This window comes from Somniosus microcephalus, chromosome 7, assembly GCF_052327205.1.
Source record: "Somniosus microcephalus isolate GS21.2 chromosome 7, FLI_Smic_1.0, whole genome shotgun sequence".
In the NCBI taxonomy this organism is placed as follows: domain Eukaryota; kingdom Metazoa; phylum Chordata; class Chondrichthyes; order Squaliformes; family Somniosidae; genus Somniosus; species Somniosus microcephalus.
In genome coordinates this window covers 83,400,461-83,544,639 of record NC_140993.1, presented here as the reverse complement: position 1 = coordinate 83,544,639, position 144,179 = coordinate 83,400,461, and the positions used below count along the sequence as shown (strand labels likewise).

General features: G+C 46.4%; 1 protein-coding gene across 4 annotated transcripts; it reads left to right on the top strand.

The window, feature by feature from the left end:
* The first annotated feature begins 28,285 nt into the window (after positions 1-28,285).
* On the top strand, positions 28,286-122,199 carry lrrc69 (leucine rich repeat containing 69). Of its 4 annotated transcripts, XM_085992680.1 has the most exons (8): positions 28,286-31,398; positions 36,372-36,444; positions 42,617-42,812; positions 71,990-72,061; positions 73,498-73,626; positions 85,709-85,810; positions 118,915-119,088; positions 120,925-122,199. In XM_085992680.1, exons 1-8 carry the CDS (start codon positions 31,185-31,187, stop codon positions 121,033-121,035), a joined length of 1,071 nt encoding a protein of 356 aa, XP_085848806.1. In that variant the 5' UTR covers positions 28,286-31,184; the 3' UTR covers positions 121,036-122,199. The 4 variants fall into 4 exon arrangements, with proteins under 4 accessions (XP_085848806.1, XP_085848808.1, XP_085848809.1 ...); XM_085992682.1 differs by lacking the exon at positions 73,498-73,626; XM_085992683.1 differs by lacking the exon at positions 118,915-119,088.
* Positions 122,200-144,179: the final 21,980 nt, after the last annotated feature.

Below are 144,179 nucleotides of genomic sequence, written 5' to 3'. Positions count from 1 at the left end.
ATCTGACTGACAACCAAAAACTCCCATTCCTACTGGGGGAGGAGAGAAGCTGTGTAACACTGGCGGCACACTATGTTACAGCTTGCCATGAACAGAGGGACAACCAGTAAACTAAGACAAGAGTATATATAAACAAGGCGAATGTATATTTATAAACTCAGGGATATACCTGTTTATACACTGTATGAATGGAACCGCGTTTATGTGTTCAACCATAAATGTATTTTGATGCTTTGGCAACATAAGATGTACCTTATGCCAATAAAGCGATTTGTATTGTATTGTATTGGGGGGGGGGGGAGGGGAGGGGGGGGAGGAGCTTAGCAGAAGTGCAATCACCTAGCTCGGGCCTGGCTGGGCAAGAAAGGCGCAGGCTTTAAGGCCTAAGGAAAAATACGGGGAAAGGTAGGAAAAAGAATGTTCAGGTTAGGTTTACAAATGAGTGATTTTTTTAAAACAATTTAATAAGTTCAATTTTATTTTGGTGGAAATGTATATTTGAAAAGAAAGACGCAGAAAGCAGGAAAAAGAATGGAAGCAAGATGGCGGCAACTCACCTCGGTTCAGAACGAGAAGGCCCGCCCACACACGCACCGATTGGTCGACCGTCAGGTCACCAAAGCGTAGGATTGGTCAATCGTCCCGTCACTCGACCGTAGGAGGGCCCGGCCGCACGCGGCAGCAAGCCGCCGTACGATTGGTCGACCTCGAGGTCACTCTGTCGCTAATGAGCGGATAATGAGATGCTAATGAGCGGAATGTTGAAGGTTTTTGGGATACCGCGGGCGCGATTTTAGCCCGGCCGAAACGTAAATACGCTTAAAACCGTCTCGGAAGCGTAAGCTTTCTTTGGAGGTAACGCGCGCGTAGGTACGCCCTGTAACTTTCGAGCGCATAGCCCGCCAGACGCACACGCGATGACAGACAGAATGACAGAAGTACCGATTTATATATATAAGATATAACTATCATCTAGTTTATGTTTTGCAACTGTGCTGCTGAAATAAATCTTTCAACCTTCAGGGCCAACATTATTATCAGTTTTGTTACCTTTTCACCTTTGCTACACCACCTCTATTCAAATCAGTCTGCCTGACATTACAGTAAGATAAGCTACAAATTAGCAAAATGTATTACAGGGAATCAAATGGCTAGAACCAAGGTCCTTTTCCCCCTGGTTTTCTCTTTTCCTCAAGGCTACAAGCTTGTATTGGTGTAGTAACATAAGAAATAGGAGCAGGAGTAGGCCAATCGGCCCCTTGAGCCTGCTCCGCCATTCAATAAGATCATGGCTGATCTGATCCTAACCGCCAATCTACTATCACAGAACCATCTCCTGAATCTAACAGAATTAGACACACGAAATAGGAGCAGGATCAGGCTACACGGCCCCTGGGCCCGCTCCGCTACCCACAGGACCATGTCCGATCCGAACCTAGACTCATGTCCAAATTCCTGCCCGCTCCCCGTAACCCTTAATTCCCTTTACTTCTAGGAAACTGTCTATTTCTGTTTTAAATTTATGTAATGATGTAGCTTCTACAGCTCTTTGGGGCAGCATATTCCATGGACCTACCACCCTCTGAGTGAAGTAGTTCCTCCTCATCTCAGTTTTGAAAGAGCAGCCCCTTATTCTAAGACTATGCCCCCTAGTTCTAGTTTCACCCATCATCGGGAACATCCTCCCCGCATCCACCCAATCCTGCCCCCTAGTTCTAGTTTCACCCATCATCGGGAACATCCTCCCCGCATCCACCCAATCCAACCCCTTCACAATCTTATATGTTTCAATAAGATCGCCTCTCATTCTTCTGAACTCCAATGAGTAGAGTCCCAATCTACTCAACCTCTCCTCACATGTCCATCCCCTCATCCCCGGGATTAACCGAGTGAACCTTCTTTGTACTGACTCGAGAGCAAGTATGTCTTTTCTTAAGTATGGACACCAAAACTGTATGCAGTATTCCAGGTGCGGTCTCACCAATACCTTGTGCAACTGAAGCAATACCTCCCTATTTTTATATTCTATCCCCCTAGCAATGAAAGCCAACATTCCATTGGCCTTCTTAATCACTTGATGCACCTGCACACTAACCTTTTGAGTTTTGTGCTCCAGGACCCCCAGATCCCTTTGTACTTCAGTACTTTCCAGTTTCTTGCCATTAAGATAATAACTTGCTCTACGATTTTTCCTGCCAAAGTTCATAACCTCACACTTTCCAGTATTCACAGAAATCACAGAAACCCCACAGTGCAGATAGAGGCCATTTCGGCCCATCGAGCCTGCACCGACACATATCCCACCTGATCCCTGTAACCCCTACACCAACACACATCCCAGTAACCCCACGTATTTACTCCCCCTAACACTAAGGGTCAATTTATCATAGCCAATCAACCTAACCCGCACATCTTTGGACTGTGGGAGGAAACTGGAGCACCCGGAGAAAACCCACGCAAACACGGGGAGAATGTGCAAACTCCACACAGACAGTCACCCGAGGCCGGATTCGAACCCGGGTCCCTGGCGCTGTGAGGCAACAGTGCTAACCACTATTGTATTCCATCTGCCAAATCTCTGCCCACTTACTTAGCCTGTCTATGTCCCCTTGCAGGTTTTTTATGTCCTCCTCACTCACTACTTTCCCTCCCATCTTAGTATCATCTGCAAACTTTGATATGTTACACTCGGTCCCCTCCTCCAAATCGTTAATATAGATTGTAAAGAGTTGGGGACCCAGCACTGACCCCTGCGGAACATCACTAGTTACTGATTGCCAGTCTGAGAATGAACCATTTATCCCAACTCTCTGCCTTCTGTTAGATAGCCAATCCTCTATCCATGCCAGAATATTACCCCCAATCCCGTGATTTTTTATCTTAAACAATAATCTTTTGTGTGGCACCTTGTCAAATGCCTTTTGGAAGTCTAAATACACTACGTCCACTGGTTCCCCTTTATCCACCCTATATGTTACTTCCTCAAAGAACTCCAGCAAATTTGTCAAACATGACTTCCCCTTCATAAAACCATGCTGACTTTGTCCTATTAAATTATGATTATCCAAATGTCCTGTTACTGTCTCCTTAATAATGGATTCCATAATTTTACCTACCACAGATGTTAGGCTAACCGGTCTATAGCTTCCAGCCTTCTGTCTACTGCCCTTTTTAAATAAGGGTGTTACATTAGCAGTTTTCCAGTCTGCCGGGACCTTTGCTGAGTCCAGGGAGTTTTGCAAAATTATTACCAATGCATCCACAATCCCTACCGCCACTTCCCTCAAGACCCTAGGATGTAAGCCATCAGGTCCAGGTGATTTATCCGCCTTGAGTCCCATTATTTTACCGAGTACCACTTCCTTAGTGATTTTGATCGTGTTTAGCTCCTCCCCCCCCATAGCCCCCTGTTTGTCCAGCGTTGGGATATTCTTAGTGTCCTCTACTGTAAAGACTGATACAAAATATTCATTCAGTGTTTTTGCCATCTCCATATTTCCCACCAGTAATTTCCCGGTCTCATCCTCTAAGGGACCAACATTTACTTTAGCCACCCTTTTTCTTTTTATATAACTATAAAAACTCTTACTATCTGTTTTTATATTTTTTGCTCATTTACTTTCATAATCTATCTTCCCTTTCTTAATCAATCTTTTTGTTATTTTTTGCTGTCTTTTAAAGTTTTCCCAATCCTCTATCCCCCCACTAGATTTGGCTACCTTATATGCCCTTGTTTTCAGTCGAATACTATCCTTAATTTCTTTACTTAGCCACGGATGGCTGTCTTTTCTTTTACACCCTTTTCTCCTCAGTGGAATATATATTTTTTGGAAGTTGTAAAATAACTCCTTAAATGTACACCACTGATCATGTATCGTCTTACCCTTTAATCTATTTTCCCAATCCACTCTACTCAATTCCGCTCTCATACCTTCATAGTTCAGTGGCACTGGAAGCCCTCTGGTTCCTCACCCAAGTTGTAAATGTAGAATTTTATGATTAGCATGTTTGACTTCCGATACAATATGTTTATGATGATTCTAATACCCATTTAAAAAACTTGTTTGAATAATCTATCTGATCTTCATGAGTGTAACAGAATTCTGAGCACAACCTTTGGAGGAGAAGCAAGTGCTCGCTGGATAGTTCTATTACCACTAGTTGATCTTCTGGGATGTTGTCAGTAGTGAGTCAGAGGACACTATGATACTTGGCATAGTCAATGTCCTTTTGGAAAAAATTGACACAAACGTGTGGCATAAACATGGCATCAGTAAATACTTGCAGAGAGGAAGTGTGCATAGCTGCAAGAATTTTATTATTATTTAAGTATGACTGTTGTCTGGATTTTAGTTGCATTTGGTGCCAGACTTTTTCCCTCAAGTCTGAACATTGCGTTCCATGACGTTCCAAGATTAGTTTGTGATTGTAGGAAGCAAAGTTAGATGTTTCAATCAACTGGAGAAGTTCCATTGGGCTGCTTTGGTGGTAGGGACAACTTCACATAAATCTCATCTATCCAGTGCTAACCACAAATTAAAGTCGGCTTCAAAAAGAAACTAGACGTAAAGGAAAGTTCATAACTATAATTTTCACGAAAAATACATAAAGTGCACTTCCACATTGCTAAGAGATAAAAACATATTAATAATGGTTTCCTTTGAAGGTACAAAATGCCTCCGTTTTCTCCTCAGTTTCTTAGTTGCCTAAGCAGTGGTTGGGTAGCATAAGCTACAATCTCCCAGTAGGTGTGGATAGTGTTAAGTCTGTGAGTTATTTAGTTAATTAACACACAGACTAATGAGTAACAACAAAACAGGTCTTTACTGGTTGGAGGTAGGGACTATACTGAATACAAGATTACTGCACAGTGCTTATATACCGGTGTGTTCACCCCCGGTATTACGTCTACAGCAGCCTGAGAAAGTAGTACATCTCTTAAGGTGGAACAGGCTTAAGCTCTCTTAAGGTGGAACAGGTTACATACACAACACTCCTCCCTTCTTAGCTTTATAGTCATCCCCCCCATTTAACATAACGTAATAACATATATACATATATAACTTCATGTTTAACGTAACATATCACAGATTCAGTCTCTGCGGAAAACAGTTCACAGATTCAATCTCTGTGGTGTAGTCGGTTCACGTTACTCATTCAATAGTCCTTTCATGGATTTAACAGCTTGAACTTCCGAACTGATTTGGCTCCGTTCGGAGGGACCATGTGTGTGATCTGGTAGAGGTGATAATGGTTCAGATGGGTCATCTGTTTTTACTTTTCCTTTTCTGCTTCTTGGAGACTCTCTGGGCTCCATTGTCAGCTGCCACAGCTGCCAGCTGCATGCGCAGTTCCTCCTTCTCTTCCTCCTGTTTCCGTCGTAGAGCCAGCTTCTCCCGATGTTCCGTAGACGTTTGGTGCTCCTCCATGATTTCTGCACTTTGGGAGTCGAAGTTACAAGCTGGGCAGGACAGGACATCGTAATATTCGGTGTCGTCCACCAGGTCATGGTAATATTCGGTGTCGTCCTGAGCTAGACCAGTGAGAGGGTCGTCTATTTCCTCCATACCCAGCTGGACGTTAGCCAGCTCTTGTTCCAAATCCAGACATCTTTCCTGAAGAGACTTCTTCATGTGTACCTCTGCATCCAGCTTTTTCTGGGCTTTCAGCAAGTCGTTTACTAGTGACCTCATTTGTGATTTTAATACTTCAACTTCCTTTGGAGATTGATTGATCGGACTATGCAACCCCTCTACCGGAGCAGCTGTTTCAGCGGTCTGTTGTTGTACATTGACGTGAGTCAGCGTACTTTTGGCATCCAATGGCTGCTCTGTTGCAGTCGTTTCAGTCTGTGTCGTCACATCAGCCATCTCAATGACTTTTGAGAGCTCCGAACCCTTTTCCTTTGAAGATTGCAGCTCGTGTTCAAGTATTTCCCATTTCAGAGTCTTGTCCCTCAGCATATGAAGGAGTTGGCTGACCGTTAACTCTTCTGACACCAGATTATGGCACGCACCTTCAGAACCTGAATCAGCTTTGATTCGTTCGGCCTCCTCGCGCAGATGGTTGGTGTGCTCCTGCTCCATTTTCTCCATCAGTTGCTTCTGTTGACTTTCCAGATTCTCCCACTCTGTAACAAAGAACTTTTTTATTTCATTCATCTCTTGCTCAAAACGGCGAATCATTTGTTCTAATTGCTGTTGTAGTTTGAAATGGAGTTGAGTTCGAGCCCAGTGTCCCTCAAAAATGTGCATATCAGTAGACTTGACAGACTCAGAATTCTCTGTTAAACTATGTTGTTGTTGCTCAGTGGAATTCTGTGCTGAAACTTTGTCTTTTGCACATGGGTTGGTCTTACCATCATCAGTTCTAGAGTCTGGGCTGATTATCTGCACCGAGTTCTCACTCTTTATGGCTTTTAGCGAATGCCAGTCCATATTTATGTTTCTAAACCACTCCCGGCCTAGTAGTGGTGGACCTCCCTCCGGTAGCACATATAAGTCCATTATTTGACTTCCTTCGCCCTTGTTGGCCACTGCAACCTTTATTGTCCCGATGGGGTACACACTCTGCCCCATGTAGGTTGTCAATATAATCTCCGTATCCTGTAGGGGAATATGTTGGAATAACCTTCTGTAATCTTTCTTATTCATGACCGACAATGCCGATCCAGTGTCCAATTCCATTTTTACTTGGACTCCTTCTATCTGAAGAGTAACCCAAATTGTCTGGAGGTCTGCACCCTTACCAACGTTGAGTACCCTTAAGCTAGCCAGTTCAATACTGCTTAAGCCAGCCAGTTCATTACTGCTAGCGTCTGAATCGGACTCCTGTTCGGCCACCTTGTGTACTTTTGCGTATTTTCCTTGCGGTGACTTCTTGTTGCTGGTCTTCTTCCCTGACCTGCATACTCTAGCTATGTGTCCAAGCCTACCACAAGTTCTACATTCTTGGTTTTTAAACCAACACTGGTTCTGATCATGCGTTTTCTTTCCACAACGATAACATTTGCCAGAACTCACACCCAATTTGTGTGCACTGAGCTCCGGTGACCGTAGCTGCATTACTGCCGTGCCTCTCGCTGCGGCTTCGTGTGCTGCTGCCATAGTGACCGCCTTCTCAAGCGTCAGTTCATTCTCCTCGAGCAGTCGCTTTTGTGTATCCTGTTTAAATAAACCACACACAAATTTGTCTCGTGGTGCATCTGTCAGTCCCGTTCCAAACTGGCAACATTTCGCTAATTTACGCAATTCCAGCAAATATTCAGCATTGCTTTCATGCTGTAGCTGCCTTCTGTCGTAAAATTTAAATTGTTCCGCTAGCATCAGCGGCGTGGGGTTTAGATGATCTTTCAGGACAGTAACAATCTCATCGAACGTCTTATCCGCCGGTTCATCTGGTGATAACAGGTGTTTCAATTGCCCGTATGTCTTCGCACCCATTAAATTTAATAATGTTAGTGCTTTATCAGCCTCACGAATTTTATTGGCCTTACAATAATTTTTAACTCGTTCAACATATATGGCCCAATCTTCGATGTCACTATCAAAGTTGCTAATATTCCCGTGTTTAGGCATTGTAGTACTTTATCAGATTTGCAATTTCTCAGATTTTTTTTTTTTTACTGCTATCCAAGATGGCGGCTTCCCGCTCTTGCCGTCGTCCTCCGCCCACAAAATGGCGGTTTTCCCGCGCTTGGCGGTCTTCACCCGTCCCCCGACGCCGTCTCCCTTCAGCCCCGAGTGCGGCCTTTATCTCCGCCGCGATCGATGGCCCGCGCTTTTCACCGCGGCTCTCGCGCCTTCAGTGTCTGCCGACGCTGCGCCTTTCAGCCCGAGTGCGGCCCTTATCAGGGATTGCGATCGATGGCCCTTATCTCCGATCGCGATCGCCCTTGTTCCTCCGACTTCCCCGGCCCTGTCTTTGCAGCCAACGCTGCTCGGCTTACCCACCACCGAGGTTGAAAAAGAAGCTGCAGGATGTCTTCTATCCTCCAGTTTTCAGTCGCTGATGGAGGCTTCAGGGTCCTAATGCCTGTCGCTTCCAGTGGGGTGGTGCGGTTTGAAACCTCTCTTCAACGTCCTGTCTGTGGATGAAGCCGCCGTGGAATAACTGCCGCAGGGTAAGAATCTGACTCGTCGCCAGTGTTAAGTCTGTGAGTTATTTAGTTAATTAACACACAGACTAATGAGTAACAACAAAACAGGTCTTTACTGGTTGGAGGTAGGGACCATACTGAATACAAGATTACTGCACAGTGCTTATATACCGGTGTGTTCACCCCCGGTATTACGTCTACAGCAGCCTGAGAAAGTAGTACATCTCTTAAGGTGGAACAGGCTTAAGCTCTCTTAAGGTGGAACAGGTTACATACACAACACTCCTCCCTTCTTAGCTTTATAGTCATCCCCCCCATTTAACATAACGTAATAACATATATACATATATAACTTCATGTTTAACGTAACATATCACAGATTCAGTCTCTGCGGAAAACAGTTCACAGATTCAATCTCTGTGGTGTAGTCGGTTCACGTTACTCATTCAATAGTCCTTTCATGGATTTAACAGCTTGAACTTCCGAACTGATTTGGCTCCGTTCGGAGGGACCATGTGTGTGATCTGGTAGAGGTGATAATGGTTCAGATGGGTCATCTGTTTTTACTTTTCCTTTTCTGCTTCTTGGAGACTCTCTGGGCTCCATTGTCAGCTGCCACAGCTGCCAGCTGCATGCGCAGTTCCTCCTTCTCTTCCTCCTGTTTCCGTCGTAGAGCCAGCTTCTCCCGATGTTCCGTAGACGTTTGGTGCTCCTCCATGATTTCTGCACTTTGGGAGTCGAAGTTACAAGCTGGGCAGGACAGGACATCGTAATATTCGGTGTCGTCCACCAGGTCATGGTAATATTCGGTGTCGTCCTGAGCTAGACCAGTGAGAGGGTCGTCTATTTCCTCCATACCCAGCTGGACGTTAGCCAGCTCTTGTTCCAAATCCAGACATCTTTCCTGAAGAGACTTCTTCATGTGTACCTCTGCATCCAGCTTTTTCTGGGCTTTCAGCAAGTCGTTTACTAGTGACCTCATTTGTGATTTTAATACTTCAACTTCCTTTGGAGATTGATTGATCGGACTATGCAACCCCTCTACCGGAGCAGCTGTTTCAGCGGTCTGTTGTTGTACATTGACGTGAGTCAGCGTACTTTTGGCATCCAATGGCTGCTCTGTTGCAGTCGTTTCAGTCTGTGTCGTCACATCAGCCATCTCAATGACTTTTGAGAGCTCCGAACCCTTTTCCTTTGAAGATTGCAGCTCGTGTTCAAGTATTTCCCATTTCAGAGTCTTGTCCCTCAGCATATGAAGGAGTTGGCTGACCGTTAACTCTTCTGACACCAGATTATGGCACGCACCTTCAGAACCTGAATCAGCTTTGATTCGTTCGGCCTCCTCGCGCAGATGGTTGGTGTGCTCCTGCTCCATTTTCTCCATCAGTTGCTTCTGTTGACTTTCCAGATTCTCCCACTCTGTAACAAAGAACTTTTTTATTTCATTCATCTCTTGCTCAAAACGGCGAATCATTTGTTCTAATTGCTGTTGTAGTTTGAAATGGAGTTGAGTTCGAGCCCAGTGTCCCTCAAAAATGTGCATATCAGTAGACTTGACAGACTCAGAATTCTCTGTTAAACTATGTTGTTGTTGCTCAGTGGAATTCTGTGCTGAAACTTTGTCTTTTGCACATGGGTTGGTCTTACCATCATCAGTTCTAGAGTCTGGGCTGATTATCTGCACCGAGTTCTCACTCTTTATGGCTTTTAGCGAATGCCAGTCCATATTTATGTTTCTAAACCACTCCCGGCCTAGTAGTGGTGGACCTCCCTCCGGTAGCACATATAAGTCCATTATTTGACTTCCTTCGCCCTTGTTGGCCACTGCAACCTTTATTGTCCCGATGGGGTACACACTCTGCCCCGTGTAGGTTGTCAATATAATCTCCGTATCCTGTAGGGGAATATGTTGGAATAACCTTCTGTAATCTTTCTTATTCATGACCGACAATGCCGATCCAGTGTCCAATTCCATTTTTACTTGGACTCCTTCTATCTGAAGAGTAACCCAAATTGTCTGGAGGTCTGCACCCTTACCAACGTTGAGTACCCTTAAGCTAGCCAGTTCAATACTGCTTAAGCCAGCCAGTTCATTACTGCTAGCGTCTGAATCGGACTCCTGTTCGGCCACCTTGTGTACTTTTGCGTATTTTCCTTGCGGTGACTTCTTGTTGCTGGTCTTCTTCCCTGACCTGCATACTCTAGCTATGTGTCCAAGCCTACCACAAGTTCTACATTCTTGGTTTTTAAACCAACACTGGTTCTGATCATGCGTTTTCTTTCCACAACGATAACATTTGCCAGAACTCACACCCAATTTGTGTGCACTGAGCTCCGGTGACCGTAGCTGCATTACTGCCGTGCCTCTCGCTGCGGCTTCGTGTGCTGCTGCCATAGTGACCGCCTTCTCAAGCGTCAGTTCATTCTCCTCGAGCAGTCGCTTTTGTGTATCCTGTTTAAATAAACCACACACAAATTTGTCTCGTGGTGCATCTGTCAGTCCCGTTCCAAACTGGCAACATTTCGCTAATTTACGCAATTCCAGCAAATATTCAGCATTGCTTTCATGCTGTAGCTGCCTTCTGTCGTAAAATTTAAATTGTTCCGCTAGCATCAGCGGCGTGGGGTTTAGATGATCTTTCAGGATAGTAACAATCTCATCGAACGTCTTATCCGCCGGTTCATCTGGTGATAACAGGTGTTTCAATTGCCCGTATGTCTTCGCACCCATTAAATTTAATAATGTTAGTGCTTTATCAGCCTCACGAATTTTATTGGCCTTACAATAATTTTTAACTCGTTCAACATATATGGCCCAATCTTCGATGTCACTATCAAAGTTGCTAATATTCCCGTGTTTAGGCATTGTAGTACTTTATCAGATTTGCAATTTCTCAGATTTTTTTTTTTTTACTGCTATCCAAGATGGCGGCTTCCCGCTCTTGCCGTCGTCCTCCGCCCACAAAATGGCGGTTTTCCCGCGCTTGGCGGTCTTCACCCGTCCCCCGACGCCGTCTCCCTTCAGCCCCGAGTGCGGCCTTTATCTCCGCCGCGATCGATGGCCCGCGCTTTTCACCGCGGCTCTCGCGCCTTCAGTGTCTGCCGACGCTGCGCCTTTCAGCCCGAGTGCGGCCCTTATCAGGGATTGCGATCGATGGCCCTTATCTCCGATCGCGATCGCCCTTGTTCCTCCGACTTCCCCGGCCCTGTCTTTGCAGCCAACGCTGCTCGGCTTACCCACCACCGAGGTTGAAAAAGAAGCTGCAGGATGTCTTCTATCCTCCAGTTTTCAGTCGCTGATGGAGGCTTCAGGGTCCTAATGCCTGTCGCTTCCAGTGGGGTGGTGCGGTTTGAAACCTCTCTTCAACGTCCTGTCTGTGGATGAAGCCGCCGTGGAATAACTGCCGCAGGGTAAGAATCTGACTCGTCGCCAGTGTTAAGTCTGTGAGTTATTTAGTTAATTAACACACAGACTAATGAGTAACAACAAAACAGGTCTTTACTGGTTGGAGGTAGGGACCATACTGAATACAAGATTACTGCACAGTGCTTATATACCGGTGTGTTCACCCCCGGTATTACGTCTACAGCAGCCTGAGAAAGTAGTACATCTCTTAAGGTGGAACAGGCTTAAGCTCTCTTAAGGTGGAACAGGTTACATACACAACAGATAGCAGCGTGGATAGTTTTGAATAGAATCTACTCGGCACCTGTCCAACGTGGCACAACTGAGATCAGAAACCTGACATTATACAGCAGAATCAACCGTTAATCCCACCACTCCATGGTACATTGCCTTGGTACTCCTACACGTGTGCCCCCCACCCACTATAAAATCATTGTATATGATTACTAGCTGAAGTGCCCGGCGGTGCCGAGGCTTTTTCGAGGGCATGTTGTTGTTGGAAGAGAGAGAGAGAGAGCGACTGGGGGGAAGAGAGAGAGAGCGACTGGGGGGAAGAGAGAGAGCGACGGGGGGGAAGAGAGAGAGCGACTGGGGGGAAGAGAGGGAGGGGAGGGGTGGGGGGAAGAGAGGGAGGGGAGGGGTGGGGGGAAGAGAGGGAGGGGAGGGGGGAGGGGAGGGGTGGGGGGAAGAGAGGGAGGGGAGGGGTGGGGGGAAGAGGGGGGGAGGGAGGGCGGGGGGGAGGGGAGGGGGAGGGCGGGGAAGGGAGGGGAGGGGGGAAGGAAGGGAGGGAGGGGGGAAGGGAGGGGAGAAGGGAGGGGAGGGGGGGAGGGAGGGGGGAAGGGAGGGAGGGCGGGGGGGAAGGGCGGGGGAGGGGAGGGGGGTATGGAGGGCGGGGGGAGGGAGGCGGGCGCCCCCCCCCGAGGGTCGCAGCCCCCGAGGGTCGCGCCCCCCCCCCCCCCGAGGGTCGCGCCCCCCCCCCCCCCGGAGGTGAAGACCGCCGATTGCGCGCGCAGCAGGAGCTGAGACGCGGCGTCTCTCTCGGCCGGCGGGCCCGGTTGCCAGGGCAACCGTGACGCTGACCAAGCCAGAGAGAGAGACGCCGCGTCTCAGCTGCTCCTGCTGCGCGCGCGGCCCCCCCCCCCGAGGGTCACGGCCCCCCCCGAGGGTCGCGGCCCCCACCCCCGAGGGTCGCGGCCGCCCCCCTCCCCCCGAGGTGAAGACCGCCGATTGCGCCCGTTGCCAGGGTAACGCTGGACGCTCAGCAAGCCCCGGCAGAGAGAGACGTCTCAGCTCCTGCTGCGCGCGCACCCTAGCGGCGCTGGGCTGAGGCTCGGCCCTCCAGCCTTCGAGTGGGGCCGGGAGGTGCCTAGCTCGGGCGTGGGTGCGGAGGAGACGCCGAGGCTTCTAGGCCTACCTGGAAAAACGGGGAAAGGTAGGAAAATTAATGAGATTAGATAAGTTAATTACTTTCTAAATCATTTTTTTAAAAAACAATATGTTTTAAAAGCAACGTTTTTTTTTAAGACGCAGAAAGCGGGAAAAAGAAAGGAAAAGTTTGGAATCAAGATGGCGGCGACTCACCTCGGTTCAGAACGATAAAGCCCGGCCACACGCGCACCGATTGGCCCGGCGGCACACGCCAGCAACCCGGCGTATGATTGGTCGAGCTCGAGGTCACTCTGTCGCTAATGAGCGGATAATGAGATGCTAATGAGCGGAATGTTGAAGGTTTTTGGGATACCGCGGGCGCAATTTTAGCCCGGCCGAAACGTAAATACGCTTAAAACCGTCTCGGAAGCGTAAGCTTTCTTTGGAGGTAACGCGCGCGTAGGTACGCCCTGTAACTTTCGAGTGCATACCCGCAACGCACACGCGATGACAGACAGATAGACAGATAGACAGACAGACAGATAGAAAGACAGAATGACAGAAGTACCGATTTATATATATAGATATGGCGAACATTGATCCAGTACACAGCAAACTTTGCGGTCTTTTGATTAAAAGAACATTGCTGAATAAGATCATGAGGAATTTGTTTGAGTCGTTCCATATCAAAATAAAACTAAAATATAAAATGGAGTGAACAGAAAAGAAGTGGAGTAAGTATGTTACAAATCATTTTTGCTGATCTTTAGAGCCTGGAAAATAGCTTTCAAATTCAACCTTTAGAGGGCACTCTAATACAGTAACTCACATTTGGAATTTGTCTTCCTTATTTAGTGTGAGTGAGGCACATTAATCAGTATCTGTCTTATGGTTGCAAGGTAATACCTCCTAGTCAGTAGGTACTCCAGTTTACTCTAAAATTGTGTATGCATATTGATGTTGCATGTAGGTACTGTACTTGCAATGTGCAGTAGTGCTCTGAATTAATAAATAAATAGGTATGCTTGGAGTTTGAGCACCGTTTTATCTGGTTGCACATTTTAAAAATTCCTTATTGATGTAGGTGTATTTGGGGAAAGGTGTGGGCAGACACATAAAGAGTTTTGGAAATGTGGTTTCACAGTGATCATAACATAACATTGTGACATTATGATGTGCATTGATTGCTGGGTCAAATCCAGCTGTTGCATTGGAACCAGTGCTGTTTTACCATGAGACCTTGGTGGTTTTGCTCTTGTTGGAAGTAGAGCAGTCAAATCCAACTGCTCTATTATTAGGACTACTGTGTTGAATTGATCCACAAACAGGGATAAATTTAGTACCAGCAATTCTAATATAACAATGCTGTAGAATCTATCAGTATGGATGGCTTCCCCCTGCCTTAGCCATGAACTCCTTGCTTCTCTCCCAGCTCCCCCCGTGTCCTCTCTGAGCTCATCTCATCCATGAGACCCATCTTGTTCTTTGACTCCATCCCCACTTACCTTCCTGGCACAAATGCTAGCTGACCTTGTAAATGGTTCTTTCTTCTCAAGTACTTCCCCAAAGCCACTCATCACTTCCTACCTCAAAAAAAAATCCACCCATCTTGCAATCTGCTGTCCTATTTCCAACTCCCTTTCCTCTCCAATGTCCTTGAATGCATTATTGCCTCCCAAATCTGTTCCCATCTCTCTTGCAACTCCCTCTTTCAGTCTTTCTAACCATAGCATTGAAATGTCCCTAACCAAAGTAAGGAATGATATTCTGTGTGACTGATTGTGGTGCATTGCACCTCCTCATCTTCCTGGACCTCTCTGCAGTCTTTAACATGATAGACCACACTATCCTCCTTCAAAGCCTCACCTCCATTGTTTAACTCAGTGGGACTACCCTCGCTTGGTTCCACTGTTACCTATCCAATCGTAACCAAAGCATCTCCAGCAATGGCTTCTGTTCCCGTCCCTGCACCATTACCTCGAGTTCCCCAAGGATTTCTCCTTGGCCTCCTCTCATTCCTCACCTATGTGCTGCTGTTTAGCGATATCATCCGCAAACATGGGGGTCAGTTTTCACATGTATATTGATGACACCGAACTCTACCTCTCCACCATCTCTCTCAATGCCTCCACTATCTCTGTGTTTCAGCCTGCATGTCTGACATGAAGGGCTCGATTTTCATTGAGCCATGGAGGCGGGATTGGAGGCGTCTGGGGGGTTAAAATCGCAAAAACTGGCGTGCGGGACCACCCCCCCCCCCCCCCCCCCGGGCCTAGTTCCCAAATCCAAGCAATTTTAACTCCGGTGTGTCTGATGGTCCTGACTCTGTCCTGCCTCCAATAGGCGGGACTGGTCGTTAAGGCCCTTAACAAGCACTAAATGGCCTCTATAATCCTATTTTAAAAGGCCCTTGCGATTTTAACCCTTTTCCCATGTGAAACACGCCTGGTGGGAAACACGATGGTGAAACCTAGCGGGAGCACTATTGGATTGCTGACTATCAACTGCAGGTCAACCATTAAAGAGGAGATTTGATCAGCCATGATTTGCAGGTGGCAGGACTTAGTGGTCTCAGGTCTGGGGCAACTTTTAGAAGGCTTAACCACACCTGTGGAAAGTTGGAGCCTGACACCCATCTCCAGTGTGACCTCCTGGGAATTTGGATGATCAGCCATGATCTCATTGAATGGCGGAGCAGGCTCGAAGGGCCGAATGGCCTACCCCTGCTCCTATCTTCTATGTTTCTATGTAACCCCTCTCGCCACCTTCACTCAGCGCTTCCTCAACTGAGGTATATACCAGAAGCATGGGAGCCATTTATTTCCTTCCCATTTGGGCATTGGAGGAGCTCGAACACCAGCCGCGGCAGCAGTAGAACCAGGAACAACAGCAGCACTAGCAGCAGCAGCAGCAGCAACAGGAGTGCCAGGCTGCTGCTCACCCACCTGAAGCTGCACAGGCCAGAAGGGGCCAGCGCCTGGAAGCCCGTCGGCGCAGGAGATACCCTCCAAACAGGGTCTACAGACACAGGGTCAGCTATCTCAACATGTCTGAGTAGCAGTGCCAAAGGTGGCTCCGACTTTCGCGAGAGGTAGTGACTGACACCTGTGCAATGCTACAGCAAGACCTGCTGCCCAGAGGACCTGGTGAACAAGCATTACCAGTGGCCGTCAAAGTCACCACCGCACTCAACTTTTTTGCCTCAGACTCATTCCAGGGATCAGCAGCAGACGTCAGTGGCATCTCCCAGGCGGCCGCACACACTTGCATACCGCAGGTAACCGATGCCCTCTTTGCCCTCGCGCACAATCACATCCATTTCACCAAGGGTCGAGCAAGTGTCATGGCGTGAGCGGTTGGATTAGCTCATCTGGCAGGCTTTCCAAGGGTGCAGGGCGTCATTGACTGCACACATGTGGCCCTTCAGGCACCCCATCGCAATCCAGGTATTTTTGTCAACCGCAAGGGCTTCCACTCCCTTAACATTCAGCTGGTGTGTGACCACAAGAAGGAAATTTTGCATGTTTGTACCAAGTACCCTGGCAGTTGCCATGACTCCTTCATACTGCACCAGTCTAGTGTGCCTCCGCTATTCGGGCTGCCAGACCAACTTAACGATGGCTACTTAGAGACAAGGGCTATCCCCTGAGGACGTGGCTAATGACGCCGTTGAGGAGACCATCCAATTAAGTTGAGGAGAGCTACAACTCCAGCCACATGTCCACCAGAGCCATAATCCAGCAAACCATTGGTTTGCTGAAGATGCGCTTCAGATGCCTGGATAGATCAGGTGGAGCCCTGCAGTACTCAGCAGCCAGGGTCTCCAGAACCATCGTGGTTTGCTGTGCACTTCACAACATGGCACAGCGTCGTGGCTTGCAGATTCCTGAGGACCAAGTGGCTCCTCACATATCCTCCTCAGATGAGGAGGAGGAGCGAAAACGAACATCCTGCAGATGCCCATCAACCAGTGGCAGCATTACGCGAGAGCATTGCTGCCCGGGATGCAAGGAACGCACTCGTCCTGGCCAGATTTGCTTAGCCTAGTCAATCAAACACTTTTGCCTCGCAGCTTCTTACAAGAGCATTGACAATAGCCAAGAACCAGAGGATTCCTATCACTCTGAGCACCATACTGACAGTTGCAAGTATTCCTAAGGCCTCAATGTGGAAGTCCCAATAGCGAAATGACAGACGCCACAACTGTAACATTTGCCATCAGAATTTTTATGTACAATAACGAAGTGATGGCATTTTTACAGTAAACACAAAATTGCACCCAAGTGACTACCCTTGTGACTATTTGTGCAGAATTTTCCTCTTACGCGCGCTCCTATGTGGTGCCTCCCCTGTGGCTTCAGCAGATGTGGAGGCCCCTTGCTCACTTTGCTGCTGCTCCTGTCTCGACACCTTTGGCGGGCGTCCTCGGGGTTGCAACCCTGTGAGGGCTCGTCAACAGTCTGCTGCCCCTGCGGCTGTGCAGTGGTTGAGACGCCTATCTCACTTGGGGTGGGACTCTGACCGAGGCTCTGCAGTGGCATGGAAGTGTGAGCACTTGGAGAGGAGCCCCCACTTCCTTAAGGTCTGCCACCAACCTCCCTCTCATGGGTCAGGTCCCCCTCAGCGCCTGTAAGTGGCTGGAGAGCACCTTGCTGCACATCAGGGGGGCCATGGGGACCCGTATCTGCAATGGCAGTCCTACTCAGAAGGACTTCCATGAAGGTCTGGTTTCTCTGTTCAATAGATGCCCATCGCTCCTCAAGAGATGTCATTCTATTCTGAACAATGACCATGTTTTCCATACCCTGGCGACTAAGCTCCTCCATGGCCGTAGCCATCCTCTCCTCTACCGTAGCCATCCTCTCCTCTACGGTAGCCATCCTTTCCATGGAGGTAGCCATCCTTTCCGTGGTGATGCGTTCATGCGCCAATGACTCCACAAAGACTCTGGTCATGTTCACTATGGACTCCTCCATTCGCTCCACAGTCGCAGCGACCCTAGAGACAAAACCTGCCAGAGACTCCTGCATCTGTGCCTGGAGTTCCATCACCGCTGATCTCATGGATGGACCCAGAGGCAGAGGGTCGACATGCTGCTGAGCCGAGCTGGCAGAGTCCTGCGCCCTCCGACTAGGACTCTCCACTGCTGTCCTTGTCTCCACAATCTGCTGATGCTCACTTGTGTGCTGTGATACACCAGGTGACAACACTACTCTATGTCCCGAAGGTCCCACCGAGGTGTGAGTGTCTGCGCTGGTGCTGGGTGAGCAGATTTCTGGTGGCGCTGCGCCCTCAGAGGTTGCAGCTTCCTCTGAGGCGTCTGGCTGCTCAGCCTCTTCTTCCTCACTAGAGGGGATGGATGCTTGTGATGGTCCTGTGGGGGAGTAAAGGAAAGAGTCAGAGATGTGATGCCAAGACTACATGCGCATTGCTTTTTGCAGATGCTCGTAAGTCCATCTGTTAGAGCTTCACAATCATTATCATCGACTCATGCAATGTCAAAGAGAGAGATGGGAAACTTTTCTGTTACCAGCTTGCTGTGTTGCACCCGTCTGTCCGTCCCCCACGTGCGCATCATCCTCGATTCCCACTATTTCGAGTACCGTCTCCTCCCAGGGGGTCAGGTGGACTATTGAGGCTGTCCCTCCTCCTGTCCTCTCTCGCTTTCTCTTGTTGTGAGCTCTCTTTTCCTGCAATGAGGGAGACAAGTGGAGGTTGAGTGAGAATGAAGGAGTGAGTGTAGAGATTGCATAGCATAGATACTTAGAAGGAGACAAAGATGGAGTGAGGTTGCAAGACCAAGGGCCCTCCCTGTGTTTTGTCAGTTGTGTTCATAGCATCACAGTGATAGGGAGTGTGAGGGCTGCATAGTTGAATAGTTATGTGAATGTGAGCATAGAGAGAGGGGGAATGGGTAAGGGTGCATGGATGTCAGTGTCAAGTGGGATGTGGAGGAAGACATTGCTAAAGCTGAGTGCTGGTGAGGAAAAGCAATGGGGATCAGATTGAAGGTGATGGGAAATTCATACTCACTTTTCCAGTGCGCTGAAGGGCATGAAATCTTTTCCGGCACTGACTCCAGATTCTTCGTGTGACTCCCAAGGAGTTGACCTCCTCAGCCACCTGCAACTACACTGCCTTAGTCTACTTGAGAGGCCTCTTCCTCCCTGAGGAAGGGAAGAGCACCTCCCTGTTGGCCCTAGCCCCATCCACCAATGATTGCAGGGCCACCTCGTCGAAGCGAGGAGCTGATCTGGTCCTCCCGCTTGTCCTCTTTCCTGCAGGTCCCTCTCACACCAAATGGAGAAATCATGGCAGTCTGCAGAAGAAGCAAGGCTTGCTGTAGACCTTAAATGCAGCAGCAATGATGACGTCATCGGAGGCGACTTTCAGTCGCGAAGAACCCATTTGCCAAGGGTTCCCACATGTTGGAAATCAATTGGACAATTAAGTTAAAATTGCATCAATCTCCCACATCCATTTAGAATCGGGTGGATAACACGAAATGCGGATAACACGACACCATCCCGCACTCGAGTTAAAATCCTGCCCGAGGTGTCTTTTCCTCAAGCTAACCATTGGGAAGACTGAAGCCATCATCTCTGACCACTACCACAAACTTTGTACCCTAGCCAACAATTACATCCCCCTCCTTGACCGCAGTTTCAGGCTGAACCAGATTGTTTGCAACCTTGGCATCCTATTCAACCTAAAGCTAATTTTCTGACCTCTTGTCCCCTCCATCACAGACACTGCCTACTTCCACCTCTAATATTGCCCAGCTTTGCCCCCGAAACCCTCATCCATTCCTTGTCACCTCCAAGTCCAGACCCAACTATTCCAATGGTCTGGCCAGTTTCCCATCCTCCACACTCCATAAACGTCAGCTCATCCAAAATACTGCTGCTTGTATTCCATTTCACACCAATTTCAGCTCACCCATCACCCTTGTCCTCACTGACCTACATTGGCTCTTGGTCCCCTGTGCCTCAAATTTAAAATTCTTATCCTCGTGTTTAAATCCCTTCATGGGCACACCTCTCTCTATTTCTATAACCTCCTCCAGCCTTACAACTCGCACCATAATCTCTCCATTCCTCGTACTCTGATCTCTTGTGCATTTCCCCTCCCTTTGCCCCACCATTGACTGTATCTTTAGCCGTCTGGGCTCCATGCTCTACAATTCCCTCCCTAAACCCCTCCAGAAGCTGTGGATATTCAGTCGTTGAGTATATTCAAAGCTGAGATATAGATTTTTGGACTCTAGGGGAAGCAAGGGATATGGGGATCGGGTGGGAAAGTGGAGTTGAGGTTGAAGATCAGCCTTGATCTTATTGAATGACGGAGCAAGCTCGAGGGGCTGAATGGCCTACTCTTGCTCCTATTTCTTATGTTCTTACCTTTTCACCTCTCTTTAAGACCCTCCTTAAATCCTACTTCTTTGACAAAGCTTTTGGTCACTCCTCCAAATATCTATCCTTGGCTCGCCATACATTTTTGATTACGCCTTTGTCAATTGATTTGGGACATTTTTCTTTGTTAAAGGCAAGTTGTTTTTTTAATGGCTAAATGTGACCAGCAGGTGGCATGTATTCTAGTGGTAATCACAATTCACAATTCACAATTCAAATCGCTTTATTGGCATGATAAGTTACATCTTATGTTGCCAAAGCATCAAAATACATTTATGGTTTAGCACATAAACGCAGTTCTATTCATACAGTGTATAAACAGGTATATCCCTGAGTGTATAAATATACATTCGCATTGTTTATATATATTCTTTTCTTAGTTTACTGGTTGTCCCTCTGTTCATGGCAAGCTGTAACATAGTGTGCCGCCAGTGTTATACAGCTTCTCTCCTCTCCCAGTAGGAATGGGAGTTTTTGGTTGTCATTCAGATTTCTGAAATCAGGGCATATTTGTGAGAATTTTTGGTAGAAATTCTCCCTGATGCCCTGATATTTTCCACAAGCTGTGAGGAAGTGCATCTCTGTCTCCACCACTCCCTGACTGCAGTGAGAGCATATCCTGTCCTCTCTTGGCAGCCTGGTCTGCCTGTGTCTGCCTTTTTCGATCGCCAGGCTATGTTCACTAAGTCTGTACCTTGTCAAGGTTCTTCTCAGTTTGTTATCCTTTACCATGGTCAGGTAATCAGCTATGTTGTATTGTCTGTTTAGGGCCAAGTAGCAATTGAGTTTGCTTTGGGTTTTTGTTGTTTCTGCCCAATATGTCAGATATTTTTCCTTTTGCTTAGCGACGATTGTGTTGGGTCGAATTCTTTGTGTTACCCTGTCACTGTCCTGGGGCTGGTTATTGTTAGTATTGTTAGTAGTTACTTCACTGAGTCCCAGGACTAGTTGACTGAGGGTATTCTTCTTTATGGTCAGCTCTTGGCATTTCAGGGCGTCGTAGTGATAGCATTGGGGATTGCTCATTTGTAGGTGATTCCAAAATTTGGTGGCTCTTTTTTGGATAGTGATTATTAATGGATATTGGCCTAGTTCCGCCCTGCATGCATTGTTTACTGTTTTCCTTTGAGTCCGGAGGATACTTTTACAGAATTCTGCATGTAGGATCTCAATTGGGTGTTTGTCCCATTTTGCAAATTCTTGTTGAGTTAGCGGTCCCCATACCTCACTGCCATAGAGTGCAATTGGTTCAATTACTGATTTGAAAATTTTGAGCCAAATGCTAATTGGGATTTCTATTTGGATTGATTTTTTGATGGCATAGAAAGACCTTCTTGCTTTCTCTTTCAGTTCATTCACAGCCAGTTTGAAGTTTCCCGTAGAACTGATTTTTAAGCCCAAGTATGTGTAGTTAGTGGTTTGTTCAATTTTGGTTGTTCCTACTGTGAAATTTATTTTGGGTCCCTGATGTTTGGATCTTTGCTGGAACACAAGGACTTTGGTTTTTTGGGGATTTATTGTCAGGGCCCAAGTCTGGCAGTACGACTCCAGCAGGTCCAGGTTTTGCTGTAGCCCCTCTTTAGTTGGTGACAGCAGAACCAGGTCGTCTGCATAGAGGAGGAATTTAACCTTGGATTCATATAGGGTGAGGCCGGGTGCTGTAGATTGTTCAAGTAGTTTTGCCAATCCATTTATGTAAATATTAAAGAGTGTTGGTGAGATTGGCGAGCCCTGCGTCACCCCCCGCCCCTGTGGGAAGTATTTTGTTTGTTTGTCTCCAATTTTAACTGCACATTTGTTGTTTGTATACATTGATTTAATTACATCATATGTTTTCCCTCCTACCCCGCTTTCGATAAGTTTCAGGAATAAACCGTCATGCCAGATGGAGTCGAAAGCCTTCTGGAAATCTACAAAGCATGCGTAGATTTTGCTTTTGTTATGGTGAACGTGTTTGTCAATTAGGGTCTGTAGGGTGAAGATATGATCGGATGTTCTATAGTTTGGCAGGAATCCAATTTGGCTTTTACTCAAGACATTGTGCTCCTCAAGGAAGTTTATAAGTCTTTTGTTTATGATGCTACAGAATACCTTCCCCAGGTTACTGTTTACACAGATGCCTCGATAGTTGTTTGGGTCGATTTTGTCCCCACTTTTGTATATGGGCGTTATGAGTCCTTTGTTCCAGATATCAGGGAAATAACCGACACTCAGAACCAAGTTGAAGAGTTTTAGGATAGCCAGTTTCATTTTGTTGTCTGTGTGTTTAATCATCTCGTTTAGTATGCCGTCTGTCCCGCAGGCTTTTCCTGGTCGCAGGTCCTTGAGTTTTTCAAGAAGTTCTTTTTCTGTTATTATGGCGTCCAGCGGGTTTTGGTTGTCTTTTATGGCCATTTCTAGCTTTTCCAGTTTTTTGCATATTTGGTGTTGCTCTGGTCTTAGTGTGTTTTTCTGGTATAATTTTTCAAAGTGGTTTACCCATGTGTCCCCATTTTGAATGGCCAAATCGTCGTGTTGTTTTTTGTGTAGTGTTTTCAAGTTTTCCCAGAAACAATTGGAATCAATGGATTCCTCCATGGAGCTGAGTGTATTCTTAATATATTGCTCTTTTTTGGTTCTGAGTGTGTTTCTGTATTGTGTTAGTGTCTGACAATAAGTAAGGCGTAGTTCCTCGTTTTCTGGATGTCTGTGTTTTTGGTTTGATATTTTTCTAAGTTTTTTCCTCATGTTATGGCAATCTCGGTCAAACCATTTTTCATAGTTTTTTGTTTTGGGTTTGTTCTTGCGAGCTTTCAAGTTTGCATTTGTTGCCAAATTATCAAAAATATTGTTTAGTTTACTAACTGCCCGGTTTACGCCTTCTTTATTGTGAGTGTATATGTTATCCAGAAAGGTGTCTAAGAGAGCTTGAGTTGATGCATTGCTAATTGTTTTCTGGTATTTTTCCGTGTCGTTTTTGGCCCATCTGTACGATTTTTTGGTGTTGTACAGTTTACTGGGTTGTGTTTCTATGTTGTTTGTTTCTGTCTTTTTGAGGAACATAGTAATTTGACTGTGATCTGACAGTGTTGTTTGTGGTTTGACTGTGAATGCTCTGAAAAGAGGATGGGTCTAAGTCTGTAATCATATAGTCTACTGTGCTGCAGCCAAGAGGTGAGCAATAGGTCGATCTTCCTAGGAGGTCTCCTATGAACCTACCATTGACAATGTACAGACCCAGGTTTCGACAGAGCTGTAGTAGCTGTTTTCCGTTGGTATTTGACTGCTTGTCGCAGTTATGCCTGTATGGAAGGGAAGGGATGTCAAAGTGGTTATTCCCGAAAACGTAATTGTTTCCCTGATTATTGGTGAAGTCTGGTTCTTCGCCCGTTCTTGAATTGAGGTCCCCACAGATCAACACGTTCCCCTGGGCCTGGTATTGGATAATTTCCCCCTCCATGTTGGAGAAGGTGTCCTCTTTAAAGTACGGGGAATCGATTGGAGGGATATAAAGTGCGCAAATGTAAACATCTTGGGTGTTTGAGATAATCTCCCTCTCAAGTTTGAGCCACATATGGTTTTCGCCCTTTTTTATAAATTTGATGTAATTCTTAAGTTCTGTTTTAAACCAGATCAGTATGCCTCCGGAGTCTCTGCCTTGGGTTACACTTGGTAATTTATTGGAGGGGACCACCAGCTCAGTGTACCCTTGGGGACAGCCAGTGTGGTAATCATGTTCCAAACCTTTCAGGTGGGCACGCTAGAGGTCCTACCACAGGATGTAGTTATAGCCAAGGCCACTAATTTGCAGTTTCTGTGGGGAAAAGGACATAATCGCGAACTACAATCTTCAACACTGATGAAAATCCTGCATAATAAACTGAAATTGGACCTCATTAACCAATGGCCTTAATTTTAAATGTTTGATGGTTGCTGAATTGGCGATGGTGCTTTGCGAGGTTGTTGCTAGGAGATTGGCCCTTTTGTCATTCCGTACCAGCATCTGGATGGGCAAGCACTGCAGTATACCTGGAGGCAGGTTTGAGGCCACAGCTGACCATTACTGTCACTGGCCATGTTGCATTTTAGTTCCGGGTCCTTGCAGATCTGTATGTGATTCCCTGCTGACTGGGACTCTGAAAAAATTTCCCAATGGGCATTGCAATGTAGGTATATGCACCAAAGCCTGCAGATATTGTTGGTGGGGTGCTGGTGGATGAATCCAATTAGGCCATGCCTACTTTCAAGCAATGCTGCTGAAAGTATGACACACTATGATTGGAGAGCTTCGAAAGGACCAGCCAGGTGTACAGCTAGTCAGATATTCACCTATTGTATTTGTTTCACCTGTCTGTTGTCACAGCCTACCTTGGGAATTGGAGCTTCCGCATGCATTCATCCTCTAAAAAGTGAGGTATTTGTCGATGCAGATGTGGCAGTACTGGTGGTTTGACTTCCACTTCATCCTGTAGAAAGCTGAGATGATGAATTTCTGTTGGGAAACCTATTTGGTGCCGTAATGGAGCTGTGAGGAAGAAGCAGAGAAATTGCCACACAGATTCCACAAAATAAGTGGCAACAGAAAACAAAACCATTAAGTGAATTTCCATGTATTTCCCTGTGACGAGCAACACAAGGCTACCATTATGTGTGGGCAGGCAATTACATGTAGCAATGCATCTACTATTTCTAGGGCCACTTAAGGAAGTGGCCCTAGAAATAGTAGATGCATTGTTGGTCATCTTCCAGAACTCGATAGACTCTGGAACAGTACCCATGGATTGGAGGGTAGCTAATGTTACCCCACTATTCAAAAAAGGTGGTAGAGAAAAAGCAGGCAATTATAGACCGGTAAGCCTGACATTGGTAGTGGGGAAAATGCTAAAGTCCATTATAAAAGATGTAATAGCAGAGCACTTGGAAAGCAGTGACAGGATCGGACAAAGTCAACATGGATTTACAAAAGGTAAATCATGCTTGACTAAGCTACTGGAATTTTTTGAGGATGTAACTGGTAAAATAGATAAGGGCGAACCAGTGGATGTGGTGTATTTGGACTTTCAGAAGGCTTTCGATAAGGTCCCGCATAAGAGATTAGCGTGCAAAATTAAGGCACATGGGATTGGGGGCAAGGTATTGACTTGGATAGAGAACTGGTTGGCGGACAGAAAGCAAAGAGTTGGAATAAACGGGTCATTTTCCGAGTGGCAGGCAGTGACTAGTGGGGTATCGCAAGGATCGGTCCCAGGACCCCAGCTGTTCACAATATATATTAATGATCTGGACGAGGGAATTGGATGCAATATCTCCAAATTTGCAGACGACACAAAGCTGAGTGGGAGGGTAAGCTGTGAGGAGGATGTCGTGAAACTCCAGTACGATTTAGACAGGTTGGGTGATTGGGCAGAAACATGGCAAATGCACTATAATGTGGATAAATGTGAGGTTATCCACTTTGGTGGCAAAAACAGGAAGGCAGATTATTATTTGAATGGCAATAGATTGGGAGAAGGGGAAGTGCAAAGAGACCTGGGTGTTCTTGTGCACCAGTCCCTGAAGGTAAGCATGCAGGTGCAGCAGGCGGTTAAGAAGGCAAATAGTATGTTGGCCTTCGTAGCAAGAGGGTTCGAGTACAGGAACAAGGATGTCTTGCTACAGTTGTACAGGGCCTTGGTGAGACCGCACCTTGAGTATTGTGTGCAGTTTTGGTCGCCTTACTTGAGGAAGGACATTCTTGCCATGGAGGGAGTGCAGCGAAGATTCACCAGGCTGATACCTGGGATGGCAGGAATGACGTATGAGGAGAGATTGTGGCGATTGGGCTTATACTCACTGGAGTTTAGAAGATTGAGAGGGGATCTCATCGAAACCTATAAAATTCTGTCAGGCCTGGACAGACTAGATGCAGGAAGGATGTTTCTGATGGCCGGGGAGTCCAGAACCAGGGGTCATAGTCCAAGGATAAGGGGTAAGCCATTTAGGACTGAAATTGAGGAATTTCTTCACCCAGAGAGTGGTGAACCTGTGGAATTCTCTGCCACAGAGGGCGGTGAAGGCCAGGTCATTAAATATATTCAAGAAGGAGTTGGATATATTTCTTAAGACTAAAGGGATCAAGGGATATGGGGAGAAGGCAGGGACAGGGTACTGAATTTGGATGATCAGCCATGATCTCATTGAATGGCGGAGCAGGCTCGAAGGGCCGAATGGCCTACTCCTGCTCCTATCTTCTATGTTTCTAAATATTTTAATGAAGCTCCTGCCTGTTTCAGGCACGTGCTTCCTATCCCTTTTTATCCCACTGCTGGAAATGCATCCGGTGTGCAAGTGGGCTGAGAACTTTTCCACTCGGGTTCACCCTGACTTACACATGTAAAAAGGGCAGAAAATCCCTGCAATCAAGTCATTGTTAAATTGTAGCCCTGGTTATGCTGTTTACTGCACTCCAGTACTGGTAGTATTGAACATATCAAAATATTTAAAATTGTCTTATTCAGGTGTTTTTATACCTGATTTAAGTTGTACCAGGGCTCAGGAGAGGGAGATTCATAGTTAGTTAGAGTCTCCTGTGCCTAGTGACGCAGGAGGCAAACCATTTCTTCCATCGATGTCTGTCCAAAGCAAGATATTTCACTCCAATCGGAGTATCATCTTGCCTACATCCAGCAGATTGTGGATTTCCAAATTTGATTTTTATATTTGCAAGTCTTATCTCTGGGTGGTTTCTATAACAAAAGACAGTCTTACATGGACATTTGTTACAAAAGCAAAATACTGTGGATGCTGGAAATCTGAATTAAAAGCAGAAAATGCTGGAAATACTCAGCAGGTCAGGCAGCATCTGTGGAGACAGAAACAGAGTTAACCTTTCAGGTCGATGACCCTTTGTCAGAACTGGGGACATTTGTTAGCCTGACTTGCTACCCTCTACCTGCAGGACTGGTGGACTGTCTTTAGTTTGGCTCCTACCTTTTAACCTGTCTGGTTTGTTGGCCTTACCAGGAGTTATACTCCAGCTAGCATAGTCTTGGGGTTATAGGAAAACGCAAGCCTCCCCATCATGTCAGAGCACAGTCCCTATGGAAGAGAAATGTATTGGCCTGGCAGCAAGTACAAGCTAGATGATAGTTTCAGAACAAAGCATACTGAATGAAACTCCTCCAATTGCTATGAATGCACTTGACTAGTATCTAGCTTCTTCGAGGGAGGATTTTTTGGAAGACATAGGCCTAGAAATTCGGTGGGCTGCACCACCAGTTAGCGCCCAAAGAGGGCACTTAGTGGGATTAGCGCCACTGGCCACGCCTCCCGCGAAATTTAGAGGGGCACTAATGGCGGCGTTAGCCTGTAGCGCTGCGCCACCACCGATGATGTCATCGGTGTGCGCAGCGCCCCGCTACCGCCCCGATCGCGATATTTGGTAGCGCCCCCCGCTGTAACGCCGGTTGCAATCTGCGACCGCTTCAGGGGGGCCTACCTGCGGTGGTAGAGGCGCTATTTAAAGGAGAGGTGCGGGGTGGCCATTTTTTTTGCTGGCTGCCTGCCAGCACCTCGCCGCGCTGCTGTCCCCGGCCTTCTGAGCCCCCCCCCTGTGTTGTGCCGGCTGTGTCCCAAGAGCCCGGCACTTCTCCTCGGTGCCAGGCTCTTTTGCCGGCACTTGCGATCTCGGATCGTGCTGCAGCAGGCCCCTCCCCTTTAAGAAGGGGAGGAAGGCCTGCAGTACCGCAGCGCGCCATGCCGCAGCGTGTGGCGCTGCAGCACGTTGCGCTGCGATTTTCAGTTGCAGCGCCCCAAGAGGGATGCGGGGTGCCTCGAGCAGCGCCCCGCTTCCGTTTGGGGCGCTGAAACTGAATTTCTCGCTGGCGCTCGCGGCTCCTTCCGGGGCGGTACTTCTGGCGCCCAGGCGAGACTGGCGCCCCGAATGGGGTGCCACCGAATTTCTAGGCCATATTTTCTGAGCCTTAGAATCATGACAACTGTTTTGTTCAGTGCACCAGTTCTAGTTTGCAAATGATACAAAAATTGGCCATGTGGTTGATAGTGAGGGAGATAGCTGTAGACTGCAGGAAAATATCAATGGATTGGTCAGGTGGGCAGAAAAGTGGCAAATGGAATTCAATCCGGAGAAGTGTGAGGTAATGCATTTGGGGAGGGCTAACAAGGCAAGGGAATACACAATAAATGGTCGGATACTGAGAAATGTGGAGGAACAGTGGGACCTTGGCATGCATGTCCACAGATCCCTGAAGGTAGCAGGACAGGTAGATAAGGTGGTTAAGAAGGCATACGGGATACTTTACTTAGCTGAGGCATAGAATATAAGAGCAGAGAGGTTATGCTAGAACTGTATAAAACACTAGTTAGGCCACAGCTAGAGTACTGCGTACAGTTCTGGTCACCACATTACAGGAAAGATGTGATTGCACTAAAGAGGGTACAGAGGAGATTTATGAGGATGTTGCCTAGACTGGAGAATTTTAGCTGTGAGGAAAGATTGGATAGGCTGGGATTGTTTTCATTGGAACAGAGGAGGCTGAGGGGAGACTTAATTGAGGTGTATAAAATTATGCGGGCCATAGATAGAGTGGATAGGTAGCGCCTATTTCCCTTAGCAGAGGGGTCAATAACCAGGTGGCATAGATTTAAAGTAATTGGTAGGATTAGAGGGGAGCTGAGAACTTTTTTCACTCAGAGGGTGGTGGGGATCTGGAACTCACTGCCTGAGAGAGTGGTAGAGGCAAAAACCCTCATAACATTTAAAAAGTACTTGGATATGCACTTGAGGTGCCGTAAACTGCAAGGCTATGGACCAAGAGCTGGAAAGTGGGATTAGGCTGGATAGCTCTTTTTCGACCGGCGCGGACACAATGGGCTGAATGGCCTCCTTCTGTGCCATAAGTTTCTATGATTCTCTGATTCTAAACTAGAAAATTCTGGTCAGGCACTAATTACAGGGTCCTAGCCCAATTATTATAATCAACCCATATAACAATAAGTCATTACCATTGATTTGGGTACCCAATGGAAAATGGCAGAAGACAGGTAATATCATCAATAAATTGGGCAACACTGTTTCTAGCCTCTGAGAAATATTCCCATCGGCATTACATAAATGCACTATCGGCACTATATAAATGCAAGTCTTTTTCTTTTACGCTGTTGCTTGCAATTGTTTAAGCCGATTCTTCTGTTCTAACTTGTAATTAATTCTGAATATCGTTCAACTTGTGTGCAAGTGAGGTGAATGTTGGAACATATTGCAATGCTTGTTCACTTCATTTTAGAGACCAAATGTGAACTGGTGATTTCCAGACATTTTTCTCACTAGTCTCCTGTAGGTGTGATCTGATGGAGGCATTTTTACACGCAGAAATAAGGAAAGATCCATGTATAGAGTCCAGTGGTTCAGCTGGTTTATCACAGCTGGCCATTTCTTTTCCATTTGATGTTCAGTTTCTCACCCTATTGATAAACTTGACTGTTGGTCTCGGGCAATAAGACAAATGTAAAAGTACAAATAAAAAAAATACAAATGCTATAATCTGAAAGAAAAATAGAAATGCACAACCAACCCAACTTTGTCTTTTATGGATACTGATCATCTGCTTAAGCATTTTCAGCATTTCAGTATAAATTCATAAGTATATCTTTACAAAATACAAAATCAATAACGTTTCATACACAACTACCGTACTTACCAATCGATGAATGTAATTACTTGTATAAGATACTGTAAATCTAACCATGATATTTGTTATTGCCCCATAGATAAACATGCAGATAGCAAATTAAAAGATTAAGCATAGAAAAGAATGGAAAATTAAAAGATACAGTATCTACCATTAATATCTATCACAATCCAATATTCTTAAAATTAGTATCATGAGTCATGTACAAAACAAAAATTAATCTTTTATCCTAAAGCGTAGCTGACAGTTTTTGGTATTCCATCATCCAAGGTGTTGATAGCCACACCCATTTCTTTTGGCCCATCCTGTGCCAGATTGAAACATTCCTACTGCACCCTACCAATATGTGTCTCAAAACTACTCCTTGCTTAGCCATCCCATGTGTAGCTCCATCGCTTAGAGTCATAGGCCTAGAAATTGGGTATAGCCCCGCTTGGGGCGGTAGAATTGGCGCTGCGCAAATTTTATAGCCAGACACAATTTATCGCCACTTTGCGCGATATTGGGTTGCAGTGCCCCTAAAGGTGATTGCGGCGCAAAATCAGGCATTACACGGGGCTCCTAAGGCGCTAACTCGGCGGCGCTACTCAATATCGGCGCGGGTGGGCGCAGCGCAGGTGCTGTCAATAATCGATGACCACGAGACTTTCAGGCACCGGCCAGCTCTTAAAGGGGTGGGTCAGTAAGGATCAGCAGCCACACTCTGCGACTTGTAGGCCTCAAAATCGGCGCTGGGCATTCTGTGGCGTTACAAACTTTGAGAAGATGGAGAGGGTGAGGCAGAGAGCGGAGCGCTTTACCAATGGGGCATTGGATGCTTTGGTGGGCGCAGTGGAGCGCCGGCGAGCTGTGCTGTACCCCGACAATGGCAGGAGGCCTAATCAGAAGGAATACCACAGAGCTTGGTGGGAAGTTTCTCAAAAGGTCAACTCCGACAGCATGGTGACCAGGAGCCTTGTGCAATGCAGGAAGAAATTCAACGACCTCACTCGGGTCATCAGGGTGAGTGGTGTTTCGGCAATCTTCTTCATCCCTCCATCTGCACCTGACTTTATGGCCAGAGGGTGCGCGATGCCCCATTGGCCATCTGTCAGCAAGCACCCATGGCCCTTTCTGGGAACACACATGCACATTCAACTCAAGGCATCATGTAAGGGCTAGTCCACCATGTGGGGCATGAGATGACAACTCAGGGCATGATGTAAGGGCTATTCTACCATGGGGGGCATGAGATGACAGCTCAGGGCATCATGCTTCATCACTTCCCGTCCTTTCTCCTGCAGGCCAAGCTGGCCAGGAATCGCAAAGAGCAGCTTCGGACCGGAGGAGGACCTCCTCGCCTCCAGACCCTCACGGACCTCGAGGAGAGAGTTCACCAGATTGTTGGAGGCCGGATGACTGGACCTGTCACCACTGGAGCTGCCGACCCCATTGTGCACAGCGATGGTAAGGTCATCACCTTTTTGATCTGTCTCCTTCCACTTGTTCCCCCCACTAGCATGCTTTTCACTCTGGACCCATGTCATAGCATTGCAGCAATCTTGCATCCCTTGCTGCCACCCTGTCCTTTCGCTAAAGCCACCCTTCAACCTCCCTGCTTTCAGATGCTGCATCACCAGCTCGGGAGATGGGGCCTCAAGCTGCCAGCGCCACTGACTCTGGAGGCGACCAGCAGGAGGAAGCCGGAACATCCGTGCCAGCCTCAGGCGAGCCAGCCCATCTGGAGACTGGGGATAGTACTTCCCTGGAGGGGAGCGGGGGGGTGGCTCTGATGAGGAACCAGTTCTAGGAACCAGCGGGCTGCAGCAACGTAACGGGGGTAGGGAAGCTCGGGGGCCGTCTCCCCGGAGGGCGAGTCAGGCCACGATGACTGCTGCACAGAGCGCGGAAGAGGTGCGGTCCCTCGCTGAAATGAGCGCCCAGGCTCGGCTCAGGCACACTGAGCTGATGGCTGCGCTGGCAAGGATGCCTGAATCCGTCGAGTCACTGGCAAGGAGTGTCCAAGACTTCGGGGCAGCACAGGAAGGAGTGCGCAGGACTTTGGGGCAGCACTGGAAAGGACTGTCCAGGACTTCGGGGCATCACTGGAAAGGACTGTCCACGGCTTCGGGGCAGCACTGGAAAGGACTGTCCAGGGCTTCACCGAAGCAGTGGAAAGGATTGTCCCGGCCTTCAGCGAAGCACTGGAAAGGACTGTCCAGGGCTTCACCGAAGCACAGGCACCTGCCATGCAAGTACTGAGTGCTGCCACGCAGTCACTCGCTGGCCTCATGCAGACGCAGATTGAGGCCACGCGAGCACTGACTGCTGCCACCCTCGATGGATCAGGCAGGATTACCCGGGGCCCTTGCAGCACCACAGCAGGCTGTCAATCTGTGGACCAGCCGATTGGGGCGCATGCTGCGGTGCTGCCCCGTCAGAGTGCCAGTGTGTCGGTTGAGCACGGAGCAGGTGTCTGCTCTCAGGATGTCAGCATTCCTGATGCCACCACTGGGACGTCTCCACTGCAGCTGCCACCACCTGCAGGACAGACTGCTTCCACCCATGCACGGTTGGAGCAGTCAGCACCCGGGCCCTCCAAGCCCAGAGGTCGTCCACGCCGTCCCTCAGGGGCTTCTGCGCTTTCGGACACTCGGCAGGCGTCCCCCAGCCTTGATGCAGCCACTGGGGTCCAATTACGGAGGAGCTGCAGGGAGGGAAGGGGCCAATCTTGTAAGAGAAGTAGATCACCATCAAGGGGTAAAGAGTAGAGGGAGCTGCTGAGACGTCTTATTTGTTGAATTCAAGGCCGTATACACCTGCTGTGAATGTTAGTTATGTTTTGGGTAGTCTGGCGGGTTTGCAAGACAGTTATGTGTTATTTCATTAGTTATGCTTTCGGTTGCCATTGCTTTGTCATGTTGGAAGGAAGCACATTTTTGAAAATAAAGAAAAGGTTTTATTTACAATGGCCATCTATACTATTTGCAATCATTCTGGCCTTCATAGGCTTTGGGTGACCCGGACGGTTCTCTCCCAATGACACCAAGCATTCCGTCAGAGGGGCCTAGAACCGACCCCTTATGAACCTCTGACGGATGGCCCTTCCAGTTTCTGGAACCCTCCCGTCTTCCTCCTCCTCCTCCTCTTCCTCCGCCTCTTCCTCCTCTGCTGGTCCTTCAAGGTCGGCTGGCATTGGCTGGGTGCATTGGATGGCGAGGTTGTGGAGCATGCAGCAGACAACGACGACGTGGGCGACTCGCTCCGGCGAGTACTGCAGGGCGCCCCCCGAATGGTCGAGACAGCGGAACCGCTGCTTGAGCACACCGATTGTGTGCTCCACAATGTTCTGCGTCGCCTGATGGCTGGCGTTGTACTGCTCCTCTGCCGGGGTGCTGGGCGAGCGGAGCGGGGTCATAAGCCAGGGGCACAGAGGATAGCCCTTGTCTCCGAGAAGCCAGCCTCGTGGGTGAGCCGGGGCCTCGAAAAGGTCTGCCACTGAGGTCTGTCGCAGGATGAAAGCGTCGTGGCTGCTGCCAGGGTATTGTGCGTTGACCGCGAGGATCAGCTGCCAGTGGTCACAGACCAGCTGTATATTGAGGGAGTGGAACCCCTTGCGGTTGCGGAACTCCTCGGGATTATGTACAGGCGCGCGCAAAGCCACGTGCGTACAGTCAATGGTGCCCTGCACCATGGGGAAGTCAGCTATTGCCGCAAAGCCCTGTGCGCGCTCCCGCTGCTTCTCAGGTGTCAAAGGGAATGAGATGTATTGCCGCCTCTTATATAGAGCATCTGTAACTTGGCGGATGCAGCAATGCACCGTAAACTGGGAAATGTTAGCAATGTCCCCAGTTGCTGCCTGAAACGAGCCGCTGGCAAAGAAATTCAGGGCTACAGTAACCTTTACGGCCACCGTATCTTCGGCTGCAAATCGTCCTGAAGCAGGTGGCACAGCTCAGTCACCACCTCCTTGTGGAATCGCAGCCTTCTGACATACTGCTCCTCCGACATGTTGTGGTAGGAGAACTGCTGCCTGAAAACCCTCGCCGTGTAAGGTCTGCAGTGGCGACGTCTGTTGGCCCTCCCTCGTCTGGCCACTCCTGGCCCTCTCTCCCTCCGTCTCTGTGCCCTCTCAGCATGGTCGACCAGCAGGACGTTCCCCTCCAGAGCAGCCCCCATAATAAGAGCGAACAAGGTAAAGGTTGTAATGTCTCACCAGCAGCAAGGTAATGTTCATAGGGCTGACGGTCCTCTGGCACCGCTGGCTGAATGGCAATAGGGCTCTCCCACTGCAGCTCTGCAACTCTCTGAAACCAACCAACAAGTTGCGCTCTCAAAATGGCTGACGCTTTGATAACAGTGCAGTCCCCTTTAAAGAGTGCCCCCCCTAGCCCGAGAGTGCCTGGGGAACGATCCAGTGAGCTGTCACTATTAGCGCCAGGTGGAACGGAGGCGGGTGCCACTCAATTTCCGGTCCGGGGTGCCAAAGAGGCGTTGCACACTGAAATGACGTCATGATCAGCCTGCGCCCGCGAGCGGACGCTATGAGTTTGCGCCGGCGCTAGATGCATGCTCAATATGGGGCGAGGCGCTAGGCTCCCTGCGCTCGCCCGGAAATAGGCTAGCGCCCCACTTCTCGGCCTCTTTAGGCGTTAATCGGTGGCGCAACCAACCGAATTTCTCCCCCATTGAGTCATAACGGCACAGAAGGAGGCCATTCGGCCCATCGAGTCCATGCCAGCTCTCTGTAGAGCAATCCAGTCAGTTCCATTCCCCCGCTCTATCCCCGTAGCGCTGCAAGTTTATTTCCCTCAAGTGCCTATCCAGTCTCCCCTCGAAAACATTTGAGTGTCTCCGCTTCCACCACTTCCGTTGGCAGCAAGTTCCAGGTCCTCACCACTCGCTGCGTAAATAAGCTTTTCCTCACATTCCCCCTGTATCTCTTACCTAAAACCTTAAATCTGTGTCCCCTAGTCCTTGTACCATCAACTAGTGGGAACAGCCTTTCCCCATCTAGCCTATCCAAACCCGTCATAATCTTGTACACCTCTATCAAATCACCCCTCAACCTCCTTTGCTCTAATGAAAACAAATCCAGCTTCTCCAAGCTGTCCTTGTAGCTAAGATCCCCCATCCCCGGAACCATTCTGGTAAATCTCCTCTACATCCTCTCAAGAGCCTTCACATCCTTCCTAAAGTGTGGTGACCAGAACTGGACACAATACTCCAGTTGTGGCCTAACCAGCACTTTATAAAGGTTCAGCATAACTTCTCTACTTTTGTATTCAATACCTCTATTTATAAAACCCAAGATCCCATATGCTTTGCTAACCACTCTCTCAATATGTCCTGCCACCTTCAGGGACTTATTCACATTAACTCTTCCTACCTCTTCCTGTTCCTTCTGCCAAAATGCATCACCTCACACTTCTCTGTATTAAATTCCATCTGCCACTTGTCTGCCCATTCTACTAGCCTTTCTATGTCCTGCTGCAGTCGATTGGTATCATCCTCACTGTTTGCCACACCCCCAAGTCTGGTGTCATCGGCAAATTTAGAAATTCTACTTTTTATTCCAATGTCCAGGTCATTTATATATATCAAAAAAAGCAGTGGCCCCAGCACTGACCCTTGGGGAACACCACTGTCTACCGTCTCCAGTCTGAAAAACAGCCATTTACCACAACGCGCTGTTTTCTGTCCTTAAGCCAATTCCTTATCCAAGCTGCCACTGACCTACCTATTCCATGAGCCTCAATTTTGTTAATCAGCCTTCTATGTGGTACTTTGTCAAATGCCTTCCGAAAATCCATGTAGACAACATCCATTGCATTCCCTTCATCAATCCTCCCTGCTACTTCATCAAAAAATTCAATTAGATTAGTCAAACATGACCTGCCTTTTATAAATCCATGTTAGTTCTCCTTAATTAGCTTAAACCTTTCCAAGTGCCTGTTAATTTTTTCCTTGATTATTGTTTCTAAAACTTTACCCACCACTGATGTTAAACTGAGAGAAAGCTTCTCTCACGAGCCTCAAATGCTTCCCCGTCCTTTCACCCACTTCTTGGCTTTTGTCTTTTATTCCACTGTGGTTGTCTGCTGTTTCCACTCAACCTTGCCTCATGTTGATGAGGATTGAAAGTGTTATGTGGTGAGGCCATCCCAAGTATAAGTGAAGGGAGCAGATTGCTTTCAGTAAGAATGCCAGGATAGCTGTGCTGCAGCAGTGATGGAATGAAAGCTTGATTCGCTGTGCAATGAAGTTAAAATAGAAGTCTGAGGCAAATAGGGAGCAGTTACATGGTGAAGATAGTGAGATTACCGGAGTAGGGAAGATTGAACCTATGTGTGTTTCTAAGATGCTATTCTGTACAATTGTTATTTATTTATTAAGGTTCCTTTAATTTACAGAAGTGCACATTTTTTCTCTCATTTCAGAGTGGTTAGAAAACTTAGTTTTCTTGAACCTGAGTAACAACAAGCTAACAACTTTGCCTGAAGAAATATACAGGTAGAAGAATTACCATTCCATTATATTGTTACAGTAGTAGCTCTTAAGCTGCCACATCAAGTAAAAACTGTTTATCACCACAGTTGCCTCCCCATCTATCCTAAAGGTGAAGACTGTGGCTGGGCTACAGTTCTGCAGGTATTGCCCGCCTTCCAGTACCTCGCCTATTCTTCATGTGTGTTCCCAGATAGTGAGTGTTGGCAATTGTTCAACATTGGCAGTAGCATCACAGGCAAGCCTATTCCTTTCCACACCTGACGTCCTCACATGGCCACTTTCCAGCAGTTGACATTGGATAGTAATCCGGAGCGGGAGCCCTGAGTGGATTGTGCTTTTCCCATCTCCAGTCCCGGGTACTGAGATCAGTAATGACACACCAATTGCTGCCCTGGATTAGCTAACTCAGCACCTACTGGAAACTAAACCTGAGACTTTCTGGCTTACATGGCTCAGTACCCATACCATGCTGTGTATGTGCACACTAAATAATAGGGATGTCTAAACAGTGTATGTTTAACCAATTCTTGAATCTCTATTAAGTAGTTCATAATAATTAGGAGCTCTTGACATTAACTTATTAACTTTCAAAAAGTCTGAAACTTTTTGGATTAATGCACCAACATTGTCAAGCAGCTCATAGGAACATAGAAATGTACAGGACAGGGAAAGACCATTTCATTCCACCTAGCTGGTCCCAAGTGTTATTCATAAATAAATAGACGTTTTCATTATGAACAGCTAGCTTGAGCTAGTCATTTATTCAGCCATGTGGACTAGTGTACAGGCATCCATCTTGACTACTGCCTTGTGGGTAGCCCACTAATAAACATACAGCTCCACCTAGTGTACCATTCTAGAATGACATGTTACTGATCATTACATCCCCCTTCCTTAGAGGTTAAACAAAATCAATATCAATCAATCATAACGACATAAACATCTTCACAACAGTCAACACATTTTCAAAGCTTTACTTTATGAACTCTAAGCTTTTCATTCTTTTATTATAGTTTTCTTTGTGCTCAAAGATTAAGTCTATCAGGCTTTTTTACTTCACGTGTGGATCTTCTCAGCACAGGTAAGTCTGATGTGTTTTCATGAGAGCCTGTATGTGTGTTTGTGTTAGATTGTTCTGGTGGTGAGTGACAAGATTCAGTTGCGGCATTGTCATCGATTTGCTCTTGGATAGTTTCTTGTGTTTTCAGGAGGGAACGGCGGTTCCTCCTGAGAATCTGTCCTTCCTCAGTTCTAACGGTGTATGACCTTGGTCCTACTTCCTCAAGAACTGTAGCTTTCCTGTTCCATGCATTTGGATCCTCAATCCTGACAACATCATCCCTTGTCAATGGTTTCAGAGTTGTGGATGACTTGTCATAGTGTGATTTCTGTTTCAGCTTTAACAGTTGAAGTCTCTGTCTCAGTTCCTTACTCTGCTTTTCTTTTGCACAGCAGGGTAGCGTGGTGCACAACTTGCGACCCATTAGGAGTTCAGCAGGTGAAGAACCACAGTCTAAAGGGGAGGCTCAGTAGCTCAGCAGGGCGAGATAAGGATCAGACTTGCTTTCTGTTGCTTTCTTCAGTAGCTGTTTGAGAACTTGAACACCTTTCTCTGCCTTACCATTCGACTGAGCATACAGAGGACTGGATGTGATGTGTTGAAAGTCATAATGTGCTGCAAACTGTTGCCACTCCTTACAGTTGAAGCACGGACCATTGTCGCTAACGGCAATCCTGGGAATTCCATGTCTGGCGAAGATGGATTTAACATGCATTATGACACTGCTTGCTGATGTGCTTGAGAGCAGCGCCATCTCAGGATAGTTAGAATAGTAGTCAATCACTATTAGATAGTCTTTACCATTCAAATGAAAGAGGCCCATACCAACCTTTTGCCATGGTGCTGTTGGTAAGTCAGCTACTATCATTGGTTCCTTTGCTTGTTTGTTTTGGTGTTTCTGACATGTCTCACATATGCCTATCATGTTCTCAATGTCCTTATTTATGCCAGGCCAATAAACAGTGTCTCTTGCTCTCCTTTTGCATTTTTCAATTCCAAGGTGTCCCTCATGAATCCTTTTGAGCATGTCTTGACGTAGAGCCTGTGGAATGACTATTCTGTTCTGTTTTAGTAATAGTCCACTTGCGACACTTAACTCTGACCTGATGTGATAGTACTTTTGACAGGAACCTTTTGGCCAACCATGATGAATGTTCTCTATTACTGTTTGTAACACTGTGGCCTAGAAATTGAGTTTGCGCTGCGCCAGGGCTTTAGCGCCGGAAGTTAGCGCCGGCGCTAATTCCCTTTGCGCGCGCCAAAAATTCAGCAGCGCGCGCCCAAACGGCTGCCGGCGCTACTGAAGGGTTTTAGCGCCTGAAAACTGGCGCAACGCGCCGCATTGCGGCGCTATTCCGGCGCTGCGGCGCCCGCTGCGGTGCGGCAGGCTCGGGAAGTGCAGCCCTCCTCCTTCCGTTAAGGAGGAGCTGCCTGCACCCGGCCGCGGCCCGCGCAAATCTCTGCAAAAATGAGCCCGGCACCTCGGACAAGTGCCGGGCTTGCATCTGTTCCGGTGGGGGGGGAGAAGTCCGGGGAGGGAGCTGCGGGCAGGCGGCCGGCGGTAAAGCGGCCGGCCGCCGCGCCTCCTTAAAGCGCCGGCGCAGACTCCGGCAACACTCGTTTGCCGGAGTCTTAGTTGCGGCTGCCACTGGCGAGGCGGCCGCAACTGAATTTCGGCTTGGGGCCAGGTTACCACGGCAACCGGGACGCTGCGCACACCGATGACGTCATCGGGGCTGGCGCAGCGCTACCGGTCTACCGCCGCGGAAGGGCCCCAGGCAATTTAGGAACCGGCGCCAATTGCAGCGCTAGGCCCTCTAGCGCCGCAAAATCGGCGCTAAGGGCACTGAATTTCTAGGCCTGTATATTTTACTGTTTCTTCTGCTATTTGCTTTGATTTTGTGTCTGACATGGGCAGCGCAGTGACCATACTCACATGAACATCCACGTCTTCCTCAGTAGAGCTCACATGACTCATTGTGGGTGCTTGCGATAGTGCATCTGCTAACACTATGTGTTTGCCTGGTGTGTAGATCAGTTCAAAGTCATATCTTTGCAGCTTCATCATGAGTCGTTGAATCCTTGGAGACATCTCATTCAGGTTTTTTTTTATGATGGCAACCAGTGGGCAGTGGTCTGTCTCAACTGTGAAGGTGGGAAGTCCATATATGTAGCCATGGAACTTTTCTAGTCCAACTACCAAGCCTAGACATTCCTTTTCAATCTGGGCGTATCGACACTCAGAATCAGTCATAGACCTGGAGGCATAGGCAACAGGCTTCCAATCTTCACCCTCTGCTTGTAGCAAGACCGCGCCTAGGCCATCTTTTGATGCATCCGTTGACACTTTGATTCTCTTTGTTGGGTCAAAGAAGGTGAGTACAGGTGTGGTTGTCAGCACTGTTTTGAGGTTCATCCACTCTTGTTCATGTCTTTCTGTCCATGCAAACTCATTTGTTTTATGTAGCAGGTCTCGCAGACAGGCTGTCTTGGCTGACAAGTTAGGAATGAACTTTCCAATGAAGTTTATCATCCCCATGATGCATAGCACTCCTTTTTTATCAGTGGGTCGGGGCATTTTGAGTATGGTGTTTACTTTTTCCATATCTGGCTCTATTCCTTTACCAGACAGATTATCTCCTAGGAAAGTGACTTCCTGGACGCCAAACTGACACTTGGCTTTGTTGAGCTTCAGTCCATTCCGGCATATGCTCTGTAGCACTTTAGTCAGTCTCTCATTGTGTTCTTTCAGTGTGAAGCCCCAGATGATGATGTCATCAACATAGACCCGAACTCCTTCCAGACCTTCAATTATGTGTTCCATCGCTCTATGCAAGATTTCAGATGCAGATATTATCCCGAAAGGCATTCTGAGGAAACAATACCTGCCAAATGGTGTGTTGAAGGTACAGTATTTGGTGCTCTCTTCATCCAGTTTTAGTTGCCAAAATTCTTGTGAGGCATCGAGCTTTGTGAAGTATCTGGCACCTGACATTTCACTGGTGATTTCTTCTCGCTTGGGAATCTGGTAGTGTTCACGTTTTATGTTTGCATTTAAGTCCTTTGGATCCATGCATACTCTTAGATCATTGTTCTTTTTCTTTACACATACCATGGAGTTAACCCAGTCTGTTGGCTCTTCGACTTTCCTGATGACTCCTAGTGTGGTTATTCTGTCCAGTACTTTCTTGAGCCGGTCACGCAGGGGTGCTGGAACTCTCCGTGGAGCATGTACCACTGGCTGAGCATCCTCCTTTAGCTGGATCTTGTAAGTGAATGGTAGAACTCCAAATCCTTTGAACACATCCTGGAAATTACTCACTACCAGAATCCATTGAGTCACCTGGTCTGCTTATGGCACAGTTTATACGGTAGACTCTCTTGACCAGTTCTAAGTCCTCACAAGCTTTGTCACCTAGTAGTGAATCAAGTCCTTCAGCCACAACAGAAAACATGAGATGATGCACTTTGTCTTTGACTGTCACTAAGTGTGCATACACCTAAGCTATCTATTTTCTGTCCATTATAGTTCTTCAGTAGTACTGACTTTTTCTGTATTTTGGGCTTTTCTTTCATATTTTTAATGTCACTCATACTGATTAAATTTGCTTTTGCCCCAGTGTCTAGTTTCAATGTAACTAATGCTCCATTTACCTGCAGTGACATCATCCATTTGTCCTCTTTTACTGCATTAACTTTATGTTCAGCATTGTCCATTCCTGAGGGCTGCACATTTTCTGTATCCTTTTCGATATTGTCACATGACACCATTCCTACAAAAAATGTCTCACTTAAATCAGTGTCCTCAATCACATTGACTTGTTGCCCTTTCTTTGTTTTTACTTTTGAAAAGCATTGTTTGGCAAAGTGATTCTTTCCATTACATTTTGTGCACATTTTCCCAAACGCTGGACATTGTCTTGACTGGTGCTGGTAACCACAGCGTTTACAATTAAAAATTCCATCCTCCGATTGCTTTGCATTTCTGTTCTGCCCATGTTTCTTCCCCTCGTAGGACACAGCACTGACAGCAGCACAGTCGCATCATTATTAATTTCACTGAAAGTCTTTGCGTGCTGCCGAGCTAGCTCACTGGCATGGCATATTTTCACAGCATCCTCCAATGTTAGTTCGGTTTCTCTCAACAAACGTTCCCTGACTTTTTTATCATGAATACCAAACACAATCTGGTCACGAATCATGGATGATTTCAGTTCAGAGAAATTACATGTCTGTGCTTTCAGTTTCAGATCGGTCACAAAGCTATCAAAAATCTAATTTTGCTGCTGTGTCCGTGAACGGAACACGTACCTCTCATAGGTCTCGTTCTTTTTGGGATAACAATGTGTATCAAACATCTTCAGCACATCGTCCATTTTTTCTCTCTCCTCCTCTTGATCAAATACAAACGTATTAAATACCTCTATCGCCTGCGGGCCTGCAACTGTGAGCAGTAATGCTATTTTCCTTGCATCTGGCATCGTACCGAACCCGATGGCAGCAATATAGAGTTCGAATTGTTGTTTGAAAGTCCGCAAATTGCAGTCGACATTCCCCGTGAGTTTCAAACCCTCCGGTGGCTTCAAATTCTCCATGTCGCGTTCCACCTAGTGTACCATTCTAGAATGACATGTTACTGATCATTACACCAAGGGTCATAAACAGATCACACAGTTCATGCGTAAGTGATCTCCTATGTGTGCAATACATTGCCTGCCACTGACATCGGTTAGCTCGGCATTGTTGAGTTTCTTGATACATCAGTTAAAAGGTTGATTATTCCTTAATTTTTTTTAAAATGCCTCCTTTGTATTGTAATTTGGTTACTATTAGATTAGATGTAAGGCATATCAGTCTATATAGTCCCCTGTAGTGGATACCTTTTGAGTCTGTTATTGTTTGAAAATGCAGTGGAGCACACTTAAAAGGTCAGCATCATGTCAATAAGTTCGTTAGAAAAGTTATTTCCCTCTATTTACAAAAAGAAAAATCCTAGGGAGAGCTGTTAAATTAGATCCAGTTTAAGATCAATTTTTCTCAGGTAAATAAGGTCTGATCTGTAGAGGGCACCACTGTACCGCTGTAAATAATGAATTCCACATTTTTGTTTTGCAGGCTGGAGGAGCTCAAGTATCTCAATGTGAACAACAACCAACTGGAGAGCATTCCAAGCAAACTTTGTCTACTGCAACGGCTTTGTGAGCTACATTTAGCAAACAATAAACTCAAATCACTTCCACATGAGATTGGATATTTGTCTAATCTCAGGAAGCTTTCTGTGCCAAGAAACCAAATCCTGGAGCTTCCAGAAGTAAGTTCTTATGATAGAGCATTTTCCAGGGTATTGGTTTTATATATAAATGCCATTAATTTCAACAGAGATTCTCATGATCATCAGCCGTAACCTCAGTGGAAGATCTGTGGAAACCCCAGTGAAATGACGTAAACGCCGGTTTTCGTGGATCTTCCACTGAAGTTACATCAGACAACTGGGACAACTTCGATGGAAATTCTACCCCATTATATACATATACAGAGAGAAATAACTTGCATTTATGTAATACAATAGCAAAATACTGCGGATGCTGGAAATCTGAAATAACAGAAAATGCTGGCTTAAAACCTGTTACCTCTCTAACTTTTTCCAGTTCTGACGAAGGGTCACAGACCTGAAACGTTAACTCTGTTTCTCCATGGATGCTGCCTGGCCTGCTGAGTGTTGCCAGCATTTTCTGTTATTTGCATTTATAAAATGTCTTATCTCAACCCCTGGAAGTCCCAAAGTGCTCTACAATCAATGGATTACTTTTGAAGTCTGGGTACTTGATATGTAGGTAAACATGGCAAACATTTTTGTGCACAGGAAGTCCAAAAAGATGTAATGAGTTGACTGTCCAGATAACCTGGTTTTAGTGGGTTTTTTGAGGGAGGGATGTTGGCCAGCGCATGGGAGAACTCTCAACTCTTCTTCAAACAACGTCATAGAATATCATTCCTTTCGGCTGAGCAGGCAGACAGGACCTTGAATTAACATCTCATTTGAAAACTGGCACCTCTCGACAATGCAGCACTCCCGAGTGTTTTTCCGAGTGGCAGGCAGTGACTAGTGGGGTACCACAGGGATCGGTCCTTGGACCCCAGCTATTCACTATATATATTAATGATCTAGACAAGGGAACTAGATGTAATATCTCCAAATTTGCAGATGATACCAAGCTGGGTGGGCGTGTGTGCTGTGAGGAGGATGCCGAGAAACTCCAGTATGATTTGGACAGATTGGGTGATTGGGCAGAAGCATGGCAGATGCAATATAACGTGGATAAATGCGATTTTATCCACTTTGGTGTCAAAAACAGGAAGGCAGATTATTATCTGAATGGCAATAGATTGGGAGAAAGGGAAGTGCAACGAGACCTGGGTGTCCTTGTGCACCAGTCGCTGAAGGTAAGCATGCAGGTGCAGCAGGCGGTTAAGAAGGCAAATGGTATGTTGGCCTTCATAGCGAGAGGGTTTGAGTACAGGAACAAGGATGTCTTGCTGCAGTTGTGCAGGGCCTTGGTGAGACCACATCTTGAGTATTGTGTGCAGTTTTGGTCGCCTTATCTGAGGAAGGATATTCTTGCCATGGAAGGAGTTCAGCGAAGATTCACCAGGCTGATACCTGGGATGGCAGGAATGACGTATGAGGAGAGATTGGGTCGATTGGGCTTGTACTCGCTGGAGTTTAGAAGAATGAGAGGGGATCTCATTGAAACTTATAAAATTCTGGCAGGACTGGACAGACTAGATGCAGGGAGGATGTTCCCGATGGTCGGGGAATCCAGAACCAGGGGTCACAGTCTAAGGATAAGGGGTATGCCAATTAGGACAGAAATGAGGATGAGTTTCTTCACCCAGAGAGTGGTGAACCTGTGGAATTCTCTACCACACAAGGCAGTGGAGGCCAATTCATTAAATATATTCAAGAAGGAGTTGGACAAATTTCTTAAGGCTAAAGGGTTCAAGGGGTATGGGGAGAAAGCAGGGACCGGGTACTGAACTTGGATGATCAGCCATGATCGCATTGAATGGCGGAGCAGGCTCGAGGGGCCGAATGGCCTACTCCTGCTCCTATCTTCTATGTTTCTAATGCAGCACTCCCTCAGTACTGTCCGTCTAAGCTATATGCTCAAGTCTGCAGTGGGGCTTGAATCTTCAATCTTCTGACTCGGGTGAGAGTGCTACCAACTGAATCAAGTTATTAATTAATATATATAATTTGATGTGCGCTGTCAGCCCAAAATGATAGGCATGTTAAGAATCTGCACATAACCAAATAAGCTGTCCCATAGCTAAAAATCAGAGTGAAATTGCTTACTAACAAAGTATTTGGCTCACTTGTGAAAACTGCTGTTAGCAATTTATTCCAGACTGCGATGGATTGGTAAAGAAAGCTGTTCCACAGATAGTTGGAATTTGTTGTTGTCTCGGTTAGAGGGCTAAGATGACCTTTATGATCAACCCTGGTATTATAACTTAATTGTTTGCAGGAGGGAACAACCTACTTATATAACAGCAATGTCACTGAGCCAAAAAAGCAATACTCAGGAGTTTTTAGTGGAACACATAGTGGATTCAACATTTTGGTGTCATAGTAAATAGGGATATTCTTAAATTATTTACTGTGTAATTGAGGGTGATCAACATATCTGTATGGCGTCCCATTTAAAAAAAAAAAACAAGAAATGTCTATTTCATAATAGAATTTAAGAAAAAGCAGGGATGGGAAAAGGCCATTAAGCCCAAAGATGCTTATTGCTCTAGTATATTAATACTCCCATCATGGCATCTAATTGTATTTTGAATAACTCCAACATTTTTGTCTATTATTACCTTGCTTGTTAGATTATTCTTAACATTTATCAGTCCTTGTTTTTCCTGATATCTGATCTAAATTTACTTTTCATTTATATACTCTGGTGTTACTTCCTTAGGATATTTTGAAGTCATAATTGTGCTTTACCTTATCTATATTCTTCAATATTTTATGTATGTTAGTGAGGTCCCCCTTATCCACATTCATTCTAGACTGCAAAGCTCAAGGTTCTCTAATCTTACTTCCTAGCTGATCCCTTTTATTCTTGAGCTCAGTTTTGTTCCACATTTCTTTAACCGTTAGTTTTTTTTAAGTATATATATTTTTGTGGTGTGGTGCGGTGACCAAAACTAAACACTGTACTTAAGTGCGGTTTCATCACTGCATTGTGAAGCTTTGGCACACCTTCTGTAGACCTCTGTTCGAGCTATGTATCATAGCATAATATTTTTTTAAATTGCTTTGCCACATTGTCTTGGCAATTAGTGTAATGTGTCTGCTATTACTCCCAGCTCTCTTTTTCCAAGGTTCCTTGTGCTAATTCAGTCCCATTCATTGTATACTTAATTATCATATTTTTTCAAACTATGTGTAATTGTTTTATATTCATCAGTGTTAAAGTTCATTTTGTTATGTGTTTGTCTGATTGTCCAAGTACTGACTTTTGCACGACTCCATTTAATATCTCCCCTGGGCTCAACATTATAAGGTAGATTTTATAAATTTGCACCTTGGCTCGGAGCTTTAATGGATGGAAAATCATACAGGGGTACTGACCTCCACACATGAATTTCCGATTATCCCATCACGTCAAGCTCTGCGCTGGGAGCAAAAATTCATAAAATCTACGCTCATAGCTCTGCTGAATACTCTGCTTTAAAAGCAGTTTTAACAACCCCTTGTTCTACCTTAGATTTTTGTGGCTTTTAGTTTAATTATAATTTTTTAGCTAGAATTTTATCAAAAGCTTTCTGGAAATCTAAATGAATTATATCATAGGAAGTGTCACCATCTATTTTATTGCAACATTCTCAAAGAAATCAAGGGGATTTGTTAGCCAGGATTTTCTACTTGTAAACCATACTGGTTGTTTCTTAAAATATTGCTATATCCCTCCAGCCTGACCCTTAGAACAGGTTCCATTGCTTTACCTGTTACTGATTTTTATATTCAATCGAACTACTTTTGAAGTGTAGTCACTGTTATGCAGGCAAACATGGCAGCCAATTTATGCACAGCAGAATCCCACAAATAGCAATTGGATGAATGACCAATGATATGACTTTTTTGTTTGTAGTTGTGCCATGGAATATTTTATACCCATTTGAAGAGGCACACTGTGCCCCAGTTTAATGTCTCATCGAAAAAACAGCACCTCTGTCATTTCAGTACTCCCTCAGTCCTGCGGTGACATGTCAACCTAGATTGCTTGACCCATAACCTTCTGATTCAGAGGTGTGAATGCTATCAACTGAGCTAAGCTGAGACTTGCACACTACTGGTGCTTGGGCAGTACCCTGACTTATACCAGGCCTGTGCTACCTCATGTGGGACTCTTGGATGTTGACACTGGATGCAAGCAGAAAAAAATTAATATATTGGACACCTAGGATATCAAGTTGGCTGATACTTTGCAAGCTGCCCTGTGTAGGTCCTTCCACTGAAGGCAGATGTCCACTGTATAACAGATATGGATAACAGCTGCTGGAAGGTGTTACTTGAAGGCTGGATATGAAAATATGCACTCATATATTCAAGGCTCTGGGCTGCAGACATGAACGTGGCTGTTACTGGAATGCTGCACCTCTGACTGGTAAATCCACTGTTCAATGGTATACAGTATGGTTAGGAATGATACTGTTCACCATGCCACTCATTAAGTTCCTTCTATCTGCTATGTGCCCGATGAGGGCGCAAATCCATGCTTGCCAGTTAGCTAATGACCAACTGTGGTCGAATAGCCTCCTATTCGATATCGATTAAAAGAAGAGTTCGGCCACTGGACTCGATAGAGATAGGTTTATTAACCTACCTAACTTAAATATTACTACCATTTATAAACAATACACTAAAACATAAATGTCACTACCAATTGCAAGCAATGGTTAACATATATAGGTATAAACAGTACAACCTCAATATCTGTGTCTAGCATGTAAAATTGATCAGACTTCCTCCTATCAATGGTTACATAAGAAATAGGAGCAGGAATAGGCCATTTGGCCCCTTGAGCCTGCTCCGCCATTCAATAAGATCATGGCTGATCTTCTACCTCAACTCCACTTTCCTGCACTATCCTCATTTTTTGAAATTTGTTTGTGGGATGTGGGCAAGGCCAGCATTTATTGCCCATCACTAAGTGCCCTCGAGAAGGTGGTGTTGAGCCACCTTCTTGAACCGCTGCAGCCCGTGTGGTGAAGGTACTCCCACAGTGCTGTTAGGGAGGGAGTTCCAGGATTTTGACCCAGCGACGATGAAGGATCGACGATATACTTCTAAGTCAGGATGGTGTGTGACTTGGAGGGGAACTTGGAGGTGGTGGTGTTCCCATGCACCTGCTGCCCTTGTCCTAGGTGGAAGAGGTCGCGGGATTGGGGGGTGCTGCCGAAGAAGCTTTGGCGAGTTGCTGCAGTGCATCTTGTAGATGGTACACACTGCAGCCACGGTACGCTGGTGGTGGAGGGAGTGAATGTTTAAGGTGGTGGATGGGGTGCCAATCAAGCGGGCTGCTTTGTCCTGGATGGTGTCGAGCTTCTTGAGTGTTGTTGGAGCTGCACTCATCCAAGCAAGTGGAGAGTATTCCATCACACTTCTTACTTGTGCATTGTAGATGGTGGAAAATCTTTGAGGAATCAGGAGGTGAGACACTCGCCGCAGAATATCTAGCCTTTGACCTGCTCTTGTTGCCACAGTATTTATGTGGCTGGTCCAGTAAAGTTTCTGGTCAATGGTGACCCCTAGGATGTTGATGGTGGATTTGGCGATGGTAATACCATTGAATGTCAAGGGGAGGTGGTTAGACTCTCGCTTGTTGGAGATAGTCATTGCCTGGCACTTCTGTGGCGCAAATATTACCTGCCACGTATCAGCCCAAGCCTGAACGTCACCCAGGTCTTGTTGCATGCTTGTTCATTATCTGAGGAGTTGTGAATGGTGCTGAACATTGTGCAGTCATCAGCGAACATCCCCATTTCTGACCTTATGTTAGAGGGAAGGTCATTGATGAAACAGCTGAAGATGGTTGGGCCTAGGACACTGCCCTGAGGAACTCCTGCTGCGATGTCCTAGGTCTGTGATGATTGACCTTCAACCACCACAACCATCTTCCTTTGTGCTAGGTATGACTCCAGCCAGTGGAGCATTTTCGCCCTGATTCCCATTGACTTCAGTTTTACTAGGGCTCCTTGTTGCCATACTTGGTCAAATGCTGCCTTGATGTCAAGGGCAGTCACTCTCGCCTCACCTCTGGAATTCGGCTCCTTTGTCCATGTTTGGACCAAGGCTGTAATGAGGTCAGGAGCTGAGTGGTCTTGGCGGAACCCAAACTGGGCATCAGAGAGCAGGCTAGTGGTGAGTAAGTGCCGCTTGATAGCACTGTCGATGACACCTTCCATCACTTTGCTGATGATTGAGAGTAGACCAATGGGGCGGTAATTGGCTGGGTTGGATTTGTCTTGCTTTTTGTGGACAGGACTTACCTGGGCAGTTTTCCAAATTGTCGGATAGATGCCAGTGTTGTAGCTGTACTGGAACAGCTTGGCTAGAGGCGCGGCTAGTTCTGGAGCACAAGTCTTCAGCACGATAGCCGGGATGTTGTCGGGGCCCATAGCCTTTGCTGTATCCAGTGCGCTCAGCCGTTTCTTGATATCACGTGAGTGAATCAAATTGGCTTCTGTGTTGGTAGGGACTTCAGGATTAGGCTAACATGGATCAGCCACTCGGTGTTTCTGGCTGAAGATGGTTGCAAATACTTTAGCCTTGCCTTTTGCACCATGTGCTGGGCTCCACCATCATTGAGGATGGGGATATTCATGGAACCTCCTACTCCCAGTAGTTGTTTAATGGTCCACCACCATTCACGACTGGATGTGGCAGGACTGCAGAGCTTTGATCTGATCCGGTGATTGTGGGATCGCTTAGACCTGTCTATTGCATGCTGCTTTTGCTTTTTAGCATGCATGTAGTCCTGTGTTGCAGCTTCCCCAGGTTGGCACTTCATTTGTAGGTACGCCTGATGCTGCTCCTGGCATGCTCTTCTACACTCCTTATCAAACCAGGGTTGGCCCTGGCTTGATGGTAATGGTAGAGTAAGGGATATGCCGGGCTATGAGGTTACAGATTGTGGTGGAATACAATTCTGCTGCTGATAATGGTCCACAGCGCTTCATGGATGCCCAGTTTTGAGCTGCTAGATCTGTTCTGAATCTATCCCATTTAGCATGGTGGTAGTGCCACACAACACGATGGAGGGTGTCATCAGTGTGAAGACGGGACTTTGTCTCCACAATGACTGTGCGGTGGTCACTGCTACTAATACGGTCATGGACACATGCATCTGCGACAGGTAGATTGGTGAAGACTAGGTCAAGTAGATTTTTTCCTTGTGTTGGTTTTCTCACCACCTGTCACAGGCCCAGACTGGCAGTCATGTCCTTCAGGACTCGGCCAGCTCGGTCAGCAGTGGTGCTACCAAGCCACTCTGGGTGATGGACATTGAAGTCCCCCACCCAGAGTACATTCTGTGCCCTTGATACTCTCAGTGCTTCCTCCAAGTGGTGTTCAACATGGAGGAGCACTGATTCATCAACTGAGGGAGGGCGGTAGGTGGTAAACAGCAGGAGCTTTCTTTGCCCATGCTTGACCTGAAGCCATGAGACTTCATGGGGTCCGGAGTCAATGTTGAGGACTCCCAGGGCCACTCCTTCCCGACTGTATACCACTGTGCCGCCACCCCTGGTGGGTCTGTCCTGCTGGTGAACATACCCTGGGATGGCGATGGAGGTGTTTGGGACATTGGTTGAAAGGAATGACTCTGTGAGTATGACTATGTCAGGCTGTTGCTTGACTAGTCTGTGGGACAGCTCTCCCAATTTTGGTACCAGTCCCCAGATGTTGGTGAGTACTTTGCAGGTTCGACTGGGCTGGGTGTGCCATTGCCGTGTCTGTAGCTGGTGCCGAGGTTGATGCCGGGTGGTCCATCTGCTTTCATTCTTTTTATTGTTTCTCGTAGCAGTTTGTTACAACTGAGAGGCTTGCTAGGCCATTTCAGAGGGCAGTTAAGAGTCAACCATATTGCTGTGGTTCTGGAGTCACATATAGGCCAGACCAGGTAAGGACGGTAGATTTCCTTCCCTAAAGGACATTAGTGAACCAGATGGGTTTTTACGACAATCTGATAGTTTCATGGTTACCATTACTGATACTGGTAATTATTCCAGATTTATTTAATTAACTGAATTTAAATTCCCCAGTTGCCGTGGTCGGATTTGAACTCACTTCTCTGGATCATTAGTCCAGGCCTTTGGATTACTAGCCCAGTGACATTACCACTATGCTGCCATTCCCTATATCCCTTGATTTCCTTAATATTCAAAAATCTATCGATCTCTGTCTTGAATATACTCAACGACTGAGCCTCCACAGCCCTCTGGCGTAGAGAATTCCAAAGATTCACTACCCTCTGAGCAGGGAGACAGAGGAAAGGGAAACGAGGATAAAAGCAAAAGATAGGAAGGAGAAAAACAAAAGTGGCAGTCAGAGAAATCAACGGTTTAAATCAAACGTGGCCACAGTAAATATTAATTCTAATAGGTCTAAGAGCGTTAAAAAAACAAGCCTGAAGGCTTTGTGTCTTAATGCGAGGAGCATTTGTAATAAGGTGGATGAATTGGCTGCGCAAATAGAGGTAAACGAATACGATTTGGTTGGGATTACGGAAACGTGGCTCAAGGATGGCCAAGACTGGGAACTCAACATCCAGGGGTATTCGATATTCAGGAAAGATAGGCAAAAAGGAAAGGGAGGTGGGGTAGCATTACTGGTTAAAGAAGGGATTAACATAATTGTAATGAAGGATATTAGCTCTGATGATGTGGAATCTGTATGGGTAGAATTGAGAAGTACTAAGGGGGAAAAAACTTTAGTGGGAGTGGTATATAGACCTCCAAACAGTAAGGCGGAGGTTGGGGATGGCATTAAAAGGGAAATTAAAGAAGCGTGCAATAAGGGCACAGCAGTCATCATGGGTGACGTTAATCTACATATAGATTGGGCCAACCAAATTAGTAACAATACTGTGGAGGAGGAATTCCTGGAGTGTTTACGGGATGGTTTCCTGGACCAATATGTCGAGGAACCAACCAGAGATCAGGCCATCTTAGACTGGGTATTATGTAACAAGAAAGGATTAATTAGCAATCTTGTTGTACGAGGCCCCTTGGGTCGGAGCGATCATAATATGATCGAATTCTTCATTAAGATGGAGAATGAAGTAGTTGACTCAGAGACTAGGATCCTCAATTTAAATAAAGGAAACTACGATGGTCTGAGGAGCGAGTTGGGTAGGATTGATTGGGGAATGGCACTCAAAGGGTTGATGGTGGATAGGCAATGGCAAACATTCAAAGACCGAATGGATGAGCTACAGAATTTGTTCATCCCAGTTTGGCATAAAAATAAAACAAAAAAGGTGACTCAACCGTGGCTAACAAGGGAAATTAGGGATAGTATAAGATCCAAGGAGAGGACATATAAATTGGCCAGAAAAAGCAATAATCCTGAGGATTGGGAACAGTTTAGGATTCAACAAAGGAGGACAAAGGGATTAATTAAGAAAGGGAAAATAGAATATGAGAGTAAGCTATCAGGGAACATATAAACTGACTGTAAAAGCTTTTATAGATATGTGAAGAGAAAAAGATTGGTGAAGGTCCCTTGCAGTCAGAATCAGGGGAATTTATAATGGGGAACAAAGAAATGGCAGACCAACTAAATACATATTTTGGTTCTGTCTTCACAAAGGAGGACACAAATAACCTCCCAGAGATGCCGGGGAACATAGGGTCTGATGAAAGGGTGGAACTGAAAGAAATCAGTATTTGTAGGGAAATGGTGTTAGGAAAATTGATGGGACTGAAGGCCGATAAATCCCCAGGGCCTGATAATCTACATCCCAGGGTACTTAAGGAAGTACCTTGGTACCCTGGGATGTAGTATTGCTGGTCATCTTCCAGAACTCGATAGACTCTGGAACAGTACCCATGGATTGGAGGGTAGCTAATGTTACCCCACTATTCAAAAAAGGTGGTAGAGAAAACGCGGGGAATTATAGACCGGTAAGCCTGACATTGGTAGTGGGGAAAATGCTAGAGTCCATTATAAAAGATGTAATAGCAGAGCACTTGGAAAGCAGTGACAGGATCGGACAAAGTCAACATGGATTTACAAAAGGTAAATCATGCTTGACTAAGCTACTGGAATTTTTTGAGGATGTAACTGGTAAAATAGATAAGGGAGAACCAGTGGATGTGGTGTATTTGGACTTTCAGAAGGCTTTCGATAAGGTCCCACATAAGAGATTAGCGTGCAAAATTAAGGCACATGGGATTGGGGGCAAGGTATTGACTTGGATAGAGAACTGGTTGGTGGGCAGAAAGCAAAGAGTTGGAATAAATGGGTCATTTTCCGAGTGGCAGGCAGTGACTAATGGGGTACCGCAAGGATCGGTCCTAGGACCCCAGCTGTTCACAATATATATTAATGATCTGGACGAGGGAATTGGATGTAATATCTCCAAATTTGCAGACGACACAAAGCTGGGTGGGAGGGTATGCTGTGAGGAGGATGTCGTGAAACTCCAGTACGATTTGGGCAGGTTGGGTGATTGGGCAGAAACATGGCAAATGCACTATAATGTGGATAAATGTGAGGTTATCCACTTTGGTGGCAAAAACAGGAAGGCAGATTATTATTTGAATGGCAATAGATTGGGAGAAGGGGAAGTGCAAAGAGACCTGGGTGTTCTTGTGCACCAGTCGCTGAAGGTAAGCATGCAGGTGCAGCAGGCGGTTAAGAAGGCAAATGGTATGTTGGCCTTCGTAGCAAGAAAGTTCGAGTACAGGAACAAGGATGTCTTGCTACAGTTGTACAGGGCCTTGGTGAGACCGCACCTTGAGTATTGTGTGCAGTTTTGGTCGCCTTACCTGAGGAAGGACGTTCTTGCCATGGAAGGAGTGCAGGGAAGATTCACCAGGCTGATACCTGGGATGGCAGGAATGACGTACGAGGAGAGATTGTGTCGATTGGGCTTATACTCACTGGAGTTTAGAAGATTGAGAGGGGATCTCATCGAAACCTATAAAATTCTGTCAGGCCTGGACAGACTAGATGCAGGAAGGATGTTTTTGATGGCTGGGGAGTCCAGAACCAGGGGTCATAGTCTAAGGATAAGGGGTAAGCCATTTAGGACTGAAATGAGGAATTCCTTCACCCAGAGAGTGGTGAACCTGTGGAATTCACTGCCACAGAGGGCGGTGGAGGCCAGTTCATTAAATATATTCAAGAAAGAGTTCGATATATTTCTTAAGGCTAAAGGGATCAAGGGATATGGGGCGAAGGCAGGGACAGGGTACTGAATTTGGATGATCAGCCATGATCTCATTGAATGGCGGAGCAGGCTCGAGGGGCCGAATGGCCTACTCCTGCTCCTATCTTCTATGTTTCTATGAAGAAATTTCACCTCATCTCAGACCTAAATGGCTGACCCCTTATTCTGAGACTGTGACCCCGTGTTCTAAATTCCCCAACCGGGGGAAACATTTTCTCAGCATTAACCCTGTCAAGCCCCTTAAGAATTTTATATATTTCAATTAGATCACCTCATTCTTCTAAACTCTAGGGAATATAGGCCTAGTCTACTCAATCTCTCCTCATAGATCAATCCCCCCATCCCAGGAACCAGTCTGGTGAACCCTGCCCAATGCTATTACTGGTTTCTAAGCGTCCTTAATACCTGTAATAGATTCTAACATTTTTCCTACTACTGATGTCAGGCTAACTGTAGTTCTGGGGTACCGCAAGGATCAGTGCTTGGGCCTCAGCTATTCACAATCTACATCAATGATTTGGATGAGGGGACCAAATGTAACATATCCAAGTTTGCTAATGATACAAAGCTGGGTGGGAATGTAAGTTGTAAGGAGGATGCAAGAAGGCTTCAAGGGATATAGACAGGCTAAGTGAGTGGGCAAGAACATGGCAAATGGAATATAATGTGGAAAAGTGTGAAGTTATCCACTTTGGTAGGAAAAATAGAAAAGCAGAGTATTTTTTAAATGGTGAGAGATTGGGAAGTGTTGGTGTTCAGAGGGACCTGGGTGTCCTTGTACACGAATCACTGAAAGTTAACCTGCAGGTACAGCAAGCCATTAGGAAAGCGAGTGGTATGTTGGCCTTTATTACAAAAGGATTTGAGTATAAGAGTAAAGACGTCTGATTACAATTATATAGGGCCCTGGTGAGACCACACCTGGAGTATTGTGTACAGTTTTGGTCTCCTTACCTAAGGAAGGATATACTTGCCATTGAGGGAGTGCAACGAAGGATCACAAGACTGGTTCCTGGCATGGGGGATTGTCCTATGAGGAGAGATTGAGTAGACTAGGCCTATATTCTCTAGAGTTTAGAAGAATGAGAGGTGATCTCATTGAAACATACAAAATTCTTACAGGGCTTGACAGTGTAAATGCACGGAGGATATTTTCCCTGGCTGGGTAGTCTAGAGCCAGGGGCACAGTCTCAGAATAAGGGATCAGCCATTTAGGACTGAGATGAGGAGAAATTTCTTCACTCAGAGGGTGGTGAATCTTTGGAATTCTCTACCCCAGAGGGCTGTGGAGGCTAAATCATTGAGTATATTCAAGACTGAGATCAATAGATTTTTGAATATTACGGTAATCAAGGGATATGGGAATAGTGCAGGAAAGTGGGGTGAAGGTTGAAGAACAGCCATTATCTTATTGAATGGTGGAGCATGCTCAAAGGGCCAAATGGCCGACTCCTGCTCCTAGTTCTTATGTTATGTTCTTAAGGAAGTCAATGGAAAGGAAAATCGACCGGGATGTATGATGGGGAGTTGATAGATACCACAAGTTTTCCACTCCTGCTGAAGTTGAAAGTTCTCCCTTGTATCTTTCCTAATGATTTGACTTCATTTTTTCAAACAAAAACAAATGAGTTGTATTTTGAAAGCTCTAATTATCACCTGCGGTTTATAAATAGTTAGTAATTAGAATATTTAGATCTTCTTACAGCTGTGTGTTGCAGGGACTTGAGCACATAAATCTAGGCTGACACTCCAGTGCAGTGCTGAGGGAGTGCTGCACTGTCAGAGGTGCCGTCTTTCGGATGAGATGTTAAACCGAGGCCCCGTCTGCTCTCTCAGGTAAACGTAAAAGATCCCATGGCACTATTTCGAAGAAGAACAGGGGAGTTATTCCCGGTGTCCTGGCCAATATTTATCCCTCCATCAACATAAAAAAACATTTTACCTGGTCATTATCAAGTTGCTGTTTGTGGGAGCTTGCTGTGCGCAAATTGGCTGCCGCATTTCCCACATTTCAACAGTGACTACACTCCGAAAGTACTTAATTGGCTGTAAAGCACTTTGAGACATCCAGTGGTCGTGAAAGGCACTATATAAATGTAAGTCTTTTCTGTCTTTATGAGAGCAAGAGAGATATGCATTCAGGAACCATCACAAGACATCAGATTCAATATTTTCAGAAAGTCACCAACCACTGCTCCCAGACATGGGATTTCCCCCACGCAGTGCTGTGAAGCCCATGCCCTGCCACTCCCCTCACTGCTGAAGGACACAAAGAATCCACTACTGGGCCAAAGCACACATTCCAACTTTTGTTATTCTGAACATCAAGTTTGCACTTCCCAGTGATGCAAGATTAAAGAATCGTTCCATGCGGCAAACTTCAACAGACCCACTGCAATACAGTCAAATGCCAGAAGCGGCACTCCAGTTATGCTAAACACCAGACCATTCTCCAGGTCTACCCAAAAGTGCAGCTAAACTCTATGGGGTCGAATTTCATTGACCCGTGGAGTCGGGATTGGAGATATGTGGGGGGGGGTTAAAGTCCCGAATTCGGGGGTCCCGACACCATCCCACCCCCAACCCGCCTCCATGCCAGTTTCAAAGGAGGCGGATACCCGCCCCGCACTGGGACCCGCCTACATGAGGCGGGAAGGGATTAGTGCCAATTAACTGCCTGTTAACAAGTAGTTAACAGGCAGTTTTTAGCCTAATCCCTATTTTTAAGGTTGAAGTGTGGGATTCCCGACAGCTCCAAACCACGCCAAGTTAGAGGAGTCAGGCCGTTGGGTTGGAGGGGTCGAGATGTCGGTGTACAGGTGGGTGATGGGTGCATGAGTGCAAAAGTAAGTGTGTTTGGTGTGTCTAAAGTGTGTAAAGAAGTTTAAATTACCTGTACTTACCTTTACAGCCTTCCTTCCTTTAGGTTTCGGGAGTCCATCATCTAACCAGCACAGAAAGCAGAATGGCTGCGATCTGTCAAAAGTGACAGCCTGCAGCTTTCTGTGCCGGTGAGATTTCTAACCGAGTCTGTGTAGAAGGACTCAGGTTAGAAGTAAGACTGTCAGTGTTTGACAACTTCAAACAGCTGTGAAACGCTGATATTTCATCTGTCAACACGTCTTGACAGATGAAATTTCACTCTGTGACGTCACCTGTTGCCGGGTGGCCCTTAATTGGCCTGCTGAGCCCGCTAGGCGGGCTCAACAAGGTCAATCAAGTTAAAATCGCGTGGATTGGCTGCATCTCGATGGAGGTGGGACTACAACCCCAAAAGTTGTAGTCCCGCCTCCTTCCCGACTTCTGAATGAAAATCACCCCCTATTTCTGCTCCCCATTCTGCTAAATACCAGGGCCCTGAAATTCTGTGAGCACTGGTTTCCCGCCATAAATCCAGCAGGAAACTGGCATAAACCCTAGAGAAAAGCCCATTTATGCATTTCTCTGGGACTTCCGCTGGTCTCCTAGCAAAGTTAGGGTAGGAGAGCAGTGGTAGCCCTGTGGAATCTCAGGGCTCAGATGGCTACCTCCAGTAGTTGCATCTTGCACACTATCTCGCTATGTATTTTCAGCTTTAAAAATGATAAAAATGTAATCTAGATAAAGAAATGTATATGAAATACATTTACAGTTTTCACAAAATAAGGGACAAAGTTATGGAATTTAATCCCAAAAGCACCAGGAAAAATCTGAGTACTGTTTAATAAAAATTGAATTTGACTTGAAGTAGCCTTGAAGTTAACTATTGCTTTGTTTATAGTGGCAAACAAGAACTAAACGGCTTGATTTTTTTTCTCATTTGTTTAGTACCATGAATGGGTAATTGCAATTGTGGCAGTTTGTAGCCAAATCACAGGCTGCAACAGTAAAATTATCTGATTTAGGAGGAGGGAGAAACTAACCTATCTGGCGCTCCAATTGTGGAATACTGTGATTCGCAAATGATTTGATCTGTGTATTTCAGTGTGCAATTGTGGAGCTATACAAACTTCATTAGCATAGCCCAAGCTCTACCTTAATTAGATTTGCTCCTGCTCTGCCCATTCTGCTGATGTTACAAACTGTAACAGCACACGTTTGTGATTTTTTTCTAAATGAGCAATGTAAGTAAAAATAATAAATGGCCAGCATGGATTTTTAAAAGGGCAGTCATGTCTGACAAATTTGATAGAGGTCTTTGAGGAAAAAGAGTATATTGAATATGGAAATGCAGTGGATATTGTGTATATGAATTTTCAAATAGTGTTTGATAAACATAGATTTCATGATAAAATGAAGGGCTTGTGCTATTAAAGTAAGTGTGGCAGCATAGATAGAAAGTTGGGTAAAGGACAGTAAAGTGAGTATTTAATGCTGGATGTTTATTAGACTGGAGGGATGTAAACAGTGGGGTCCCCCAAATGTCTGTTTTTATTATTGCACTTCTCAATATTATATCATTGATTTGTACTTGTGTATTGGGGGTGCAATATTAAAATTTATAGACAACACAAAAATAGAGAGCATGGTTAACTGTGATAAGGATTATAAACAATTTCAAGAGGAAATAGGTTTGTTGTTTAGGCAGATATAATGGGCCGGATTTTGCGACCCCTACAGGTGTACGAGGTGTGTATGCACCCATAGGGTTCGCACAAGTGCTGGGTTTAGGCATGTGAAGCGCATACGCTAAAACCCGGCACTTGCGATCTGTCAAGAATCCTCTTGACAGGTCGCATGCATGCCCGGGAGAAGGGCCTCCGCGGGCAGAGAGTTCCGCTTTCTGCATAACCTCCGGCCGCTGCAAACATTTAAAAATCTTACGCCTGGTAAAAGCAGGTTGTGCAGAAAGCGGAACTCCCTGCCTGTGGAGGCCCTTTTCCCGGGCAGGCGAATAATCTGATCAGAAATGCCGGGTTTTAGTGCATGCGCTTTGCATGCCTGACACTGGCACTTACGAGGCCCCTACGGGTGCATACCCACCTCGTACGCACCCGTGGGGGTCGGAATATCTGGCCCTTTAATTATTTTTTTCAAAAAATTAAATTTTTTAAAAAAATATTTAATTTAATATAATTTTAATTCATTTTAAATGTGATTTAAAAAAAATATTTAATGTTTAACTTTTTTAAGTGATCCCCATTCATACTTTTGACAGATCTGTGCATAGAGACCTGTCAAAAGTGTGAAGGGGGATTCCCTTCTTTGATTGGTTCCCCATGGTCCATGTGATCCCAGGGGCACTTGCGAATCGCATGCGCCCCGGGATACCTGTGCCTCTGCCCGCACGGATCCGGAGAGGTCCAGGATCGCAAGTTAATAAGAACATAAGAACATAAGAAGTAGGAGCAGGACTAGGCCATACGGCCCCTCGGGCCTGCTCCGCCATTCAATAGGATCATGGTTGATCCAAACCTAGACTCACGTCCACTTCCCTGCCCGCTCCCCGTAACCCCTAATTCCCTTATCAGCTAGGAAACTGTCTATCTCCGTTTTAAATTTATTTAATGTCGCAGCTTCCACAGCTCTCTGAGGTAGCAAATTCCATAGATTTACTACCCTCTGAGTGAAGGAGTTTCTCCTCATCTCAGTTTTGAAAGGGGAGCCCCTTATTCTAAGATTATGCCCCCTAGTTCTAGTCTCACCCATCAGTGGAAACATCCTCACCACATCCACCCGATCAAGCCCCCTCACAATCTTATATGTTTCGATAAGATCGCCTCTCATCTGAATTCCAATGAGTAGAGGCCCAACCTACTCAACCTTTCCTTATAAGTCAACCCCCTCATCTCCGGAATCAACCGAGTGAACCTTCTCTGAACTGCCTCGAGAGCAAGTATATCTTTTCTTAAATATGGAAACCAAAACTGTACGCAGTATTCCAGGTGTGGCCTCACCCGTACCCTGTATAACTGAAGCAAGACTTCCCTGCTTTTATACTCCATCCCCCTTGCAATAAAAACCAAGATTCCATTGGCCTTCCTGATCACCTGCTGTACCTGCATACTAACCTTCTGTGTTTCATGCACCAGGACCCCCAGATCCCTTTGTACTGTAGCACTTTGCAGTTTCTCTCCATTTAGATAATAACTTGCTCTTTGATTTATTCTGCCAAAGTGCATAACCTCACACTTTCCAACATTATATTCCATCTGCCAAATTTCTGCCCAATAGCCTGTCTATGTCCTTTTGCAGGTTTTTTATGTCCTCCTCGCTCACTGCTTTCCCTCCCATCTTTGTATCGTTGGCAAACTTGGATATGTTGCACTTGGTCCCTTCCTCCAAATTGTTAATATAGATTGTAAAGAGTTGGGGGCCCCAGCACTGACCCCTGCGGAACACCACTAGTCACTGATTGCCAACCCGAGAATGAACCATTTATCCCAACTCTTTGTTTTCTGTTAGATAGCCAATCTTCCACCCATGCCAGTATATTACCCCCAATCCCGTGATTTTTTATCTTGTGCAGTAATCTTTTGTGTGGCACCTTGTCAAATGCCTTTTCGAAGTCCAAATACACCACATCCACAGGTTCCCCTTTATCCACCCTGTTTGTTACGTCCTCAAAGAATTTGAGCAAATTTGTCAAACATGACTTTCCCTTCATAAAACCATGCTGACTCTGTCCGATTAAATTATGCTTATCCAAATGTCCTGTTACTGCTTCCTTAATAATGGACTCCAACATTTTACCAACCAGAGATGTTAGGCTAACTGGTCTATAGTTTCCAGCCTTTTGTCTACTTCCCTTTTCAAATAAGGGCGTTACATTAGCAGTTTTCCAATCTGCTGGGACCTTTCCTGAATCCAGGGAGTTATGGAAAATTACCACTAATGCATCCGCAATCCCCACCGCCACTTCTCTCAAGACCCTAGGATGTAAGCCATCAGGTCCAGGGGATTTATCCGCCTTTAGTCCCATTATCTTACTGAGTACCACCTCCTTAGTGATTTTAATAGTGTTTAGCTCCTCCCCCCCCATAGCCCCCTGTTTGTCCAGTGTTGGGATATTTTTAGTGTCCTCTACTGTAAAGACTGATACAAAATATTTGTTCAGCGTTTTTGCCATCTCCATGTTCCCCACCACTAATTTCCCGGTCTTGTCCTCAAAGGGACCAACATTCACTTTAGCCACCCTTTTTCTTTTTATATAACTGTAGAAACCCTTGCTATCTGTTTTTATATTTTTTGCTAGTTTACTTTAATAATCTATCTTCCCTTTCTTAATTAATCTTTTAGTTATTCTTTGCTGGCTTTTAAATGCTTCCCAATCTTCTATCCTCCCACTAGATTTGGCTACTTTATATGCCCTTGTTTTCAGTCGGATACTATCCTTTATTACTTTACTTAGCCATGGATGGCTGTCTTTTCTTTTACGCCCCTTTTTCCTCAGTGGAATATATTTTTCTTGAAAGTTTTGAAATATCTCCTTGAATGTACACCACTGCTCATGTACCGTCTTACACTTTAATCTATTGTCCCAGTCCACTTTAGTCAACTCTGTTCTCATACCTTCATAGTCTCCTTTATTTAAGCTTAGTACACTGGTTTGAGATCCAACTCTCTCACCCTCCAACTGAATTTGGAATTCAACCATGTTATTGCCACTCATTCCAAGGGGATCCTTTACTAGGACATTTTTTTATTAATCCTGTCTCATTACACAGGACCAGATCTAAGATTGCCTGCCCCCTGGTTGGTTCAGTAACATACTGCTCAAGGAACCCATCCCTAATGCACTCTATGAACTCTTCCTCAAGGCTGCCCTGCCCAATTTGATTTGTCCAGTCAATATGAAAGTTAAAATCCCCCATGATTATAGCTGTTCCCTTATTACAAGCCCCAACTATTTCCTGATTTATACTCCGACCAACAGAGTTGCAACTGTTAGGAGGCCTATATACTACGCCCACTAGTGACTTTTTCCCCTTATTATTCCTTATCTCCACCCAAACTGTTTCACTATCCTGATCCTTTGACCCAATATCATTTCTCACTATTGCAGTGATTCCATCCTTTATTAACATAGCCACCCACCTCCCTTTCCTTCCTGTCTGTCCTTCCTAATTGTCAAATACCCCTGGATGTTTAGTTCCCAGTCATGGTCACCTTGCAGCCATGTTTCTGTAATGGCCACCAAATCATACCCATGTGTAGTTATTTGTACCGTCAACTCGTCTATTTTGTTACGAATGCTGCGTGCATTCAGATAAAGAACTTTTAAATATGTTTTGTGACAATTTATTCCTGCTTTTACCCCCTTTACTACTTTACCTTTATCTTTATACATTCTGTCCCTTCCTGACACACTCTGGTTTTTAATTCCCCCAGTGCTACCTTGCTCCTATTGCCTTCTCCGCTGACATTTTTATTTTTTGCTCTCTTGAAACCTCCCCCCCACTAATTAGTTTAAAGCCCTCTCTACAGCCCTAGTTATTCGATTCGCCAGGATTCTAGTCCCAGCACTGGCCAAGTGAAGTCCGTCCCAACGGAACAGCTCTCTCCTGTCCCAGTACTGGTGCCAGTGTCCCAAGAAGCAAAACCCATTTCTCCCACACCAGTCTTTGAGCCACGCATTTAACTCTCTGATTTTATTTACCCTAGCCAAATTCGCTCGTGGCTCAGGTAGTAATCCAGAGATTATTACCCTTGTGGTTTTGTTTTTTAATTTGGCCACTAGCTGCTCATACTCCCTCAGCAGAACCTCTTTCCTTGTCCTATCTATGTCGTTGGTACCAACATGGACCATGACAACTGGATCCTCCCCCTCCCACTCCAAGTTTCTTTCCAGCCCAGAGGAGATGTCCTTAACCCTGGCACCGGGCAGGCAACACAGCCTTCGGGACTCTCGCTCTCAGCTGCAAAGAACCCTATCTATCCCCCTAATGATACTATCCCCTACCACTACAACATTTCTTTTTACTCCCCCCCACTTGAATGGCCCCTCGTTGCACGGTGCTGTGGCCAGGTTGCTCATCCTCCCTGCAGTCCCCGTTCCTGTCCCCACAGGGAGTAAGAGCCTCGAACCTGTTGGACAAGAGCAAGGGCTGCGGCTCCTCCAACACTACCTCCTGGATCCCCGTACCTGCCTCACTCATAGTCACACCCTCCTGTCCCTGACCACGGACTACATCTGAATTAGTTAATCTAATTGGTGTGACTACTTCCTGGAACACTGAGTCCAGGTAACTCTCCCCCTCCCTGATGTGTCGCAGTGTTTGAAGCTCGGACTCCAGCTCATCAACACGGAGCCGGAGTTCCTCGAGCAGCCAACACTTACTGCAAATGTGATCACTGTGAACATCAATGGTGTCCACCAGCTCCCACATATTGCAGCAGTAACACATCACCTGCTCTGCCATTCTATGTAATTAATTAAATTTATTATTATTATTTTTAAATACCCTCTGCCCCGATTCTAGATGATGAATATCACACCTCTATTTAATTAAACTTAGTAACTTATAAAGGTTTAAAAGGGAAGGAAAAGTACTCACCAACCAGCCAATCACCTACCAGCTTGGCTGTGATGTCACTTTTGAATTCGGGACCTACGGAGCCAGCAGGTAAGTGCGTAGGTTTTTTCCAATCAGAGGCATCCGCCCGCAGGAAGCCTCTGATCGGAAATTCAGGCCCATTAATGTCAAATGAAATTTAATGCAGAGAAATGGTAAAAAATAAATTTAAAAGTAGAGATTCTCATAAGTGCACTGTCTGGCCTCATTTAAATATTAATGGTACACAACGGGTGTATGTGGGGGTGTACTACTGAGTCTGCCCCTGAATTGCACCCACATTATTAAGAAGAACTTTCACTTATATAGTGCCTTTCATGATCGCAGGATGCCCTAAAACATTCTACAGCCAATGAATTGCTTTTAAAGTGTCATCACTATTATGTAAACAAACACAGCAACCAGTTCACACATAGCAAGGTCAGATGAACAAGTTATCTGTTTTAGAGATGCTGGTTGAAGTGTGATTGTTGACCAGGAGAACTCCCCTGCTGTTCTTCAAATAGTGTCATAGGATCTTTTATGTCCACCTAAGCAGGCAAACGGGGCGGGGTGGGGTTGCAGTTTTAATGTCTCATTCCAAAGCTTGCACCTTCGACAGTGCATTCTCCCTCAGTACTGCACTGAAATGTCAGCCTAGATTATGTGCTCAAATCATGGAGTGGGGCTTGAACCCAAGACCTTCTGACTCAGAGGTGAGAGTGCTATCAATTAGCCAAGCTGACAGTTAAGAGGAAATATGGGTACAAAGGCCTCTGAAGTTCAGTTGCAATTTAAATTGCTGCACTCTCTTTAGGTAGTCAGGTGCAGACACCAGAAAAGCCATATGGGAAAGTTTGACTGCACTGCTATTCAAGTACAGAACAGAAGAAAAGGATTAGTACCCATCTTTCCTCTGCATTGCACCTTTGGTATTCTGTTTGAATTTGAGCTAAATTCCAAATCCGTATTCTATCTTGACTGCCTATGGCCTTACCTCACCCCATTACTGCTGAAACCCTTATCCACACTTTCATTATCTCCAGTCTTAATTTCTCCAATTTCCACCCTATACAAACTCAATTTGTCCAAAACTCAACTGCCTGCATCATGTCCAACACTAAGTCCTGATCATCTATCGTGTCTGTATTTGTAGCCTCCATTGGCTACTTAGCTCTAATTGCATTGAATTCAAAATTCTCAACCCTGTTTACAAATCCTTTCAAGGCCTCGTCCGCACCCCCCACCCCCCCCCCCCCCCGCCACCTCTGCAACCTCCTCGAGTTATACGTCCAAGCCCATGCTCTTTGGTCCTTTGACTCTTGCCTCCACCCTCCTATCATCAATACTAGAGTCATGAACCATTTGAGCTCCCCTCTCTGGAATTCCATGTTAGAAGTCTTTCAGCTTGCCACTTCTCCCCCGCCTTTAAAAGCTTTCTTGAAATCTATCTTTCTGACTGCTTACTGTCACCTTTCCTAACTCTTCTACTGCTTGGCATCTGTTTCTCTTCTGCAAAGTGCCTTGGACAATCTTACCACATTAAAGGTGCTTTATAAGTGTAAGTTGCTGCTGTTATTCCCTATTATTTTTCTCTTTCTATTTTTACCTTTTATTCTGTTCCTTTTTCTTTGATCTTCTATCTCATTTCATTACACATTTTCCTTTTTTAATTTCTCCATGATTAATGGGTGTCTATGTACCTTACTGCTTTACTATTCTTCAGGTTGTATTCACAAGTTAACAAGGCCATAGAAAATGCAAACAAAGCACTGGGGTACATTTCTAGAGTAATAGAATTGAAAAGCAGGGAAGTTATGTTAAACTTGTATAGAACCTTGGTTAACCACACTTGGAGTACTGTGTATAGTTCTAGTCTTAATATTACAAAAAGAATATAGAGGCACTGGAGAAGGTGCATAAAAGATTTACAAGGATGATACCAGAACTGAGAGGTTATAACTATCAGGAAAGACTGAATAGGCTGGGGCTCTTTTCTCTAGAAAAGAGAAGGCTGAAGGGTGACCTAATAGAGGTCTTCAAAATTACGAAGGTGTTTGATAGGGTAGACATAGATAAGATGTTTCCACTTGTGGAAGAGTCCAAAATTAGGGGCCATAACTATAAGATAGTCACTAATAATCCAATAAGCAATTCAGGAGAAACTTCTTTACCCAGAGAGTGGTTAGAATGTGGAACTTGCTACCACAAGGAGTAGTTGAGGCGAATAGCATAGATGCATTTAAGGGGAAAATAGTTAGGTACATGAAGGAGAAAAGACTAGAAGGCTATATTGATGGGGTTAGATGAAGTAGAATGGGAGGAGGCTCGTGTGGAGCATAAGCACCGGCACAGACCAGTTGTGCTGAATGGCTGGATTCTGTGCTGTAAATTATATGTAATTCTATGTAATTGTCTGTTTTTGAGTTTTTCTATATCTGGCACAATCCCCAGAATCTCCTGGCTCCTACCTCTACCTTCCAGTTCTATCTCTGGGATCTCCTGGGTCTTTTATTCTCTACCTCTGAGCACTGGCAACCATCATTTCACATTTCTCGGCTCCATATCGAGGGTTCCTTGGCTTTATCACTGGGATGAGGTTTTAGGCCATCATACCAACACAAAAGCAGCTGTGTCTATTTATGCATCAGATCAACAGCTGCTGTGGTTGCTTTCTGCTCATTAAAGTGGTATTTTACCTTTGTTTTAAGCTTTACTCAGTTCTACTTTCTTAAAACTAATTAAACATAGAACCAGCAAATTTGCCAAAATAAATCTTGTAAGTTTTCATAATTGTTTAGTACACAACTTCTTGGAAACTGTTGTAGCACATATGAGGTTGCCTGAGCCATGAGTAAAATCAGGTTATGAGCATCACTACACATTTTTAAAAAATAACAAATTGAGATATGGTATTGTGAAGGAATAAGCCATATAACCTATTCAGAAAAATACACCATTCTATGAAAGAATTCTGGCCTTATTAAAACATGACAAACTGGGTCTGGAAATCTAGAAACCGAACTATGAAAAAGCTGTGATAGCATTCTGACTATTGAGATAACATAGTTGACACTGAATCAATAACCTTATTGAAACAAAAGGTTAAAGGCCCCTGACAGTCTGAATCTTTGGGAACAAGACAATAGTTCACCCTATACAAGGTGTTCTAATTTACACCTCGTAAAGAAGCACATAAAAGTAACAAACATCTGCCTTCATAAAAATGATACCAAGTAAAGCGCACCTGCTATTACACCGTTTTTTTATGATAAACTTAGAACACCTAGAGGAGAGACATTATTCTGTAGTGCTACCAGCTGAGGTGACTGTAAGAATTGCAGGGGTCAGCAGAAATATGACTAGAGATAATTAGCTTACATCAGCAGAAACCGTTAAAGGAAATACCACTGGAAAAGGGTATAAATATTGAACACTCAAATGGGATAGTAGTCTTGCTTAAAGGGGTAAAGCGATTCTCGGCTTCAGAGCCAGCTCTGTAAGTCTCCAACTCTTTGTACCTCAGGGATCAAAGGTACTGTATTTGATTTTGGTGGATATCCTGAATAAAACTAAGAACTGTAAAACTGTAGCGAAGTTAAGATTTGAGAATAAGGTTCTCTGATAATAGAATTATAAGCTTTCTCTTTTTGGAACTGTTAATGTTGTGATTGACTCACCAACTGTAAATTATATGTCGGTTCTTTAATAAATCTATATATTTTTAGAATTGTCTCACATAATACTTCTGCATCAAACTCGCGACCTCAATCTCTGTACACTCTTTGGTGAGGAGTTGCAGAATTCTGGGGGAGTTTTCCGGACCCTCATAAAATCCGGAATGTTACAGTCTAGCTAAACTTATTAAAAGTGCTATCTGGAGGACGGTAACATTTTCAGGTTGTTCCTTTCCTTTGGGGAGAGATAGTCCGGACCTTTAGACCCAATTAAGCGTCTTTAGGATTTGGCTACCTCAAACTTTAGTTGAAAGTGAACGCCTGAGGAATACGCCTGATCCGGGATAGCCCTAAAGGGGCTAGGACTAGTAATTATCCCTTCAGGATGCCCAACGTGTGTGTTAATGAGTTGATACAGAACCCTATACTTATATTTATATCTATAGCCATCTCGTAGATTGTTAAGTATAGAAGGAGTGTTTTACTGACAATGGTACTAAGACCCAGATTTAAGTCTCTAGAGACGACAAGTCCCTGATCAGGCCTTGTAGAACTTAAATCAGAACTCCCTCAATATACCATTGAGGTCTAGAAATTTCTTATAAAGTTCCTATTAAATCCTAATCGAGGTTAGGTCCTGACAAAATGAAAAACCCTGTAGGAATTGGCCAAGTCTTTTTATTAGGAAATTCAAACGATTGCTTTATTAGGGAAAATAATCCTATCCCTATACCTCCACAAGACCAAGTAATAATTTTTGATGGATCGTCAATGACAATAAAGAAAGGGACATCTCAACAATCCTCAGATGGGGATAGTAGTAGGGACTTTTTGAGTTATTTTTATCCAGAAAAATTACTGTCCATACTCCTTGGCCATAAGACAGCGCAATATGCTGAAGGCTCAGCATTACGCTATGCTTTAGAAAGGCAGACCCTATTAAACCCACATTAATCTGTGCGGATAATGACTACTGTAAAAGAGGTTATAATCAAGATCTAGTTTTCTGGGAACAAACAAATTTTACCAATCATAAGGGTAAACCCATAAAACATAAGTCATTGTGGGAAGACATTCTCCATTCAAGAATGGAGAAACAGAATTGTCAGGTGATTCATGTAAACGGGCATACCACTGGGACAGTACACTCAAAAGGAAACAGTCTTGCAGACGAACAAGCGAAATGTTCGGTCTGTATGACACCCCCTCGAGAGGGGCCTGCCAATATTAGTGTAATGACTAGGGCAGAACGGGCAGCTAATCAGGATGAGGAACTGATTCAGCTATTAGACCCAACAAAAGAGAATCCACCAGGATATCCACCAAAGTACTTTTACTCAGAAACCCCTATGGGTATTGTGCTAGTTAAGTTGCCCAAGGGAAACCGAGAAGTACCCCCGAGACACAAACGAGAACAGCTTGTAAAAGAATCTCACGAGGGCATAGGTCAAGCACATTGTGGTGCCAGCACAACATTCTGCAAATTGACTCCCTTATATTGGTGGCCAGGCATGCTTAATGCCTGTAAAACATACGTGGCAAATTGTGAGCCATGCTATTTAACCAATAAGTGATCACTAATTAAGCCACTACCATTGGTTCCTGTGAAAGCCGATGAGCCAATGGGAAAATCTTTATTGACTTTATTGGACCACTTCCCCTGTCTTTGGGATATAGACATGTTCTCGTTTGTGTAGATGGATGCACTTCCTTCTGCTGGCTGGTCCCCACAAAAACTGTTTCGGAAAACGCACTTGCCAATGCTATTACTGACATAATTACTGTAGCTGGTGCACCCAAAATCTTACACTCCGATCAAGGCGGAGTCTTTGTCTCCAAGGTCTTCAAAGACTACTACGAACAAAGGGGGATTGGGTTAGAGCACAGCACGCCATGTCATCCGCAATCAGCGGGGCTGGTGGAACGTAAATACCAGGAAGTTAAAAAGCTATTGGTCAAACTGTTGAGAATCAGGGGAAATAAGTGGACCACCGTCATTCCGGAGGTGCAGCTATCACTCAATAATGTGCCCGCATCTGCATCAGGAACAGTGTCTCTTAAAACTCCATATTATCTGATGTATGGGGTTGAGATGCATACACTGCTTACCCATGGTTCTTTTATTGCCTCTACACTCTGATTCCTTGACCCGACAGTGACAGTTAGATTTAAAAAATGAAGTAACAGAGGAGATTCATCAAATTGATCAGAGGATAAGGGAGGCAAATAGGCAGAAAAAATTGACAAACAAAGCATGGCAACCCCTAGCAGGAGAATGGGTACAGAAAATAAGTTCGAGCAAAAACCTGGTTGAAGACCTAAGTGGAAATAACCTGTTCAAGTAGATTCTGTTATTAATGAAAGAACAGTTAAAATACATCTTAATCAGCCGAATGGCAAGCATATTCTTAAAACTGTCTCCATAGACAATCTCAAAAGATGTCCTGCGGGATACCGAAATGGAGGAACAATACAAGGTGCAGTCGTACACTGTCTTTCAAGACCCAGTTTGGAGCACGACACAGGAAATGGATGCGATCGAACTACTGATGACGGTCAGCCAGACGGTGTCGCCAACTCCTCCACACGATGCTTGGCAACGCCTCAGGAATTGGATTCGCAAAAAGCCACAACCAAAACAAATAAAGATCAACAAGTTATTTCAATGAAGGAGTAAAACACTGCGGATGGAAAAGGAATCAACTGAGCTCCTGGCAAGACCTTTACGAAAACTAAAATCTGTCCTCACGCTGGATCAATGGAACAGTGTGTCAAGCTTCAGTCAGTTCCAAATGACGTCTCCTTGACTCATATGAGTAACTCACCTTTATGGAACGTACATATGCCAATTGGACATTCTAAGTACATGTTGTTTCGCTAATTGCATGACAATGTACCTATCATCCTTTTAATTTGTGTTCAATTTAAAATAAGGCAAAACATTGTCCTGGGATGACTTAAAAGGAATTTTCATGTAGCACATGATTAGGCTCGTGTGAATCTCGTGAAATTAATGGGCTATTGTAACCTTATTAGTAACATTGACCAAACTCTTGTCTTGATGCTCGAGTTCATTTTTTGGTCAAGAGGGGGTGTGAAGGAATAAGCCATATAACCTGTTCAGAAAAATACACCATTCTATGAAAGAATTCTGGCCTTATTAAAACATGACAAACTGGGTCTGAAAATCTAGAAAACTAACGATGAAAAAGCTGTGATAGCATTCTGGCTATTGAGATAACATAGTTGTTGACACTGAATCAATAACCTTATTGAAACAGAAGGTTAAAGGCTCCTGACAGTCTGAACCTTTGGGAACAAGACAATAGTTCACCCTGTACAAGGTGTTCTAATTTACGCCTTGTAAAGAAGCACATAAAAGTAACAAACATCTGCCTTCATTAAAATGATACCAAGTAAAGCGCACCTGCTGTTACACTTTTTTATGATAAACTTAGAACACCTAGAGGAAAGACATGGTTCTGTAGTGCTACCAGCTGAGATGACTGTAAGAATTGCAAGGGTTAGCAGAAAAATGACTAGAGATAATTAGCTTACATCAGCAGAAACCGTTAAAGGAAATACCACTGGAAAAGGGTATAAATATTGAACTCTCAAATGGGATAGTAGACTCGCTTAAAGGGGCAAAGCAATTCTCGGCCTCAGAGCCAGCTCTGTAAGTCTCCAACTCTTTGTACCTCAGGAATCAAAGGTAATGTATTTGATTTTGGTGGATATCCTGAATAAAACTAAGAACTGTAAAACTGTAGTGAAGTTAGATTTGAGAATAAGGTTCTCTGATAATAGAATTATAAGCTTTCTCTTTTTGGAACTGTTAATGTTGCGATTGACTCACCAACTCTAAATTATATGTCGGTTCTTTAATAAATCTATATATTTTTAGAATTGTCTCACATAATACTTCTGTATCAAACTCGCAAACTCAATCTCTGTACACTCTTTGGTGAGGAGTTGCAGAATTCTGGGGGAGTTTTCCGGACCCTCATAATATCCGGAATGTTACAGTCTAGCTAAACTTATTAAAAGTGCTATCTGGAGGACGGTAACATTTTCAGATTGTTCCTTTCCTTTGGGGAGAGATAGTCCGGACCTTTAGACCCAATTAAGCGTCTTTAGGATTTGGCTACCTCAAACTTTAGTTGAAAGTGAACGCCTGAGGAATACGCCTGATCCGGGGTAGCCCTAAAGGGGCTAGGACTAGTAATTATCCCTTCAGTATTAACAGAACAACTGATTTGTGCATTGTGACATAGTCTAAAATAATTTACCTTGAGGCATTGGAAAACTCTTTATAAAAAGCAAGTTATTGTTATTTAGCAGTAATCCCTAACTAATTATTCTATTTTTCCTTCATTTCTAATTCAATTTCCTTCCACTTTAGCACTTCCCAGGTGAAAGAACAAGCAAGCATGTAACATGCTCCCAGCTTGCCTGCTGTTTTTTTAAAATTGTAGCTGCTATGAGGCCTAGGTTGACTTACCCACTGATTTTTTTCCTCCTTAGGTAACTGTCTTACTTTTGCTCAGTGCCACTCTCCATAGCATGACTAGAATCAGAACTTGTCATGAAGCACCATCTGTTTTTCTATTAATATTCAGAGAGACGGGTTGAGGCAGCTCAATAAAATTGCACTTCAAGTACATAGACAATTTTTTCGGCACAAATAAAACATTTAAGCCCTGAAACTGGAGAATTAAAATTGAACCTCCTCTGTGCCTCCTGTCAAATCGATTACTGCGTGTCACTAATTGTAGTTGAGAAGCGTTCATTCTTTTTAAAGAGAAAAGGAATCTAATAACAGTGATATATTGTGGTAGGAGGAAATAATATAATTTTTACATTTTGTCTATTTTCCAGGAATTGTGCATACTAAGAAACTTGAAAGTATTAGATGTGGCTGGAAATCAGATAAATATTTTCCCAACAAAGGTCAGTGCTATCCTTTGAACATAATCTGTATTAGTATTACAATGCGTTAAATCGTTCATCAATTTCTATTGTGCTTAAACTTTTAACCTTTATTCGCTGAGACAATTTAAACTTTTTGCTTTTGTTGTTGAACTAAATTAATGCCTCCAATTTGCATAACGTGATGTAACTGGTACATCTCAATTTAGAAATGTTCATGATTTTAAGTCCTACAGATTGTCACTTCTCTTGAGCATAACAGTGATAAAATTTTGTCTTAATATTACACGAATGGTTGATACAAGAGCTGAATCTGTGCACCCACTGGGGAGCCAGTACATTGTGGGTGCACAGGCTGTGATTGTCCACCTATTAAAATTAATAGACTGAAAACCATGGACTGTGCAACCATGATGTGCTCCCTCCATGTGCCGCTCCCCACTAGGAGCAGGGAATTGGCCCTGCAGTAATGCGCATATGAAACTTATAATATCAAAACCAACATTCCAACTGAGTACAGGTGTTGAAGATGTTTTTATTTGTGTAAAATTGTTGCTTTGTCCAGATTTATTTTCTACGACATTTGTCACTACTACATCCATAGAAACAAAAGCTGAAAAATACAAACCTTGACTAAAAGCACAGGCCTTGAAATTCTCAGTCCTGTGAACTGCTGCTGGAAATGCAATGGGGCGGGACTTCCACCCACCCAATTATCCCAATGCTGACTCTGCCAGAAATCATGGGGTGAGCTAAATTTAGTATTATTGGGCAGGACAAATGTACGAGTTCCATGAGCAATTGATGTGCTGTGTCTGGGGCGGGGGTAGAGGAAGTCATTGTGAGGGTACAGCTGTAGAATTTAAAGCAGAGCCACAATGCAGGAATGAACTGCATAGACTCGTTCATATGGAACAATTAAATTTAAATTCCCCAGTGATATAATTTAATTACATAGAATTGCACAGATTTCTATGCAATTAAATTATATCACTGGAAAATCCACAATTCATGTATTCACTTTGAAAAATACTTTTCTCTGTGAGAACTGCATAAGAGAAGTGAGAGGAGTTCTCCAATAGTTGTATAATAAAGCAGTCTGTGCTTACAAGTGACCAGCACTCTGTTCTCATGCAGGACAAAATTGCATACAGTTCATGGGAGCAACAAGCTACAGGGAAGAAGAATGGCAGATATTCATCCATTAATGCAGCAGGAGGTGGAGGAGGAAGTTGTGATACTCGAATCTCAGTCAGTTGAGGCAACGGGAAGGAGTCATGAGAGATCCTGCACCCACAGTTGGTTTGTGCAGACCAAGTGTTAATGTTCAAATATCAAAAAAAGGTTTCAGTTTTCTGAGACTCATATTCTAAGGAGGTCCTTACATGAACAGAACAGTAAGAAAAAAATGGATAGCAGGAAACTCATTGCATTTCTCTGTCTTTTTCTCTCCGCAGGAAGTGGAAGTAAGAACGAAGAAGCAGAGAGAGACATTGATCCAATGGTCGGGCCCTCAAAAGCAGGGACAGTCAGCTCAAATTCACTCCCACCGTCATTCACCCTATTACTTGCACTCACCAGCCCAGGTAGAGTCACTCCTGAGGATATAGATATTTTAGATGAGGTGTGGACACTGAGTGCTGCACAACATAGAAGGAAACAAGAGGAAGAGGCAGTGGAATTGGAGAAGGATGTTGCTGTGTGGAAGCATCAGTGCTTAGCTGAAATGTTTTTGGACAATGATCTCAAATGTTCTGCATGAAACAACAGATGCTAGCAGAGCATCAGACCAAGAAGACATTACAAAATGTACAGCAGGTGCCAAGTCTGGTTGCAGAGTCCAATATCATCCTTTGCAGCAACATCAGAGAGGGATTCCCAATAATGTAGAGCAGCAATGAACAAGTGGCAGTTGCAGGAATCTCTGCTTATGTCGCACAGAACAGTCTGTTCCAGTGTACAGACCTTGACTGGTAGCATTCATAGAAGATAGGAGCAGGAGTAGGCCATTCGGCCCCTCGAGCCTGTTCCGCCATTTAATAAGATCATGGCTGATCATCTAAATTCAGTACCCTGTCCCTGCTTTCTCCCCATATCCCTTGATCCCTTTAGCCTTAAGAAATATATCTAACTCCTTGAATATATTTAATAAGTTGGCCTCAACTGCCTTCTGCGGTAGAGAATTCCACAGGTTCACCACACTCTGGGTGAAGAAATTCCTCCTCATCTCAGTCCTAAATGGCTTACCCCTTATCCTTAGACTGTGACCCCTGGTTCTGGACTTCCCCGCCATCGGGAACATCCTTCCTACATCTAGTCTGTCTAATCCTGTTAAAATTTTCTAAGTTTCAATGAGATCCCCTCTCATTCTTCTAAACCCTAGCGAATATTCATGCTTTGGATGACAGAATGGAGGGAGCAATATCTACTGGATCCCAAGATCTCCAGTGTATTATTTCATAGGGTTTACAGGAGATTCTGTATACTGTCTCCCAGGGATTAGGCATATTAGTAATGTTCAGTGTGATTGCATTTTTTAAATATGTGGAGCATCCTAATTATTACAGTTGTTGGATAGCTATAATATGACCAGATGTTAATGAAAGTTTATCTGATGAGTTTGTCTCACAGCTCTCTCCCCACTGTATCCTCCTCATGTCTGAGTTCATCAGTCTCAGGAAGCTCAGCTTCTAAGGGGGAATTTTTCGGGGGCTCAGCTACACGTTTGGTGGTGGGTCGGGTGGGGAAATTTTTTTTCCTGACCGGGTCAGGAACCCGCTGTCATCCTGCCGCCACACTACTTTCCCAGATGTCGAGTCTGTCAGGGCTGAACAGACCCGACACACAGCGGCGGGGGAGGCAATTTAGGTCATTATGACCTTGTTAACAGCCCATTAAACAGTATTTTGAGCTCACCATACCATTTTATGAGGTCGCCTACGGGGTCCACACTGCTCGGAAATCACGTCAGGTAAGGAAGTCGGGAGTTGAATCAGCATGGAAACATCTTGTTACTTGACAGCTATAAAAGCTCCCATCTCAGAGCTGTTCACTTTCCAAGTTCAGAAGCTGTAGCTTATTGCATTTGCAAGACAGATTGAGCTTTATACAGGTTGCAAGTGTTTGGAACAAACTCTCTATCCAATGTCACCTCATTGGAACAACCTCTCTCACCATTGAAAGATCGCTTCTGTCATCTCAGGTTCACCTGCCAACTATTACATCAGCATCAGTGCCCTTGAAACTATCTCACCTTGGTCCTCAGAATCCACTACGAACAGCTCCAACACCAGCAGCACCAGGCACACCAGCAGCACCAACCTTCTCCACAATCAACTGATGCTGCACAGGACAAAGGGCATCAGCACCCGACCACATTGCTGCCCGGAATGCCAGGGATGGCCTCACCATAGCCAGATTTACTTCACATGACGCTGTACACCCTGGCTGCCACATGATGCACCAGGTTGGCACCACCCCAAACCCACATCATAAAGCATCCCTACAATGCCCAAGCTATTCCTGTCATACTCATCACCATTGCGGGGGGTACTGTTATGTCTCACCATTCACTGCAACTCACTAAGCCACTTCCAAAGGTGCACATAGGTCTGTCCAAGAGCGCAAAGTGTTGAAAATAAAGGTTTCAATGTTTCACACCACTTTAATAGAAACTTTACATGAACATTGACTAAAAAATCCAAGTGCCTACCCTTGTGTGTTAGTTGGTATGATTGGACTAGGATGAGGGTGAGTGTGAGGGATGGCTAGTGAGATGGGGAAGTGATAATGTAGATAGAGAGGGATGGGTGGAGGTGCAAGGTAAGTTGGTGTGAGTAAGGATGTGCAGGAGTAGGGTAGGGAAGGCAGAGTGCTGGGGATGTGATGAGAGGCACAGCAGGATGAGGTTGAGTGTGGCTTTGCAGTAACATTTCATAATCTACTGAGATCATTGAAAGGTTTGTGGCACTGCACCCTGGTCTTCCTGATGACATCCCTGCTTGTGCCCTCCTGTGCAATGTACAACCAGGCAGCGTTGATCTCCTGGGGAGGTCTCTTCCACCCATGGGAAGGGAACAGAACCTCCCTGCATGCTGTGTCTTGGGAGAGCCTGGGTGCAGCCGTGCACCTCTGTGCAGTGCTTGTCAGTGTTTGCAGCACCTCAATGCTGTAGAACACTGACAGCAGAACTGTCAAAATCAATTTGTGCATGGTCCCTTTAAGGAAACCGGCTGATGGTGCGTCATCAAATTATGTCATCAGAGCCACTTCCATCAATTGGCCAGCAAACATGTTGGGTGGGCTTAACAAGCCCAATCAACGTAAAACCATTCTACACAGCTGGCTGGAGCCAGCAGTGGGGTCAGGTCCCGCTACCGATGTCGCCTGCTCCGGATCTGCCGAGGTAGGGGAAATCGTGGCCATAAGTCTTTCTCCTCCTTGGGAATCTCACTTTACAGGACTTTCTGAAGAACAAAATTGTGGAGAACACAGTAGGTTACCACAATTCATGAAATAACATTGGGAACATCCGATATTAATTCGACAGAAGAGGTAAGTAAAGGGGATAAGGGAATGGAGTTCCTACAATGTCTACAGGACTTCTTTCTAACCCAATATGTGAAAAGCCCAACCAGGGAGGATTCGCTATTGGATCTAGTTATGGGGAATGAGCCAGAGCAGATAAGAGAAGTAAAAGTAGGGGAACATATAGGCAATAGTGACCATAATATAATATGCTTTAAGATGACAACAGATGACATAAGAATATCAAAAGCCAAGTTAATAGATTGGAGAAAATCTGATTTTGAGGGGCTGAGAATAGAAATTGGGAAGATAAAATGGGCAACAATATTGGCAAACAACGATGTAGAACGACAATGGGAAACATTTAAAATGTTCTTCAACAGAGTGCAGGAAAAATATATTCCGCTAAAAGGGAAGAACAAATTAAGCTCCATGGATGAATAAAGACATAAGGAAACAATTGAGGGTAAGGAAAGAGGCATACATTAAGTATGTACAGACAGCAGAGGAGTGCATGATAAGAGAAAATATGAAGGGATTAGGAGAGAAGTCAAAAAAAAATTAGGAAGGCAAAGAGGAACTATGAAATTAAATTATCAAGGAACATAAAACAAAATAGTAAAATATTTTACAGGCACATCAATAAAAAAAGGTATAAAAACAGAAAATGCTGGAGAAACTCAGCAGGTCAGGCAGCATCTGTGAAGAGAGAAACAGAGTTAACGTTTCAGGTCGATGACCTTTCGTCAGAACTGGAAAAAAGCAGGAAATGGAATAGATTTTTAAGCAAGTGTAGTGGCTGGGAAATGGGGGAGGGGATGAAAGAACAAAAGGGAAGTGATAGGATAGAAGGCAGGAGAGATTAAGAGACATTGAGAGACATTAAGAGATATTTAAGGCAAAAGGAGATGGTAATGGGACAGGTTAAGAAACAAAGGATGGCTCTAGATGAAGTGTAAATTGCGCTGGCAGAATGGAAGACAGCTGCCACGTGGGAGAGAAGAACAGAACAAAAATGTGGATAAAAAATATATATATGATAGGGGCTGGGGTTATGACCTGAAATTGTTGAACTCTATGTTGAGTCCAGAAGGCTGTAAAGTGCCTAATCGAAAGATGAGGTGCTGTTCCTCGAGCTTACGCTGAGCTTCCATGGAACAATGCAAGAGGCCGAGGACGGTGAGGTCTGAGTGGGAATGGAGCGGTGAATTAAAGTGACAGGCAACCGGAAGCTCGGGGTCCCCCTTACGGACTGAACGGAGGTGTTCCGCAAAGCGGTCACCCAATCTGCGTTTGGTCTCCCCAATGTAGAGGAGACCCCAATAAAAATGTAGAGGAGACCACAATACAAAAAGGAAGGTTGGGATGGGAATAGGGCCATTAAGTGAGGGACAGGACAATACCACAGGTAACGATAGGGAAATAGCAGAAATATTAAATCATTATTTTGCTTTGGTATTTACCAGGGAGATAGAACAGGTGGACATGACATTGGATGATGAGATGAGCAACGAGATAAGTGCATTTTAAATAAAAAAGGGAATATATTAAATAAACTAATAAACTCAAAGAGGATAAAACCCCTGGTCTGGATGAATTGCATCCACGGATTTTAAAATAATCTAGGGAAGAGATAGCAGAGCCTTTACTACACATATTTAATAATTTGTTAGAAAAAAAGTGTCGTGCCAGAGGACTAGCGGATACCTATATTTAAGAAGGGGGATAGAACACGTCCAGGGAATTATAGACCAGTCAGCTTAACATAGGTGGTAGGAAAAATACAGTAATGGAATCTCTACTAAAGGAGAAAATAGAAGAACATCTAGAAATGAAAAGTATAATAATGAATAGTCAGCATAGATTTCTAAAGGGAAAATCTTGCTTGACCAACCTTATTGAATTTTTTGAAGAGGTAATAGATGTAATTTATCTAGATTTTCAAAAGGCCTTTGATAAGGTACCCCAATATAGACTAATGAATAAGGTCAGAAAATGCAGAGTCAGGGGACAAGTAGCAGAATGGATTGCTAGCTGGCTTCAAGACAGAAAGCAGAGCGTGGGAGTAAAGGGTAGCTATTCACAGTGGCAGAAGGTGGGTAGTGGTGTTCCACAAGGATCAGTGCTGGGACCACTGCTGTTCACAATTTACATTAACGATTTAGACTTTGGAATCAAAAACACAATTTCTAAATTTGCAAATGATACCAAATTGGGGGGATAGTCAATACTGAGGAGGACTGCAACAAATTGCAGGGGTACATTAATAAACTTGCAGAATAGCAAATAATTGGCAAATGAATTTTAACACAGACAAATGTGAGGTATTACATTTTGGTAGGAAGAATAAGGAGATCACTTATCACTTGGAGGGTGCGAATCTAGGCGGGGTAGAGGAACAAAGGGATCTCGGAGTTAAAATACACAAATCACTAAAAGTTGTGGCACAGGTTAACAAGGCCATTAAAAATGTAAACCAAGCATTAGGATTTATTTCTAGAGGGATTGAATTGAAAAGTAGGGGAGTTATGCTAAACCTGTATCGAACCTTGGTTAGACCACACTTAGAGTACTGCATGCAGTTCTGTTCGCCATATTGTAAAAGATATAGAGGCACTGGAGAGTGCAGAGAAGATTTACAAGGATGATACCAGAAATGAGGATATACATCTCAGGAAAGGATGAACAGGCTGGCTCTCTTTTCTCTTGAAAAAAGAAGACAGGGGTGACCTAATAGAGGTCTATAAAATTATGAAAGGTTTTGATGGAGTGGATTCAGAGAGAATGTTTCCACTTGTGGGGATGAGCATAACTACAGGCCGTCAATATAAGATAGTCACCAAGAAAACCAATGGGGAATTCAGAAGAAACTTCTTTACCCAAAGAGTGGTGAGAATGTGGAACTCGCTACCACAGGGAGTGGTTGAAGCGAATAGTCATAGAGTCATACAGCACAGAAAGAGGCCCTTCGGCCCATTGTGTCTGTGCCGGCCATCAAGCCTTGTCTATTCTAATCCCATTTTCCAGCACTTGGTCTGTAGCCTTGTATGCTATGGCTTTTCAAGTGCTCATCTAAATGCTTCTTGAATGTTGTGAGGGTTCCTGCCTCTACCAGCCTTTCAGGCAGTGAGTTCCAGATTCCAACCACCCTCTGGGTGAAAAAGTTTTTCCTCAAATCCCCTCTGAACCTCCTGCCCCTTATCTTGAAACTATGCCCCCTGATTATTGACCCCTCTACTAAGGGGAAAAGTTCCTTTCTATCTATCCTATCTATGCCCCTCATAATTTTGTACACCTCAATCAGGTCCCCCCTCAGCCTTCTTTGCTCTAAGGAAAACAACCCCAGCCTGTCCAGTCTCTCTTCATAGCTGAAGCGCTCCAGCCCAGGTAACATCCTGGTGAAACTCCTCTGCACCCTCTCCAATGCAATCACGTGGCGACCAGAACTGCACACAATATTCCAGCTGTGGCCTAACTAGCATTTTGTATAGCTCCATCATAACCTCCCTGCTCTTATATTCTGTGCCTCGGCTAATGAAGGCAAGTATCCCATATGCCTTTTTAACCACCTTATCTAACTGTCCTGCTGCCTTCAGGGATCTAGAGGCAGGTAGAGTGGTAGAGGCAGGGTGGTAGAGGCAGGAACCCTCACAACATTCAAGAAGCATTTAGATGAGCACTTGAAACACCATAGCATACAAGGCTATGGACCAAGTGCTGGAAAATGGGATTAGAATAGACAGGGCTTGATGGTCGGCGGGGACACAATGAGCCGAAGGGCCTCTTTCTGTGCTGTATGACTCTATGATGATTCTATGTATATGCACACCAAGGTCCCTCTGATCCTCTGTCCTTCCTCGGGTCCTACCATTCATTGTGTATTCCCTTGCCTTGTTAGTCCTCCCAAAATGCATCACCTCACACTTTTCAGGGTTAAATTCCATTTGCCAGAAATTGGCCAGAAAAAGCAGCAAACCTGAGGATTGGGAGCAGTTTAGGATTCAGCAAAGGAGGACAAAGGGATTAACTAAGAGGGGGAAAATAGAGTATGAGAGTAAGCTTGCAGGAAACATAAAAACTGACTCAAAGCTTCTATAGATATCTGAAGAGAAAAAGATTGGTGAAGTCAAGCGTAGGTCCCTTGCAGTCAGAATCAGGGGAATTTATAATGTGGAACAAAGAAATGGCAGACCAATTAAATACATACTTTGGTTCTGTCTTCACAAAGGAAGACACAAATAACCTCCCAGAGATGTCGGGGAACATAGGGTCTAATGAGAGGAAGGAACTGAATGAAATCAGTATTTGTACTGGTAAAATAGATAAGGGAGAACCAGTGGATGTGGTGTATTTGGATTTTCAAAAGGCTTTCGATAAGGTCCCGCATAAGAGATTAGCGTGTAAAATTAAGGCACATGGGATTGGGGGCAAGGTATTGACTTGGATAGAGAACTGGTTGGCAGACAGAAAGCAACGAGTTGGAATAAACGGGTCTTTTCCCGAGTGGCAGGCAGTGACTAGTGGGGTACCGCAGGGATCGGTCCTTGGACCCTAGCTAGTCACAATATATATTAATGATCTGGACAAGGGAACTAGATGTAATATCTCCAAGTTTGCAGACGACATAAAGCTGGGTGGGCATGTGTGCTGTGAGGAGGATGCCGAGAAACTCCAGTATGATTTGGACAGGTTGGGTGATTGGACAGAAGCATGGCAGATGCAATACAACGCAGATAAATGCGAGGTTATCCACTTTGGTGTCAAAAACAGGAAGGCAGATTATTATCTAAATGGCAGTAGATTGGGAGAAGGGGAAGTGCAATGAGACCTGTGCGTCCTTGTGCACCAGTCGCTGAAAGTAAGCATGCAGGTACAGCAGGCGGTTAAGAAGGCAAATGGTATGTTGGCCTTCATAGCGAGAGAGTTTGAGTACAGGAACAAGGATGTCTTGCTGCAGTTGTACAGGACCTTGGTGAGGCCACATCTTGAGTATTGTGTGCAGTTTTGGTCGCCTTATCTGAGGAAGGATATTCTTGCCAGGGAAGGAGTGCAGCGAAGATTCACCAGACTGATACCTGGGATGGCAGGAATGACGTATGCGGAGAGATTGGGTCGATTGGGCTTGTACTCGCTGGAGTTTAGAAGAATGAGAGGGGATCCCATCGAAACTTATAAAATTCTAACAGGACTAGACAGACTAGATGCAGGAAGGATGTTCCCGATGGTCGGGGAGTCCAGAACCAGGGGTCACAGTCCAAGGTTAAGGGGTAAGCCATTTAGGACAGAGATGAGGAGGAATTTCTTCACCTACAGAGTGGTGAACCTGTGGAATTCTCTGCCAAAGAAGGCAGTAGAGGCCAATTCATTAAATATATTCAAGAAGGAGTTGGATATATTTCTTAAGGCTAAAGGGATATGGAGAGAAGGCAGGAACAGAGTACTGAATTTGGATGATCAGCCATGATCTCATTGAATGGCAGAGCAGGCTCGAGGGGCCGAATGGCCTACTCCTGCTCCTATGTTTCTGTGTTGTAGGGAAATGGTGTTAGGGAAATTGATGGGATTGAAGGCCGATAAATCCCCAGGGCCTGATAATCTACATCCTAGGGTACTTAAGGAAGTGGCCCTAGAAATAGTAGATGCATTGCTGGTCATCTTCCAAAATTCTATGGACTCTGGAACAGTTCCCATGGATTGGAGGGTAGCTAATGTAACCCCACTATTCAAAAAAGGTGGTAGAGAGAAAACGGGGAATTACAGACCGGTAAGCCTGACATCGGTAGTGGGGAAAATGCTAGAGTCCATCATAAAAGATGTAATAGCAGAGCACTTGGAAAACATTGACAGGATCGGACAAAGTCAACATGGATTTACAAAAGGTAAATCGTGCTTGACCAATCTACTGGAACTTTTTGAGGATGTAACTGGTAGAATAGATAAGGGAGAACCAGTGGATGTGGTGTATTTGGACTTTCAGAAGGCTATCGATAAGGTCCTGCATAAGAGATTAGCGTGTAAAGTTAAAGCACATGGGATTAGGGGTAAGGTACTGACTTGGATAGAGAACTGGTTGGCAGACAGGAAGCAAAGAGTTGGAATAAACGGGTCTTTTTCCGAGTAGCAGGCAGTGACTAGTGGGGTACCGCAGGGATCGGTGCTAGGACCCCAGTTATTCACTATATATATAAAAGATCTAGACGCAGGAACTAGATGTATCATCTCCAAGTTTGCAGATGACACAAATCTGGGTGGGCGTGTGTACTGTGAGGAGGATGCCGAGAAACTCCAGTATGATTTGGACAGGTTGGGTGATTGGGCAGATGCATGGCAGATGCAGTATAATGTGGATAAATGCGAGGTTATCCACTTTGGTGGCAAAAACAGAAAGGCAGATTATTATCTGAATGGCAATAGATTGGGAGAAGGGGAAGTTCAACGAGACCTGGGTGTCCTTGTGCAGCAGTCGCTGAAGGTAAGCATGCAGGTGCAGCAGGCGGTTAAGAAGGCAAATGGTATGTTGGCCTTCATAGCGAGAGGATTCAAGTACAGCAGCAAGGCTGTCTTGCTGCAGTTGTACAGGGCCTTGGTGAGACCGCACCTTTAGTATTGTATGCAGTTTTGGTCACCTTATCTGAGGAAGGATGTTCTTGCCATGGAGGGAGTGCAGCGAAGATTCACCAGACTGATACCTGGGATGGCAGGAATGACGTACGAGGAGAGGTTGGGTCGATTGAGCTTATATTTGCTGGAGTTTAGAAGAATGAGAGGGGATCTCATTGAAACTTATAAAATTCTAACAGGACTAGACAGACTAGATGCAGGATGGCGGGGGAGTCCAGAACCAGGGGTCACAGTCTAAAGATAATGGGTAAGCCATTTAGGACAGAGATGAGGAGGAATTTCTTCACCCAGAGAGTGGTGAACCTGTGGAATTCTCTACCACAAAAGGCAGGTGAGGCCAATTCATTAAATGTATTCAAGAAGGAGTTAGATATATTTCTTAAGGCTAAAGGGATCAAGGGATATGGGGAGAAAGCAGGGACAGGATACTGAATTTGGAGGATCAGCCATGATCTCATTAAATGGCGGAGCAGGCTCGAGGGGCTGAATGGCCTACTCCTGCTCCTATCTTCTATGTTTCTATGCCACTGTTCTGCCCATCTAATCAACCCATCTATATCCTGTAGCCTAAGGTTTCCCTCCTCGCTATTTACCACACCACCAATTTTTGTGTCATCTGCGAACTTACTGATCATACCTCCTACATTCATCTCTAAATCATTAATGTACAGTACAAACAGCAAAGGACCCAGCACCGATCCCTGCGGTACACCACTGGACACAGGCTTTCAGTCACAAAAACAACCTTCGACCATCACCGTCTGCCTCCTGCCACTAAGCCAATTTTGGATCCAATGTGCCAAATTGCTCTGGATCCCATGGGCTCTTACCTTCTTGACCAGTCTTCCATGTGGGACTTTGTCAACAGCCTTACTGAAGTCCATGTAGACTACATCAACTGCACTACCCTCATCCACACACCTAGTCCCCCCTCGAAAAATTCAATCAATTTGGTTAGACGTGATCTCCCCCTGACAAAGCCATGCTGACTATCCTTCATTAATCCTTGCCTCTCCAAGTGGAGACTAATTCTGTTCCTCAGAATTTTTTCCAATAATTTCCCTACGACTGATGTTAGGTTTACTGGCCTGTAATTCCCTGGTTTATCCCTACTACCCTTCTTGAATAATGGTACTATGTTAGCTCTCCTCCAGTCCTCTGGCACCTCCCTTGTGGCAAGAGAGGTTCTAAAAATTTGTGTCAGAGCCCCTGCAATCTCCTCCCTTGCCTCACACAGCAGCCTGGGATACATCTCGTTTGGGCCTGGGGATTTATCCACTTTTAAGCCCACTAAAACCGCTAGTACCTCCTCCCTCTCCATACTAATTTGTTCAAGTATATCACAATCCCCTTGCCTGATTTCTATGCCTACATCGTCCTTCTCCATAGTGAACACAGATGCAAAATATTAATTTAAAACCTCACCCACATCTTCCAGCTCTACACACAGATTGCCACTTTGGTCCCTAATGGGCCCTACTCTTTCCCTGGTTATCCTCTTGCCCTTAATATACTTATAAAACACCTTGGGATTTTCCTTTATTTTGCCCACCAGTGTTTTTTCATGCCCCCTCTTCGCTCTCCTAATTTCTTTTTTAAGTACCCCCCTGCAATTTCTGTACTCTAGGGCTTCCACTGTTTTTAGTCCTTTGTATCTGCCAAAAGCCTCCCTTTATATCCCTTGACATCCAGGGTTCCCTGTGCTTGTTGGTCCCACCCTTGACCTTTACGGGAACATGTTGGCGTTGTACTCTCTTTCCTTTCTGAAAGACTCCCACCACTCTGATGTGGATTTTCCTACAAGTAGCTGATCCCAGTCCAGTATAGATGCATTTAAGGAGAGGCTGGACAAACATATGAGGGAGAATGGAATAGAGGGTTATGCTAATAGATTTAAATGAGGAAAGACGGGAGGAGGCTCGAGTGGAGCATAAACACCGGCATGGACTGGTTAGGCCGAATGCCCTGTTTGTGCCGTATATCCTAGGTAACCCTATGTGATCTTAGACCTATGTAGGCTCCTGAATCTTCCCTTCAGCATGCTAATGCCCTGTTTACTTCTAATTTGTGTGTGAATGTGAACCTTGTAGCATTCCTTCACTTCATTGGTAGACTTTCTTCATGGTTTTTGGACAGTAAAAAATTCAATTACTGAGAAAAACTGATGGCTTAAAAATATTTTGAGAAATATTTTGAATAATTAAAATGGTTCATTTGTTTCTACTTTTAATTTTTTAATTATAATTCTTTGGACCATTCCGGATTGATTGTTTTCATAACTTATTACAGATTCTCATTAGATGTTTTTGAGTTGCTTACCTTGCTTTTGATTCATACCTTCCCTACCTCTTCAGTCCTGATTGGCTGCTGTTTTACTTTGTCAAAGTATGAAGACAAAAGTGTGAAACAGAAAATATGTGTGACAAACAGGACTTTTAAAATATAAATACTGTATAGCAAAGTAATTGCCATACTCTTACTAAAGACAATAATTTTTATTTTGTACTTTTAATTGTAAAGTTGCTGGAGCTTAAACTGGAAGAATTCTACTTTGAGCAAAATCCACTGTTGAAAAAACATCTTATTTCGTCAACACAACAGAATGAAGTTTTAACTCTCCAGGTAATTATTAGAGATTACTGGAGATATTTCTGACACACCACAGCACAGCAGTGGGGGCAGTCCATGTATTCATTAAGTAAGGTAAAACTGTAATGAGCCAATCCTCTCTTCACTGAGGATCTAAAAGAAATTAATCCAATTAGCTGTTTATTTGTGCTTGAGCTGCTTCATAGCTGCAACATTTCTTGATATGAATATTGTGATATATATACTGTGAGTATGCTATTCACGTGATAAAGGTGAAATAAAACCATGTATAGTTCCACCTCAAATCATGTACAATAGCATTTCAGTTCAAGTTACATGATTGAGCCACAGAAGACTGCCACGATATTGATTCCCGGTCAAAGAAAAAAAATAAGCTTATACAAAATATAACAAACTTGGACTCTAGAAATTCCAGTTCACAAAATCACACGATAAATATAAGCGGCCGCGTTTCCCATATCAGCTCATCTGTCCTGAGAGAGGTTACAGTTACCATTTTAGGGTTTTTGGCTCAGCTACCCTACCTGGAACTCCATTCCACATGTTGATTGAACATAAGAACCTCAGAAATAGGAGCATGAGTAGGCCATATGGCTCCTTGAGCCTGCCCTTTGTGTGAAGGAGAATTTCCTGATATCAGTCCTAAATTTGGCTTTTGCTAGTTTTAACCTATGCTTTTTTGTCCTAATTATTATTTGCATGTACTTTACAAAATAACATTGCATTATAAGGATATAATGGGGGTAATTTTCAGCTTCACTGTGTGGGCGGTAACCTGGTGAAGTGGACCGCCCACCCACTGTAGAATCAGCCTGATATTTATCCCATTGAAATGGCGGTTGATCTGCTCTGCCAGGTTACCACCCAGCCGGTGAAGTTGAAAATGACCCCAACATGTCATGAGAGTCGCGAGACGTTAATCAACTGTTTTTCACTTTAGTGCTTTATAATATATTAATCCCCTCAATATATTCTATTTTATGCACCCTGTTTGTTATCCTATATATCTTATAAATAAATTCTATACTAGCTGGAGTGCCTGGTGGTGCCAAGGCTTTTTTGAGGGCATGTTGTTGTTGAAAGAGAGAGAGAGAGTGACTGGGGGGAAGAGAGAGAGCGACTGGGGGGGAAGAGAGAGAGCGACTGGGGGGGAAGAGAGAGAGCGACTGGGGGGAAGAGAGAGAGCGACTGGGAGGGAGGGGAGAGGGAGGGGAGGTGGAGGGGGGGAAGGTGGGGGAGGGGGAGGGGAGGGGGGGTGTGGGGGGGATGGGGGGGTGGGAAGGGTGGGGGTGGGGAGGAAGGAGGGGGGAGGGAAGGGTGGGGGTGGGGAGGAAGGAGGGGGGGAGGGAAGGGTGGGGGTGGGGAGGAAGGAGGGGGGAGGGAAGGGTGTGGGGGGGAGGGGGGAAGGGAGAAAGGGAGGGGGGAACCAGCAGACACTCTCCCCTCTGCCGTCGATGGCTCCGCGGAGCTCTGTGCCGCCCCACGCACTGACATGGCCCAGCCGAGCGCAGCGCCCCGGTCAGCCTGAGCCCCGCCCTCCCGAGCCCCGGCTTCAAGACTGCCGATTGCGGCTGGGCCTGCGCTGGAGCCAAGCCCCAGGAACGGGCGTGAGCTGGCTTGAGGCTGAGAGAGAGGGCCGGGCCCGGTTACTGGGGTAACCCTTCCCCCCCCTTCCCGCTCTCCCGAGCACCGGCCTCCCGAGCCCCACCCTCCCGAGCACCGGCCCCCCGCCCGAGCCACGGGGGGGGAAGGAGAGAGAGAGCCGCCGCTCCTCCGGTCGATGTGTTGCGGGTCGACCCCTGATGAGCGCCCGATCAGCTGAGCCTGAGCCCCGCAGTGACCGCAACTCACCTCCCGCCAGGCTCCCTCCCGCCCCGCCAGCCTTTACCAAAATGGCGGCGATGGCTATGCCCGGCCCAGTCCCACGTCGCCAGCCTTTACAAAGATGGCGACGATCGCGGGGCGGGCCCAGCGGGAGGGGCGGTGCCTAGCTCGGGCGTGGCTGGGCAACAGAGGCCCAGGCTTCCAGGCCTGCAAAAACGGTGAAAGGTAGGAAAATTATAGAGGTTAGAGAAAAGATTTACAAATTAATTAACTTTTTTTAAAAACAATTTGACCTAGAAATTCAGTTGCGTTCGCCAGCCGCTAACGCCATAAGAGGGGTAGATTTGCAGCGCTAGGCACTTAGCGCCCGGGCGCAGAACGATCTGCGCCTACGCCCAACTTCAGTTGACATTTAGCGCCGGCGCAAAGTGTTTGCGCCCGCTCAGCTGCGCGCGCAGCTTATGACGTCATTTCGTCGTGCAACGCTGTTTGTGCGCCCCAAACCGGAAATTCAGTGGCGCCCGGCCAATGTGGGCGTGGCGCTGTTAAGAACTGTGAAGTGGAACGCAACAGAGGCCCTGTGGGCCTCGGGGAGCGCTAATTAAAGGGCACTTACACTGACCTATAAAGCTCAGCCATTCTGCTGCAATGACTTCAGTGCTTTGGATTTCTGGACAGAGACCAAGGAACAGAGCTTACTGATTTGGGACAACATAGGAGAGGTATTTTTGGCTTCTGGCCAGAGCTTGGAAATTTGAATCATTGTGATTTAACTGTTTGCAAGTTTATTATGGGGGCTGTATGGGGTTCCAACCCTCAGTTCCAGCATTATGTGCGAAGGGCTCGCAGACGCTGTGTGAGAGGGCCAGCCATGCCTAGACGCAGAGGGGCCATCAGGCGTCGGCAATGTAGGCCTTACCCACTCAGGGAATACCGGCAGCAGGTGTCCTATCTCACCATGACTGCCGCGCATTGTGTTAAGAGGCTGTGCTTCAGAAGGGAGGTGGTTGCAGAGATCTGCCAGCTGCTTCACAGAGATCTGCGTCCACAGCTGATGTGCAGGACGTCTCTCTCGGTGGAAGTGAAGGTCACGGTGGCTCTGAACTTTTATGCAAGCGGCTCCTTCCAAGCCGCTGCTGGGGACATAGCGAACATCTCCCAGTTCGCCGCGCATCGCTGCATCCGGCAGGTCACCAATGCCCTTTTCGCGAGGAGACACCAATTCATCTCCTTCCCCATGACCCTAGAGAGGCAGGAGCAGCGTGCAGTCGGATTTGGCAGGATCGCGGACTTCCCCATGGTGCAGGGCGCCATTGACTGCACGCATGTGGCTATGCGGGCACCTATCGACAATGCCGAGAATTACCGCAACCGGAAGGGCTACCATTCCCTCAATGTACAGCTGGTGTGTGACCACAGGCAGCGCATCTTAGCTGTCAATGCCCGCTTTCCAGGAAGCAGCCACGATGCATTTATCCTGCGCCAGACTACTGTGGCTGACTTGTTCGAGGCACAGCCTCCACCAAGGGGATGGCTTATTGGGGACAAGGGCTACCCTTTGTGTACATGGCTCATGACCCCGCTCCGCACGCCCAGGACCCCTGCGGAGGAGGCATACAACGAAAGCCATCAAGCCACAAGGAACATCATAGAGCAAACGATTGGCATCCTCAAGCAACGGTTCCGCTGCCTGGATCGCTCCGGCGGATCTCTACAGTATTCGCCGGATAGAGTCTCCCAGTTCGTCGTCGTTTGCTGCATGCTGCACAACCTGGCTATCCGCAGGACTCAGGCACTGCCACCTCACGTTGGACCACCACCTCAGGAGGACGAGCAGGAGGACCATGAGGAGGAGGAGGAGGAGGAGTACCAGCCCAGGAGGGAGCCACAAGGTCCAAGGGCCGTCCGCCGGCGGCTTATTGAACGACACTTCTAGGCCCCCTGTCAGGGAATGACTTGTGGCAATGAACGCACCTGAATGCAGCCGCTCCGCAAGCCCTCAGCCGCTTAACGCAACAACCACTGGAAACATGACACCTGGACAAGCTGAATAAATAAAAAGCTTTATTTAACAAACTCAGGGCCCTTCCCACATGAAACAGAAAAACAGACAAGACCCCCAAAAAACAGTCACAAAAATATCTCACTCCCACAACCTGGGGAGGAATAACAGAACTTGCCCATCCAATTGGCCTTCATCCTCGGCCTTACCAAAATAAGCCCCCCCCACAACACAAACACCCCCATATAAAAAAAACCGTTGCCAACACACTCTACTGGGTGTGACGAGAGGGCGAGTCCTTGTGCAGCCTTGTGCGGCCCCTGCCCGACCTGTTGCTCCGCCTCAACCTGGGCCCTGTGGGTGTTGCAAGGCTGGGGGAAGGCTCCTGAGGGGCAGAATGCGTGACGGCAGATGCCCTTGGGGGTCGGCCGCGAGTTGCTGGACACCCCTGTCCTGTGCTGCCGCGAGTTGCTGGACACCCCTGTCCTGTGCTGCCGCGAGTTGGTCGACACCCCTGGCCTGTGCTGCCGCGAGTTGTTCAACACCCCTGGCCTGTGAGTCCCCGAAAGCGGCCACACTATGAGCCAGGGACTCAATGGCCTGAGGCAACTGTCCCACAACCCCCATGAACTCCTTGTGGCGGTGCTCAGAATCCGCGGACATTTCATCTAGGAGGCGCACCTCCTGGGCGAGGACCGTCTCCGGACTGGAGGCCGGACTCTCCCTCTGGGGAGAAGGCCGCCGTTCTGCCCGACCCTTCCCACGTGCCTGGACGCCACTGGGCCCAGGAACTGGCCTCCCCTGCAACACTTGCCCCCTCTGGGGAGAAGGCCGCCGTTCTGCCCGACCCTTCCCACGTGCCTGGACGCCACTGGGCCCAGGAACTGGCCTCCCCTGCAACACTTGCCCCCTCTGGGGAGAAGGCCGCCGTTCTGCCCGACCCTTCCCACGTGCCTGGACGCCATTGGGCCCAGGAACTACACCCCCCTGCAGCACTTCCCCCTGGCTCTCCTCCAGGCAAGACGTCTCCCCTCCATTGCCATCCCCTGGCGCGGATGAGGCTTCGCCCGATGTGCCGCCTTCCTGTTGGTCCTCGTCGTCCTCCTCTTCCGAGGGACTGGCACTCTCAGCTTCAAGGACCTCCTCCTCACCAGCTGAAAGCAGGAAGGCACAAGAGTAGCTTTAGAGTGAGGACAGGGCGTCAGCGAGGGAGGCATGAGTGATGGAATTCAGCGCATTGGTCGGACAGTGGCAAAGGATGTAGATCTGATGCGCTAGGGGAACGAGAGAGGTCCAAACGGTCATGTCCTTACCATTGGGTCGCAGCACAGGGTCGGCATCTCCAATGGCAACAGGGCCAGTCACCCGGCCACGCATGAGTCGAGCCACGCTCTCCTCCAGCTCACTGAGCTCCTGGAACTGTGCACGGCCTCCCCCGGTGACATTCTGGCTCTTCAAATTCCGGGCTATCTTGGCCTGCAAGAGAAAGGACGGCCTCTAAGTACATTGTGGTGGCCTGTTGTTGTGTGCACTGCCTCCCATGGTCGAATAGCTTGGCCAGTGTGGTGCCCTGTTGTTGTGTGCACTGCCTCCCATGGTCGAATAGCTTGGCCAGTGTGGTGCCCTGTTGTTGTGTGCACTGCCTCCCATGGTGGAATAGCTTGGCCAGTGTGGTGGCCTGTTGTTGTGTGCACTGCCTCCCATGGTCGAATAGCTTGGCCAGTGTGTTAAGTGTAGAAAGTGCTATTGAGGATCATGCCAGTGCCATAGCTGCTGGATGAGGGCTGGCCATTAGGCCTTTGAGGTCCCTTTGCCCATAATGTGAGGTGCACATGCAAGGATGAGGAGGACACTGGAAAGGGTACTCACCTTGACCATCCGAATGAGGTCGTTGTACTTCTTGCGGCATTGGTCACCAGTCCTGGGGACATCGCTGTTGACTGACACCCTGTGGGCGATTTTCCTCCAGGCTCTCCTGTACTGCCTCCTGGGAGCCTCCTTGCCACTGTCCGGGCACAAGATCTCTTTGTACCTTTCCAACCCCCTAACCAGCACCCTCAAAGCATGCTGGGAGAAGCGCTGCGCTCGTTCACGGGCCTTCTCCATGGCTTCAGGCGCTATTTGGGTCCACCAGCAGTGTTCAGGCCTAGCTGCAGGGCTCCACTATCCAGGGCGTGGCTGCAGACCAAGTCGACCCTTTCCCCTTTAAGAGCTGGCCGGCGTCAGGGTGTCTGCTGTCAATCAAAACATGACCGCACCTGTGCTGCGCCCGGCCTCGGCGTTATCAGTCCGCACCGCCGGCTTAGCGCCTAAAGATAGGAGTGCAACGCCAGTTTCAGCGCTCGCCCAAACTCTTGGCCAAATCTACTGAATTTCGGCGAACTGACCTGCACTTTCCGGCGGGCGCTAACTTTAGCGACCGCCTGACTTTACCGCCCCAAAAGTGGCTATACTGAATTTCTAGGCCACTGTTTTATATATATAGATATAGTAGTCAGTATAGAAAGAAAAAAAATCTTACATTTATATAGTACATTATCAAATCTCTCAACCTTCTCGAAGCACTTCACATACAATGAATTACTTTGAAATGCAATGATTGGCTATCTAAGCTATTTTTGCACAACAATATCCTATTTACAATAATGACAAATGAGTTTTTGGTGGTATTGGTTGAGGGAAGAATGGAAAGCCACAATTTGGGGAGAGCTCCTTGTTCTTCATATAGCGCCATGGAATTTTTAATGTCTGCTTGAATTGGCACACATGTAGATGGGGCCCATGTTTAACATCTCATTTGAAGGATGACACCTGCAACAATGCAGCACTGCCACAGTACTACATTAGCGTTTCAGCCTAGATTGCAGAATACATATTATGAATTAGTGCACCTTATGCAATGTTTGCGTGCCCAAATGATTTTCTTGCTATTAAAATTGATAAAGATACTAGCTAGCTGCGCAGATGAATTATAAAATGCTTCAGTAAAGTAAAATAAAAATGCACATTCTGAAAATCTGAGTAAAAATAAAATGTTGGAAATACACAGCAGATCAACAACTGTAACGAGAACAGACTGGTTATGTTCTTGATGTGATGAAGGGTTCCAAACCTGAAACATCATATCCTGTCCTTTCTCTTTACAGATGCTGACTGACCTGTGTATTTCCAACATATTCTGTTGTAAAATGTTTTCATGAATAATGTTGTTGATTGCTGAACTTATTCACATCTTTTAGAATACTCATCTGGTTTCTGTTAGCCATGTAAAAAATCAATAAAATACATTATGTGGATTTTAATGCTGAAAATAAAATTACAAAAATGTTTATAACTACAGAGATCAATATGTTAAATTCCTCGAACAACTAATTTGAATTTAAGCAGTAAGTGTAGAAGTCTTCCATTTTCTCTTTATAACTGAGTGATAAGCAACATAGTTCTTCTGAATAGCTTTCATTGTGTTTATTGCAGGGGCTCTGTTCAACTCTTGCAACAAATTAAACACATTTCCTGGAATCTGGAATTGTGTTTCTTGGCCTGCATTCAGAGAATTATTGAACTTTACTAATTGACCTCAGTAGCCCATGCATAGACTTGTATTTTAGTAATCATTTTGGCTCAGATCTAGCAACATACACTGCAGACCATTTGTCAAACTGAAGCAGAATCCTAGCCATTTATATCCTGCTTGTAATGCCTAAGACTAGTTTTCTTACAGTGAAATAGGTACAAATGGCATTTAGTTGAGAAGCATGAACAAAGACAATGTTGTTACATTTTTGTTTTGCTGGAGAAATGTAAATATAATTTCCAACTTTCAATCTTTAGAATACTGAATTAAATGTATAGTGTTTGCTAGAGAACAGAGAAGAAAAAATGAATACAATGGCCCATATTTTCCGATGCCTACGGGTGTGTAGGAGCTGTGTACCCACCCGTAGGGACATCAGAAATGCTGATTTCAGGCATGTGAAGCGCATGCGCTGAAAACCGGCATTTCCGATCTGTCAAGAATGCTCTTGACAGATCGGACGCCTGCCCTGAAGAAGGCCCCGTGTGAGCAGAGAGTTCCAGTTTCTGCAGAACCTCCGCCCACTGAAAACCCTTAGAAATCTTACGCCTGGTAAAAGCAGGCGTAAGGCCTGCTTTTACCAGCATAAGAGTTGAAAAAAAGTAAAAAAAAAAAAAAATTTTTCATTCATTTATAATTAGAAAATACTTTTTAAAATGGTAAGTTTATTTTTAGCCCCGTAAAAAACTTTAATTATTTTTTTCAAAAAATTAAATTTTTGTTTAAATTATTTAATTTAATGTAATTTTAACTCATTTAAAAAAATGATGGTTTTTGAAAAATGTATTTCATGTTTTACTGTGTTTTTGGGGTGATCTCCATTCATATATTTGACAGGTCTATCTGTCGAAAGTATGAAGGGAGATTCACTTCTCCTATTGGCTGGCCTGGCCCACATAATCCCAGGGACGCTTGCGAACTGCATACGCCCCTGGGATACATGGGCCCTGCGCATTTTGACTGTGGAGAGGCACAAGAGTAGAAGAGGGCGATTTTCCTGGAGCCATCAGGCGGGCTTTCAGGCGTGTGGGGGGGGAAAAATCGCAAAAATCGGGGGTCGCGAGCCCCCCCCCACCTGATTCCACGCCCCGTCCAATTTTCACCCAGGCGTTTCTGTCTGACCCGAATCAGTCCCGCCCGCAGCAGGTGGGACTGGTCTTCGGGCACCTTAATCACCAATAATTGGCATCTATAATGCCATTTTAAGGGGCCCTTGCTATTTTCAGCCTTTTCCCACGTTAAACATGCCTGGTGGGAACCCTGCTGATGAAACCTGGCGTGAACAATATCGGATTGCTGACTATCAGCTGCAGGTCAATCAGGAAAGAAGAGGTTTAATCAGACATCATTTGTAGGTTGCAGGACCTTGTTGTTCCAGGCTTGGGGCAACTTGTTCCAGGCTTAGGCACAGCTGTGGAAGGTTGGAGCCTCACACACTTCTCCAGTGTGAGCTCCTGGGAAGCCCCTCTCGCCACCCTCACTCAGCGCTTCCTCAACGGAGGCATCTACCAGAAGCATGGGAGGCCTTCGGCGCAGGAGAGACCCCCCAAGCAGGGTCTACAGACACAGGGTCAGCTACCTCAACATGACTGAGCAGCAGTGCCAAAGGCGGCTCCGACTTTCACGAGAGGTAGTGACTGACAGCTGCGCAATGCTACAGCAAGACCTGGAGCCCAGAGCACCAGGTCGACACTCCTTACCAGTGGCCATCAAAGTCACCACCGCACTCAACTTTTTTGCCTCAGGCTCATTCCAGGGATCAGCAGCAGACATTAGCGGCATCTCCCAGGCGGCCGCACACACTTGCATCACGCAGGTAACCGATGCCCTCTTTGCCCTCGCGCACAATCACATCCATTTCACCAGGGATCGCGCAAGTGTGAGGGCGCGAGCGCTTGGATTAGCTCATATGGCAGACTTTCCAAGGCTGCAGGGCGTCATTGACTGCACACATGTGGCCCTTAGGGCACCCCATTGCAATCCAGGAGTTTTTGTCAACCGCAAGGGCTTCCACTCCCTTAACGTTCAGCTGGTGTGTGACCACAAGAAGGAGATTTTGCATGTTTGTGCCAAGTACCCTGGCAGCTGCCATGACTCCTTCATACTGCGTCAGTCTACTGTGCCTCCGCTATTCAGGCTGCCAGATGAACTTCAGGGATGGCTACTTGGAGACAAGGGCTATCCCCTGCGGACTTGGCTAATGACGCCGTTGAGGAGACCAACCAACGAAGCTGAGGAGCACTACAACTCCAGCCACATTTCCACCAGATGCATTATCGAGCAAACCATCGGATTGCTGAAGATGCGCTTCAGATGCCTGGATAGATCAGGTGGAGCCCTACAGTACTCAGCAGCCAGGGTCTCCAAAATCGCCGTGGTTTGCTGTGTACCTCACAACATGGCACAGCGTCGTGGCTTGCCGATTCCTCAGGACCAAGTGGCTCCTCACTGACCCGCCTCGGATGAAGATGATGCTGAGGAGGAGGAGGAGGAGGGCGAAAATGACCATCCTGCAGAGGCCCATCAACCAGCGGCACCATTATGCGAGAACATTGCTGCCCGGGATGCAAGGAACGCACTCATCCTGGCCAGATTTGCTTAGCCTAGTACATCAAACACTGTAGCCTTGCTGCTTCTTACCTGAGCATGGACAATGGCCAAACCTTGCACATTCCTACCTATTTGACCAGCATCCTGACAACTGCAAGTAATCCTAAGGCCTCAATGTGAAACCCCTATTCGCCAAATGACACACGCCACAACTGCAGCAGTTGCCATCAGATTTTTTATAAACAAGATACTGATGACATAATAACTATATACAAAACTTTTCACCCAAGTGACTACCCTTGTGATTAGTGGTGCTTTATTTTTCTCTTACACGTGCTCCTACGTAGTGGTTCTCCTGTGGCTTCAGGAGATGTAGAGGCCCCGTGCTGACTTTCCTGCTGCTCCTGTCTCGACACCTTTGGCGGGCGTCCTCTGGGGTGGCGAGCCTGTGAGGGCTCATCAGCAGTCTGCTGTTCCTGCGGCTGTGCAGGGGTTGAGACGCCTATCTCACTTGGGTGTGGACTCCGGTGGGGCTCTGACCGAGGGCTCTGCAGTGGCATGAAAGTGTGAGCACATGGAGAGGAGCCCCCACTTCCTTGAGGTGTGCCAACAACCTCCCTCTCATGGGTCAGGTCCCCCTCAGCGCCTGCAAGTGGCTGGAGAGTACCTTGCTGCACATCAGTGGGGCCATGGGGACCCGTATCTGTACTGGAAGTCCTACTCAGAAGGACTTCCATGAAGGTCTGGTTTCTGTGTTCAATAGATGCCCATCGCTCCTCAAGAGATGTCATTCTATTCTGAACACTCACCATGTTTTCCATACCCTGGCGACTAAGCTCCTCCATGGCCATAGCCCTCCTCTCCTCGGCTGTAGCCCTCCTCTCCTCTACCGTAGCCATCCTCTCCTCTACGGTAGCCAGCCTTACCACGGAGGTAGCAATCTTCTCCACGGAGGTAGCAATCCTTTCCGTGGTGATGCGTTCATGCGCCAATGACTCCAATAAGGCTCTGCTCATGTTCGCTCTGGACTCCTCCATTCGCTCCACACTCGCAGCTACCCTGGAGACAAAACCTGCCAGAGACTCCTGCATCTGTGCATGGAGATCCATCACCTCTTCTCTTGCGGATGGACCCAGAGGCAGAGGGTCGACATGCAGCTGAGCTGAGCTGGCAGAGTCCTGCGCCCTCCGACGAGGACTCTCCACTGCCGTCCCTGTCTCCACAATCTGCTGATGCTCACTTGTGAGCTGTGAAACACCAGGTGACAACACTACTCTATGTCCCGAAGGTCCCCCCGAGGTGTGAGTGTCTGCGTTGGTGCTGGGTGCGCTTTCTTCTGCTGACGCTGCGCCCTCAGAGGTTGGAGCTTCCTCTGAGGAGTCTGGCTGCTCAGCCTCTTCCTCCTCCACAGTGGGGACGGGGGCTCTGGATGGTCCTGTGGGGGATTAAAGGAAAGAGTTAGAGATGTGATGCCAAGGTTACATGCACGTTGGATTTTGCAGATGTTCATAAGTCCAAATGCTGTAGCTTCAGAATCATAACAGCGACTCATGCTATGTCAATGAGAGAGATGGAAAACTATTCTGTCACCAGCTTGCGGGACTGCCCCTGTCTCTCCTTCCCCAACTTCCGCAGCCACATCAGCCCCGCCAATTTCTAGCACTCCTTCCTCCCAGGGGGTCAGGTGGGCTATTGAGAGTGGGCCTCCTCCAGTCCTGGCTCGCGCTCTGTTGTTGTGAGCTCTCTTTTCCTGCAATGAGGGAGACAAGTGGAGTTTGAGTGAGAATGAAGGAGTGAGTGTAGAGATTGCATAGCATAGATACTTAGAGGGAGACAAAGATGGTGCGAGGCTGCAAGACCAAGGGCCCTCCCTGTGTGTTGTCAGTTGTATTAAAAGCATCAGAGTGAGAGGGAGTGTGAGGACTGCATGGTGGAATAGTTATGTGAATGTGAGCATAGAGAGAGAGGGAATGGGTAATGGTGCATGGATGTGACTGTGAAGTGGGATGTGGAGGAAGAGCGTGCTAAAGCTGAGTGCTTGTGGGGAAAAGCAATAGGGATCAGTTTGAGGGTGATGGAAACTTCATACTTTCTTTTCCTGTATGGTGAAGGTCATGGAATCGTTTCCGACACTGTATCCAGGTTCTTCTGGTGACTCCCAGCGAGTTGACATCTGCTGACACCTGCATCCTTGCAGCCTTGGTCTCAGTGGGAGGCCTCTTCCTCCCTGACCTAGGGAAGAGGACCTCCCTGTGGGCCCTAACCCCATCCAATAATGCCTGCAGTGAAGCCTCGTCGAATTTGGAGGCAGCTCGGGGTCTGGCACTGGCCACAGCTGCTGCAGGCTCCTCTGCCATCCTGTATGGTTCGTTTGGAAGCCTGCAGAGGAAGCAATGCTTGCTGTGGACCTTAAAAGCACCACGAATGATGACATCATACTGTGCGACTTTCTGACTGGAAATAGTCAATTAGCAAGGGTTCCCACACGCTGGAAATGAATTGGCCAATTGAGGGAAAATTGCATCAATCTGGCAGACCCATTTAGATTTGTGTGGGAACCCTGACATTCGGGGAACCCGACAATTCCCCACACCTGCAGGAAAATCGCCCCCGAAGTGTCCGGACCTTGGGAGTCCTCAGGTAAGTTCGTAGATTTTTTTCCGATAGGAGGCATCCGCATGCAGGAAGCCTCCTATCGGAAATTACGGGCCACAATATTTAGGTGGGAAAATGACTTGATATAATGCTGTTGCCATAATGGATCATTTTCTTCCATTACTCCACTGCTGCCTGGGTTTGATTCATGACTGCAGCTGATGCTCTGTTCTGGCAGTCAAGTGTGTGTCAAGTTTTATTATTGATTCTCAGAGTATCACGTGTGAGTATACACCAGAGGCAAATCTGACACTTACCATCCAGCAGCAGTTTGATTTGATCTCTGTTAGTGTAAGCCATACTGACAATTGGAAATCATTTCCGACATCCCATAAGCATTGCAGACACTGATGTCTGGATACCCTTCACTCAACAATTTACCAGCGATTCCCTGGCTATGTACCTGGTGGCATATGTTTAAACTGTTCTTTGATAAACCTTTAGGTGACGATGATTTTGAAAGTGAAGAATAAAGTGAAAACAACAAATTTGCATTTCAAATTGGTAAAATGTTAATGATTAATAGTGCCATTGGTGTAGTATTTTGATATTAGATAAATCCCACATCAATCTATCATAATACCATTATATTCCTAGCCACTGTGAGCATGCATTATGGAGAAGTCTGTTGTGGTCCAATTTTTAATCAATGCAGTTTTAATGTTGCAATGATGCAAATGTTGCAATTTAACTGGGGTTGAAGTTATATTGAATTGGCAGTGCATCAAATTTTGGCTAGCCATGTGAGATGGATTGCCTTACCAGAAAGCAATGTGAAACCAGCAAGATAAGTCTATGATGTTGGTATCAGTCTCAAACCGATAACTTTGTCTTTAAATGTCTGCCTTGATACTTTGTTCTCTATATGTCTCCAAGGAGATTAATGGGATGTAGGTTAATTTTCTTTAACCAATGAATATCTTTACAAAGTGCCTTGTTTCACTATTACACTGCACTTGTAGTGGTTATGTACAACCAATGCCTATATTCTCTAGAGTTTAGAACAATGAGAGGTGATCTCATTGAAACATACAAAATTCTTACAGGGCTTCACGGAGTAGATGCAGGGAGGATGTTTCCCCTGGTTGGGGAGTCTAGAACCAGGGGTCACAGTCTCAGAATAAGGGGTCGGCCATTTAGGACTGAGATGAGGAGAAATTTCTTCACTCAGAGGATGGTGAATCTTTGGAATTCTCTACCCCAGAGGGCTGTGGAGGCTCAGTCATTGAGTATATTCAAGACAGAGATCAATAGATTTTTGGATGTTGAGGGAATCAAGGGATATGGGAATAGTGCAGGAAAGTGGAGTTGAAGTAGAAGATCAGCCATGATCTTATTGAATGGTGGAACAGGCTCGAGGGGCCAAATGGCCTACTCCTGCTCCTATTTCTCATGTTCTTATGTTCTTAATGTAGTTCAGTAACAAAAGAAAGAATCTGCATTTATATAATGCCTTTCATGACATCAGGACATCCCAAAGTGCTTTACAGCCGATGAAGTACTTTGAGCTGTAGTCACTGTTGTAATGTAAGAAAATGTGGCAGTCAATTTGCACATAGCAAGACCTCACAAACAGCAATTAAATCAATGACAAGATCATCTGTTTTACTGATGTTGATTGAGAGATAAATGTTGACCAGGACTCTGGGAGATCTCCCATGCTCTTCTTCGTTAAGTGCCATGGGATCTTTCACTTCCACTCAAAATGGCAGATGGAATCTCAGTTTACCATTTCATCTGAAAGGCAGTATCTTCAACAGTGCAGCATCCCTTCAATACTGTACTGAAATTTCAACTCAGATTATGTGCTCAAGTTTCTGGGGTGGGAATAGAGCCCACAACCTTTTGACTCAGAGGCCAGAGTGCTACCACTGAGCTAAAGCTGACAAGCTTAATTTCATTCATGCATGTCCTTTATTCTTATAGGGTGTTGTGCTGTGCTGGAATTATACATTTGAAAGTCTGATTCTCTTTGCCAGCATTTTTAATTGCAAAGGCAATGTAAATCTGTAAGTGTAAACTGTATTTAACCACCACTGCTATTGCATAACTCCAAATGCTGATGCAGTCTAACTATAGGACAGTGTGCAGTTGTCACCATATTACTGTATTTATTTGTAACAGCTGTTGATTCTGTGGCCAATTTAACTTCACAACTGGAGTTCATGCGGTGGGGGGTGGTGGTAGAAGAGAGTAATCACACTACTCATCATTGACCACAATTGGTAAGGAATATATGTTAGCAAAACATATGACAAAAACAAAATTTTATTGCGTTTAACAATAGTCAAGCAATGGAATCAGAAATTAACTAAAAACTAAATAGTAGCTGATAACTTTTTAAAATATTAGGCCTGTGCACAAAAAATAAACCATGAAGCACTGGCTCGAATATTTACTTGGCGGCGCGCTGAGAGCGGGATGGGGTGGTCTACCGGTAGCGCGCGGGAAACATGGAAGTAGCTGCAGTGCAATTGTCAGTGGCTTTTTAACCCAGCCACTCATTTACATCCTTCTTTCCTGACCAATTAATGCGAGCGGGCGTGATGCTGAGGTATTTAAAGGAACTCTGCAAAGATGACAGTTGAAGGATTGTGGAGATGGGAGAAAGATAGGTAGCTGCATACAATGGAGACTCAACGTTCCACAGCTGCCCCTCACTTTAGTGATGCCTCCCTGGACCTCGTGGCAAGGTGCAAGGGCCCGCAGGGAGGTTTCATTCCCTGCTGAAGGGAGGAGGAATCCAACCTCACTAACGAAGAAGGCATGGCTGGAGATAGTAGAGGAGGTTAACAGCGGGAGTGTGGTGCCACACTCCTGGATACAGTGCAGGAAGCGATTTAATGACCACATGAGGGCCGGAAAGGAGCCTACTCCTGCATGTCAGTCCTTACACCAACGTATCTTGCAGATGCATCCATCCCTCTGTCTATGCACTTCCTCACATCCCCATTTGACCATCCCCCACTGATACCATCATCTTAATGCAATGTCAAGCCTCTCCCTCATTGTCAGCCTCAACAGATGTTGTCCATCCATCCGTTCCACTCATTCTATGCCTCTCACTCAAAGGTCTCTTGTTTCCCTCCTTGCAGGAGAAGAGAGTACAGAACACCAGGGGGAGCCAGAGAACCGGAGGTGGCCCTCCGGTCATCACCATGCTCACAGCTGCAGAGGAGGATGCACTTGAAATAAGCGGAGTGTCGGCGTGCCTGGCGGTGAGAGATGGGGAGCTCCCAGCTACCCGGTGACAGAATTAAATATCAAATATGGCATACAACAGTAACTCATGTTGACTTGATGTCAACAGCCAGTGAAATATGAACATGTGCATAATAGTAAGTTAAAACATTCTTACCATGACAGTTCTAATTCATGTCTTTAATGTTCCACAGGCCCATCAAGTGTCCCACAGGTGGTGGAGCCGGAGGAGGAAGACAACTCCTCAGAGGAGGTCACTAACTCTGAGGGTGCACTGTCACAGGACGCATGCATCAGCGCAGATACACACATGTCGGTGAGACCATCAAGACAGATAGTTGTGTCTCACAGATCATGGGCTCCAAAACCTAGAGGATGTCGGCCAAGAGCATCTGAGCAGTTAGAGCAGGGAAGTGAGCAGCCTACCTCTATCTCTGCTAAAGCCACAGAGGTTGCACATCGTAGGAGTTATAGGAAAAGGAAGATAAAAGATTATTAGTTGCGCAAGGATATGCACATGGATGTGTTAGACATATCACAATAAGTTAATGTATAAGTTTTGATCCACATAAAATTATTCCTTTGCACCACTTTCCAGTCTTGCCCATTTTTGCCTGCTGCCTGGCAACTGGCCTTCTCAGTTCTGATGAATGGTAAGACAAGACTTAAATAGAATCACAGAATAATTACAGCATGGAAGAAGGCCATTCGGCCCATTGAGCCCGTGCTGGCTCTCTGCAGGAGCACTTGAGCTAGTCCCACTCCCCTGCCCTTTCCCTGTAGCCTTGCAAATTTTTGCATTCCAGATCCTAACTACTCGCTGAGTAAAAAAGTTTTTCCTCATGTTGCCTTTGGTTCTTCTGCCAATCACCTTAAATCTGTGTTCTCTGGTTCTCGACCCTTCTGCCAATGGGAACAGTTTCTCTCTATCTACTCTGTCCAGACTCCTCATGATTTTGAACACCTCTATCAAATCTCCTCTCAATCTTCTCTGCTCTAAGGAGAACAACCCCAGCTTCTCCAGGCTATCCACGTAACTCAAGTCCCTCATTCCTGGAATCATTCTCGTAAATCTTTTCTGCACCCTCTCTTAAGGCCTTCACATCCTTCCTAAAGTGTGGTCCCAGAATTGGACACAATACTCCAGTTGAGGCCGAACCAGTGTTTTATACAGGTTCATCATAATTTCCATGCTTTTGTACTCTATACCTCTAATCATGAAGCCCAGGATCCCATAAGCTTTTTTAACTGTTTTCTCAACCTGCCCTGCCACCTTCAACAATTTGTGCACATATACCCCTAGGTCTCTCTGTTCATGCACCCCCTTTAGGATTGTACCCTTTAGTTTATATTTCTTCTCTTCATTCTTTCTACCAAAATGTATCACTTCGCACTTTTCTGCATTAAATTTCGTCTGCCACGTGTCCGCCCATTCCACCAGCTTGTCTATGTCCTCTTGAAGTCTATCACTATCCTCCTCACTGTTCACTATACTTCCAAGTTTTGTGTCATCTGCAAATTTTGAAATTGTGCCCTGTACACCCACGTCCAAGTTATTAATATATATCAAGAAAATCAGTGTTCCTAGAACCGACCCCTGGGGAACACCACTGTATACCTTCCTCCAGTCCGAAAAACAACCGTTCACCACTACTCTCTGTTTCCTGTCACTTAGCCAATTTCGTATCCATGCTGCCACTGTCCCTTTTATTCCCTGGGCTTCAACTTTGCTGGCAAGCCTATTATGTGACACTTTATCGAACGCCTTTTGGAAATCCATGTACTCCACATCAACTGCGGCAGCATGGTGGCATAGTGGTTAGCACTGTTGCCTCACAGCGCCAGGGACCCGGGTTCAAATCCGGCCTCGGGTGACTGTCTGTGTGGAGTTTGCACATTCTCCCCGTGTTTGCGTGGGTTTCCTCCGGGTGCTCCGGTTTCCTCCCACAGTCCAAAGATGTGTGGGTTAGGTTGATTGGCCATGATAAAAAAATTGACCCTTAGTGTTAGGGGGGATTAAATACATGGGGTTACGGGGATAGAGCTTGGGTGGGATGGCTGTCGGTGTAGGGACCGGGTGCTAGGGTTTGGATGATCAGCCATGATCTCGTTGAATGGCGGAGCAGGCTCGAAGGGCCGAATGGCCTACTCCTGCTCCTATCTTCTATGTTTCTATGTTTCTAACTGCATTGCCCTCATCAACCCTCACTGTTACAACATCAAAAAACTCGATCAAGTTGATTAAACACGATTTGCCTTTAACAAATCTGTGCTGGCTTTCCTTAATTAATCCACACTTGTCCTGAGTGTTCTGAGCAATGGGTGTCTGTGAAAGGGATACTTTGTTGATTGCAGGACTGCTTTGTGCTAGGGGAGCGGGTGGCAAGTGTGTTCAGCTGTGGCTGCCAGATGGGTTCAGTCGTGCAACCTAACTAAATGTTGCTGTGATGAGTCCATCCCGGGCAACAATGTGCGCTGCTGTTGATGCTGGTGCTCATCTTGCTCCTCATTTGAGGTCTAAGGTGAAACAGCATAAATGGCACCCATGCTGATCTGATATATGACCGATTTAATAAAGTGGAGATCAGACGCACAATCCTCCAATGCCGTAAGAGTGACCTCCAATGCCGTAAGAGTGATCTCCAGTGTCGTGAGGGTGACCTCCAGTGTCGTGAGGGTGACCTCCAGTGTCGTGAGGGTGACCTCCAGTGTTGTGAGGGTGACCTCCAATGAAGTGAGAGTGACCTCCAGTGTCGTGAGAGTGACCTCCAATGTAGTGAAAATCACCTCCAAATAGGAGAAACCACCTCCAAAATTGTAGAAATCACCTGCAAAGTACTGAAAGCAAACTCTCAGAACAAGTGCTGTGAGCAAAAGCCTTTCACTTAGGCAAGGAAGCAGGTCTGAGGTCTCAGTACTTATGGTATGTTTTGTCTGTCATTTCTTCAGCCCCCTCAATTGCCGCTGTACTTTCGCCTTGCTTTCACTGGCGAGGTCCAGGAAGCCTGGGAAACCCATGGACCCACAGTGAAAGTTGAAAACCCCTGTTGAAAAACCTGTTAACTACCTCTTAATTGCTTTCAATTGGCAACCCGCCTCTCCCAAGGAGGTTTCTCGCACACTGCCAAACGTGCTCCAGTGAAATGCGGAAGTCAGTGGGTTGGAGCCGGCTTCCCAATGCACTGTCAATTTCAGCACTTTTTATTACCCACCAGCTTCCAAACCCACTCATCCTTTGATGTTAAAATTCCCCCCATTGTAACTATTACACGCAGGGTAATAAAGACTGTTATGTGTTACAAAGCAGTAACGTATCAAAGGACAATGATAAATATTCAAGCTTTGCTCTCTTTGTTTACAATCAGACAGTTCAAGTTATACTGCATTTTTAAAATAGTACAAGTTAATTTTTATATATGTGCGTAGTTAGAGGAAAGGATAGTGAGTATAATGAGATGAAGCAGGCTTCTGTGATCAAATCATGTGGCTTGAACTGAATTGGTATTGTGTCATGTAACTATACTGATATGGGGTTTTTGTTTCACTGCATGTCACAGGTGGATTAGCTACTGTTTGCATACCATAAATACATTACAGACTACAGGCAAGAATTTAATTCCATCATGTCTACTAAACAGTTTGAACTCATCAAGATATTACATTAACTGAATTGTGATATTTTATTTCCCCTCTTTTGAGGCAAAGGATTTTTGCACACATTCTATAGATTCCAATTTGACTCTAAGGTACACTGGGTACTTGTAGTGCTCAAAGATTGTACTAGCTCACATTACCTGGGGTTTTTCCTGACGGTGTTTCGAGTGGAAGGCACACACTTCTGTCTTGCGAGGGTTGGCATTCAGAGACCATGTACGATAGTATTCTCCAAGTGCACTCGGAGTCAGGATGTGCTGAATGTCCTCAAATCTTTACGATTGGGTAGTGATGCAGAGATCATCTGCACAGATGAATCTTCACACTGTAGAGTTTTCTTTTACCAAGCACGAAAAGTCAAGAATCAAGAAAGACACTATAATTTTATTGACATTTAGACATGACAGTTTTACCAGATAAAGTAGTCATACAACTTTATTCTGGGGAGCATAACTTGGAAACTAAGGGTGATCAAGTCCTTGTCCTGGGAGAGTTGAGCAGGTTCTTGTCATTAAATGTTGTGGTTCTCCTGTTGTAAGCCTGGGGGTTTTATACTCTTATCTCTCCTTTCAGTCTGTTGCCAGGCAGAATACCATATATAGACTTGTTTTTCTGTCTCCTTATCTTTTCCTTTGTCCCATTTTGCAACCAAAAGCAAGAATGAACGTGTTTTGACCTTGATGAAATTAACAAGTTAGCAGTCAGGCTGTCACCTCCTCCTCTCTCTCTGCAGCTAGACATCTAAACAGATTCGACTTGCTCTCTGATTCTGGCAATTATGACCCAAGAAGCCCTTGCTTGATTAGTGCTTCACTGCAATTGACCTGTTCCTTGCTGTCGATCCCAAATTAGTCTACTGATAATTTAGTTTCAATTGCATAGGCTGCACATGAGCTATCCTTCCTGGCTGACTGTCTTAACCCATTGGCCCAGAACTTGGTGTTGGGGGCTTGCCGCGCGTGCAAGCCCCCGATCTGCACTCACCCTGCGCGCTGACATCTGAAGCCCGGGCCTGCTTGCATTTCCTGTGACAGGCCCGGTTCAGATGTCAGCGTGCAGTGCTTACCTGATCCAGCGGCGTAGTTAGTGCGATGTGCCGGCTGGGATCAGGTGAGCACTGTGCAGCCAATCAGGGGAGGGGAAGGTTCATTCATGAGTTTGAGAGTAAGAACTGTCAAACTCATGAAAACTACGGGGGCCCAAAACACTATTTAAACTTTAAATAAAAATTTAAAAAACATCCCAATCATTAAATTAAGTATAAATAAGTTTAAAAAAATAATTTAAACTAATTTTTTTTTTGAAAAAATAAATTTTTAATAAAAAGGGTCTAAAACAAAACTTACCTTATTGTAGATTCTTTAAAATAATAAACCTGTGGGAAAAAAAAATTCTAAATTACACTAAAACACCACTTACCTGTAAAAATAAATACTTACGTGTGCTTTTTACAAGCGTAAAGACCAGAGGCCTTTACACATGCGCAAATCCCCCAAAACAGAGGAAATCCAAGACGCACGCGCTGCCCCCTACAGCGCACGCGCTAGCCTCTTCACCTCTTGGGTTAGAGGAGAGGAAATGCCGGTTTTCAGCGCATGCGCTGTGCATGCTGAAAACCGGCATTTCCTCCAGCCAGACGCGTGAGTACCCCTTCCGTACTCACGCGTTTGGGGAGGAATTACTGCCCTATTATGTTCTTTTATCAAGGCGTCACCCTTTTAATACAGGATTTCAAGTGCATTACTTTATCCATGTCATGGTTCCTAGGCAAATGTCACACTGAATGAATCCTCCTTAAGAGCAATCACCAAAGTCCATATCAAAAATCCTATAATCCTTTAGCTCCTTCTCAAGTGAGTGTGAAACATTCAAATACTCCCTTTAAATCTGATGACATTCTTGAGACTGAATCGTGCTCACCACAGATATAATAGTTAATCAAAGACATTAATGATTTTTATTGACAGAAACTGTCAAAGCCAGCATTTATTGCCCATCCCTAATTGCTCGCGAAGGTGGTGGTGAGCCGCCTTCTTGAACTGCTGCAGTCCGCATGGTGAAGGTACTCCCACAGTGCTGTTAGGGAGGGAGTTCCAGGATTTTGACCCAGCGACGATGAAGGAATGGCGATATATTTCCAAGTCAGGATGGTGGTGGTGGTGGTGTTCCCATGCGCATGCTGCCCATGTCTTTCTAGGTGGTAGAGGTCGCGGGTTTGGGAAGTTCTGTCGAAGACCACTGATCTCATCTACTTCAGACCAGCAAGCTGCAGGCACCTGCTCGGCATCCTTAGGCAGATTCCCAATGAAAACCATTTCAATTTCAACGGCCCTCTGATCGATCATGGAAGAGGGGGGGTCAGCAATTGGGAGGGAGGTGGCGACCAGGGGATGGGGGGGGGCGGGATGACTGGGAAAGGGGGATTAGCGATCGGGAGCAAGGACAGCGACTGGGAGATGGGGTTCAGTGATTGGGAGGGAGAGGTGCGACAAAGTGTAGGAGGAAGGCTGCAATCAGCAAAGGGGGGAGGCAATGGTCAGAGGTGGCGGTGATGGGTGGCAGTACCTCATGGTTTAATGTGAATCTGGGAGCAGCATGTAGACATGGTTTTTATTGGATTCAGGAACTTGTAATAATACTAGAGGCCTTACAGGTCTTCTGTTGTAGATTCAAAACAAGCCAACAAAAGCAGATCTTGAGCAAGCCAAATTTTATTTTTAATGCAGCATGTAGCCCAATAGCTGGCGACATAACATGTATTATCAGCTGTTTCTGAATTGAGTGCAGGTGTTGTGAGTAAACACAGACATGCCATAAGGTTATTCCCTCACAGAGCAAAAGAATGTTAAATCAGCCACCACTGCCTGCTGACCTCATTGCTGACATCCCAATGTATGCCCTAATTGCAATATTCCTTTACAACTGGTGAGCTGGCAAGAGTATATGTTAGGAATTGTGGGCAGCTGCCGGTGAAATATGCTGCAGCATCTGTTATTTTACTATTGGCTTCCGCAGAGCTCCCATGAGTTAAAAATTATTTTTCTGCCGAATGTGTGGTTACACTCTGTGCCTCTTTTGCTCCACATTTTGTTCCACCTAAAGGTACCAGCAACATGCCAATTTTAAAATAAATTGTGTGCATTGGTCTACAAGCACTAATGTTTGTTATTCAGCCATAACGGGTTTGGGTGGGGTGGGAGGTTAAAAATAAGAACATAAGAAATAGGAGCAGGAATAGGCCACTTGGCCCCTCGAGCCTGCTCCGCCATTCAATAAGATCATAGCTGATCTTGGACTCAAAGCCACTTCCCAGCCTGCTCCCCATAACCCTTCACTCCCTTATCTTGCAAAAATTTGTCTGATGTGCCTCAATAAATCCGAGACTCGATGTTAGCGAAACAAAACAAGGCTTTTATTGACTTAGAAGGTAACACACAGAGGAGAATGTATCTTCCATCCAGAGGATGTGCTGCAGGCTGGGCCAGCTTATATAGGAGCCAGGTATGGGCGGAGCCCTACACACAGTACAATACAATGGAAATGAAACTGAAACCAACTACAGTCACAGGCAGAGAAATACTGATGAGTGATGAATGGAATATTTCATCACATTCACCCCTTCTATAGATTTAGTCTGTTCGGGGGTTTGATAGTCCTCTGCGACCGACGTGGCTGTTGTAGTGCCGCGGGTGTCGGCTGGGTGTCCCCGGTGGCCTCCTGGGTCTCTGCCGGGGGTGCCGCCAGGGTTGTTGAAGGGGTAGTTGGTGGGGGTACCGTTGGTCGATGTTCTTCCGGGGGTGATGAAAGAGTAGTGGGTGGGTAAGAGTTGCTGTGGTCGTTGTTGCTGCTGTTGTCGTGGTTGTTGTCGTTACCGGCTGGGGCGACGTCTTTTATGGACACGGTGTCCTCCCTTCCGTCGGCGTGCCGGACATACGCATATTGGGGGTTGGCGTGGAGTAGGTGCACTGACTCCACGAGAGGGTCCGTCTTGTGGCCCCTCACATGCCTTCGCACGAATACCGGACCTGGGGTGGAGAGCCATGACGGCATGGATACGCCTGAGGTGGATTTCCGGGGAAAGACAAACATTCGCTCGTGAGGCGTGGCATTAGTGGCAGTACACAATAGTGACCATATCGAATGGAGCACATCTGGGAGGACTTCCTGCCAGCGGGAGATAGGGAGGCCTTTGGTCCTTAGAGCTAGAGTGACTGCTTTCCATACTGTCCCGTTCTCTCGCTCCACTTGACCGTTACCCCGGGGGTTGTAGCTGGTGGTACGGCTCGTGGTGATCCCCCTGGACAGCATGTACTGGCGTAGCTCTTCACTCATGAAGGACGCCCCCCTATCCGTATGGATGTAGCTCGGCATACCGAACAGGCAGAACAGGCTGTTGAGGCATTTAATGACCGTGGCGCTGGTCATGTCTGGGCAGGGGAAGGCGAATGGGAAACGAGAGTATTCGTCCACAATGTTCAGGAAGTAAACATTGCGGTCGACGGACGGGAGGGGGCCCTTGAAATCTAAGCTGAGCCGCTCAAAGGGCCGTGTAGCTTTGATTAAGTGGGCTCTATCTGGGCGGTAGAACCGAGGCTTGCACTCAGCGCAAGTGCGACAGTTCCTGGTCAGGGACCGAACTTCCTCAATCGAGTAGGGTAAGTTGCGGGACTTTATGAAGTGGAACAGCCGCGTGACCCCTGGGTGGCAGAGGTCATTGTGGAGGGTCTGTAGCCGATCCCCGGTGGCGCTGGCACACATCCCTCGTGAGAGGGCATCGGGGGATTCGTTAAGGGCCCCTGGCCGGTAAATGATGTCATAATCAAAGGTGGAGAGCTCGATCCGCCACCTAAGAATCTTATAATTTTTAATCTTCCCCCTCTGTTTATTATTGAACATAAACGCTACCGACCGCTGGTCGGTAAGTAGGGTGAAGCGTTTGCCGGCTAGGTAGTGGCGCCAGTGGCGCACTGCCTCCACGATGGCTTGGGCCTCCTTTTCTACGGAGGAGTGTCTGATCTCGGGCCCTTGGAGGGTCCTCGAGAAGAAAGCTACGGGCCGCCCCGCCTGGTTGAGGGTGGCCGCCAAGGCAAAGTCAGACGCATCACTTTCCACTTGAAAGGGAGTGTTCTCGTCCACTGCCTGTAGCGTGGCCCGCTCAATATCCTGCTTAATGCTTTTGAAGGCGGCATGGGCCTCAGCAGAGAGCGGAAAAGAGGATGCTTTCAAGAGGGGGCGGGCTTTGTCGGAGTAGTTGGGGACCCATTGGGAATAATAAGAAAATAACCCCAGGCACCTTTTCAGGGCTTTGGGAGTGTTGGGCAGGGGCAGCTCCCGTAGGGGGCGCAATCGGTCGGGGCCTGGTCTGATTTCCCCATTCTCCACCACGCTGCCTAGTATGCAGAGGCGCGTGGTGTTGTAAACGCACTTGTCCTCGTTGTAGGTGAGGTTGAGTTTTTGTGCGGTTTTCAGGAACCTCTCGAGGTTCGAGTCGTGATCCTGCTGGTTGTGACCGCAGATGGTGACGTTGTCGAGGTAGGGGAAGGTTGACTGCAAGTGGTGGTCATCGACCATGCGGTCCATCTCCCTCTGGAAGACCGAGACCCCATTCGTCACCCCAAAGGGGACTCTGAGGAATTGGTAGAGGCGTCCGTTCGCCTCGAAGGTGGTGTACGGGCGGTCCTCTGGTCTGATAGGGAGCTGGTGGTACGCTGACTTGAGGTCGATGGTGGAGAACACCCGGTATTGGGCGATTTGGTTCACCATTTCTGATATGCGGGGTAGCGGGTAGGCGTCTAGTTGGGTGTACCTGTTGATCGTTTGGCTATAGTCGATCACCATCCGTTTCTTCTCGCTACCCCTTACCACCACCACTTGGGTGCGCCACGGGCTATTGCTGCGTTCAATAATGCGCTCTTTCAGGAGCCTGTCTACCTCGGTCGCAATAAACCGCCTGTCCTCCCAGCTGTACCTCCTGCTTTTGGTCGCTATTGGCCGGCAGTTAGGGGTAAGGTTCGCGAATAGCGAAGGCGGCTTTACCTTCAGGGTAGCCAGACCGCACACTGTGAGGGGCGGCTGGGACCCACCGTAATTGAGCGTGATGCTTTGGTGGTAGCACTGGAAATCCAGGCCCAAGATCACGCTCGCACATAGATTCTTCATGATTAATACTTTTAAATTATCGTATACAGTTCCGTTAACGGACAATTGTACCGTGCAGTAACCCATAATGGTCGATGTCTGGGTTTTATCAGCCATAGAGATGGTACCCCGAGTAGGGACCACCTTTAGGGATAGTTGTTGTACCAGTTCAGGGTGGATAAAACTCTCCGTGCTTCCACTGTCAATTAAACATTTAACCCTGTACCCGTTTACCTCGATGTCCACCATTGATTTGGATAGCGGGTGTGGCCTGGTCTGGTCCACTGTGACCGATGCCACTGTAGGGCCCTGATCGAGACAAGATGGCGTCCACGCTGTCTGCTCACAAGATGGCGGACCCCACAAACTCGGGCAAGATGGCGTCCAAGATGGCCGCTCCCACGGCGCACACGCGGCGGTGGCGGGTTTTCCGGCGGGGTTCCCTCTGCACACCTTCCCGAAGTGCCCCTTCTTACCGCACTTAAAGCAGGTGGTGCCTTTCGCCGGGCACAGGTTTCTGGTGTGCTTCGGCTGCCCGCAGAAGTAGCAGTTGGGTCCCCAACGTGTCGCGGCTGTCGTAGGGCTTCTGGGGGGAGAGCGGGGCCCCGACGGTGTCGGGCTGCCGGGCGGGGAAGATGCCTTCCAAGATGGCGGCGCCCTTGGTGCACACGTGGTGGCGTGGACGGCGCGGGCTGAAGAGTAGGCGTCCGAGTTTCTCTGGGCCACATCCAGGGATCGTGCTGTGTCCGCAGCCTGTTTCAGGTCCAATCCCATTTTTTCCAGCAGTCTCTGCCGGATGTAAGTGGAGCTGAGGCCTGTGATAAAGGCATCGCGAACAAGCTCGTCAGTGTACACTGCGGCTTTTACATCTTGGCACTTGCAGTCTTTGCCAAGCGTTTTCAGGGTGCCGAGGAACTCCTCCACCGATTCCCCAGGTCGCTGTGCGCGAGTAGCGAGCAGATGCCTAGCATACACCTCATTCGTAGGCTGCTGGTAATGCGCCTTTAAGATGTCGCAGGCGGCCGGGTACGTGTCGGCGTCTTGGATGAGGGGGTAAACCCGGTGGCTTACCCAACTCCGCAGAATTCCGAGTTTCATACTCGCAGCGTCCGTAGCGTCTTTGACGGCTGCGGAATTGTCCAGGAAGAATTCCATACACATAAACCAGTGTCCGAAGCGTGCCGATGCGTCCGAAGCATGCTGGTCCAAATCCAAACGTTCGGGTTTCAAGAGTTGATCCATTGTGTTGAAAATTAAGTCAATAAAATTGATGTGCCTCAATAAATCCGAGACTCGATGTTAGCGAAACAAAACAAGGCTTTTATTGACTTAGAAGGTAACACACAGAGGAGAATGTATCTTCCATCCAGAGGTCTGCCGTACTGGATGTGCTGCAGGCTGGGCCAGCTTACATAGGAGCCAGGTATGGGCGGAGCCCTACACACAGTACAATACAATGGAAATGAAACTGAAACCAACCACAGTCACAGGCAGAGAAATACTGATGAGTGATGAATGGAATATTTCATCACATTGTCTATCTCCACCTTAAATGTATTTAATGACCCAGCCTCCACAGCTCTCTGGGGCAGAGAATTCCACAGATTTACGACCCTCTGAGAGAAGAAATTCCTCCTCATCTCAGTTCTAAAAGGACGACCATTTATTCTAAAACTGTGCCCCCGCATTCTAGATTTCCCCACGAGGGGAAACATCCTTTCTGCATCCACCTTGTCATGCCCCCTCAGTATCTTATATGTTTCAATAAGATCACCTCTCATTCTTCTAAATTCCAATGAGTATAGGCCCACCCTGCTCAACCTATCCTCATAAGTCAACAGTCAACCCCCTCATCTCTGGAATTAACCTAGTGAATCGTCTCTGAACTGCCTCCAATGCAAGTATATCCTTCCTTAAATAAGGAGACCAAAACTGTACGGAGTACTCAAGGTGTGGTCTCATCAATACCCTGTACAGTTGTAGCAGGACTTCCCTGCTTTTATACTCCAACCCCATTGAAATAAATACATAGAAATACATAGAAGATAGGAGCAGGAGTAGGCCATTCGGCCCTTCGTGCCTGCTCCGCCATTCGATGAGATCATGGCTGATCCTTTAATTCAGTATCCCGTCCCCGCCTTCTCTCCGTAACCCTTAACCCCTTTTGCCCGTAGAAATATATCTAATTCCCTCTTAAATATATTTAATGAGCTGGCGTACACTGCCCTCTGTGGCAATGAGTTCCACAGGTTCACCACTCTCTGAGTGAAGAAATTCCCCCTCATCTCTGTCCTAAATGGTTTAGCCCTTATCCTTAAATTATGTCCTCTAGTTCTGTTCTCACCCGCCAAGGGAAACATTCCTTCTGCATCCAGTCTGTCTAGACCTGTCAGAATTTTATACACTTCTATGAGGTCCCCTCTCAATCTTCTAAACTCCAGTGTGTACATCCCTAAACTACATAGTCTCTCCTCATAGGTCATTCCCGCCATTCCTGGTATCAGCCTGGTGAATCGCCGCTGCACCCCCTCCATGGCAAGAACATCCTTCCTCAGATGAGGCGACCAAAACTGTACACAGTACTCGAGGTGTGGTCTCACCAGTGCCCTGTACAGCTGCAGCAAGGTATCCCTGTTCCTGTATTCTAACCCTTTTGCTATGAAGGCCAGCATACCGTTTGCCTTCTTGACCGCCTGTTGCACCTGCATGCTCGCCTTCAGTGACTGGTGTACAAGAACACCCAGGTCTCTCTGTACTTCCCCCTCTCCCAATCTATTGCCATTTAAATAATAATTTGCCCTCCCGTTCCTGCACCCAAGGTGGATAACTTCGCACTTGTCCACATTATAGTGCATCTGCCATTTATCCGCCCAATCGCCCAGTCTGTCCAAATCGCTCTGGAGCTTCCTGGTCTCTTCCTCTGAGCCCACCCCCCCTCCTAGTTTAGTGTCGTCTGCAAATTTGGAAATGCTGCATCCGACTCCCTGATCCAGGTCATTAATGTAAATTGTGAACAGCTGGGGGCCCAGGACAGATCCCTGTGGTACCCCACTTGTTACTGCCTGCCATTCAGAAAATGAGCCGTTTATTCCAACTCTCTGTTTTCTATCTGACAGCCAGTTCCCTATCCACGCCAAAACTTTCCCCTTTATCCCATGAGCCTCAATTTTCCATGCTAATCTTTTATGTGGGACCTTATCGAAGGCCTTTTGGAAGTCCAGGTACACCACATCTACTGGCTCTCCCCCATCTATTCTACCAGTTACTCCCTCAAAAAATTCCAATAGATTAGTCAAGCACGATTTACCCTTTGTAAATCCATGTTGACTCTGTCCTATCCTGTCCCCATTTGCTAAGTGCTCTGCTATTTCATCCTTAATGATGGACTCCAGCATTTTGCCCACAACTGATGTAAGGCTTACAGGTCTGTAATTACCTGCTTTTTCCCTACCCCCCTTTTTGAATAGTGGGGTAACGTTAGCTACCCTCCAATCCATCGGCACTGTTCCCGAGTCTAATGAATTCTGAAAAATCATCCTTAGTGCATCCGCTATCTCTAGGGCCACCTCCTTCAGTACCCTAGGATGCATGTTATCAGGCCCTGGGGATTTGTCCACCTTCAATCCCTTTAGCTTCCTTAACACCATATCCTTAGAGATATTGATTTGCGTCAGTTCCTCCTTTGCCAATGTCCCTATTTTTCCCGATATCCCAGGGAGGTTTTTTGTGTCTTCCTTCGTAAAGACTGACCCAAAGTATGCATTTAGTTGATCTGCCATTTCCTTATTTCCCATTATATATTCCCCCGTATCTGACTGCAATGGACCAACTTTGGTTTTCACCAGTCTTTTCCTTTTGATATATTTATAAAAGCTTTTGGAGTTAGTTTTTATATTTTCCGCCAGCTTGTTTTCGTAAGCTATTTTGCCCCTCTTGATCATGCCCTTTGCCCTCCTTTGCTCTATCTTAAACTGTTCCCAATCTTCCGCTCTGGCGCTTTTTTTGGCTATTTTATACGCCCTATCTTTGGATTTTATGCTGTCTCTAATTTCCCCTGTTATCCACGGTTGAGTCACCTTTTTAGATTTCCTTTTATGCCAGATTGGTATAAACAATTTTTGCAATTTTGTCATTCTATCTTTAAATGTTTGCCATTGTTTATCTACCTCCAGTCCTCCCAGGAACGTTGTCCAATCAGACCTACTCAGTTCCCGTCTCATGGCATCATAATTCCCCTTGTTTAAATTCAGGACCTTAGTCTCTGAGTCAATTTCTTCGCTCTCCATTTGCCTTTTTGATTACTTGCTGTACCTGCATGCTAACTTTTTGTGTTTCATGCACAAGGACCCCCAGGTCGCTCTGACCTGTAGCATTTTGTAATCTCTCTCCATTTAAATAATAATTTGCTTTTTATTTTTCTTGCCAAAGTGCAAACCTCTCACTTTCCCACATTATACTCCATCTGCCAAATGTTTGCCCACTCACTTAGCCTGTCTATATCCCTTTGCAGGTTCTTTGAGTCCTCTGCACAACTTGCTTTCCCACCCATCTTTGTATCATCCGCAAACTTGGCTACATTACACTCCGTCCCTTCATCCAAGTCACTAATGTAGATTGTAAATAGTTGAAGCCCCAGCACCGATCCCTGTGGCACCCCACTAGTTACCATTTGCCAACTTGACCCACTTATCCCAACTCTCTGCTTTCTGTTAGTTAGCCAATTCTCTATCCATGCTAATATATTACCCCCAATTCCGTGAGCTCTTATCTTATGCAGTAACCTTTTATGTGGCACCTTATCGAATGCCTTCTGGAAATCCAAATACTGTACACCACATCCACTGGTTCACCTTTGTCTACCCTGCTCGTTATCTCCTCAAAGAACTCCAGCAAATTTGTTAAACATGATTTCCCTTTCATAAAACCATGCTGACTCTGCTTGACTGCATTATGATTTTCCAAATGCCCTGCTACTGCTTCCTTAATGAAGGACTCCAGCATTTTCTCAACGACAGATGTTAGGCTAACTGGTCTATAGTTTCCTGCTTTCTGTCTCCCTCCTTTCTTAAATAGGGGTGTTACACTTGCGGTTTTCCAATCCGCTGGGACCTCTCCAGAGTCCAGGGAATTTTGGTATATTGCAACCAATGCATCCACTATCTCTGCATCCACTTCTTTTAAGACCCTGAGATGCAGGCCATCTGGTCCAGAGGACTTGTCATCTTTTAGTCCTATTATTTTGCCAAGTACTATTTCCTTAGTGACAGTGATTGTCTTTAGTTCCCCCCTCCCTGTGGCCCCTTGATTATCCATTATTGGGATGTTGTTAGTGTCTTCTACCGTGAAGAGAGATACAAAATATTTGTTCAGGGTCTCTGCCATTTCCCCTCTCACCCCTCGACCCGGCCTCCAATCTCACCCCTTGACCCAGCCCCTGATTTCTCCAGCACTGATCTGAATCCATACCAGCCCGCATCCAACCCGCCAACTTCCGGTTTTAACAGAGGCGGGACAGGGGCAGGCAACCAACCAGCTCCTAGCAGGCGGGTTGGCAATTTAAATATTATAATGAGGCTGCGTGCCTCATATTTATCCACCATTTCAAATTTAACCCGACGACTAAAGAGAGACGAGGACTGCTGGATTCAGGAGGTAAGTGCCCTTCCACATACCTGGTGGATCGAACTTAACTGTTTCACCAACCCCTCGCAATCGGACACCCCTCAACCCTTCTGATCTCCCCTCCCCCACGAGGCCTCCGATCTCCCCCGAGGCCTCCGATCTCACCCACAACCCTGCCTCCGATCTCATCCCCTGCTCCGGCCTCCGATCTCCCCCCGCCCTGCTCTAGTAGCCAACCTTACCCGTTGCTCCAACCTCCGATCTCCCCCCGCCCTGCTCCAGCCACCAATCTCACCTGCTGCTCCGGCCTCCAATCTCACCCCTCGACCCGACCTCTGATATCACCAACCCCCCACCTCCCCAGGCTTCCGATCTCACCCCTCAACCCGGCCTCCAATCTCACCCCTTGACCCGGCCTCTGATTTATCCACCACCTCAATCCAGCTCTTTCCCGGCCTCCGAGTAAAAGAGCCCAATTGTCACAAAGATCTAATTTGATCACAGAAAAATGGAAACTAGCACATAGGGGAAAGAGACGAGACTGATATTCAAATAAATTTATGCCTCTAAATTGTAGGAAAAAATTGCTTGTGTTTTTCTACAGATGTTCTAGACATTTTCCTCCTAGTGATTAGCTAAAATTACATCCAGACAAAAATCCTCTGGATGAGCCCCAGCCTCGAAGAAAATAAAAACATGCATTTTCTAAATTTCCAGGATGACTCCAGTGTAAACCTTTTCACAAACAGCACTATATTTTCCTTTTTCTCATCCTGTCATTTTTACTAAATTTTTGGTGATTTTTTTTATTAATCAAGGTAAGGTCCAACAGTGTTGGAGAATGAATAAGTGCCTTTTTGCATCTGATCTTTGTATGAAGCATTTTAAGGATTGGATACAAGCAAAACCTTGCTCTGCACTGACTGTTTTTTTCATCAATTTTCTCCCCTGCTCACCTGAACACACTGATTCGTGCTGCGGTATAGTTCCACAGATATTGGCAGCCCTCCCATACCTCAGTTAAGTGGCTGTTTTTGAGTCAATATAGTGAGTGTTGATGGTAGGGTTGCCAATCCTTCAGGATTATCCTGAAGTCTCCAGGAATGAGAGACACTGCCACGAGCAACTCAGGAGAAAAAAAAATGGTGTCTCTTTTCTTAAATTTTCTTTGAACAATTTTGTTTATTAGATACAAAAATATTTGAGATGGTGAAAAAAAGGCTGTTTGACTGGCGAGGCGGTTGGAGGTCTTTTGATGATATCTGCAAGAATACATGCAAAGTTGGCAACCCTAGCTGATGGGCTACTTAACTGTACAGGCATTGCATAAAGCCTGATCCTTCCACGCTAACATCAACGTATGAGAACTCTCCAACGGAAGTTACTGGATAGCAATTGGGCATGGATGATCTGGTTGACTTTTCTTTCTTCCTTAGCCTGGAGGTAGTGAGGGCATTTGCAGTCCCCGGCTGCTTCCCTAGCTGAGATCAGCGAACTCTGTACAAACATAGATTATACTATGAACCTTCTAGTTTATATAGCTCATCATCAAAACATGCAGTGCATTTATCTAATATGCTATTAGATGAAATCAGCAGATAGCTTTATCCTTAATACAGCATTTCCATTTCTCACAACAGTCACCCATTTGTGGCCTCTAATTAAAACTACCAACTTATGATTGTTAGTGAATTATGGACAGTCATGTGATGTGGATTTATATGCAGTAGCAACTGAAACTGGGAACTATCCAAAATAATTTCACCACAGTCTGACAATAGATTTCTCCTAATTAATCTGAGCTGGATTCAGATGTATGTATGTCTCTGAAGTGAAATGAGAATATGTAATTCCATTATTGCTCACCTAATTGTATATTCTCTTTATAATTTGAAGGAAATTACAGCAAGGTTTATCATGGAGGAGCTGAAGGGTAATTCACTCAATGCAGCTCTTAAATATTACCCAGAAGTGAGAAAAATATTAGATCATGCAAGCATATGCGCTGTATGTGAAAAAAGCTTTCTGAACACTTGGCTTGAATGTGTGAACTTTGTTGATGTAACAAAGGTAAAATATTTTGTTTCAAATATATTAGATACATAAATAAACATGGGGCAGATATTTGGATGAAATAATTTGATTTTTAAAATAAGACAGAACAGAAGCTTATGAAGATTCCAAGAGAAATAAATTAAGCGTTCAATATGGCAGGCGGCATGTGTGCGCACATTCTGCGCTGAAAGTACACTGCCTGCCATAGTGGTAAAGGCTCCTCCTGCATAGGTGTCCAGGACCCATGCCTGAAATAGGCATTAGACTCTTTGCAGATGGAACTAGGGGACCCAGTGCCTGTTTCAGGCCCATGAAAGGAATTTCCAGGCCAGGAGCCTCCTGATTCCTGGCTAGTATGCAAAGTGAAGACAAGTGTGGTGGCCAGTGGAAGTAGAGCCCACTCTGGAGTACAGGCCTGGGTTGTGGACTGGGTCCCTGCAGAATTAAGAAAAACATTAACAGCATTTCAGCCCTCTTATGACAGGGTTGATAGGCTGTTTAAACAATGTTTTAAACAATGTTTTCGATGGAGTGGGGACCCTCAGCCGGGATTCCCAGCGAAATTGAAACAGAATAATATTGGCCCAGAAATTCGGGTCTCCACAGGTGAGTACGCATGGGGTACTCACCCGTAAGCCCAATGGAAGTGCCGGTTTCGTGCATGCACTGCGCATGCGTGGGAAACTGGCACTTCCGTTCCCCTGAAAGAAGGGGTTAAGAGGTGGAACGCGTGCGCAGGAGAGGCTGCGCGTGTGCATTGAACTTACTTTTTTTTGCAGGTTTTCCCGGGAAGGTAAGTCTCCAGAAGTTAGACATGTAAAAAGCAGTCGCAAGGCCTGCTTTTTACAAGGTAAGTGGTGAATTAATTAAAATTAAAACATTTTTTCCACAGGTTTATTATTTTTAAATACGTTAAAGAAAGGTAAGTTTATTTTTAGCCCCGTTAGAAAATAAAATTATTTTTTTCAAAAATTTAAATTATTGTTTAAAATAGTTATTTCATGTAATTTATAGTTTATTTTAAAAATGTGATTTAAAAAAAAAATTATTTGAAGGTTTAGTGATGTTTTGGGGCTTGTAGTATTTATAGGTTTAACAGGTTCCTGTCAAACTTATGAATGAAGCATTCCCTGCTACCATTGGCTCTCCATGGCCCACGTGATCCCAGGGGACGCATCAAAATAACCGCGCCCCTGGGATACGCAAGAACTGCACGCCGGCAGTTGGAGGAGGCCCAGGATCGGAATTCCACGGGGGCCCACAGCTCAACGGCCGCGCGCAAGGTAAGTGCAGGTCGAGGGCTTGCACCCACGGGAAGCCCCCGACCTGAATTTCTGGGCCAATGTGAGCACCTGTGATGTGCCCCTATTGCTGTGGGTGCCTGCTGTTGGTATTATAATGACCTCCCCCTGATCCTGCATACTTTGGTGGGGTCAGCACTGAAGGTCACCAGTGGCTGCATCCTGGAACTTAGGCCAGAATGGATGGCCTGCAGATATTCAGGGCCAATGAATCTCTCAGCCATTGCTCATTTTTTATTTTTTTATTTTAGGTTTATTAATAATACTAAAAATATATATGGGAATATGCCTGTGGGTCAGAAATTGAAACAGAATAATAATTTAGCAAAATGTAGCCTTTTAAAACTATTCTATTGATTAATGCCATCATAGCATGAGCCTGTCTCTTTATGGTCTGAGTGGCAAATTATCTGACAAACATTTCATAAATAAAATAATTCAAGTGCAAATTTTCAGTCCCACCTGCAATTTATTTTATAGATTTAATCTAAAACATCAAGTTTATAACATTGTTTTGTGATTTATATTATTTTTCTTTTTCATCTTTCAGGAAATTAGCATGACCAGGCCTGTTCGCATTGTCCCTGTCCGAGTCTTGCTTTGTTCATACAAATGTTTCAATGAATCAGGCCATCAATACTACGGGATAGCAGTACTATGAGTAACCTGACAATATTGGATAATGAACATTGAAGATCAGCTTTATAGCAGTGAACTGCAAATAACGTACATTTTAGGTTGTGATTTAAGAAATAACAAGAGAAGATCTCATAGTTTACAATGATAAAGTATAGGCTGTTCACAGATCACATATTTTCCATATCCCCAAGCACTAGAATACAATATGCTATTTATATCATGCCTGTTTCAAAAATGTCTTGATTTTTTTTGTTCAGTTTTAATGTTAATTAATTGGTGAACTGCCTTTTGGGAGAGTGAAAATGTACTTTGTGACCTCATATTGTCTTTTCATACTGATGCTTAAGTTCCTGCTTAAAATAACTTCTGTGATATACCTACAACAGAAATGTACTTTTCTGTCTTTTGCCTGCCTCCTTATGAATTGGAAGTGGAGCGCAGAGTTCAAGATGCACATGTTAGAACAGCCATGTTACACTTATTCCACTCGGACAGCTTATAAATCAATGATTTATGTCATGTTGGACATCTTTCCAAAGATTGACAAAATGGTTAGATCAGTGCTTTTTTGTGGTGTTATAACCTCACAGGTAACACCAAAGTTCATTGTGCCTACAGATGTCTAAAGGGGCTGTTACTTGCAGCTATCCTCAAATTTTTACCAAACATTGCTGTCTGGACTTATCTGCTAAAGCTTATCTGAAGTTTAAGATATCTGTTCTCACCTCAGTTGCCTTATCTATACAAAGAGGGCCAGCCTCCTGTGTACTACAGGATTGGACTCCTATGGTATGTGGAAGATGTTGAGTGAGAAAGAAAGTAACATCTTCTTCATTCAGTGAAAGCATTCATCCAACCATCCATTCTTCCATCCCTCCTTTGGGCTGGAATTTTCCTTACCTTGGTGGATCCGGTGCGGCCGGTGTCCGTGGCGTGTCCTGGCCCTGCTGCTGGCTCCATCCCGCTGTACAGAATGAACTTACCTTAATGGAGTCTATTAAGCCCGCCCAGCGCGTTACCCGGCTGAATTAGATGGAGCGGGTCTGGTGACGTCACTAATGACACGTTTTAAGCCGGGATCCTTAAAGGGACCATGGCCACATTAAATTTTAAGTTCAATCTAATATAGTGAGTGTTGAATCTTTACTGTACAATCATATAATAAAAGTTATATATAAGTGATATACCTTAAATAGCTACAGAGACTGGTAGTTATAACTCAAACAGTTGGCTTTTAATAGCTTAGAACTGGACAGAACAGAACACACATGTTAGCCTTCTGACCAGCTTCTCAGAAGTGAACTAGGAGGCGGAGCCAGAGGCGAAGTAACAGATCAGGACAACCAATGGCACAGCAGAGTGGTATACAGTACATCAGCATTCCTGGCCAACCAAGAAAACAGCAGGGTTACAATAGATTACAATAAGAAACTATACACAGGTAGAATAAGGTATATACTTATAAGACTTATTTCACCACATTCACCCCTCCTATAAGTTAAGTCTGACCGGGGTTTTACAGTTCGTAGTGAGCGACGTAGCGTCGGCCGAGGAACCTCTTGGGGGACTTGCTCAGGTTCCTCCGCCGTCCCGGCGTCTGCTGGGTTTTCCAAAACGACGTTTTGTACGTCTTGTACCTCCGGGCATCTCACCCCCACAGGCAGCGCATCACGGTGCTCCACACCCGCATCTTTGCTAGCAGCATCGCTCTCTCTCTCTTCTCCTGCCGGAGCCAGGTCCTTTATTGAAACAGTATCCTCACGTCCATCAGGGTATTGAATATATGCGTACTGAGGATTGGCGTGGAGGAGCTGTACTTCCTCCACTAGGGGATCAGTCTTATGACCTCTCACATGTTTTCGTAGCAGTACAGTGCCCGGGGACATCAACCACCTGGGTAGTGAAATACCTGAGGAAGATTTCCTGGGGAAACCGAACATCCTCTCATGAGGAGTAGCATTTGTTGCGGTGCACAGCAGAGACCTTATGGAATGCAGTACATCGGGAAGAACTTCCTGCCAGCGAGAGGTCGGTAGGCCTTTCGATTTTAAAGACAGAACGACTGCCTTCCACACTGTCGCATTCTCCCTCTCAACCTGCCCATTGCCCCGGGGGTTGTAGCTAGTGGTTCTACTAGTAGCAATCCCTTTTGATAGTAAGAACCGGCGTAACTCATCACTCATAAACGACGTCCCTCTGTCGCTATGGATATAGTTGGGCATACCGAACAGACAGAATAAGTTGCAGAGGCTTTTGATTACCGTAGCACTGGTCATGTCCGGGCAGGGAATGGCAAAGGGGAAACGAGAGTATTCATCTATAACGTTGAGGAAATAGACATTACGATCAACCGATGGGAGAGGACCTTTGAAATCAAGGCTTAGGCGCTCGAATGGCCGAGTTGCCTTGATGAGGTGAGCTTGTTCGGGCCTGTAGAAGCGGGATTTGCATTACGCACAAACGCGGCAGGCTCTGGTCATCGTTCGGACCTCCTCAATGGAGTAGGGTAAGTTGCGAGACTTGATGAAGTGATTCAATCGGGTGATTCCTGGGTGGCAGAGTGCGTCGTGGAGACTTTGGAGCTTGTCAGTACTAAGGCTGGCACATACCCCTTGAGATAGGGCATTGGGTGGCTCGTTGAGTGCTCCTGGCCTGTACATAATATCATAGTCGTAAGTGGACAGTTCTATCCGCCATCTTAGGATCTTGTCATTTTTTATCTTGCCTCTCTGCTTCGTGTTAAACATGAAGGCCACAGACCGCTGGTCAGTGAGGAGTGTGAAACGTTTGCCAGCGAGATAATGTCTCCAATGTCTGACCGCCTCGATAATTGCTTGTGCTTCCTTCTCAACGGAAGAATGCCTGACTTCAGGACCCTGTAGTGTACGGGAAAAGAAGGCTACCGGTCTCCCGGCCTGGTTGAGGGTTGCAGCCAACGCGAAATCAGAAGCATCGCTCTCTACCTGGAAGGGTATCCTCTCATCTACAGCACATACCACGGCCTTTTCAATGTCCCGTTTGATGTTGGTAAATGCCTCCTGCGCTTCTACTGATAGAGGGAAGGACGTCGACTTGATAAGGGCTCGGGCTTTGTCTGAATAGTTGGCCACCCACTGAGCATAATAAGAGAAGAATCCCAGACACCTTCTTAAGGCCTTAGGGTTATGTGGCAGTGGTAGTTCTTTAAGCGGGCGTAATCATTCAGGGTCGGGCCCGATTACCCCATTCTCTACCACACAGCCGAGAATACACAGACGAGTAGTGTTGAAAGTACATTTGTGCTCGTTATAGGTCAGGTTTAGCTTTTGGGCAGTCTCTAGAAATTTAGCGAGATTCCGGTCATGCTCCTGTTGGTCGCGTCCACAGATAGTAACATTGTCCAGGTATGGAAATGTTGCCTCCAACGCATTCTCATCTACCATACAGTCCATTTCCCGTTGGAAAACGGAAACTCCATTCGTGACCCCGAAGGGTACCCTAAGGAATTGGTACAGGTGCCCATTTGCTTCAAAAGCCGTATAAGGACAGTCATCTACTTTTATGGGGAGCTGGTGATAGGCAGACTTTAAGTCAATAGTGGAAAACACACGATACTGGGCAATCTGGTTCACCATCTCGGAGATGCGAGGCAAGGGATAAGCGTCTAGTTGCGTATATATGTTGATGGTCTGGCTGTAGTCAACCACGAGCCGTTTCTTTTCGTTAGTTTTAACCACCACTACCTGAGCACGCCACGGGCTATTACTATTTTCGATGATACCCTCCCGCTGTAGCCTTCCTACTTCTTCTTTTATAAATTTTTTATCTTCCGAACTGTACCGTCGACTTTTGGTCGCGATAGGTCTACAGTTTGGGGCGAGGTTCGCAAACAGGGATGGCGGGCTTATCTTTAAAGTGGAGAGGCCGCAAACTGTGAGCGGGGGCTGGGATCCACCATATGCAAGTGTGACGCTCTCGTGGTGGCACTGGAAATCCTGGCCTAGAATTAGTTTCACGCAGAGCTGCGGCAACACAAGGAGTTTAAAATCTTTATACTCTGTGCCCTTAACAGTCAGTGTTACTTTACAGAAACCGATTACCTCCGAAGTGAGGGACTTAGATGCCATCGCGATTTTGCTCCGTGTAGGGTACACCTTTAGTGAGTACGGTTTGATGAGGCTAGGGTGAATAAAACTCTCAGTACTCCCGCAATCGATTAAACACTTCGTCGGGCGTCCGTTTACCTTAACGTCCATCATAGACTTTGATAGTGGATGCGGTCTGGACTGGTCAACCGTGACTGAGGCTATCGTAGATCCGTAGACGGCCGCTAAGACGGTATCAAATTCTGGGACCACGTGTAGGGCCACGGAGACTGTATCAGGTACAGGATTCCCCTTACATACCTTGCTGAAATGTCCCCGTTTCTTGCACTTGAAACATGTGGCATCTCTCGCAGGACATCGGTGTCTGGGGTGCTTGAGCTGGCCGCAGAAGTAGCATCTTGGTCCGCGGGACATCGCTGCAGTGGTGGGGCTGGGTGGAGACTCCCGTGGTGTAGGGCTGGTCCGAGGCCCAGGCGGAGAGGATGGCGCCTCCTCGCTCGGCGCGCACGAGGCTGAGAGGGCCGCATGGCCTGATGCATAGGTCTCGGAGTTCATCTGCGCCACATCCAGCGATCGAGCTGTAGCCACGGCCATCTTTAGATCCAGAGTGTCCCTTTCAAGCAACCTCTGCCGAATGTAATTCGATTGAAGGCCCGATATAAACGAATCGCGAACCGCTTCTTCCTGGTACAAAATGGCCGTCACGGCCTTGTAGTTGCAGTTCTTCGCCAGGGCCTTTAGACTCTGTAGAAAATCATCCAGTGATTCCTCCAGTAGTTGCCTGCGGGTAGCCAAGAGATGCCTGGCATACACCTCGTTAACAGGCTTCAGGTATTGGGCCTTGAGAGTCGCGAGTGCATCCTCATATGTAGAAGCATCCTCGATTAGCGAGTAAATCCGATGACTTACTAGGTTAGTCAGTAGACCTAGTTTGTTGGCCCCATCATCGAGCGATGCAATGAAATGTTCGAAACACCGGAGCCAATGTGCAAATTTCTTCGATGCGTCCGCCGAATGTGGATCACTGTCTAGACGCTCCGGCTTCAGGAGTCTGTCCATCCCTGGAAGTAATAAGCTATTAAAATTGATATACCTTAAATAGCTACAGAGACTGGTAGTTATAACTCAAACAGTTGGCTTTTAATAGCTTAGAACTGGACAGAACAGAACACACATGTTAGCCTTCTGACCAGCTTCTCAGAAGTGAACTAGGAGGCGGAGCCAGGGGCGAAGTAACAGATCAGGACAATCAATGGCACAGCAGAGTGGTATACAGTACATCAGCATTCCTGGCCAACCAAGAAAACAGCAGGGTTACAATAGATTACAATAGGAAACTATACACAGGTGGAATAAGGTATATACTTATAAGACTTATTTCACCACAATGAGTGACACAGAAATAATTAAATAAAATTATCATTTAGTAATAGGACTCCATCTACAAATATATTCAAGAACATAATTAAAAAAGTATATTAATTGGGAAGTGATTGGTGCTTTAGTCACAAATCTATAGACTTTTGTATCAGTAACTGGTACAAATGAAAGATGTGTGTATAGGTAACATATAAAATGAAGCAGATTTTAACTAATTGTAAAGGGTGGATTTACAACCTTATGCAAGTTCAGCGGAAGAGCTGCGGAATTCCTGAAAAACAGTGTAAGTGGTGCTTACAATGTGTTTCTGGGATTTCTGCAGCTCTTCCATTGAAGTTAACAATGGACAAGTGAGAGAACCTCTGCAGAAATTCACCCTAAAGTCTCAGACTGAAAAAATAAATTAGTCATAATCTGAAAGCAAATTGAACCAATGGAATGAGTGATGAGAATGAAATTGTTACATTTGATGACTTGATTTAACGTGTAATTGGACAATCACAGTATACTGTGAGAAAAACCTGACCAGAAACAACACAAAAATTTATTGAAATGGTATGTCATTTTTTATAGTGCAGATCAATTCACTGCAATTACTGTTCAGTTGGAAGGCAACAGCCGAGAATAGCCTGTGAGAAATTAACATTTACCAGTAGCTTTTCAAGTAGAACAGAATCTCCATCAATCTGTTAGCTACTGTAATCAACATGTTTTTATTTTGGTTTGTTTTCCATGCTGCCAAGTAATCAGCTGGAACAATGGCCACGGAACTCACGCCTCAGGTTGATCGACGTGGTTCCGAGCTGTGTGAATCCCGTGGCCATGCAGGGAAATTTAAAAAAATAGGGGGAAAAGGGCATTTGATTTAAGTGCCTGTAAAGTACCTCATAATGATTTCGTTTGGGTCCCCCGCTGCTGCAGGTCGGGTCAGCTACACGCTGACAGGTGTGAAAAGACGTGTGGGAGTGAGTTGACAGCGGATTTCTGACCCACTGTCAAAAAAAGCAACTTTCCCACCTGACCTGCCACCGATCACACTTGCTACCAGCATGGAAAATTCAGACCTTGATCTCAGACATGCTGGTCCAGGGGTACTAGGTGAAAGCTAGATACTTTTCCTCAGGAAGGGGAGCATCAAGTGGGAGAATCAGACTGTGCTGTCTCCCAAATTTCTCAGCTTGCTCAGAGCATCATTGACAAGCGAGAGATTATGGAATGATATTATAGATACCTAAGAACAGGCTAGCTGCGGCATACCCTCTTTGTAAGAGTTCAATTTTATGTGAATCTAAACAAAGGAGGAATCAGTAAAAATCTCAGATTTATCTTCCCAGGAGATGACATGACTAGTGGGTAACTAAATGGTGTATGTGGCTGCACCATGTCTGGATGGGGTGGGTTTGATGCATTAAATTGACTTTTTCTGTACTTCTTTTCATATGTTCATATTTTATTAGACAAATTTGTAGTCACAATCTGCCAGATCATAGAATGGTACAGCACAGAAGGACGCTGTTCGACCCATCATACTTGTGTTAGCGCTTTGAACGAGCTATCCAATTAGTCCCACTCCCCTGCCCTTTCTCCATAGCCCTGCAAATTTTTCCCCTTCAAGTATTTAACCAATTGCTTTTTGAAAGGTTTAATTGAATCTGCTTCCACCACCCTTTCAGGCAGTGCATTCCAGATCTTAACAACTCACAGTGCTTAAAAAGAAATCTCCTTATCTTACCTCTGCTTCTTTTGCCAATTACCTTAAATCTGTGTCCTCTGGTCCTGCTGCCACTGGAAACAGTTTCTCCTTATTTACTTTATCAAAACCCTTCATGATTTTGAAGACCTCTATTAACCCTTTCAGCTGTAAGGAGAACAGCCACAGCTTCTCTCGTCTTTCCACATAACGCAAGTCCTGCACCTTAGTGCCATTCTAGTAGATCTCCTCTGCACCCTCTCTAAGGCCTTGACATCCTTCCTAAAGTGTGGTGCCCAGAATTGAACACAATACTTCAGCTGGGGCCTAACCAGTGATTTCTAAAGATTTAGCATAACTTCCTTGCTTTTGCATTCTATGGACAGGATTTTCCTGAAGGAGGCGGGATGGCGGCGGGAGAGCTGGTTGGTGGGTTCCAGTTCCACTCCCACCTGCAGCCGCGCTCTGAAAATTATTTTCCATAGATTGGCCTTGTTAAGCCCACCCTGCGGGGTTCCTGGTCAATTAATAGGAAGCGGGTCTGATGACGTCATTTGGTGAAGTGTCATCAGCTGGTTTCTTTAAAGGGACCACAGCCACATTGATATTGACAGTTGTGCTGTCAGTGTTTGCAGCACCTCAATGCACAAAGGTCTGCACCCAGACTCACACATGACTCCCTCCATATGCTTATGGAGAGAGTAACAGCACATGGGGAGATTCTTTTCCCTTCACATAGGCAGAAGAGACCTCCCCAGGAGACCAACGCAGTCTGGTTGCACAAACATAAAATTCAAGGAGTAACATTACAGAGCAGCAGGTAACTGACCTGGAGTGAGAGCGGAGGCGGTGCAAATAAACAACGTGGCAGAGGAAGGCCCAGAAGCGGAGGCAGCGGACCTGAACGGGAGCAACTCAACAAAGGCAGAATTGGAAAGAGTGACATCAGAATTAAAAAGTGACATCGGCACAAGGGAAGTGTGGTAAACCACTTTTATCGTTCACTATCGTTACACTATAGTTATCACTGTTATATTGTTATCACTGTTCTCACTGTTGTATCACTATACGAGGTCGCCTCTTGTCACGCTGTTATACCTGGGCTGACCACCGCTGACTCCGCCCATGGCTCCACCTACCTGCCCAGGTATAAAGGTAGTCGACTGGCTGGTATTCCTCTTTGTTGGATCCGATCACCCATGAGGGTGGGCTCTGTTATTTAGTCAATAAAAACCTATAGTTACTTTCCTAACTCGTCGCTTTTCATTGGACGAATTGATAGGTATATCAATTTTATTGACTAAATTTTAAGATGTTTGACCAGCCAGACGCCCAGCCACAGCAGCCTTCAGACGCCGAGCCACAACAATCACAGCAGCCGGCTTGGCTGCGAGCCCTCAGACCACCGTACCTGGATCTAAATCCACGGGCAGCGAACTCAGCCCTCGACTTCGATCACTGGCTGGGCTGCTTTGAAGCCTACCTGGAAGAGTCCAGCGTGCCTCAGAGATCCAAGCTAAGAGTCCTGAACGCCCAACTGAGCCCTAAAGTATTCGCGCTCATCCGGGACCTTAAAACATACGAGGACGCCATCAACCGGCTGAAAAGACAGTACCAAACCCCGGTAAACCCCATGTATACCAGGCACCTCCTAAGGTCCCGCCCGCAACTGCCAGGGGAGCCGGTGGAGGAATTTTTACGGGTGCTACAAGCACTCGGCAGAGACTAACTTTAAAGCAGTAACGGCGGCAGAAAATACGGAAGACAACGTCCGCGATGCCTTCGTGAAAGGCCTACGGTCCGACTACTCACGGCAGCGATTACTGGAAGCAAGGGACCTCGACCTGGACAAAGCTGCAGCCCTCGCTCTCTCCCTGGAGGTGGCCCATCGGGACCAGGAGGCGTTTTCCAGGTACTGTTCGCGACCCTGGGACTCGGGCCCGACCCCTACCACAATACCCTTCACCGCGCCGCCCCCGGGACCTACCTCAGCGTCGGCGTCCCGGACCCGATCGGGACCGCCACCCCCGGTACCGGCTCCGACATCGGACCCCCGCGGCTGCTTTTTCTGCGGCCAGGAGAAACACCCGAGGCCGCGCTGCCCAGCTAGGAACTCCACCTGCTCAACCTGCAGGAAGAAAGGCCATTTTGCTAAGGCCTGCAGGAGTGGATCTTCAGAGGCCAGCAGTGCCTCATGCGAACTGTGGGGGCGGCCATCTTCCTTCAAGGCAACAGAGGCCAGCATCCCCACACGTGAGTCATGGGGGCGGCCATCTTTGATCAAGGCAACCGACACCAATAGTGCCTCATGTGAGTTATGGGGGCAGCCATTTTGTCCAACCTCGTGGGAGACGCCATTTTTCCCACCACGCTCGACTGCCACCGTGCCTCCGGACCCGACGACCGCCTCACCCGCAGACGACAACGACTCGCTCAACTACACACTAGCCTCCGTCACTCTGGATCAAGCCCGCCCGCATCACCTGTCCAAGTCGATGATGGACATCAAAGTAAACGGCCACGCCATGACCTGCCTGTTCGACAGCGGAAGCACAGAGAGCTTCATCCACCCAGACACGGTGAGCCTCCCTCCCTGTCCTGCCAACGCGCAACCGAATCTCGATGGCATCGAGGTCCCACGCCACGGACATCAGCGGCTACTGTGCTGTGACCCTGTCGGTTAAGGGTACGGAGTATAAAAACTTTAAACTCCTCGTCCTCCCCCAGCTCTGCGCTGCCGTCCTACTAGGGCTGGACTTCCAATCCCACCTCCAAAGTGCCACCCTAGCATACGGTGGACCCCTCCCCCCACTCACAGTCGACAACCAGCGGATGTTAAACCGCCCACCGCGTAACACCTGCAGCCTAGCCACCCTCAAGGTCCCGCCACCTTCCCTGTTCGCTAACCTAACCCCCGACTGCAAACCCGTCGCTACCAAGAGCAGGCGGTACAGCGTCGGGGACAGAGCCTTCATTAGCTATGAGGTGCGGCGCCTCCTGAAAGAGGGCATTATCGAGGGGAGCAGCAGCCCCTGGCGTGCCCAGGTCGTGGTCGTTAAGACCGGCGATAAAAATCGCCTGGTCATCGACTACAGCCAGACCATAAACAGGTACACCCAGCTGGACGCATACCCCCTTCCCCGCATATCTGACATGGTCAATCAGATTGCACAATACCGAGTATTCTCGACCATCGACCTTAAGTCGGCCTACCACCAACTCCCTATCCGCCCTGAGGACCGCCAGTATACAGCCTTCGAGGCGAACGGCCGCCTCTACCACTTCCTTAGGGTTCCCTTCGGCGTCACCAACGGGGTTTCGGTCTTCCAAAGGGAGATGGACCGGATGGTTGACCAGAACGGGCTGCATGCCACGTTCCCCTACCTAGATAACGTCACCATCTGCGGCCGCGACCGGCAGGACCATGACGTTAATCTGGAGAGATTCCTCCGTACGGCCCAACGGCTGAACCTCACCTACAATAAGGAGAAATGTGTGTTTAACACCTCGCGCCTTGCCATCCTCGGCTGTGTAGTAGAGAACGGAGTCATCGGCCCCGACCCCGAAAGAATGCGTCCCCTCATGGAGCTACCCCTCCCCCACTGTCCAAAGGCTCTGAAGAGAACCCTGGGGCTCTTCGCCTACTATGCCCAATGGGTGCCCAATTATGCAGACAAAGCCAGACCCCTCATGAAGTCCACATCCTTCCCCCTTACGGAGGAAGCGTGCGCAGCCTTCTCCCTCATTAAGGGAGACATCGCCAAGGCCACAATGCACGCAGTGGACGAGTCCATCCCCTTCCAAGTGGAGAGCGATGCATCCGACTTCGCCCTAGCTGCTACCCTTAACCAGGAGGGGAGACCAGTGGCCTTCTTCTCAAGGACCCTACAGGGCCCTGAGATCTGACACTCGTCGGTCGAGAAGGAGGCCCAAGCGATTGTGGAGGCGGTACGACGCTGGAGGCATTACCTGGCAGGCAAACGATTTACCCTCCTCACCGACCAGCGTTCGGTCGCTTTTATGTTTAATAACAAGCTGAGGGGCAAAATCAAGAATGACAAGATATTGAGGTGGAGAATCGAACTATCCACCTATGATTATGATATCTTGTACCGGCCAGGTAAGCTGAACGATCCCCCTGATGTTCTGTCACGAATTACATGCGCCAGCGCGCAAAGTGATAGACTTCAGACCCTCCACAACGACCTCTGCCACCCCGGGGTCACCAGACTTTACCACTTCATTAAGGCCCGCAACCTGCCATACTCCATCGAGGAGGTCAGGACCATGACCAGGAACTGCCAGACCTGTGCCGAGTGCAAACCGCACTTCTTTAGGCCGGACAGAGCAAGCCTGATCAAGGCCACCCGCCCCTTCGAGCGCCTGAGCATCGACTTTAAGGGGCCCCTCCCGTCCTCTGACCGTAATGTGTACTTCCTTAACATCGTTGATGAGTACACCCGTTTCCCCTTTGCCTTCCCCTGCCCAGACATGACCAGTACCACGGTCATCAAATGCCTGAACGACCTCTTCGCCTTGTTTGGGTTCCCAAACTATATACATAGTGACCGGGGCTCCTCCTTCATGAGCGAGGAACTCCATCAGTTCCTGCTAGCGAGAGGTATTGCTGCAAGCAGGACCACCAGCTACAACCCCCGAGGGAACGGCCAGGTGGAAAGAGAGAACGCGACGGTATGGAAGGCCGTCCTCTTAGCCCTAAAGTCTAAGGGCCTCCCAACCTCCCGCTGGCAGGAAGTCCTCCTGACAGCACTGCATTCCATCCGGTCACTACTTTGCACTGCCATTAACGCCACCCCCCATGAACGAATGTTTGTTTCCCCCAGGAAGTCGACTATGGGAACCACTCTACCAACCTGGCTGACCTCTCCGGGGCCCGTTTTGCTGTGAAAGCACGTGAGGGCCCATAAAACGGACCCCCTGGTAGAGAGGGTGAACCTCCTGCACGCCAACCCCCAGTACGCCTACGTGGCCTACCCAGACGGGCGGGAGGATACTGTCTCCTTACGAGACCTCGCACCCTCGGGCACTCCGGAGGCACCACCTTTACCCCCCCCCACCACCCCCCCAATCCCAGCCCAGGTAGACGGCATGCCGGAACCCCACGAGCCTTCGCCGACCACGCAGACACCAGCATTAACACCGGATAATGCAACACCGCCGCTGCGACGATCGGAGAGGCTTACGAGGCCTCCGGACAGACTGACATACCAGAACTGGTAGTACACTTCACCCCGCCGGACTCAAATCTAAAGAAGGGGTGAATGTGGTAAACCACTTTTATCGTTCACTATCGTTACACTATAGTTATCACTGTTATATTGTTCTCACTGTTCTCACTGTTGTATCACTATACGAGGTCGCCTCTTGTCACGCTGTTATACCTGGGCTGACCACCGCTGACTCCGCCCATGGCTCCACCTACCTGCCCAGGTATAAAGGTAGTCGACTGGCTGGTATTCCTCCTTGTTGGATCCGATCACCCATGAGGGTGGGCTCTGTTATTTAGTCAATAAAAACCTATAGTTACTTTCCTAACTCGTCGCTTTTCATTGGACGAATTGATAGGTATATCAGGAAGGAACTGATTGGTGAGTATAGGGTGAGTATTTGTAGTAAGTTTTTTTTTCTGTTTTGAGTATATTTCTGCTAAGTAGTTCATAGCCTATCTAATAGATGGAAGTGCTGATTGGTGGGTAGTATTTCTTGTTAAGTTTTACGTTTATTTCTGCTAAACTACCTCCATAGACTGGTAAATAGAGGCATGGCAGGGCAGCTCAGTCCTGTGATTTGCGCATCCTGTGCCATGTGGGAAGTCTTGGACGCTTCTTGTGGCCTGGATGACCACGTGTGCAGGAAGTGTCGCCAACTGCAGCAACTCGAGCTCTGGGTTTCGTAGCTTGAGCGGCAGTTGGAGTCATGACAGTGCATCCGCGTGGCTGAGAAATACTTGGAAAGCATGTTTCTAGAAGTAGTCACCCCGCAGCCTCAGAATGTGCAGGCAGAGAGGGAATGGGTGACCACTAGACAGAGAAGGAGGACCAAGCAGATAGGGCAGGAATCCCCAGAGTGTATCTCACTCGCTAACCTGTTCACAGTTCTGGAAACTGGTGGGGGGGATGGTTCCTCTGGGGAGAGCAGCCAGAGTCAAGGCCACGACACCACGGGTGGCTCAGCTGCACGGGGGGGGGGGAGGTGTGGAGAAAGAAGAGTGGAAGAGCAATAGTGATAGGGGATTCATTAGTTAGGGGAACAGATAGGCATTTCTGTGTATGCAGGCGTGACTCCAGAATGGTGTGTTGCCTCCCTGGTACCAAGGTCAAGGATGTCACTGAGCGGCTGCAGGACACTCTGAGGGGGGAGGGTGAACAGCCAGAGGTCGTTGTCCATATCGGTACCAACGACATAGGCAGAAAGAGGGATGAGGTCCTGCAGGCAGACTATAGGGAGCTAGGAAAGAGATTAAAAAGCAGGACCACAAAGGTAGTAATCTCTGGATTACTCCCGGTGCCACGTGCTAGTGAGTACAAGAATAGGAGGATAGAACAGATGAATGAGTGGCTGGAGAGATAGCGCAGGAGGGAGGGCTTTAGATTCTTGAGGCATTGGGACCATTTCTGGGGAAGGTGGGACCTGTACAAGCCAGACGGGTTACACCTCAACAGAGCTGGGACCAATATTCTCACGGGGAGAATTGCTAGTGCTGTTGGGGAGGGTTTAAACTAGCTTGACAGGGGGATGGGCACCAATATTTAGGAGTAGAAAAGAGGAATAAGGTGCATAAAAGAGTAAGTGTGTTTGGATAGTACTAAAGAAGAAAGTAGTACTAGAGGCTGAAGAAGTACCATATTAGATAGGAGCAGACTAAGAAAGACTACAATTTTTTTTTAATGGGTTTAGAATGCATATACGTAAATGCCCAAAGTGTGGTAAATAAGGTTAGTGAGCTACAAGCACAATTAGCCGTGTGGCAATATGATGTTGTGGCAATAATGGAAACGTGGCTTAAAAACGCTGAGGACTGTGCACTTAATATTCATGGGTACAAGGTGTTCAGAAAAGATAGGGAAGGAAAAAAGGGCGGTGGGGTGGCAGTGCTGATTAAGGAAGACATTGTAGTGTTGGAAAGGGACGATGTTTTTGAGTGGACAAGGACAGAATCCATTTGGTTAGAGTTGAGGAGCAAAAAGGGTATGATCATGCTATTGGGGGTATTCTTTTGACCTCCAAATAATGAGAGGGAGGTAGAGGGGCAAATCTGCAGGGAAATCGCAGAGATATGCAAGAGCTATAGAGTGGTGATATTGGGCAACTTTAATTACCCAAATATCGATTGGGATAATGCTAGGGTAAAGGGAAAGGACAGGGACCAATTTCTGAAATGTGTTCAGGAGAATTTCCTTGGCCAGTAAGTTCTTGGCCCAAATAAGATGTGGTGCTGGGGAATGAGGTGGGCCAGGTCGACCAAGTGTCTGTGGGAAAACACTTGGGCACGAGTGATCATCGTATCATAAGATTTAGATTAGCAACGGAGAGGAGCAAGGAAAATCTAGAGTGGAACTTCTAAAATGGAATAGGGCTAACTTCAATGGGATGCAAAAGGATCTAGCCCGGGTAAAATGGAACCAATGACTGATAGGAAAAACTGTAACGGAACAATGGGTGATCTTTAAGGAGGAGATTTTCCAAGTATAGGCTAGGTCCCAACAAGAGGGAAGGGTAAGGGAACCAAAGCAAGGGCTCCTTGGATGATGAGGGAGATAGAGAAGATGATGAAACAAAAAAAGAGGGTGTATGATGCATGTCAGGTGAATTCTTCAAGGGAGAACCAGACAAAATACAATAAGTTAAGAGGGGAAGTGAAGATGAAAATAAGATTGGCAAGGAAAGAAATTGAGAGTAGAATGGCGGTTAACATAAAAGGGAACCCAAAAATCTTCTACCAGCATGTAAACAATAAGTGGGTAATAAGAGGTGGGGTAGGGCCTATTAGAGACAAAGAAGGTGATATATGCTTAGAGGCGCAGGGCAAGGCTAGAATACTCAATGAGTACTTTGTATCGGTATTTACTAAGGAGGTGGATGCTGACAAAATATTGGTAGTAGTGGAAAAGGTAGAAGCAATGGGAGGGGTGAAAATTGACAGACAGGATGTACTAGAAAGGCTGGGTATGCTTAGAGTGTATAAGTCACCTGGTCCAGATGGCTTGCATCCTAGGTTGCTAAGAGAATTGGGGGAGGAGATAGCAGAACAGCTTGCCATAATTTTCCAATTTTCCCTAGATGTGGGGGAGGTGCCTGAGGATTGGAAAGTGGCAAATGTGACACCATTGTTCAAGAAAGGGTGTAAGGACAATCCTAGTAACTATAGGCCGGTAGGTTTAACATCAGTGGTGGGTAAAGTATTAGAAACAATAATCAAGGAAAAAATTAATGGGCACTTGGCGAGGTTTAAGCTAATTAAGGAGAACCAACACGGATTTGTAAAAGGCAGATCGTGTTTGACTAATCTAATTGAATTTTTTGATGAAGTAACAGGAAGGATTAATGAAGGGAATGCAATGGATGTTGTCTACACGGATTTTCGGAAAGCGTTTGACAAAGTACCACATAGAAGGCTGGTTAACAAAATTGAGGCTCATGGACTAGGGTCAGTGGCAGCTTGGATAAGGAATTGGCTTAAGGACAGGAAACAGCGAGTTGTGGTAAATGGCTGTTTTTCAGACTGGAGGATGGTAGACAGTGGTGTTCCCAAGGGTCAGTGCTGGAGCCACTGCTTTTTTTGATATATATAAATGACCTAGATATTGGAATACAGAGTAGAATTTCTAAATTTGCCGATGACACCAAACTTGAGGGTGTGGCAAACAGTGAGGAGGATACCAATCGACTGGAACAGGACATAGAAAGGCTAGCAGGATGGGCAGACAAGTGGCAGATTGAATTTAATACAGAGAAATGTGAGGTGATGCATTTTGGCAGAAGGAACAGGGAGAGGCAATATACACTTAATGGCATATTTTTAAAGAGTGTGCAGAGACATGGGGACCTGGAGTTAATGTGCATAGGTCCCTGAAGGTGGCAGGACATATTGAGAGAGTGGTTAGCAAAGCATATGGGATCTTGGGCTTCATAAATAGAGATATTGAGTACAAATGTAGAGAAGTTATGCTGAACCTTTATAAAGCACTGGTTAGGCCACAACTGGAGTATTGCATCCAGTTCTGGTCACCACACTTTAGGAAGGATGTGAAGGCCCTTGAGAGAGTGCAGAGGAGATTTACCAGAATAGTTCTGGGGATGGGGGATCTTAGCTACAAGGACAGGTTGGAGAAGCTGGATTTGTTTTCATTAGAGCAAAGTAGGTTGAGGGGTGATTTGATAGAGGTGTACAAGATTATGATGGGTTTGGATAGGCTAGATGGGGAAAGGCTGTTCCCACTAGTTGATGGTACAAGGACTAGGGGACACAGATTTAAGGTTTTGGGCAAGAGATGCAGAGGGGACGTGAGGAAAATAAAATTTACGCAGCGAGTGGTGAGGACCTGGAACTCGCTGCCGACGGAAGTGGTGGAAGCGGAGACACTCAATGTTTTCAAAGGGAGACTGAATAGGCACTTGAGGAAAATAAACTTGCAGCGCTACGGGGATAGAGTGGGGAAATGGGACTGACTGGATTGCTCTGCAGAGAGCCGGCACGGACTCGATGGTCAAAATGTCCTCCTCCTATGCCGTTATGACTCTATGGGGTAGATTTTCCCAAACCTGTTGGGAAGAAGGCGGGACTTCCCCTTTCGGGTTTTTGACCCGCCTACTTCGACGTCCGGCCAATCCGCGCGATTTTCCCTGATTGACCTTGTTGAGCCCGCCCAGTGGGCTCAGCAGGCCAATTAAGGGCCACCCGGCAACAGGTGACGTCACAGACTGCAATTTCATCTCAGAACTCTTACCGGCACTCAAAGCTGCAGGCTGTCACTTTTGACAGATCGCAGCCATTCAGCTTTAAGTTCCGGGTGAGTGATGGGCTCCTGAAGGCTACAGGAAGAAAGGCTGTGAAGGTAAGTACAGATAAGTAAAAGTTCTTTACACACTTTAGACACACCAAACACACTTACCTTTATGCTCATGCACCCATCACTCACCTGAGCACCGACATCGCGACCCCTCCAACTCCTTCAACCCGAAGGCCCACCTGCTCTAACCTGGCATGGTTTGGAGCCGTCGGGAAACCCACACGAAACCCCTCAAAATAGGGATTAGGCTAAAAACTGCCTGTTAACTACCTGTTAACAGGCAGTTAATTGGCACTAATCCCTTCCCGCCTGGTTTCGGCAGGTCCCAGTGTGGGGCAGTGTTTTGGGCAGGATGGTGTCGGGACCCCCAAATTCGGGATTCCCTCCCCCCCCCCACACGCCTGAAACCCTGCCTGACGGCTCCACGAAAATCTAGCCCTATGACTCTATGATTGCACAGGAGGACACAAGCAGGGATGTCATCAGGAGTCCCTGGCTGCAGTGGCGCAAACCTTTCAATGATCTTAGTACAGGTAGACTACCCTTTATCCGGACTTCCGAAAACCGAAACCCTCTAAAAACCGAAGGTTTTTTCGTTCAGCGTAAGTCGTGCGTACGAACGAAAAAACCTTCGGTTTTTAGAGGGTTCCGGTTTCGGAAGTTCGGATAAAGGGTAAGTCGTGCGCACGACCCCCCGCCGACCCCCCCCCCGCGGACCCCGCCGGCCCCGACAAACGCGGACCCCGCCGGCCCCGACAACCGCCGATCCCCCCCGCCGACCCCCCCGCGGACCCCGCCGGCCCCGACAACCGCCGACCCCCCCGCGGACCTTGCCGTCCCTGACAACCGCCGACCCCCCCCGCGGACCCCGCCGGCCCCGACAACCGCCGACCCCCCCCGCGGACCCCGCCGGCCCCGACAACCGCCGACCCCGCCAGCCCCGACAACCGCCGACCCCCCCGCGGACCCCGCCGGCCCCGACCCCCGCCGACCCCGACTGACTTACGCTGAGCGTCAGCGTAAGTCGTGCGCACGACCCCCCGCCGACCCCCCCCCGCGGACCCCTGCCGACCCACCTTCCGAAATCCGAAATTCTCCTTTATCCGAAACTCGGCTGGTCCCGAGGTTTTCGGATAAAGGATAGTCTACCTGTAGATCACGAAACGTTATGCAAAACCACACTCAAACTCACCCTGCTGTGCCACTCATCACATCCCCATCACGCTGCCTTCCCTACCCTACTCCTGCACATCCTTTACTCTCACCAACTTACCTTGCACCTCCACCCATCCCTCTCTATCTACATTATCACTTCCCTATTTCACTAGCCACCCCTCACACTCACCCTCATCCTACTGCAAGCATACCAACTAACAACACACAAGGGTAGGCACGAGGTTTAGCCAATGTTCATGTGAAGTTTCTGTTAATGTGTTGTCAAACATTGAAATCTATATTTTCAACATTTCACCTTATTGGACAGATATGTGCGCACCTTAAGAAGTGTCTTAGTGAGTTCCAGTGTATGCTGAGACATAACTTCCCTCCCAACCCCCACCCAGCTATTGCGATGCGTGTGAAAGGAATGGCTTGGCCATTATAGGGATGCTTTATGGTGCTGGTGTGGGATGGTGTTAACCTGGTGTATCATGTGGCAACCAGGATGTACAGCGTCAAGTGAAGTAAATCTGGCCATGGTGATGCCATCGCTGGCCTCCTGGGCAGCAATGTTGTCAGGTGCTGATGCCCTATGTCCTGTGCGACATCAGGTTGGTGTTGTTATCGGTGATGCTGGTGTGCTTGGTGATGCTGGTGTTGGGGCTGATCGTGGAAGGATTCAGAGGACCAAGGTGTGATTTTTTCAAGGGCACCGATGTTGCTGCACTAGATGGCAGCTGCAGGTGAGATGACAGATGAGAGAGGTTGTTCCAATGAGGTGCCACTGGATATATAGTTGGCTCTAAACACTTACAAGCTACAGAAAGCTCTACATGTCTTACAAATGCAGTAACCAACAGTTTCTGAGCTCTGAAACTGAACATCTGCAACATGGCATCCTTTATACCACTTCTGCAGCTGTCAGGTTAGCAGGTAAATCAAAGCAGACTCAACTCACTACAGGGTGAGTTGGTGTATTCCCTGAGCAGCAGGTAACCCATGGGGGAGCACGTAAAATTACAAGGTAGGCTCAAAATAGCTGTTAACAAGCCATTTAATTATATCATTTGTCTCCCCGCCGCTTGGTGTCGGGTCAGTTCTGCGCAGACAGACTGACACTTGGGAGACTCACGTGGAGGCAGGTTGACAGCAGGTTCCCTGCCCACTGTCAATCTTTGCTATTTTGACAGCGGACCCGCCTCCAAACCCGCACTCTGAGTGCCGGCAAATTTCAGCCCTATGCCTTTGTTTATAAAGCCAAGGAACCCATATGCTTTTTTAACAGCCTTCTCAACTTGTCCTGCCACATTCAAAGATTTCTGTACATCCACACCCCGGTCTCTCTGTTCCTGGAGCCCCTTTAAAATTGTGCCATTTAGTTTATATTGCCTCTCCATATTCTTTTTACCAAAATGCATTACTTCACATTTATCTGTGTTAAATTTCAACTGCTGGGCTTGATTTTAATGCACCTCAGAGGACGGGCTTGGAGGTGGGTTGGCAGCTAAAATTGAAAAAATTGCTGTTTGGCTGCAAACCCGCCTCCAACCTGCCCCCAAGCTAATTTCGTAAGTGTTGGGTCTGTAGGATTCGCAAAATTGGACTTTGTATTAATAAGGGTCAAATGGCAGAAGAGGCCATGATTTTAAAGACTGTTTTAAAAGAAGCCCAGAAAAAGGGGCATACAAAATGGCCACCATACCATGTGACCAGCTTATTGGGACACTTTAAAATGGTTCCTGCGCAACCTCAGACAGCTTTGTGGATTCAACCCACAGTAAGTTCTGGAAGCCATTTCTGAGAACGAAACCAGACCCACACGTATACATATGGATTAGATGCAGATCCAGTCAAGATCGGCCTGGAGACAGAGGCCATCTAAATGTTGACCCAGACAAAAGGGGACAATTTCATATTCATGAGAACAGCACCCAGGACTAGATAACGAGATCAGCAGGACATTAAAAACAATGAAGGTAATTCCAGACCAGAGATGGGCCTTTACCGGCTGTTTAAAACATTAAAAAAATAATAACTACCCCGCTGTGCTCCCAGCCCGTCAAAAGTTAAACAAAGACTAACCTGATTTTGGGCGGGAGATGGAAGTTTCTGGAAGAAAGGTATATCTGGAAGACTTTTCGGCAGTTGGGGCAGCTTGAGTGCAGTTTTGAATCCGGACACTCAGAAGAAGAAGCAGGCACTCGGAGAAGGAAGAAGAACCAAGCCAACATCGAGAAGGCCGTCTCGAAGCCGGCGTCCCGCCCCGGGGAAACACATCGGGAGATCATCGACCATCCCCGGGCCGTTGCCGGAACGAGAGGCCATCGACCCAACTTGGGAGAAGAGACAAAAAAATAAAAACCCCCAAGAGAAGAAACCTTCCAGCCACCCCGGTTGGAAGGAGAAGAGATAAAAATAAACTGAAGAAGCGATGGGAGCCAGCCCAAGGCTCCTCTAACCAGGGTCGAGCCGATGATCCTCAACCCCGCCGATATCCAGGCCCGCCGGTGTCCAGCCGCCCCCGACCCCCACCTCAGGAGAGAGGTGTGGCGCAGCTCGCAGGAGCTCCATGATCCACGTGGAAACGGAAAGCCTGAAAGGATCAAAGGCAGACTGGTTCAAAACCTTGCACTTCCTAGTGGGATTGGTGAGCATGTTTCTGGCCCTTCACAATCAGATCTAGATAGGTTTAATAAGGGGGTGGATTTAAGGGTACAATTAACATGAGTTGTTGTCCCTCGATGTTCCGTGTGTTTCCTTATTTCATGATGATCTTTGTAGAGTATAAGATGCCTGTATTTGCCTTAGTTAGTACTGTGTCGTCATGATTTGTTTTGTGTTTTTCCCTCCCATGTACTCCCTTATCTGCTTGCATTTGATTTGATATTTTTCCTTATGCAATAAAATTTCATTTTGTTTCATCAAACTTGGTCTACAAGAGTTTTCTCTACATTGTAGTTCCTGCCCCAAAGTCCAGAGTATAGAATCTAAGGGGCGAGTGGGTCGAACCACTCAAGGTTTACTGTGCAAGAGAGAGATGCCTCTAGAGAGAGAAACCTCAGGGAAACCTCTCAAGGAAAACCCCTTACAGGTCAGCCACTCCCAAACTGACTCACACTAAATGGCGGGACAGGCAGTTAAAGCAGTTAACAGCCTATTAACTGCCTTGCTAATCCTATTTTAATATGCGTTTCCGATTTTGGTGCTTTTGGCTTCTGTTTCGCATCTTCTGAAAAACACATCAGCTGCAATGAGTCGGGTTTCTTGAGGACATGATTTGCTGTCAGTTGCAGCAGCCGCTTAAAAGCGCTCCTGCAACATGGCTGATATTCAAATGCCACAACTTTGTTGTTGGAGGTTTGGGATAAGATTTTGCAACTCTACTGCCCTTGTGACTGTTCAAGGTGACAGCCATCTGTAGTGTGACTGGATTGGAATAATCTCAGGCCACTTTGACTGTGCACTTGCAAGCTTCGTGCCTCAACTGAAATCTATAGCAACGGTATGGGAACTATTTATATCATCTCATCCTGGTGGTCAGATTCGGAGGAAGAGCAGCCGCGGCAGCACCACAACCAGCCACAACAGCAGCACCAGCACCAGGAGCGCCAACCTCCTCCACATCCACCTGATGCTACACAGGGCGGAAAGCAGCAGTGCAAGGCTGCACCTCACCCCCAACACAGGATTTAAAGGCAGAGGATCAGCTTCCTCAGCATGACTGAGCAGCAGTGCCAAAGGAGGCTGAGACATTCAAGAGACGTAGTCGCTGACACCTGCACCAACACCTGTAGCCCAGAGGAGCATGTGGACACTCCTTACCAGTGGCTGTCAAAGTCACCACCACACTCAACTTCTTTGCTTCGGGCTCCTTCCAGGGATCAACTGCAGACATCAGCGGTATCTCCCAGTTGGCCGCACACACCTACATCATGCAGGTCACTGATGCCCTCTTTGCAAAGGCGCACAATTACATCCACTTCTCCATGGATGGCCCAAGTGTGACCGCGCGTGCGGTTGGCTGTGCCAATATGGCAGGCTTGCCAATGGTGCTGGGTGTCATTGATTGCACACATGTAGCCATTAGGGCCCCCTATCACAACCCAACTGTATTTGTCAACCGCAAGGGATTCCACTCCCTGAATGTTCAGCTGATATATAACCACAGGAAGATCATCATGCATGTTTGCACTAAGTGCCCTGGTAGTTGCTATGACTCCTTCATCCTGCGCCAGTCTACTGTGCCTCAGCTCTTCCATCCACCAACCCAACTTTCCAGATGGCTACTTGGCAACAAGGGCTATCCCCTGAAAAAGTGGGTTATGACACTGATGAGGAGGGCAACAAACGAGGCTGAGGAGCGCTACATTTTGAGTCACTTATCCACCAGAAGCATCATCGAGCAAACCATAAGCTTGCTCAAAATGTGTTTCCGATGCCTGGACAGATCTGGTGCATCCCTGCAGTATGCATCAGCCAGGGTGTCCAGAATCATCATGGTCTGCTGTACCATGCAAAACATTGCACAGCAGCACAGCTTAGTGCTGCCGAACAAACAAGTGGCTCAGCACACACAGTCCTCGGAAGAAGAGGAAAAGGACAAGATAAAGGAGGAGGAGGAGGACGGGGAGCCATGCGTTGTGGGGCCAGATGTGGCCAATGCAGCCGCACGCAACCACATTGCTGGCCGTCTGACAAGGGATGCAGTCATCCATACCAGATTCACATAAGCTTAGCTTCAAACACAGGTGGCTGGCAGATGGAGATGAAGATAAGGCCGACATTCTCAAAACCTCATGCATCATCTGTCCAATAAATGGTG

What these genes read in the sequence shown, in the direction of transcription:
- lrrc69 (XM_085992680.1), top strand. Translation starts at nt 31,185, where the DNA reads ATGACAGCTCAGGGCATCATGCTTCATCACTTCCCGTCCTTTCTCCTG. An exon ending in ACTTGCACTCACCAGCCCAG is followed by an intron (nt 73,627 to 85,708) that starts GTAGAGTCACTC and finishes TTAATTGTAAAG; the next exon opens with TTGCTGGAGCTTAAACTGGA. An exon ending in ACTTTGTTGATGTAACAAAG is followed by an intron (nt 119,089 to 120,924) that starts GTAAAATATTTT and finishes TTCATCTTTCAG; the next exon opens with GAAATTAGCATGACCAGGCC.